This window comes from Camelus ferus, chromosome 15 (assembly GCF_009834535.1).
Source record: "Camelus ferus isolate YT-003-E chromosome 15, BCGSAC_Cfer_1.0, whole genome shotgun sequence".
Lineage (NCBI taxonomy): Eukaryota > Metazoa > Chordata > Mammalia > Artiodactyla > Camelidae > Camelus > Camelus ferus.
The window spans coordinates 14,788,182-14,910,077 of NC_045710.1; the positions used below are offsets into that span (position 1 = coordinate 14,788,182).

Consider the following 121,896-nt stretch of genomic DNA (forward strand, 5'->3'; position numbering starts at 1 on the left):
GTTGCCTGTTGTGTCACTCCTGACAATACACTGTACCCTTAAAGAAGGCAAACATATTTGTTTCTCTTAATTCAGTGTCATTCCAAAGCTTCCACAATAATACCTAAAATACAGTAGGCTCAATAAATATTTATTGAATTATGTGACTGAAGAAAATGACCAAAGCGTAAAAGAAGTAGGAGAGATGAATGATGAGATTTTAGGAGAGAGCCTTCCTTTCAAAGGCCTGCAGGTCAGGGAAGGTTTGCTGGTAAAACCGGACAGTAAATGGGCTGGTTTGCAAAGTGGCTTTCCCAAAAAAATGTCCATCAAAACATGGTGTCACCATCAAGGTGAGTGAGCAAGGGGTCGGTTCAGAGCTGGGTGGATGAATGGGGACAGAGGAAAGTTATTCTGTACCCTCAGTGACTGCAGCCTCTGCTCATCAGCTCAAGAGTAAGACATGAAATTCTTGTATTAGTGTCAGTCATAAACCTTAAGAAACTCTCCAAGATGCCAGGATAGTGGAAAGACCGGAAGGATGTGTAACCTTCTATTTTGCAGAGACAAGTGCTGCAGAACTCACCAGAATGAATAAGCTCAAGGTCAGCAGGCAGGTTACAAAGTCGTTGTTATTTTTGTTTATTTCTTTGTTTTCGAGAGAACTCAGCAGAGTAAGTGAAGCGGAACAAAAACATACTAATAGGTTGGCTGTAAATGATAAAAACTTACGTGTCCTTCCAGGGCCACCACAAATAGCACCTCCTTTCCTGATCATTTCACCATCTCTCTTTCTAAAGGCACATGTCACATCCTCTACATACCTTGTTTGGGGTACAGATGAATTTGCCGAAAGTTAATTAACTGAATACTCACTAAAAAGTGAATGATTTGTTTGAAGAATCAGTTTACTCGTTATAATCTGTAACATGTATGTATAACAGCTAACTGTTTTTTTTTTTTAACAAAGTGTCCTGCTTTTTGTGACCCAGTGCCTGGAACATACTTGACACCCAGTAAGTGCTCACTGGCTCAAATCTGAAGCCCAAATTTGTGCAGAAATATCCTCCATTATTGTCTCCTTTGAAAGTAATCTCCCTAAGGCAGAAGCCTGAACCGCAGCATCCCATAAGATGGTAACATACATTGCAAAGCACCAGGTGGTTGTGTTCGTTTTTGTTTCTGTTTCATTGTTCGTAGACAGTAGTTATGCATTAGCTGGTTTTATTTTTACACTAGAATTCTGTGCCCTTTGTGCACGATGTAGAAGTTAATTGGCAGCTAACTCACTCTGATGACAACTTTGGTGTGCTTGAGGGGCATATTTTCGTAAATTGCCACATTTTTGATAGATTTTACCAGGACTGGTTTACTTAGAGATTGTTATTACGCTCCAGCAGGACTCGCTGCCTCTGCTCCGTAAAGATGACGGGGTAGAAACTCATGCTCTCTTACTTCTTAGCAACAATGATAATAACAATGTAGATGCAGTGTGTGTTTTCACAGCATAGCAAAGAAAGAAGAAACCCAAGAGAGCCCACACAGCCATCGGAGCATTTACTGTGAAACTAGAACAAAGTACTATAATTTCAAAGATGCTGTTAAAGGCATCTTGCCTTACAGAGAGGCACTGAAGAACACATCCATTAGACATGAACTTCTGTTAGATCTACGAGCAGGCTTCTCTCTAACAGAGGTCAATAATGTTGTTTTCAGGCTGCTTTCTGCCTGAAAGCAGTTACAACAGCTTTGCTAAATCCCAAGGAACCGTATTCCCAGTGGTTCCGTGGAACCTGATTCTGAGAGCACTCGACTCGCTTTCATGTCCAAATCCAGTGCTGAATGGGGGCCTGCAGGAATCCCTAGGCTTCTCAGGGCCTCTGTTTTCTCATCTTTAAAAAAGAGAACTGTATGATCAGGTGACAGCTGCACTCCCAGTTAAATTCATTTAATTCCTCTCTGATGATTATGAGGTCCAGGCAGTGCGTGTGATGAGGAGGTGGGTGTTGGGAAAGGATGCTATCTCAAGGGGTTAATGGTAGAATGTGGAGCGATTTATTCTTTCTTGAAAATGCGTTAAGCACTGACTGTGCAGGAGAGGAGGTGATAGAACTCTCAAAACAGCTCCCTCCTTGCTCTGGGCTTCCCAAGTGCGGGAGGGAACCCCGGATGGGTGGGCTTTCCATGTACAGAAGCTCCTTATTCAACTCTCACTGCCAAGGGATGAACTATCATGATAAATACAAGCATTTTCATAGTAAAGAGTTATTTTGGTTGACAGTGCTAACTAAAAAAATGAATCATCCAACTACCTGCCTTCTTAAGAAAGGACGTGGTTTAATCTTTCTCACTAACTAATGAACGATCATTATTGTGAACGTTCACTGCTGTGGTGTGTGGCACTGTAGTTGGGTGACCAGTCAACTTGCCCCTGCATCAGGCATTCCTCTTCGGGGACCCATCAAAGCCGAGACCAAGGATGCCCCACCTCCGCTCTCCAGTTTGTTCACAAGTTCTAGTGCATATGTGCTTATATGTGTGTGCACCAGAAAGGATCCGTGTGTCCCTTAGACTTTTCAGGAAGTCCATATCCAAGTTAGGAAACACTGAACTATGTGAAGTGGCCCAAAGAGCGATGTTTATGTGACTGCAAGTGTGCTAAATCAATGCCATCACCTTCATCCGCTAGCGAGGTGCTACACACAGAATGCAGAGAAAATAGATTATGTTTTAAATACACATGGGCTTGGAACTACGCTAGTAGTTACCTTCCTTAGTGGCTTAAAGAAGTTGTCTGATAGACAGAGTAATTGAATTGCATGCTGGTTAACTGACTAGCAAAAAATCCACATAACTTCCCATGACCCCACTTCTTCTTTATAACCCCCTGAATCTCCCATGCTGCATATTTGCTGCCTTGGGTCTCCTTAGTCACCTTGAAGTTTGCCTTATTATCCATCATTTCCAGTAACCTAAACTGTGTATATACCTCCTTGGGCAGAGGCACAACGTATTATCTGGACCTGACATTTGAGGCTTCATTTTTTAAAAATTCAATTACATTGTAACTGGAAGGAATAACAGCAATTAGCAATGTAAAATGTAAAAGTAATTAATAACCATAAGCTCATGTCATACCTGTGAAAGGCCTGTCCCCACCCCGGCCACTCTCACCACCTGCCAGACCCTCAATCTGGTTACTATGTGCCTCTAAGTTCCAAAACTGCAAACACGGCACTTACTTACAGTATGATTTATTACACTGAACCCAAGCTCTGCTGAGCCCCTCTGGTTTATTATTAATAAGGTACCTGTGAGGTCACCATCAAATCTCAAGATAACAAGGTTCCAGAGTGTTAGCAATGGAAAAAAAAAAAAAAAAAAAACAAACCTTGGCTGATGGAGTAAAAGGAATTCTCTTCCAAAGTTGAGCCTAGTCCATTTGGCAAAATTAAACAAACAAACAAAAAAATGTACATTGACAGGTTTGTGTGTTGGTATCATGTTTTGCAATTTTCTGGAAAGCCAAATGAAAAATTATGTTGTCGTGCATGAAAACCCTTTAGATGATTAGCTACCTGTTTTCCAGTGGAATTTCAGAGTTCTTTCTCATTATTATGGGGAACAAATGTGGTTGCAAATTAATGGAATCTTTCTACCTGGTATTGGGAGGTACTGGGTAAGACTGGAGACTGGATATTTACCAGGAGGTAAGGGAGGACGCATGTAACTGGGAAGATGCCACTGACATCCATTTTTTGAACAAAGGATTAATCTTGGGAGGGGGCAGTTTAAGTGATGCCCCAGTAATGTAAGGCTGAATTTCGAGAAACACACCTAGCTGAAAATTATTCTGAATTTCTTACTTATTATGGCTCCAACATTGTGCTTTTAATAACAAAGGAAAATGTTTTATCCACAGGTATTTTGTCCATAAGCTTATAGTCCATCTGGAAAAAAAAAATCAAACACATGGAATATTTAGAGAACAGTTAATCGCTGGACTGCATCTCATGTTAAGTATCTTAGGAGGGCAGGTGTGCTCACAGGGCTGGATTTCTGGAGAAGATGAGGACTGAACTCCACCTGGAGATTAAGCATTAGGGGAGAAGGGAGGCAAGTGGTCCAGTCCAGTGGGCAAAGAACAGGAAGAACCATAAGGAAATTGAGGAGAGGGAGGAGAGGGAACTGTGAAAGCAAAATGCCACTGATTCAAAGGACACATTTCTGAGTTATTTGAAGTCATCAACTATGATTAATATATGTGTCTGTGACCACCTGCTCAACGACTGTTACAAAGAGATATTTGATGAATGGACACATGGAAGAATTAAAGATTGAATGAAAAAAGAGCTAGACTGTTTTATCTTGATTTGTCTACCACCTCACCCTTCCCTTAGCTGTCCTTTGCTTCATGAGTAAGACTTCAGGATCTGTGATATGATATCAAAAATCATGACCCAGAGTCTAGGAGATCTGACATAAAATTCTAGTTCTTCTCATTAGCAGATGGATGACCTTGGGTAATTCATTTTAACACCCAAACCTCATTTTTTTTCTCATCTATAAAATAGAGAGACTACTATTCATCTTACTGTTTGATTGTGAAGCCTGAATGAAAATTAATTGGTAAGGCACTTACTCTAGTGCTTGAGAAATTATAATTTGATTTTAAACTTAGACATACTAGAAAAGACAATTCTGCTAGGAAAGTATGTCTATCCACAAGGGAGTTCTATTAATGAATGCAAATTATTTTAATTACATAGATCCTTGTTTATGGAGATAATTGATACTGGAGTCCGGTGGTCCTCAGGGATACGCAGAAAGAGAGAGCCTGAATTCTCTCTAAGCTCCCGGGACACCAGTGCTTGAGTTAGGTTTTTGTCATCATGTTTAAACACACAGAGCAAAGGGGAGCCCTGTCTAAGCACCCTTTCTCACGTATTCTGCCTTTTTCCTGCGCTTCTTTTTAGCAAACCTGGAATGCAGTGCTGTTTTCCGGAATTGTTGGCTTTGTCACTGGAAATGATAAGCTATTTGAGTCACAGTCAGACATCTACTTGCATTAGGGGAGAAGGGCTTTGCCGAAAAGTTCGAAATGCATCACTTGATGGAAACGAGCAGTGGTCTAGACACTGGTGAGCAAGTTGGCTGTGAGAGTTTCTGAAGAGTATTACTTTATGCTGGAGTTAATTGTGCACAAGTTCCCATCCTTCCCTGGCTTCTAAACTCCTGAAGGTAGGATCCTATTTCTTATTTATATTAGTGACATTATGTCACTGAAATACTGGCTTGTGGAAAACAGGCACACTCTTCCTCTCTCCCTCCCGTCCTGTCTTCCTGCCTTCCCACCTTCCTGCCTTCCTCTTTCAATACTTACTGAGTCATACTCTCTCACATCACTCTTTGGTTTGTTGAAATGTTTGGATTTTTCTGCCCTTCTGGATGAAAAGAACGGGGAATTCCGGGTCTGCACAGAAATTGGCTCCAGGATTATTTCTGGATACACATGCCATTATTCTGTGTTTAATGTTAGGGATTTGGGGCAGCTACAGGAATCCAGTTATAGAGTCTTGATGATTATATAAAAAAATCCTAGCTTTATGATGAGGAAGTTGGAGTAAAGAAGGGGATAAAAAACAGAGATATCCTTGAGATCATTATGCTGATTAACAAAGACCCTTGGTCAGGACAGAGGAGAACTGAAGAAGCAGCAGGTGAAGGAAAGAGCCTTCTGGGATGCTAAGAAACATGCCTCAGCCCCCTCATGACCATTATCCTCTCTCTCAAAATATACAGACCAGTCCTAGGACAGAGTTTCTTGGGAACTGTGTCAGTCAAGACTCACAAGAAACAGAACCAATAGGAGAGAAACAGAGAGATGACAGATGAAGGTAGGTAGACCGATAGATAGATAGATGATGGGTAATATTTATTAGATGGAATTAGCTCACATGACTTAGGGAGGTTGACAAGTTCCAAGAACTGCAGTAACAGAGAACTAGGAAGAGCCAACGTTTCAGTTTGAGTCCAAGAACTCACGTCCCGATTCGAGGCAGTGGTCAGGGAGTTTCGTCTTCCTGGTGGGAGGTCGGCCTTTCTGTTCTCTTCAAGGCTTCAACTGACTAGATGAGGCCCACCCACATTCAGGAGGGCAATCTGCTTCACCTAGTCTACAGATTCCAGCATCAATCTCACCTAGAAACTTTCTCACTGACAGACCCAGAGTGATGTGTAACCTCATGTCTGGGCTCCCTGTGGCCCAGCCAGGTTGAGACACAAGAAATGAACCCTGGCAGGTACAAACAGGTGTGGACGTTAGACCATCGGCAGTGGGTGACATAAATGCTCCAACAGAGGGGGAGGAAGAAATTCTACTCCTTCAGGGCCTGTTTTGTGCCAACACCTCCAGAGATATTTGCCTTAGTTCACCAGGCATTCTCAGAAAGAAGCACAGTGAAGAATTGCTATTTGGGAAATATGTCTTCCCTACAATCCGCCTTTATTTCCAATTTCCTGCACATCAGCCTCGATATGGTGCTTTTGCCAAACACTCAATTTTCTCATCTTGTGTCTTATTAATCTTTTGCTGACCACTTAGTGCCTATTGTGAGCCGCGGGTGGAAATGATAAAACCTGCCTCAGCAGTGGCTCATTAAATCCCAGAGAGAAATGTCCAGAAAATGCTATTTTAATGTTTAGTTTGGGGGTTGTCATCTATCAGGGTCCGTGTATTATCTCTGCCGAAAGGTTTTCTTCTTCCGCTGTGTAGACCTGGCTCATGTTGGAGCCGGGGGATGATGAAAGAAGGCTGTGAATCTATGTCTCAGCATATTGTTATCATCCTGATATCCTTGCCAAAATGCTTTCATTCACTATTAGCAAAATAAGAGACGAAAAAATAGCTTTCTGAAGCCACTCAAATCTTTCCCAGTGACAGAAACACAGGAGGCTAACACAGATGGTAGGAAGACAAAATGTGGTTGAACAAGCTAGAGATTTGGTCCTCATGTTGCTGCATAATTGATTTGACTGATTTTTGAATTTGCCAAATTAACCATGTGAGCGTTACAGATACTGCATTCTTCCAGCGTGAAGTCCTTTCTCTTTAAAATGTGTGTGTGCGTTTTTAAATGTGCTCCTTTGCCTCATCTATCGCTGGACCTTGTTCAACGCTGCGATGTGATGGTAAGACAGCCCAGTTGTGGGCCCTTCTACAGATCCCCAGCAGAAGTGGGAAACCAAAGGCACATGCCAGGAATGGGTGGGGAGTTCCCCTGTGTAAGGGCTCTTATACCAACTTAGCTTAAGGAAATGAAACAGAGTTTCAGTATTTTGAAACCTAGATTGACAAATGGATGTGAAAACAAAACAAAACCCTTTGAGGTAGCATAGAATCTGGGGGGATCTTAGAGAGCAGTTTCTCAAAATCAAAGATGATTGCGTTGTTCTGCAAAACCTTGGCTGCACAATGAACTGTGCTGAGGTCTGCAGAACATACCTACAAAGATGAAAAGACTGGAGACACAGAGGTATGAAAACTCTGCTCGGGCAGGATGAAAGAGAGAAGACAAAATGATTTTAACTACCCCTACCCAGCCCTAGCTCCTTTGTTAAAATCCATTTAGGTATTTGTTTATTTTTTTTTTTATTGTGTATTTCCATACTGCTCACTCCCATCCCACTCTCCCCAGCGAAAGCCCCACAAGTTCAGGAACGCTGTCTCTCTTACTCAGATTTGTATTTTCAGAATCTAGAACAGTACACGGAGTGAAGTACATTTCCAGGAATCACATTTGGATTCATTGACCAAAAATATACAAAAACTGAGAATTATTCATTAGCACTTGAAATCAGGGAAAAGCAAAGTGCAGGCAGGTTCATCCTGAGAAAGAAAAGGGTCAATTGGTTGAAGAGTTCCCACAGTAAAGAAGGACTGTCCAGAGGGGTAAATGAATAGGGTCACTTCGTGTTAGCCCATCTGTACCCTCAGGCTGCAGGTAGCAAGGCTAGAAGTCAAGATCTAACTGTGACACAGTGACTGGGAAATGTTTAGATGGTAACTTATGGAATTAATCAGATGCTTCTAAATGTGGCAGCAGGTGATGGTCCTCACACGCAGGTAACTTTTAACATTCACGGCGTGTGAATTGAAGAGTGATGGATTTCTATGGTGGTATCCCAGAAGTACAGGAGTAAAAGAAAAAAATGAAAAAAAAAGTCTCTTCAACTGAGGCAAACAGCTCACTGCTTCCTTCCTGCATACGGCTGGAGTACTAATCTAGCAAAGCAACCCAACCCTGGGGCTGCTGGGCTTAATTTTAGGATATGGGCTCAAATAATACGAACTAAGATGAGTAAAATGCAGATGAGAAATTGAAGCTCTGGAAGGGAACATGAGTGAGTGAGGGGGAAAAACTCCTAGAGCAAGTAGGGGGATGTGGGGTCATGGGTAAAGGTGGATACGATTTTCTCATAAAGAAACAGGGACATCTTGCCTCTGACTCTGAGAACAGGAGGTAAAGATAGTTATAAATAAACAACAGTTTTTATCTTGGAGAGGGGAAGTATTTCGAGAAAATATTCATGGCTTCTCCAATATCCTCCAAGAACTAAGAGGCAAATCTGTCTGCTGAGAATGAACAGATTTAGGAGACTATCTAAGTTTTAAAATAGTAATTGAGAAGAATCAGAACAATCCGGCCTAGGAAGAAAACCCCCAATGGTTGCTGAGTGATGCTGAGATTCTTAGAATATTCAGCGGATGTGGATTTACTGCATCACCCACAGGCATGATGATGCTGTTGTCTTCAACATTCCCTGGTTACCCAGGTGTGCAGGTGGAGAGTACAGATCATGGCATCCACCCAGCCCCAGTCTGCTGGGAGAGATGGGGCAGGTGACAAGGGACTGACAGGTCTGGGGAGAGAGGAGTTCAGATGCATCACCTCATTCAGTTGCTGGCACAACTGGCACCCCTAGCCCCCCGCCCATGTCACCCCACATCTGTCATAAGGAGTGCAGAATCATCCCTCCATTCTTCAGCCACCTCTCCAACAGCAGAAGACAATCCAAGCCATTTTCAATGGACGCCGTGTGACATGTACCTTCATGATATGGTCCCAACCTAGCGCCTCAACCTTATACCATTAAAGCCTCTTTGTGAAGCCTGTCTCGTGTTTTGTGGATTCTTTTCCGAACAGGGACCAATGTCTGCCTTATTCATTAGAATATAGTGACTTCCACACGTACCTGCTAGAATGTTTCAATTCTCTGCGGATTTGCACAATCTGTTCCTTCTTCTTAAAACCCCTTTCCCCCCACCTGGGGATTCGTACTCAGTGTTCCAAAGAGTCATCATCCATCACTCTGCCTGTCAGGCTCTCACTTCATCATTTCAGTAAGTTGTGATGTGTGCAAAGTGGAACACTCTTTTCTTTACACAAATTTCATAACTTGTCCATATTTCTAAACTTACTTTATTGTAATTATGCATTTAAGTCATGTTTCTCCTACTAGCTTGTGATCACATTAATAAAAATGACTTCCTGCACTCTTTCTTTCTTTCTTTTTTTTTTTTTTAATCCTCAGGACCTAAATATTCTGTGAAGCCCAGGAGTTCTTCAGTAAATATGCACTGGTCTGAAGCCATGGTGGCTGTAGAGGTAGGTATCAAACTATACCTTTTCCTAAATGTATATCACTTTAATAAAAACATTCAAAGTATAATGTGAGGCTGAGAGTGAAGTGGGCAAAAATAGATATAACACACAGGAAAGGTTAATGTGTCTGATGTAAAAAAAGCTCCGACTAACTCATTCAAAAAAGACAGATAACTCAGGAGAAAAATGGGCAAAGAATGATAACAAGAAACTCATAGAAGGCATACAGATGGCTAATAAACACGTTTAAAAAAGATTTTTGTCTCATTATTGATCTGGAAGGTGCACATTGGAACAACAACTAGCTACCATTTTTCATCTCACAGATTAGCAAACGGTAAGAAGATGGAGAACACCATAACGGCAGCCTTTGCTGAGTATGGACTCTGTGATGACACTCCTCTGCATGCTTTATTCATTTGTTCCTATAATCATCCTTTAACCTCCGGGCTCATTTTTAATCTCTATTTTACAGAAGATATTAGTACTTTTCACACATAGTATATGGTAAAGTTAGGCTTTAAATCAGGCAGTCTGACCCCAAACCCCATTAATTTAACTACTGTTTCCTGTTGCTTCTCCACTGGAATTCCGCGTGTTAGTGATGAACACCTCTCCTCCTCTCTGTTCTCTGACTGATTTACAAACTGCACACAAGAGTAGGGTAGGGATTTTTAAAAATTATACATTAGTTCTATTATGGTGGCTTTTAAAATTGCTACTTTAATACTTTTCCCTGGTAGGGAACTGAGCACAAATATCCTAAAACTAACTTAAAGACAGTTCCCCATCGTCCTTTTCTTAAAAATGGAAATTAATTACATATTATAATATATGCTTTCTATTATAAATATATATTTAAATAAATACAGAACTATAAATATTATATCATGATATATATTATTTTTGACATATATGTATTTAACAGCCTTTAAAATTAAGGTGTAAAAATGTTGATTTGATATATTTGTATATTATAATATGATTGCCATCGTAGTGATAGTTAGCATTGAATTCATTTAATTGTACAACTGAGGTAGAACAAATATGGGGCTTAAGTTTAAAGAACGGAGTATTTATTTAGTCATAAATCCTGAGAGGGCAGGAATGCTATAACTAAACAAGTGGTGCGAAATAGAGTAGAGATATTAATTTCTTTATCTTTTGTAACTTAAAGTCAATGAGTAACAGGCCACTAAGAGAACAGGAAGCATAGAAATTTAAAAATCACACATATTTATTCCTAAATAGGTATTACTTTTCAAAAAATCCAACTGTTAACTATATATAAAGTTATAGTTACCTTTAGGAAACCACTAGACGAAAATGTACAAACCTTCAAAATGATAAGAACTTATACATAAAACATAGCAAAGAAAGTCATGGTATAGAGAAGGATTAAAAAGGCACAGAAAAATATCATGAAAAATCTAAAAATCAAACCTGTCATTATGTACGCATGTGTAGATTGGCTAAAACCACCAATTTAAAGAAACAGTATCAGTTGGACCACAAATCAAAACCTCATGTACTCTATACAAGAGACACACTTAAAACAAATCACTCAGAGAGCTTATCAAAGTTTTAAATTATAGTGAGTTGGTAAAATGTCCTTCAAACCATAGATAATGATGTGATTTAAAGAAGTCCAAATTAATCCTAAGAAGCTGTCTCTTGCTTCTGAACCACATTGAGAACTTAACTCAAGAATACAAATGAAGCAGAATACAGTGGCTATGTTGGTAAAATTATACTGGGGACATGTTTTAGACTTAAAGCTCATCCTTTAATCCCTTAATTGAATTGATTTACTCAAGGAGAACATGTGTAGGAGCCCTGGCCCTGACAACCTGTCACAGGAGTTAGAAAGGGAAAGTATGTGTTACTGCAGGTCAAGCATACGAGGGAGGGAGTGAGAAAGTGGATAAAGTGAGAGAAAGACACAGAGGGAAAATTCATGCATGTGCTTGAGATGGAGTACTGAGGATACTAGCTCCCTTAGGAAAGGGACCCCTGGAGTCTTTTAAACAAGTTTGTGAGTGAATGATATGCTGACTCATAGAGAGGGAACTCTGGAAAGGGACCATATTTGGGGAGAAAGATTTTTGGGAGAAAGACCATAATTCTGGTTTATACATAGTAACTTTAAGATGACCATAGTGAATTTAAGATGACTTTAAGATGACTTTTATCAAGTAGACTATTGAATGTGAAAGTCTGGAACTAAAAGTAGAGCTTCTGGTTTCTCTCTTTCCTCTTTCTCCTGGTGGGATTTTTGTTACTCACTTATTATGCATAATAATTAAAATGTCATTTCTCCCAATGTCATGTCTTCGTATTGTCCTGCTGAAATGGCATCAGTGTTGAACACCAGTTGTTTTTACCGTGGTCTTCCCTTTCGTGATTTTGGCTAGATTTTTATGGTGTTTCTTATTTTTATTTTTGCTTTGCTTTGTTTCTTTTTGAAATTTCTTTTCCTAGATTCTCTCACTGGTAGAATTATTCCTTAAGTTTACCCCTGTTTGAGAATGTCTTCTTCTAACATTTGGACATGAAAGATAACTTAGGTTGTTGTGATAGCTGGTCATGTACCAGTTCCTGCTGACTTTGTAGCCCTAAGACCTTTTGTAAAGATTCAACATGGCTGTTGAGAATTAGAAAGCGAGTTCGATTCTTGCTTTTCATTTTGAGAGTTGCTGTTTCTGCTTAGATGACTGAAAATGTCTTTCTCCACTCATGAAGTTCATTAATCTAATGAGAGTATGTCTGTGACGATAGCTGCTATGTATGAATTCTTCCACAAAAGACACATCCTATATTTGTTAAAATCAAGTGCAGCTGCGCTTATCAGCAAACCCCCACATAACAGTGAGTTCACAAGATAATAGTCTATTTTCCTCTCACATTCAAGAAATCTGAAGGAAGTGACTGTGTCAATATTCCAGGCATCACAAGGAGAATTGTTGAGAAATGAGTGAACTGTGTTCCTTTGATAATACTTCTTAAAATTTGTACATACTTTTCTTGCTTATATCCTCTTGGCCAAGACTTAGTTACATGATCACAAAAGAGTGGCAAAAGCAGTCAGGAAATGCTGCTTTTATTCCAAGCAACCTTCTCCCAATTCCTCTCTTTGCTTTGATCTGGTTTATTTGAATTGTCTTTGATTCTTTCCCAGCTCACGTGAGGAGGAGGCAGTGTCCTCACGGTCTTTTCTGTACCCTGAGAACACAGATGGATTTGGGGGAAAGGGGACGGCAGAGAGAACACAGCTAGGGAGATGTATAACCTATCTGGGAAGCTGTGGACTCTGCAATCTCGTCTGAGATCATTTAACCTGCTTGAGCATTGATCCTATTCCCGCTGAGTAATACCCTTGGGTCTCAGTCCAAAGAAGGCCCTTTGTTTCCATCAGAGGGAGCCAGTCATGCTATCCATCATTCCTTTCACTCACTGGTAACACTCTGACAGTCATTGCCACCCTGCCACTAAGAAGTCAGAAAAGGCGAGAATTGGGGAGAAGACCCATTTTTAATAATTCAGTCTAAAAACTAGGGAACTTCCCCCAGGCTCTCAGGAAATGTACAGAACTTCCATGAAAAAAAAAATGAGCAAATATGCTGAGGTCCATGAAAAAGACTTGAATACAATAAAGATACAACGCTAACTGAAATGGTAAGAATTGATACTATAAAATTTGTAAAAAGAAAAAAAAAATCTTGAAGCATTCATTTACAGATATAATGCAAACCAATTTTATCTTGACATGATTTCCTTAAGAAATGAAAGCAGAAATCAAATTATATGAATGATTTATATGGGAGAATACATGTCTAAGCATTGCAAATAAGTTTTTATTTTAAGTAAAGAATGATGAGAATAGATTTTCTCTACCAGAGAGTAAAATATATTTTAAAGCTGTATGATGTAAGGCCAAGAGAAAGCAGATGTATTGGTCCCATATGTTGGAAAATTCAAAGGAAAGAATATCTGTAAAATCATAATGTATGATCAATTAAGTCTTTCAAATCCAAGAAAAAGCACATTTTTAAAAAGTCTAAACATTTGGGGAAAAAAAGAACTAAAAAAGATCCCTAGGCCACATCTGACACAACAAAAGGTAAAATGAATTAAATTTTGAATCTTAGAAAATGTGATCAAATAGTAAAAAATATTTTATTGAATATTCACTAGTGAAAAATACGATTGTATATACTTCCAAAACAACACCAATAAAAGTAAAACTGAGGAGATCTAAGATTTGTGAATTGTATTAATTTCAATATCCTGGTCATGAGCGTAAACTATAGTTTTGCAAAATGTTACCTCTGGGGGAAGCTGGGAAAAACGCACAAAGGATCTCTCTGCATTGTATTTTACACCTGAATGTGAATCTACAATTATCTCAATAAAAATTCCAAATAAAGGCCTATGAAGCCTGAAACAGACCCTACAAACAGGCAGTCACACAGACAAAGAGAAGACAAAACTGAGAGGTGGAGGGAGGCACCAGCATAGCAGCTACTCTGGGGACTGGGGAGAAGTGATGTGTGACAAGCAGAGGCTGAGCAAGTGACATGAGAGGAAACCTTCTGGGGTGATGGAAATTTCCACTGTCTTGATCTAGGTTGTGACTGCATGGTGTAAACAAATGCAAAAAATCATTGCATTGCATTGCATTAGACATTTAAGAGTAGGGCATTTTACTATTTATATACCTCAGTAAAGTGAAAAAAGAAAAAAAAAAGAATCTTAGAACCAAGTGAATGTGATGTTCCTTCCCTTATAACCTATAACAGAAGAAGGAGGAAGGACCACCATCCTATCCTGCTCCATGGAGTGCGGCTGACTTGGGCTGTGCCTTGGTTTGTTTTAAATGTTATTATTCTGTCTTTCCTTATGACTTATTAGCATCTCCTCTCTGATGGCTTCTGTTCACCTAAAAGGAAACTTACCCAACATTTCTGGGGGCGAGCACAGTGCACCAGCTTGATCTTTTACCGTGACGCTGATGTATGCTCAACTGGAAAATCAGCCCCATCTCAACTGCTTGTCTTAACAGATCAGTGTGAATGTAAATGAAGGAAATGAGCTAATAGAGATTTATATTTTTACCAAGGGGAAAAACGTGCTAAATAAACTGAATCCAGTGTCCTACTTAACTGATCTCAGATGCTGCGCCTGGGTTTACAGAGACAAAGCCCAGCTCTCTGTCTGAGTAGGACTTAAACACAAGCCTTCTCACTGCCTCATCTCTGTTTTTCATCCCAAACAGATTTGTGGGCTTGGAATGTTTTCCTCACCCCACTCAGATATTTAACGTTTTTCAGGGCTCAGCCTCCAATACTGGCCCTTTGTCCACAAATACTCCTGCAGGCAGATGACCATTCTGCACTCGTCGGCCTGGCTTCCCCAGCCTTACAGATTTGATGATCTTTAGTTGTAGTTTCCTATTTCCAGCTCAGTGCAGAGCAGAACACACCTGTAAGTCTTTGCTACGGAACGAAAGAGGTCACCACCTTGGTCCGCTCAGGGATTCGGCTGCATTGCCAGTCTCCTAGAAGCCCACTGAGTATATCTGTGTCATCGGAATCATTCTATGTGCCACAGAGGAACAGGGAAAAAAAATGTTGATGTCGCCACTTAGAAGTCACAGTCAAATTTAGGAGCCCTGCAATTGCAGCATCTATGGGTAATGCAAAGATTAGCAATCCGATGGTTAACTGGAATCTAATGTGATAAACGCTCCCTGGCAATAAGTTTGGGACCAATTAGAAATACTGAAGAATTAAAATAAGTCAAGTCCATTGAATTTACTTCAGATCATATGGCTGGCAGCTAAGTGCCTTGTGATAGATTTCTTTTCCCCCGTTAATATAATTAGTGTATCAGTTTCCACTAATCTCAGTGCCTGGCACAGAGGGGAACAGGTCCTATGGGTGTGAACACCAGGAAATATATTTCAGGTAAAATGAATGGAAGAAAGTTATAACTGTACTCAGTGGAAAAGACAGTCGATTCAATCCATTCTTCAATTAATAATTCAATATAATTCACAGAGACACTTTCCCCATCTAACTCCACCATGGAATAGTTATTTAGACAATGAGGCACAATGAGGTACAAGATTTTTTTAAGTCCAAAATTCTGTGATACTGGTATTCACATTCATAAATAGCATTGCTATTTTGGGGGAAGAATAGAATCTCATCCAGTAATAGCTCTTGTCTCTAGAATAAAATGTTTTTAGCTACTCTCTTTGGGCCCCTTAAATCTTCAGAACCATAATTTTATGATACTTTTGTCACTGGTGACATTAAGGGCAGAATCACTTCTGAGATTCATCCACGACTCAGTGACCCTTCTGACTGATATCACATATGCAATTAGAGTTTATGGAAATGTCGTATCATTACGAAGATAGCAAAAAAGAATGCAGCTGCTTTTTATGGAGTATTTACTCTATGCTGATTATTTTATTTTAAATATAATCATCAAGTTAGGAAAAGAAAGGGACCCTGGAGATCTAAGACATACACTCAGATATGGGCTTCAGTAATTGCCCCTAAAATAAACTGTGCTTTAAAGCTTATAGTCATAGTAGTATCTGCAGTTGTGAGTGTGGGCTTCAGAGACAGAACTGAGTTGAAGTCTAGATCCATTATTACTTTTCAGCTTTTCACTCTTTCCTACATTTCAGTTTCCTTATCTGCAAAAGAAGGATGGCAATGATGTGTGCCTCACAGAATTGTCACGTAGATGGCGTAAGCCCTGTGACTCTCACAGAACCTGATTCAAGCAAATGTTAGTTGATCTAGTTAATGGTATTACTTGTTATCATTACTATGTACTCACTCATGTATTCATTCTTTAAATATCTTACTGTTTCCTGTGATTTAATACTCCTGTGCTGGACACTAGAAGCGGTCAGTGCTACCTTCTTGGGTGGCAACAGTACCATTTTAGTAACGCCAGGATGATTAAGCCCTCCTCAGAATTACCTACTTCACTTGAAAAAGTTGAGCTTTAAAACTCATCATTAACAGTCTATTTCTGCACTTCCAATTGGGTAGGCACTAGCCACATGTGGCTATTTAAAATGAAGACAATGAAATAAAAATAGGGTGTGGAGAAAAGGGAACCCTCCTACACTGTTGATTCCCACAGTGTAGTTTGGTGCAGCCATTATGGAAAACAGTATGGAGATTCCTTAAAAAACTAAACAGACATAACATATGATCCAGCAATCCCACTCCTGGATATGTACTCAGAGGGAATTCTAATTTGAAAAGACACACACCCCCCAATGTTTATAGCAGCACTGTTTACATTAGCCAAGACACGGAAACAACCTAAATGTCCATATAGAAGATGTGGCGTGCACACACACACACACACTGGAATACTACTCAGCCATAAAAAAGAATAAAATAGTGCCATTTGCAGCAACATGGATGGACATGGAGATTCTCATACTAACTGAAGTAAGCCATAAAGAGAAAGAAAAACATCATACCATAAAATATCACTTATATGTGGAATCTGAAAAAAATGACATGAATGAACTTATTTACAAAAAATAAACAGACTCACAGACATAAAAAACAAATTTATGGTTACCCAGGGGAGTAGGGGAGGTTGAGGGGATAAATTGGGAGTTTGGAATTTGCAGATATAATATATATAAAAAAGATAAACAAGTTTATGCTGTATAGAACAGGGAACTATATTCAATATCTTGTAGTAACCTATAATGAAAAAGAATATGAAAAGTAATATATGTAGGTATATGCATGACTGAAACATTATGCTGTGCACCGGAAATTGATGCCACATTGTAAACTGACTATACTTCAATAAAAAGAAATTAAAAAGAAAAAAAGAACAAAAGAAAAAAAATGAAATAAAAATAAAAGTTAAGTCCCTTGGTCATACCAGCCACATTTCATATAGAACATCTGCATCCTCACAGAAAGTTGCAATGGACAGCAATAGATATGTTCAATTGTTTCCTATTACAGTTTAGGTGACAAAGCAACCATTCATTATTTACACCTTTGAGTCAAAGTATGTTTAGATCCTTTTCTAAGACCATGTTTGGATCTGGAGACTAGGGAAAGGGGACATGAAGGCACTGGGGAAAATCTTCAGGACTTTCCCACTTTAAACATATTCAATTTCTGTGCTACGTGCACACTTGCAGCTTATAAAATTGTCTGTAGATTTGACACCTCTGAAGGAAGACCCTCTGTGTTTCCAGATCCTACCATTTTAATTAGCACTCTACCATTTGGCAGAACCCAAGGATATTGGTGTGAGCTAACCTCCCTCATGAGGAAACAGTATCAGCCCGAGAACAAATGCTCTTGAGTCAAGATGTGAAATCAATCTCAGCGAGCGTGGTAAGAGTGAGATTGTCTTCAATGCTCCCCGCCCTTGTGTTGCTCTTTCCCTCCCCTATCGCAGCCCAGACCTTGGGAGACTCCAGATAGTAAAGTTTCGGGAGGTTTAGAACCTGCTGTCACAAATGGACCCAAGTACCACTACTTGCACACACACACAGCGCTACAAAAACAAACACAAAAATCAAATAAACACTAACACCCAAAGAAGCCAGCGACTCTATGTGAACAGATCTTACTTTCCAAACGAAAGCAAAACTCATCAATTCCCAGGTTAGAACAGCTGAGACCCATCAACCGCGGAAAACAATTTGTTCGGAGGAGAAGCTGTCAGCCCTACTACCACGTGGAACGTGAGGGAGCCTGGCGCACTCGGCTCCCTGATCCGGGCAGGCCCGCTCGCACTTCACTTGACAGCTGTGGACACTGGAATAATACAAAACAGAGCCTAATCAACAGACTGTGAAAAACCTGAAAGCTAAAGACAGATGTTCAACTGCCATCACCACCTTTCATATTTAATTTTATTTACGTGGGGGAAAACGAGTGGTAAGTCCACTCCTTTAAGGAGGCCTACTTGACTATTAACTTAATGACGGGGTGGGTAAGGAGCCGAGTTCTCCGTCAGACAGTGGTCCTCAGCTGGCCTCCATCTAGGCCCCGCTGGCAGGTGCGCCTCTGTTGAACCAGCCTGTGCTTCATACAACAACCTGCATCCTTCCCCTGAGCCTCAGTCGGCTACCTCATTCCAGTTCACTGTTCTTTATGGGCCAGCCTGCCAATGTCAAATCCATATGCAGAAGTGATGGAACCCAGTTATCAAACACCAATCACTGCCAGACAGAATGAATCTAAGTACATTGTCTTTTCCATCTACCTTGAAAACAACCAAACGGATTTTCCTTTTGCTGTTCTGAATCTACAAAGATCTCAAAGAAATCTCAGAAAGAAAAAGAGAAGAAGAAGGTGATGTATCACCGTCTGGTAAGTATCAGGAATTGACTTTTTAAGTAAGTTAACAGGGAGGGAGTCACACCCTTACCTGCCTATAGACAGAAGGCACACACACCAACTGAGAGACGGGGCAAATCTTTGCTTTTTGTTAAGGACCCCACAGGGAGTCAAGAGGATTAAGGAAAACTGAAGAATTCCTGCCTGGTCTTCAGTCCGTTCAGGAATGAGGTCCCGGTAGAAATGGATAGAAGATTATTTAGTTATTTATTGTTTGTTTATTTATTTACAAGGAAAGCTGAAAACGTAGGGTTTTATTCAATATCTAATGTTTAAACATTGGGAATTATTTGTATTTTACCATCGTCGCATGGACCCAGGGTGTGGGGGGCCAAACGACACCTGTACATTATGGACCTCTGATTTTGCCAGCTTTGATTTAAAAGATTTCTGAATCACTCAATTTTACAAAACACCGTTCTCTTGAGAGGTAAAGATGAAAAAGCCTGTTTCTGGGCAGCAACAGTGATCGCTGGGCTCAATTTGGGAAGGCTAGTGTTCTGCCCCGGCTCTATTTTTTATAAGATGAGTGACTTTGGGCCAATCACATGAATAGAGGCTCAGTTTCCTCCTATTTGCACTGGGGTCTCACCTGCCTCGTCTACTTTCTGCTTTTTGAATATCAAATACAAACATATTTTTAAACTGCAAAGGGTCCTATGACAAGAGAATATTATCTGTGGTTAACTTTTCAACAACTAGTCAACAAATATCACCATTGCTTATTATTTATTCTTCTCCTTTTACCTTTCTGGAGGAAGGGGTAGCTCTTGCGTACTGATACATGACACTCAAGTCATATTGCAAGATTTGAAGTAAAAATAGATGTTCTGACATGAACTTAAGCCATTCTCTTCAGCTCTATGGAGATCATTTTTCTTGTTTGTAAAATATGATAATGATACTTTCCATCCTTATTTAGAGTAAATTATAAAGCTAAAATGGGTTAAAAAGATACTAAGAATTGAACACAGTGGAAGTATGAGGTAGGAATTTCAACTTTGGTAATTATTGCTACTCTTTTTCTTCCAAAGGTGATTTTCGTCTATGAAAAAGGAAAACAATGCTATCATCATATTATCAATGATTAATACGAAAATATTACACATAATGCAATGTGTTACATATCTATTTTATTACACAAAATTTGTACTGAATAAAATACCTCTAAAGGCCACGTGAGACAGACAGGCTTGGCTGGCCTTGCTAAAATCTACTGGCTGCCCCTACTTTTTTTTTTTTTTTTTTAACCAAGAATGACCCAATTTTACTTGGGTAGCAACATTACCAGCCCCAGGCTCAATATTCTCTTTCCCATAGTCCCTGGTAGCATGTGGCCACGTGACAGCTCACACTGTGACAGAACAGCAAAGTCCATGGGTGGTTATAGGAAGTGAAGGCTTTGCTTTGTCTATGAAAAGGAAACAGAGGGACTGAAACTTTCATCCTTCTTATTTCTACCCCAGATACAGGCATCAGGCATGAAGCTCCCGAAGAGGTGACAAGGACAGGGAAGAGCCAAGGGAGCCCCAAACTGGTTATCAGTGACAGTGTCCAAAAAGGAAACGAATGCTGGCAGTTGACAAAGTCTGTATTTGTATTGTGTGTGTGTGTGTGTGTGTGTGTGTGTGTGAGATCTATAACCCCCAACTTGGTTATATATCTGTAAATTGGCTTTCTGGTCGCTGCAGCTGAACACATTTACAATTTATGAAAGAGGAATTAGTATTTTTATTTTTGCTACTCCGCAAACTCAGATGAAAACCAGTCCTTCTGATTCCAAACTTGATAGTGTTAAGCCTTATGCTACAAGGCACGAGAGCCCTTGGTTTGAAGATGAAGTGAGAAGCCATTAATCTTTCTGGAAACCAATTCTCCCATCTATAAAATAGGGATTAGAACAAATACGTCATTCATTTCTCTAAGGGCCAACAGAAAACATCCTTTAAAAGTGGTCTATAAAAACTTAAAAAAAGTAATAGAAATTAGGTCTATACTATTATTAATGCAGACTTAAAACTTCACAGCTTCTGAGGATCATAAAATATGATTTTAGAACATTAAGTGGCACATTTCATAAGTGTCCCACCTAAGAAAAATTACTAATGGCTGAATATCTTTCATGGGTCTCTCAAAGAAGCCAGAGATAACCCAGCATCTCTCTATTCTGTCTGGTTCTCCTTAGAAGTTTTTCCAATGGAAGATGGGTTTTTTTTTTTTCACAAATCCAAGGACTGATTAAAATATTACAGTATTGCCTCTTTAGACTTCCTATGCAGAGAATTTATGAGCTCTTGAGTTTTACGCACTTATTACAGAAGCTACAATTTGGCAGCAGAAGATAAACAGGTGTTGGGCTGCACCCCATGGGCCTGTAAGCCCTGTACTTGCCCGGCCTCAAGATCGAAGGAAGAGCCCAGAGTCAGTGTCAGAGACAGTGACGGTTTAATGGATTAGGGGGGATTTTAAATGTCTGAAGCAAGGTCCTGGAGCGACACCCCACCGTGTGCAGCAGATGGCAGGCAGGACTTGACAGCAGTCTTCATTACCAGGGGTGTGGGGAGGTTACCAGATATAGGGGGAACTGATATCAGGTTGGCTCACCAGTTACCAGGGAAACCAGCAGAGGGTCACGCCCCGCCCCCAACGGCCCCTTTGATGAGCCCTTTTGGTGGAGATGTTCTGATCTAAAGATTAGAACAGTCACTAGCTGGGGCCAGGGTCAAGTATGTAGGAAGGTCAGTCATGTGCGTAGGGTGTAGGTGGAGCAGGCACTGGTCCAGCAGAGGGTGGACAGAGAGCAAGAGAACAGCCATCGTGAGCGGCCTGACCACAGAACAGGACAGCAGACTGAATGGCCACGTAGTTAAAGTAAAAGTTCTAAGATGGATTCTGATGCTAAAATGTGCGAGGGCCAGTGAGGACAATGGTGTTACATCCCAGGCAGGCGGAGCAAAGGGACAGAAGGGAGGCCTTAGACACCGAGCTCTGGGCACGCTCTAATGTTAGCAGCCAAATGAACCAACTGTGTATCCCGCCTCACTTAATCCTCACGAAAATGGAGAGGTAGGCATCACCCTCTGGGTTTTACAGATGATGTTCAGAGTGGATTGGTTCTTTGCCCAGAGTTACACAACATTTAAGATAAGTACTCAGAATTCCAATCTTGGTGGCCTGAGTTCAGCCCACGTCTCAGCCACTAAGGTCCACTCCTTCCAGCTCTCATGGCTCCGCTGAGATGCGCCAGCGTCGGCCAGGTGCCCGTCAGGTTGAGGAGATTCTCAGAAAGTACTTCTCCTAAGAGCTCGCAGACGCAGACATATGTGGGGGAACTTGCTCTAGAAACCACTTGAAGGCTGAGATTGCTGTAGTGTTTTTAGATGAAGACACCCCACAAATCCGGGCTGAAACGAGTCAAAACAAGCTCACGTGCGAAGGTAATGTAACTATTTAAAGTTCAGAGTCTACTTTCATAACTGGGTTTGGTTCCAGATCCTGTCGCTTTCTAACAGCGTGACCAGGAGCATTCGTTTAGATCTTTTTCGCTTCAGTTTCTTCACTGTTAAAGAGAGGATGGTATCGATTCTGCCTCAGAGATTTGTCATGAGGGTTACATAAGATAATTAATTTTAGCTATTATCTTTAAGGGAAACTTCAGAGAGCGAGATCTTCATTGTGTTTATTTGGTGTCTAAATGAACTCTAATCCGGAGGGCAATGGGCGCCAAAAAGACAGAAATAAAATAAACTCTAGAAAGCATACATATCTCACCATTGATTTGTCTTTGAGAAATTGTTTTTGAGGAAATATAAATTAAATTGATTTAAAATTAATGATTGAAGATCTATGGAGAAGTACAGGAGATCATGTGAACTGAGCTCCCCAGGTGCACATATTTGTATTACAAGTTATAAATTATAATAGACGGTTCTCGTGAGTGACTGCTCCAGCCACATCCCCTCTATGAGAACTGTCGCTGTCCCCTTGTAGTGGAAACAAGGCAGTGAGGTCAGAACCCTATGACCCCGTCTCCCTCACCACGGCCAGTTGAACTATTCACCCAGATTGACCAAACAGATTGTGTCTCCCAGGAATCTGGAATTAAAACCCAGAGAACCTAATCAATCTCTATCAGACACTTGAACTAGGAAAATGTGCAATATTGGGGGCTGGGACAGGCTGGTACAGGCTGAAGCAGAAAAACAGAAGAAAGGTCAGTAGAGAGGGAAGAAAGAGAGATGGCACTCATGTCTGATGCTGGGTAGCTGGGATCAAATCAGGACTCTGTTTTGTATTACTGAACAGTTACGTGACCTTACGTTGACTTCTCCCTACTGTTTCCCTTTTCATAGGGTCATTGTGATGATTCAATGAGTCAATATATCTAAGGCCTTTGGAAGGGGTTCTGAGACAGGGCCCTCACTCTATAGTGTTACATTTCATTAGAAAATCCTCTTCATCCACTATCATGTGTCCGTATCCATCTGTGAGGGTGATCCATTATCGCGTGTCTTCAAGGGACAGGGACAGACAGGAGGACACCTTGTTCCCTGATGACATTCTAGTTCCGTGATCTGGTCCCGCACAAGAGGACTTTGTGCTATTGGATTCCCTGAAACATCCCTGTATCCTTCTCATAAATGATCTCTTTCTTCCCCCATTAATGATAGTTTAATGTTTTAGCCCTTGTAAACACACAATCTCTGAGGAAGAAACGTCAATTTTCACAGCCCTTTGAGAGAGTTTGTACAAACTGTTCTTGACAATTTGATGAATGGTGCAGTATCGTGCACACCCTCGTTCCCTTGCACCTTCCCCTGCTGTAGAGATTGCTACTGGATACGTACGGAAGTTTTGCAGTGCGCTATTAGAACAGTAATAATCAAAGGGAGTGCGAGGCGTGAGAGTGATATGAAACTCACAGATCATAAAGATGCCTCCAAATTATTATTATAATCTACATCTAAAATCATTTCTGTTTCATGGTTCCCTCTGGTGAAAAAATAAAACTCATAATTCAGTTAGGTAGTTTCTGGATGTGGTTGCTATTGAAAGAATCTCAAAACGTATTCCCTAAGACCCTCTTATGGGGAAGACTGACATAACCATAAAAAATAAAAATGCTATTAAATAGACTATAAATTTCAAAATGACACAGGAAGGCAATAACCAACCAGAGGGTTGAAGGAAATAATAAAAGCAAACAAAGCCTAAACAGAGCCCTGGCCCCCTTTCCTCAATAGAGATAATGCCAAAGACAAAAGATACTGATCACCCCGGCTTCTGTAGGAAGGTTTTGCTCAGTTAGAGACTTGGGGTTTTCAAAAGGGCTCAATAAAAGGCTACACGGGCAGCCAAACTGCAGTGCCCATAAATCATTAAAATTTAAATAAAAGCATTCCAAAATAGATATATTATTTGTTTGTACACACAATAAATCTACTTTGTTAGAACCAGAAGAAAATCCATGTTTGTGAAATATGCAAACTCTTCCCATAAATCTAAATCAGAGATGATTTCTGGCTCTGAAGCAATGCAGTAATGTGCAAAGCATTGCAAAATGAGATTTTGGTGAAACAAGTAATAAAATCAATTAAGAAAGTTCTGTCTTCACTGTAAAACCTAACTAAGCAAATCAAAAACAAAGTTCTTTGTAAAATCCTCAGTGATGAGCTGATCATTGCATTTGCGGCATTATTGCTAAAAGTATTTATTTCACTGGGGGGACTTCTCCACACCACTTAGAAGTAAATCTTGGCCAGAATTTATGGCCAGTTACACAAACTGAGCTATAATGTAAAGAATGACACTTGCAATATCTTTTCTGAAAAGGCAGGGCAAAATATGCCACAGTGTTAATATGTGACAGTCACCAGCCATGCCCACCATTGAACATTAAGCTCCCAGGGTCAGGGGTACCCAAAATGCCAGCCACGGTGGCATTCCATGTTCAATTAAGACAGACACTATATACTTAAGGTTCCAAACCTATCCTCTTCTGCCCACGCTTAAGGCACCTTTACTTTGTTCCGACAACAATATGCCCAAGTCCAGAGGAACAATCATGCAATCAAGTTTTCTTTTACCAAACTTTTGCTTTCTGGATTCTCCCACAGGTATAGGTGGCTGCATATTCCATTTCTGGGCAACAAGACATGAAGTAAAATCTATGGTGAGGGATGGGGTCTGTTTCCTAGGAAAATTTTTCCTAGCAGATAATTTTTCTAACACCATCTGGTTTTAGCTTACAGCTGCAAAACAGAAGATTCCTGGGACAAAAATGGTATTTGAAGATAACTGAGCAAAAAGGTGGGAAGCCCCTGAGTCCTCTGTGTCATTACTGAGCGTCTGAACCAACATTGGAAATGCTACCCCTGGACCACTTAATAAATGAGATGTTAAATGTTGGCCTTGCTTATGTTGTTATTCCTTTATTTATCATTTAGTTAATCTTTTAAATTATCCATGCAACATCTTTTTCTGTCCTCCTTACAACTGTCATCGTCCTGGGCTCACAGTCAAGTCATGAGACCTGCAGCTTGGTAAGGAACTTGAACATTTACTGATGCTCACTCTGCATTATCTCATGGATGCTTCACCAAACCCTAGGAGGTAGGTACCGCAATTCTGTAATTCAAAGCACAGAAACGTTGAAAAACTTGCCTTAAGTCACAAAACTAGGAAGCAGGGAGGCTGAGTGTTGAATCTGAGGCAGTCCTTCCTCCTTTCCTTCCTAAGTTCCATCCATACTTCCATTATTCAAGATCAGGTCTCAGTAAACTTTTGCAAAGGAAAAGGAAATCTGCATAGAAGAATACCTAGAACAGGGCTTCTAATGGTCAGTGAAGCACAGGATGCTTTTCTTCTGGTGTAATTCTGCACGCCATTGAGGTCGTTGGGACCATAGCCCTAAGGGCATATCACTAACTCTACATTATCACCGCATAAATGAAATAATCAGACAAAGGCAGTCTTCTGTTTGGGCTGGTGAAATACATGAGATTAAAAAATATTTCAATGAATGAATCAAGAAAATATGTTATTCAGCCATGAAAAAGGACAGTGTCATTTGCGACCACCTAGATGAAAGTACAGGACACTGTGCTAAATGAAATAACCCACATAGGAGAAGACAAATACTGCATGCATCACTTACATGTGAAGTCTTAAAAATAAAGTTGAACTCATAGAGTAGAAAAGCAGTTGCCAGGGACTGCAGGCGGGCGGGGGTGGGGGTTGAAATAGAGAGAGGTTGGTAAAAGCGTGCAAACTTTCAGTTGTAAGATGAATGAGGCTGGAGGATCTAACGTATAATACGGTGACTATGGCTGATAACACTGTAGAGTATAATTGAAACTTGCTAAAAGAGGAGGGTAAATGTTCTCACACACACACACAAAAAGATAAATGTGTGAGAGAAACAAAAACCCATCATCCTACCACTTCAGGAACACTGCTATTAAATGCCTGTGCTGTTTTCACAATGTATATGTGTATCAAATCACCACGATGTACACTTTAAATATCTTTCAACTTTACTGGCAATTAAACTTCCATAAAGCTGAAGAAAAATGTTCATGCTGCTATTTCAGGCTTTGTTCTATTGTTAAACATTACATATAAGTAAATATATGTATTTTAGAAACAGAATTATATTCTGTTTCATAATCTCTTTCCCTAAAAATATATAATGAATATCATTCTATCATTCTATGTTTGAAAAAAATAAAATTAGTATATTGTTCCAAAAGTACAAAAAATGCTTCAGTGTTTAAGTCTCATAAATTCAAATTGATCCTGAGTGTTTCTAGTACTGGCTTATTTCAGGTTTTGCATATTCAGATTCTGATAACTACAGTTACATTTATTCATTTCAAGGGAACAAAAATGTCCTTTTCCTCTTCTTCCACTGACTTGCTTTACCCTCGTTTATTTTTCCAGGTTGAATTTAACATAGACCCGTCTAAGAAGACAAACACCCTCTGCACTCTGTTGACCATTTTCTTCAGAGCCCTAATGGCCACAGAGAGGAACTTGTTAATTTATGGTATGACCTTGGACCCTAGAACTGTTTCTTTCTCCATAACTTGGGATAAAAAAATACCCTCCCTGCTTTCTTTTCACAAATAATTTAAGATTCAGTCTATTATTGGTCATAGAAATAGCTTTAAAATACGCAGAGTGTTAAAAAATGTAAGGTGGCATTATCCATTGTCAATGCTTTTTTAAATGCCTTTCATGAGTTCAGGAGTTCTACTCAATGTTATCATTCATATTTTCTCATTTTTTTTTTAGTAAAAAACGACCAATACCAAATGTTCACTGTATTAATTAGAACAAATCTGACTATATTATGTTACTACCCAGGATGGTGCTTCCAGCCGAGTTTAACTGTATGGTTAAGTGGCCCTCGCACGGTTCACGTGGGATATTGTTACTCTGTTTTGGTGACTGAAAGTTTACAACTCAAGACTCCAGACTAAGGTAATCATGGAAGCATTCAGGAATGGGTCCAAAAGGCTGGGTGAGCTTCTGTGACTTCTCAGAAGGCACATGCAGGGTGGGAGCCCAAGCTGGAGGCTCCCTGAGGGCACAGGAAGCAGGAAGCAGGAGAACAGGTGACAAGGCATTGATGACAAGGGACAAAGCCAAAGCCAACCTGTTCCCTCATTCAGACACACCAAGGGGACCTAGTGGGTAAGAACAGTGCCCCAGACCATTGAGTCTTGGCTTTTACAAGAATTTGTTAAACAGGAGATCTGATAAATGTCTGCTGCCTGAAGCCTAGCTGAGAGTTTGTGCATTTACTTTTCCTCCTCCTCCACACTGGTTTCCACTGACCAGTAGCACCTCCAATGGGAGAGCAGGAGTAGTGCAAGATGGTTCAATCATGGTCTCCTTCTCTGACACCAGAAATTCTACCACCAAAGCTTCTTTCATCCATGGATCCATTTTTGACCTTTTTTGGTGGAATACTGACTGTGCCTGACTCACTAAAAGATGGGTCTCGTTTCCATTCTCATTTTATGGATGGAAAAACTGAGGACGGGAAAGCTGTAGTAACTCCCAGTGACTACTCCACTAACGCGTGATGCAGGTGGGATCCACGTTTCCTCCAGTCATTCGGGGTCTTTTTTAGTTCACTCCCACAAATGCTTATTATATGTGTTTCTTCTATACCAAATTTAGTTTTAGTTTTCAGTTTTCTTGCTTGATCCCAAGTCCATCTGCCCACTTCTGGCCAGTAATAAACTCCTGTATCTGAGATGGGAACACTGGGAAGGGAGCCGGTGGGAATGGAAACCACCCAGCTCCCTGCCACCCCTTCCCCTGCCCTTAATTACTCCATGGCAGGGACTTCCGGGGGAGAAATTAGCCACCCAAACCCATTCTGCTTCTGCAGCTGGGAAATTACCTGAGGGAAAAGGCACTTCTAGAATCTAGTACTTTGTGGCATTAGATCATTCTCTTCCTGAGATAAAGGGAAACTGTTGGTGTGCCAAACCACTACTGCAGCAAGAACTACGCTAGATCCTAAAGTCACACACGTTTTAAAACATGCCAGAAATATATTGCAGGGCTGCAGCAGGAACGATACTTCCACCTGACTTTCTAAAACACATAATAACATTTGTAGGGAAAGAGGGGAAAAACACCTTAATTTCTGGGAGGCTGTAACTGTCACAGTGGCGTGGCAGTGAAAAATGACCTGTTCTTACTTCTCCTGTTAAGATAAGGATGCATTAAATATTTCTATTCCACTCTCCACCAATAAGTGGGTAGAGGGAGGTGTGTGTCTTAAGTAACACCCCTTCACACATCCCCTCAGATCTGCACACAGCTTTAGACGTTCTTGCTGCCCAGGTCTGCACTCCTACCCAGGATAAATCACTGCAAAGCACCATGGCCCCAATAGGGGGCTGTTAATTAGTTGTAAAGACTCCTGCAGTTTCTCTAGTGCTTCAAGGAAGTACACAAACCCAGTATTATACAAAAAAAAAAAAAAAAAAAAACCTTTTTTTATGGTCAGCACAGACTGAGGTTTTATGAGCTTCCCATGGTTGTATGAAAGTTACGCGGTATGCAAATGCACAAAGAGAAGGCTGTTAAAATTGACTGGGATAAATGCTTTGTTTATCCTACAGCTGGAATGCAGCAGAACTCCACTTAAGTAGACGGGAAAGGAGTCAGAGCACATTGTGCATGAGGCTTGAGGGCTGGGGTAAGGTCGCACAGTTTTGCCTCTCCAGACTCACCCCGTTCTGCACCCAGCCTAGCTTTGGCGCTGCCCTTTGTGCTCCCAGAGAGGGAAATTTTGTCACAATTGACTAAGGACAGAAAGCCTGAGATTTTTAGCATCCTAGGACTGGTATGGCGCTTAGAGAAAAGATACCTTCTCCTTCCCTACCATATTGCACATAAAGAAAGTGAGATCACAAGAGTCAGCCTCAAGAACAGTCACGACTGCCCCCCTTGCTGCATAATCGAGCCAGTAGAGATCCTGGAAATGATGACTTACTGAATATATATTAGATCTGATTCCCAGTTTTACAAATGTTTGTTTATCGTCTGCTAGGGACGAGGGGCTGTGTTGTGAACCCTGGAAGCTCTGAATAATCTCACCTCTCGAAGGACTCATACATCAGCTTTTTGTTGTGCTGGAATAAAATGCTGTCCCTGTGAGGTTAGAGACTCTCTCTTTTCTTGCACATCTCAAGAAGACAACGCCCAAAAGTCCCCAGAGGGTGGGTCATTCCTAATATGACAGCCGATGTACAGTGAGTGCATCTCCATGCCACGCACTGGAATCCAAACTGTACAAGGGATATCATTGAAACCTCCCCTACTTGCCCCTCCAAAACACTTGAAATAGGTGTGATGATTACTCTCCCTTTTTACAGAGTGACCCCGAGGCATGGAGAGTTTGTCTTGTCAAGTAGGAGCCAGAAGACTGTACTGAACCTTATTTTCTGAGCTCAGCATCCACACAGTAACACCTCCCATAATAAGTGACACACTTGTGTATCCACGGAAGATGTTCCTTTAGCTGAGTCACTAAATCTGTAGCAGTGGCCATGACTTGATTAGGTAAAATAGTTCTCATACTTGAAAGATAGTAGAATCCCAGACTCTTTAGATTAAAAAAGAAAAATAAAAAGAGATAACATGAGTAAATATATAGACTTAGAACAGCTAAAACGTATATAGCTAAAAGCCAAAACCCCAGCCAAGATTCACTTTTGAGCCAACAGCTGAAATAAAACAGAATATTTGATCCAGACTCACATCTGCTCACCTGATTTACAACCACGCATCCAGCCTTCTTTCTCTTTGGTCAGTTCCCCTAAAGACTCCTATTTCCTTTATGCTCATCAGACCTCCACAAAGCCTCAAAACCTTCCCCTTTTTTTCATATTTATGGTTATGGAATTGACCTCCTCAGGGAATACCAGACAACTTAGAGAACTCAGTGCTTTCAGGTACATAAAAACCATGTCCCCACATTTCTCCAATTACCTCACAGTCTTCCCTGTGTATCTCCTTCCAGTAGAGACGTGGAGAGACATTTCCCCCTCGTATTTTCCTAATCTGCCTGGATGTCACTACCGATTTTTCAGTCTTACCTGACAGTTTTGTATTGCTCTTTTAAGACAATCGAACCAAGATGTTCAGAACAGCCAAAGGAAATTCTAAAGAATTAAACAAGAGGGCTTTCATATTTTTATTTAGGTACACAGTGTATTTAAAACCTCTTTTTAAAAGAAAATGTTGATGATTACTAGGATGGTTAAGTCGAATCAAAGGGCAGGAAGGTGGGGCCGCATAGGGTCTGAGCTGGGGTGGTGGTGAGCAGCCAGCAGACGGGCATCTGGTGAGCTGGTTCCCCAGAACTGAGGAACAGCCACGGGTGAATAGAAAAAAGTTGGATATTTAGTAAAAGTGGTTGGCAAAACTGGAAAAATCAAGTAATACCATGTGACATAGATGCACATCACATAGACACAAAAATTCCAGATAATTTAAGGTGTTACTTTAAACAATAAAAAATAAAATTCTCAAATTACACCTAAACATTTCACTGACCACTGTGGTTACCTGAGGGTGGTGGACTCTTTAAGCTAAAAACAAAAAGAATTGAAATCTCAACTCAGGAATATATTTTAAATATAGGATAAACAAAGAAATAATGGCATTAATAAGTAATGTGCCCCTGAAAGTAAAGAATGTACTAACCCAATAATAGATAAATGGACTATGAACATGAACAAGTGTTTTTAAAAGAGGAAATATAAACATAAGACAGCTATTAAACATGTGAAAAATGTTTAACTTCCCTAGAAAATAAGAAAGAAATGCATATTAAAACGACTGGGGACTCTATTTACCATCAAATTGTTTCAAGGTTGGTGATGGTGCAGTGAGGCAGCCTTTTCCAAACGCTTCCATTAGGAGAATAAAATAACCCAGTGTTCCTTGTAAATCAATTTGGTTCTGTGTTTCAAGATTGTTAAACATTTTCTGCTGTTTTACCAAATGATTCTATTTCTCAGAATTTCTCTGAAAGGAAAAAACTTCAAACGTACGAAAAGATGCTCACAATATCTATAACAACACAAAAGAAAATGGAAACACTCCACATGTGCAATTTAAGAGGTGTGGTCACTCTAGTTTGGAATGTTCGTTCATATAAAGGAAGGTAGCAGCCCAGCCCACAGAATGACATACAGATGAGAAATAAAATAGACATTTAGATAGTCAATTATCAAAAAAAAAAAAAAAAAAAGCAGGAAAAAGATTAAAAATATACTATCAGTGATTTGTGGTCAAGGAATGAAAACCAATTTTTTTAAAGGAGGTAATACAAATACTTGGAAGATTTTAGTTATCATCTACAAACTTTTTAATGCAAAAGAAATAGAGCAAATTTACAAACTTGACAAACGTAAAGCAATCTGTTCTGCTGAGAACAAGCTGCTTGTTTCGACTTGAATCTAGTTCTCTGTGGACAGTAATATATACCTATAAGCTGTAATAATTAGATTGTGAATTTCTGTCTGGGACAAAGACTAGGCGCCATTCAGGTAATTTGGAAAAAGAACTTGGAGATGAGGTCAGATGAATTGTGGCCCCTGCCGGAGACTGCGCGGCCAAACCAGGGTCACCACCAGCCTCACGGCTCACATGGAGGAGGAGGATTTGTATGAAGAAGAAAAGCCGCTTATTCCTCCAGGCTCTTTCCTGTTATCTGCCAGAAAGCACCCTCTGGCTACACCTGCAAAAGTCAATGGCGCCCCCTGGAGTTTCAGGGCACAACCAGCGAAACCTTACAGCACAGCCTTGGGTCTGGTTACAGGAGGACAGTGACTGACGACTGTCCAAGATGATCAGAGGGCACTTAGAGGCTGGATCTAGGAGAGACCAGTGGGGACAGGCAGTGAGGAATGAGAAGAGGAAGCTGCACCTCCCACCCGCCGGCCCCCACCTCCCTGCTCCTCTTAATGATGTTGGGAAATCCGTGCCTAAAAGAGCAGGACTATGATCATGTCTGACCATCCCGTGGAGTGAGCTGTGGAGTGAGCTGTGCTGAGAGGGGCGTGACGGAGTGTGAGGGAACCAGGAGGACTCAGTGCATGGCTCAGAAATGTGCAGTTAGAAGAAAACACCACTTCAGTCTATAAAATTAGGAAGAAAAGTCCTCTTTTGTGGGCTTTTGTTAGGATCAAATGTCCATGAACTTACCCATATGACTGGGCACGTGATAAATGCTTAAAAGTGCTAACAATTACATAAAAATTGGTTTCACCCCACTAACATTTTTGCAAATTCCAGAGAAACTCTAACTGGCCCTTTCAAGTGTTCCTCATGCTGTGTTAGGAGGAGCCAGGCAGCCAGGACTCCCTCAGCATTGGTAACAGGCCCAATTCCACCAGCAGGAGATCTCACAAACTCTCTGGATCTCTGTTTCCTCATGAGTGAAGTAGGGATAAGACTAACACCGTCGCTCCCCAGGGAGATCCCATCTATAGTGACTCCGCACATTGAAAAGACCTACATAAATGGGAAGGATAGTGTGTGTGTGTGTGTGTTTGCTTGCACACTTGTGTTTTATGTTCCCTCTTAATCCCTCTGTTTATTTGTTTTTTAATAGCAGTAAACACCCAGAAAAACGTAAAAGGAGCTCTCATGCTTTGTTTTCAAACAGAAAGGGTACCTGAAAACTATTCGGCTCTGTTCCTCTTTTGGGAGGAAGAGGAGCCCTGGCAGGAGAGCAGAAGGCAGCGGCTAAGTCTTTGAGTTCTTGGGGGTTGGAGAAAAGAAGGAGAAAGAGGATTCAAAAAACACGGTCCATGGTTCATAATCTGGAGACCCCATTCCTTTGACAGCATCCACCTGCCCCATAAGAGCCGTTTCCTGGTGACTCCTCGGAAGCTCTCCTTGAACTTGGTAAACACAGCCTCGGAGCTAATTGAGGACATTTCCTACCTAAGTATTTCAGCTTCAACCAAGAGAGAGCGGAGAATCCACTTTGGAGCACGTGGTTGTGAATGATTTCCTCATGAACCCACGAGTTCCTGCCTGTTAATTAAGATGGTAGGTTTCCTGCCATCTTGTCATATCTAACACCAAGTGAATGTGAGAATTCATCACTCATCTGCCTCTTGCTTTAATAAAAATGCCAGGGTTTTAAAATTAGAGTGAAAGCATGCACAGGTGCTAGTTTGGTAAATAAAAAGTTAGAAGTAAGTCACTCACTGTTAACAACTTATTTTCTGGGGGAGCTTCGGGGTGTTTGTACTTCCCTCCTGTACTCTATTTCATAGATTCAGAAATCAAAAGGTACCAGATGAAAACGTTTCTTTGGTCTGGATAGTCACCTGTTAGCACAGATCTCATCTAAAAGAAGTATTTGTGTGGATTCTTTCTCTTCTGCCTATGCTTATTTTTGATGTAAATGACTTGCTAACATTGAACTTCATTAACTCTAAAATATGTGAGACTTGTCTTTTTTTCTTCTGTTTTTAACGTTCAAAAAAGCGTTTTATGAAAAATTATTTCTAGTAAGACTAAAGTCACAGCATGCAGGTGACTTGGGGCACAGGCAACCACATTCCATCATTCCATAACTAAAAATAAACTTTAAGGCGAATGTTACTTATTGCACATTTTCCATATACATGAAGGAAGCATCTTCCAGTTCCAAAGTTTAGTATAATGATATCATTCAGGCATGACTTTTCACATTTCTTTCCTTGTCAAAGTTCTCTTAACTCTGCTTTTCCTAGACAGCCCCCCCAAAAAACTTACAGGAACACCTATCCCTTAATGATAGTCACAGGTAGCATCTCTCAGTGATAGTCACAGACAGCATTGCTTTTCTGTCGCATGGAGGGAAGACCGCGTCAGCTTGGGCTTTGGGTACCCCACAGGAGTTAGATGGTAGAGACGTCAGGAAAATTGGGGGAGGCAGTGACTATAGAATCTGGAAGATGCTGACTGCTCTACCTTCCAAACTGGGTCAACACATGGTCTTCTCCTCTAATTTAGCTCCCATCTCCCACTACCCACTTCCCACACACATACTGATCCAGAAGACTTCCTAAAATCAAGCTCTGATGATGTAGCATTTTCTCTACACTGTTAGGGACCAGCTCTGGTTCCCCATGTCTGCTCATCAAGCCTGCATTCTTTGAACTAATGTTCAGTGCCCTTCATGACTTTCTCTCTTCCAACCTACATCATTTCCAATTACTCTTCAACATGAACCTTCACTATGACCTAAATAGAGTTCCCACTGATTTCAAATGAGAGACAGTCCCTTACTTTAGGTTCCAGAAAGCCATGTACAGAACAGCAGTTCACAAGAGGAGAAGGATGCCAAGTTCCAGGCAGTGAATTGGATTACACATGATCTCAAGAGAGCCTTTACATTTCAGAGGCTTTAACACTAACCTACAATATAATTTCATCCTTGATACTCTACCGTTGCGAATGCCACGGTATAAACCTGCGCATGTTTCAAGTCCATTTGAGGAGCACTGCCACCTTCTGCTTTCAACTGTTGAATGGTTGAAACGATGACTACTGAGTACCTGCAATGTCTCAGACTTTCAGCTAAATATCTGTTTGTGTATTTAATACTCAAAGTGAGTCAGTGAGACAAGGCAATAGTTATTCTCACTTTACAGATAAGAAATCTGAGTACCAATGAGGCTAAGTGACCTACCCAAGGACAGACAGCCAGTAAGTGAATAAGGATTCAAACTTAGATTTGTTTGACTTCTTGGTCAAGTTGACCTTCCTGGAAGAGGTGGTTTGATTTGCAGTTTGAATGAAGATCTATTGATCATTCAGACGTCTAAACATTTGGTTAATTTACTAGTATGCTGCCCTTGTCATCTACAAATTGTATTACAACTTAGTTAATTTCAATACTCCAGCACAAATTCACCCGAACTCACCTTACTGCACTGGTAAATTTCATGAAGTCGGGGAGTAAAACTATGCTGCTAAACTATCTTATCTCCAATGTCTAGAACCGTGTCTGTCACATGGATGGTGATCAGCACCTCTTAAATGAATAAATGAAAAGCAGGTCCTAGGCTCAGGTTTGTACCAATGTTTCTAGGGGTCCTAGAGAAGTAGACAAGCCAGCACATCCAGGAACACTAAACAAGTGATCACTCAAGCAAGACTTTTCTGGATACCTATGCATCCAAACTAGAACCACATGCTAAATGTGGATTAAGATACATCTAGAGGAGGCAGATTTAGGTCTCTGTCCTCCAAAAGCTCAAAATTTGATCTGACTCCATCTTCCAATGCACTTCTTATGGGCCCTACCAAGCCACCGATGATGTAAATAAAACATTCAGGTTTCTTGCAGAAACGTTACTCCACTATCCTCCATGCAATAATGCAGCACTTTGTAACAAGCTTTATAATGAGGCTATGAATTAAAATGATGCATGGCTTTTCTGAGGTACAGTATGCATCGCAACAGCCTGTATTAACAATTTAAAACCATATAATGTGCTTTATAAGCTAATAAAGTAGCTGCCTCTAAATGATTTATCAAATATGAATAATGTATCCAGAAATAACTTACAGGAACAGGGCCAGCCTCCTCCCCTTCTTTGCTAGCTGGCTTTCTCCACAGATGACTGAGGACACATGGGAGCTGAGTTACTGAGTCCTAGCCGTCAGTCTCCTGCTCTGCCAGGAAGCCTGCCTGAGCCTCCCCAGAGGCTCCCTGCCTATCCTCCTACTCCTGGTGTCCCAGCCACCCTTGCTGCCTCTCCCCACTTCTGCCTCTCTCTCCACCCCTTTAAATTCCCCTCTGGGCTCCCCTCATCTTTCCTGCTTCTTTCAAGAGAGGTGAGGGGTTATCCTAAACAGTTTCCATACAGGAGATTAAGAAGTCAGTAGATTAAATAGTCAGAAGGGAGAACTCTAAGGGCTCATAGCCCAGAGAGAGAACAGTTACACATGGTTTCTAGGCTTCTAAGAGAGATATTCACATACGAGTTTAAACTGCCCAAACCCCTAAATACTAATTAGATTTCATGCTCAGTACTCTGTCTTCTGAATACTGCATTTGTGAACTCTTAACAGTGAGTATCTGAAGACTCAAAGCATGTTGGACCTCTGTCTGGAATTCTGGGGGAAAGAATTGATTTCAGAAAGAAATATACATGTATATAAAACCAAAAGCACGTAGGAAACATTTCAAGAGACTGTTGCTCTTATCTGACAATGAGAATCCACTACCTCTTTAGAAACCCAACAGACAGCCTAAATAAATTAAATAAACTTAATTTCAAATAGCTGGGAGGAAAAAAAAAAAAAAGGCTCATGACTGCTACAATCCTTAACAGAGAAGCACAAGGTGAATAAACTCAACACAGGTTGGGATATTGAAGAAAAGGTAGACTTTCTACAAATGCATGAAGTGTACATGGAGGCTGGCAAAATGCATTAGGATTCTAGAGAGTCTCAGCCACAGACTGTGCCCAAACCACCACAAAAACTCATTCCCATAACAAATGCAAAGGAGTGATGTGCGGAAGCCATACGCAGTGTAGAAAACGAGGAAAAACCTCTTTTTCCCAGGTACACTGCAGCTTTCCCCTGAAAGTCAGAATGAATCAGCCAAGGAGAAAGAGAACGCTAGAGGCACAGAAAGCAGAGGGTGATGGGAAGGACAACAAAGAGAATTCCCAGCACCCCAAAAGCTGAACACTGGTCTCTAAATTGAAGAAAGATCTCTTCACATTCTGGAAAGCTGCAAGTTTGTCTGTAAAACATAACGAGATCTCTGGACTCTCTCAAGTGTTCTTAATCCAAGCTCTTCTAAAGGAAAAATTCTGATACAGTCCTCAACATTTTGAAATTAGAAGTAAATTAAATTAATTGAACCTGCAATCATGCCCAGACCCAGGTCATCAAATCATTAAACTCAGCCAGTCCCCTTCTCCCATTAGTATCTTAACAGGAGAAGTGACATGCCCTTTTTTAGAATTGGACATTGTTTACCTCAGTGTCTACTGTTTTTGTTTCTTATGCAAAATGGCTGGAATTTAATCAAAAATTTCAAGACATAGGATGAAGCAAGGAAATGCACCTTGTGGTCAAGAGAGCAAACACTGGAGATGACCTAGATGGAATTAACAGGCGGAGATATTAAAATAATTCTGATGGAGCTTCCACTTCTAGCCATGAGGAAGTGACTTTTACCTCACTAGCTTTCCCATCCTAACAATAGTAAAACTGGATAAAATACAGTAGACAGCTGGTCTTCGGTCAATAGAAAACAGGTCACACGATACTTTGAACCTAAAAGAAGGGGAACTCCTGAGCAAAGCTCCTTGATGACAAGCTTGGGGAAAGTTTCCCTATTTGGGCAAAAAATTGATGCAGCTCTAGTTCAGAAGGGCTTCCTATTGAAATTAAGAAGACACTGGAATTGAAGCTGCTGAAATGGGTCCAATCTATGGCATGGAATATTGGGGAAGAGGAAGCTATGTAGAGAAGGGGCCCAGAATTCACTATGGGTGTCCTTTATGATTCTGTGGTTGAGAGATGGGCTATATGTGTTCATGAAGAGACCAACCAAGACTTACTGGAGACCAGCTGCTATGAGGTTGAGAGTAAAACAGAGATACTGGAGGTTGAACACTACTGGCGGAAAGGTAATCCTGGGAGGTTCTGAAGTACTGACTGTGCCAGAGTAGAGACCTCATTAATCATTTCTTAACAGCCCTAACTGCCAGCTAAAATAATAGAAAGGCCACTCCTTATGAGTAAAGATCACACTTTAACATAAGACCTGCACTTAAAGAAGACTAAAATCAAGCCTTAACAGGAACCCCAGGGGAGAGAGAATTTGAAGGTTGTGTCTCATCAGATTTGAGGGACTTGGGGAACACTATGAGCATGTCACAGATCTGCATCAGAAAATCAAAAACAAGCCCACATATTTAAGGTAATCAACCTTTCAAGGCACTGCCTGCTGAAACAAAAATACATACTTTGCAGTCATGTTTCTATATGCCGACAATAAACATTCCAAAAAGGAAATGAAGAAATTAAATTAATGTATCATAACATCCTGAAGAATAAAATATCTAGGAATAAACTTAACCAAGTAGGCGAAATACTTGCATGCTGAAAATTATAAAACATTGAAGAAAGAAATTAAGATATAAAAAACTGAAAGACATCCCATTTTCATAAATTGGATAACTGAATCTGGTTAAAATTTCAATACTTCCCATGGTGATCAGCAGATTCAATCCAAACAACATCAAAATCCCAATGATCTTTTCTTTTCTTCTTCTTCTTTTTTTTTGCAGAAATGGCAAAGCTAAGCCTCAAATTCATATGGAATCAAAAAGAGGCTTGAATAGCCAGGTCAATATTGAAAAATAACAAAACTGGCTAGCTCATACTTTCTGATTTTAAAACTCACTAGAAAGCTGCATTAATAATAATAATAATAATAAAAAACAGTTTGGTTTTGGCATAAGGATGAAAATGGAGACCAAAGGAATAGAATTGACAGCTCATAAGTATGCCTATATATCTATTACCAATTGATTTTTCAACAAGAGTGACAAGACAATCCAATCAGGAAGAAATGTTCTCTTCAACAGATGGTCCTGGGACAATTGAATATCCATATATGAAAGAATGAAGTTGGATCTCAATCTCAAAAGAAATATACAAATACTTCTAAATGGATCATTCCCACAATAGAACAACTAAAATCATGAAATCAATAGAAGATAACATAGAGGTAAATTTTCATGACTTTAGATTTCATTTTTCACATATGACACAAAAACATGTATAAGAGAAAAAAATACAAAGACTATCAAAATTTAAAAATTTGTGCTTTAAAGGGCATTATCAAAAGACAAAAAGGCAATCTACAGAGTGAAGAACCAACAGAACCCACAAAAAATATTTGATATCACTTATTTGATAAGGGTGGATTATCAAGAATATATAAAGAAATCTTACAAGTCAATAACAGAAAGACAAACAACCTAATTAAAAATCAGCAGAAAACTTTCATTGATATTTCTCCAAAGAAGATATTCGAAAGCCCAGGAAAGAAAAGATGCTCAACATCATTAGTTATCAGGAAAATGCAAATCAAAACCACAATGAGGTACCGACTTCATACCCACAAGGATGGCTATAATATAAGAAAAAATGGAAAATAACAAGTGTTGACAAGAATGTAGCAAAATTGGGAACCTTGCATTTTGCTGGAGGGAATTCAAAGAAGCTCAGCTGCTGTGGAAAAAGAGTTCAAAGGTTCCTCAAAAAGTTAAATATAGAATTACCATATAATCGCACAGTTCTACTCCTAGGTACTTAAAGAAAAGAATTAAAAACAGATCCTTAAACAAATTCGTGCGTGTAGCAGCACTATTCACAACAGTCGAAAGGCGGAAATGGTCCAAAGGTCGATCAATGGATCATTGCATAAATAAATGGTGTTATATGCATACAGTGGAATATTCTTCAACCATAAAAGGAATGAAGTATCAATACACGCTACAGCATGGAGGTGGCCCTAAATCATTACGCCAGCTGAAATAAGCCAAATGATAAAGGACAAATAGTGTATGATTTCATTTGTATGAACTATTCAGAACAGATAAAGTCATAGAGACAGAGCACAGATTGCTGGGAGAGGGAAGGATGGAGAGAAACTGCTTAATGAGTGAGAGCCTTTACTTTGGAGTGATGGAGACATGTTGGAACCAGACAGAAGTAGAACACCACTGTGAATATACTAAATGCCTCTGGATCGCTCACTTTAAAGGGTCAATTTTATGTTATGTGAATTTCACCTCAATATTTAGTAAGCTAAATAAAGCAAAAGTGAATAGAACTAAATGGAAATATAAAGAAATTCTATATTGGGAATATAAATAAATGCACAATTTCTACTTCATAGAACACTTAGATAAATAATCATTAAGGACAGAGAATGTGGACTAAATAACAACAACAAATCATTATCAATCAACTTGACTGAACTGCCATTTAGAGAACACTGCACTCCCATACTGAAGAATACACATTAATTTCAAAGGAAAATGCCATGTTAATTAAGATAAACCATACGCCAAGCCATGGAACAAGTTCAATGAATATTATATAATTGAAATAAGCAGAACATGTTTTCTGACCCTTTGTGCTGAATACAATAGTATTCGATTAAAAATCAGTAACAATAAGATCATGAAGAAAATCTCCAAATCTTGGAAAATTAAATGATATGATTTCAAATAATTTATGGGTGAAACATACATCACAAGAGAAATTAGAGACTATTTCAAACTAAATGATAATGAAAACAAACGATTAAAATGTATGAAATACAGGTAAGCATTCATTGTAATGACTTTTATAGCTTTAAATGCCAATATTAGAAAAGGAAGAAAAGTGTAAAATTAGTCATCTAATATTCCAGTGTGTAAAGGTAACAAAAAGAAAAATAGAGTATGCCCAAAATGAGAAGAAAAATGAATAAAAATAAAAGCAAAAGTGAATTGAGTAGAAAATGGATAAGCAATATGGGAATCAGCAAATTTGAAGTAGTTTCTCTGAAAAAATTAATAATATTGATCAAAACCCAAGAAAAATAATCAAAAAACACAAGACAAAATTTAAATTATCAATATTAGAAATGCACAAAGGAAACATGACTACAGATCCTACAAACACTAACATGACAATAAGAAGATATTATAAACAACTTTATGGCAATAATTTTGAGATTAATGATATTAATGAATTTCTTCAAAACAAGTGATACAGGGAGAAATTAAAAACCTGAAAAGCCCTATAGCTATTAAAGTAATTAAATCATAATCAGAAGCATTTCCATATAGAAATCTCCAGGCCTAGATGATTTCACTATGAATTTTATTAAACATTTAAAGAATAATATCAATTCTGCACAAGTTCTTTCAGGACATAGATAAAGAAGGAACAATTCCCAATTAGTCTTCTGGGCAAGCATAATTCTAATACTGAAAATAAATTCTAAAAAATAATTACTGCTCAATATTTCATATAATAGAGATGCAACATTTCTTAACTAAATATTAGCTGACTAAATCTTGGAGTATTTAGTGAGGATGATATGTTACAGCCAAACAGGGATTATGTCAAGAGAGCAAAGATGATTTAACATAAACAATTAAGCAATGAGATTCATTATACTTACAGAATAAAGGTAAAAAATCATGGAAAGAAAGCATTTGACAAAATCTAATACCCATTCATAATTAAAAAAAAAACTCAGCAAACTAGGAATCTAGAGAGAAATGGAAAATTTCCTCAATATTGATATAGTGCATGTATGAAAAATAGACATAAACATCACATTTAATTGCACCAAATTATTGGACACTTTTAAGCTGAAAAATGAGGGAAATTATTCATTATCATAACTTCTATTAAAGGTGGTAGTTTAATTTCTATGCATTAAAGCAACAGAAGGAAATGAAAGGTAAAAATATGATAAAATTAAAACTATAATTTTCAATGATGACATTATTTTATATGTAGAAAACATGAAATCCACAGAAAATATACTAGGATATGAATAAGCAAATTTACCAATGTTATAGAATTCAAGGTTATGGTATCACAAAAAGGTATTTAGTTTTTGCCCCTGGTTCTTGACACAAAGCTCATACAACTTTTGGAGTTTCCTGGGTGATAGAAGTGTCTTCTATTTTGAATATGATTACTCTTGACAGGCCCCTAGATAGTTTCAGGATGGGGCTGGTCACCAGAGAAAGCAAGCCTTGAATAAAAGCCTGGACTTTCAGTTCCACTCCTCCAACCTTCAGAAAGGAGAGAGGAGCTGGGGATTGAGTCAATAATCAAGCATGCCTCCATGATGAAACCTCCATGAAAAAACTCTAAATGGCTGAGTTTGGAGAGCTTGAGTTGGTGAAGATGTCCACATGCTGGGACGGTGGCAGAGCCTACCTAACTCAGTGCGGACAGAAGTTCTTATGCCTGGAATACTTTTGGACTTCATTCTATGCACCTCTTCATCTGGCTGCTCATTAGTATCCTTTAAAATAAACTGGTAATAATAAAGTACTTTCCGGAAATTTGTGAGCTGTTCTAGCAAATTATTAAATCTGAAAAAAAGGAGAAAGTTTTGGGGAATTCCGTGACATTGTACCTTGACAAAGTTGAACAGAAGAGTGGGTAACTTAGGGACCCAATACCTGTGACTGGTGTCTGAAGTGAGGGCTTTCTTGTTGGACTAAGCCTTAAACACATGGAGTCTGATGCTAACTCTGGGTACTTAATGTCAGAATTGAATTGGATTGGAGGACAACCAGTTGCTGTCCAGAGAGTTGGAGAATTGGTTGGTATGAGAAAAAAAAAAACAACCTACATATTTGGTGTCAAAAGTTTTATGCGTAAGAACAGCTTAAAGGTCATTGCACAGAAAAATTAGTTATATTTCAATTTATCATCAACAAACAATGTAAAACATTATATTTAGGCTACTATTTACAAAATTATAAAAAAAAATCAAAACTCTACAGAAAATACTAATGAAAGATGTGCAAGATCTCTAAATTGAAAACTACCAAACACTGGTGAGGGAAATTAAAGATTTAAATAAATAGGGGGATATGTCATGTTTATGGACTGGAAGACAATATTCTTAAGATGTCAATTCTCATTAAATTTCTGTAGATATAACCCAATTGCAATGAAAGCCCCACAAGGCTTTTGTTGTTGTTGAAGATATTGACAAACTGATTATAAAATTTACATGAAAATATTATCTAAATAGGCAAAAATATCTTGGGAAAAAATGGAAGTATTTATACCATCTGATTTTAAGATTAATGTAAGTTCCTGGTAATACAGTGTGGCATTGGTCTAAGATCACGAAACAGAGTTTATAATTATTCATAAATAGTCAGTCAATTGACTTTCGACCAACACCAAGTCAGTTAAAAAGGAAAAGAAAAACTTAACAAAAAAACGAGTGTTGAAACAACTTGAATTTCATTTGTGAAGAATAAAATGTGGTTCCTACTTCACTCTAAACACAAAAGTGTATTCAAAATGAATCATAGATTGAAACATGTTAAACATTAATGCTAAAACAATAGAGTATAAAAGAAAAATCCCAAATGGATGCCATCATGGCATTGGAATAAGAAAGATTTCTTAAACAGAAAATAAGCCTCAAAAGAACAAAGCACAAAAGAAAAAAAGATAAGTAGAATTTTATTGAAATTAAAATATCTTCTCATCAAAACATTAAAAATATGAACCTTGTATACAGAATATATAAAGAACTCCTACAAATCAACAACAAAAAAGACAACCCAATGTAAACAAAAAAGCACAAGAGATTTGAATAGTTACTCCACAAATGAAGACATACAAATGGCCAACAAACACATGGATAGGAAATTCATCATCAGGGAATGAAATTACAACCACAATAAGATACCTTTTCATACCCAGTAGGATGGATAAAATAAAAAAAGATGGGCAATACCAAATGGTGACAAACACATGGAGCAGCTGGACCTCTAGAACCTTGTTGCTAGGAATATAAAATGCTTCAACCATTTGGAGAACTATTTAGCAGTTTTTTTTTTTTTTTAAGTTAAACATACTACGTAACTCTGTGTCCTAGTTTGAATTTCCTCCCAATATACTAAAGCATACGCACACATTCCCCAACATATTTCTACTAAAGAATCTTCCTTAGCGGCCTTATTCATAATGGCCCCAAACTGGACAAAACCCAATGCTTATCAACGGTATCAATAGTATATAAACCAGTTGTGATACGTTCATTCCATAGACTACTGGTCAGTGATGAGAAGGAACAGAGCAACAACATGACATGATTACAACAACATGAGTAAATAAGAAACCATTGTGTGGAGCCAAGGAATCCAAACACGGCAGAGCACAGACAACAGCACCCGATGTATATAAAGCCCTGAAACAGGCAGAACTGCTATGTGGTGATCAAAATAAAAATTCTCTCAAGGGTGTGGCTGTGAAGATGGTTGACCAGAGGGCAACATAAACTATCTGATTTGATGAAAATATTTGAAATGCTTTGAGTGGTAGTTGCATGCATGTGTAAAATTTAAAAAAAACAAAAAGGAAATGAACACTTAAGTTCTGTGCATTTGATCGTATATAAATCAGACCTCATTACAATATTACTTTATCAAAAAAGGTAAAGAAAGTCACAATCACAATGAAAATGGTCATCTGTCATCTCTTACCTTACTTTGATTCTTCTGGCAAAATGTTCCCTTAAGGTGGGGAGGCAGAGGGTGAATACAGGGCTTTTTTTAAACAAAAATCCTATCAGTTAATGTTTCAAATGATTGTTGTGGGCCCGTACAATAGTGATAGTAAACGGATGACTATGTTGAACATTCACTAAGACTATGACCACTTTATACAGAAGAGGTAGAAACGTAAACAACTTGGTAACATCATGTATCTCGTAAACCATGAGTCCAGGAATTGAACCTTGGTCTGACTCCAGGGTCTCTGCCTTTAACCACTGCTCTGGTCTGCCTTCCCTACACTCCTTGCTGGGAAAATCGGCTTGAAATCCAACAGAAAAAATGGACAAATGCAAACCACAGGGATATAAGATAAAATACCTAAACATTTCCTCTAATGAATCATTCAAACTAAGTTGAAATGAGAAAAATGCAAATTCAGGAATAATGAGATCCGAGGCAACACTCACACAAATGGCGGTGATTGGAAAGGTGCAGGATGCCAGCTGTTGGTGAAGATGTGGTGAGTCAAGAACTCTGGATCATTGATCATGTCAGTGTCCTCAGCCATTCTGGAAACTGTTCAGCAGGTACTTCACGTAAGTAACTAGGCATTTGGCTTATGATTAATCATGCCCATTCTTGAGTGCATAGCTCAGGGAAGTTCTGTAAGGGGGTTTGTACATGGTAGTTGATTGCCATGGGGTGTTTGTAAGTGTGTGTTCCTGTAAGCAGAAAGCTGAGGGATGCTCAGTAGGAGGATAGATTAGTAATACATTATGGATCCAATGAAATTTATTATAGAAGCAATGGACTAAGTATAATATACTACAATATAAATACATTCTAAAATACACTTTAAAAAATAAAGTAAGAAAATGAGATTAAAGTACAACAACATGAATGAAAAGTCAAAGTTATACATGGCAAACAACACTATCCTGTATATATATTTATGAACATATTCATGTATTTTTAGAGTGGAAATCTATTGATGTGGAAGAGGAATACAAATAGTGATTAAGAACAGAAGAAAAACATTTAAAATTGTAATCAGAGCCTTTTTAAAATCAATGATAAATGTTAGGTAACAAAAACAGGATAAACTAAGTTCAAGCTCCAGAAATTTAAAAAAAAATCACTTTGAGGTTTAAGAAAAGTTATTTATCCCACTCCAACGAAAAATTTTTGGATCCAGTTCTGAACAATTACATGTAGGACAGCTCCAGAGAGTGAATCACATACCTCAAAATAGTGAGTTCCAAAGTGTGTGTTTGTGTGTGAGTGTGTGTATGAGTGTGTGTGTGAGTGCGCTCACACGTGTGTGTGCTACAGACATGCATTTCTAGAGGAAGTCATCCTATGAGGCAAAGTGGAGAGGAACCTGGATATCTTTGTTGTCCAATCAGAACCGCAGTCCCATCCAATCCCTGGGTGCCATTAGTATCAGGGTATCCACATCTCCATAGAGACAAAGATTTGATTTAGATCACCCTTTGCTGTAGGACATCCAGTGTTGTTCTTTGGAAACACCTACGTAGAAAAGGGGGTTAAGTGGGGGCCATACACGCCTCCTTACTGAAACTGTTGACGTGTAAAGCTCAGTCTGCAAGCAACAGTGTTCTCACTGACCTAGGACAGACGATGCTAGGAGAAGGAGCTCTTTCTGCCCTCTGGCCCTCTTCCCTTGCTGGCTTCCCAGGCAGATGACTTAACTGCAAAGAGCATTGCCTCAGCTTTCTGTGACAAAGTAAGCAAAACCGTCTCATGCTGAGCGCCCAGCATAACTTCCCTCAGGTGAGACATCACACCTCTCTCCGAGCACTGACTGGCCTCAGAGTTGGTTTTATTTCAGATTCCTAGTATGATTTGTGCTTTCTAATTGGTGACAGCTCACATATGAGACCACTATCAATTTAAGGACAAACAACAGTCTGTCAAATCAATGAAGGAAGGAAGGAACAAACAGAAGAATGGACGAATGAAAGAACACAATCCTTCATGCCTGATTTCATCATGCACATCAGACACAATAGATCGTCTCCACTTACAGGACGTCTAAAAACGGCAGAGGCCAGAAAGCACAGGACAAAAGCAGCATCGGCAGGTGCGGGCCATCTACAGCACGGGGTGGCTGAGAACACAGTCCCTTAGTCAAGTCTTGAAAGAGGAAAGTACTAAACCACTGCCTAAAAACTGCAAATGGAGGCAATAATAGCTTCTCATCAAGAGAGGCACTAAATGGTTTGAAGTGGCAGTAGAGAGATCGTCTCTCATATGTTATCACGGGAGTTCATATTGATTCATTCTCTGTAGTTGAATTATCTTTGAAAAATTTATGGTGCATTTTTATGGCAATAGCCAATCATGCATATCATTAGTGTGCATAGCAAGGAGTTTAAGACAAGAGGAGACTGATGGCTTTTCAATTATTGATGTAAATAAATTGCCAAGTGTAGCTAGTTTAAGAAATGCAATAAAGAGCAAAAGTCAAATCTCTGGCTCTGTGCACACACACACACACAACCACACTAAACAAACTCATATTTCATCTTAGCAGTAAGAGAAGAAGGCAACTAACTTACTTAAAATTTCAGACACCCCTGGAAATTTACATCATGAAGTGAAATTTTCAAAAAAACCATTTTCATTGGTATTTAAAGGAGGGCTACTCAGAATTTCAAATTTACAGGGTGTTTCAGAGATTATCACATCCAACTCTGCCCTGCCAGTGCTTCAAGGTGAGTGTCACTGTCTCTGATCAGGTACTGACTCTAACTATAGATTGGTGGTGTGTACTGCCCACAGAAGGAAAGTCACTTTATGTGGCAAGCAAGCTTACCAATTTCAGAAACTGATTATTTGTCCACATATAATGTGGTTTCACCATTGATTTTTCTGGGTTTCCCTGAGCACGTTATTCTCTCTGAACATAATACTTTTCATCTCTAAAATGGAAATAATAGGAATATTAGTTTATGAGATTGTGTTAGAAACTTAAATGATAGCACATACTGCAAAGTTATCAGCAAACTGTTTCGGTTTATGTTATAGTTGTGCTTATGCTAGTAAAATCCATCTCTACTTCAGGGCCATGGGCACAACCTGGGCCCAACATTATCTATCACCCTAAAGCACCACAATGAATTACTACTTTCCACACTCAGTATAGTCCTCTGTACTACTTAGCAACTCTCTAACTTTCTTTTAATCAATTTTGTTTTCCATTGTCTCAGTACAATTCCAAAATTTAAGTCTTCAAGCTGCTATCCCATCCCATCCATTTTACATCCAGTAGGCATTGTAAGTTCCTAAAGAAATTTATGGGAGCAGATATTACCTATACCAATTTCTTGTGTACCCATTAACAACAAATATATTTATAGCCTTTACATCTTTGCCCTTTTCCTTCCAGTCTCAGAGGGCACCTATTCAGGATCAACCAATAATCTTATGTATGCTCTTTATGCCGCTCTTCCCTAGATCCAAAACCATCTTGAACTGATATATTTATTCTGAGTTCTGTGCTTTCCTATCACACTCAATGAGTAAATATCATTTGGGAATCTCCACTTGGATGATGCATTGAAAACCCTTATTTAGCATATTTCTCATGGAATACTAACTTCCATCTCCAGCCTCTGTTCACACTGGTGAACCGACTTGGTCACTCAAGGCATATACCTTTATGTCATCCCTGAGATCTCCTTTTCCATATAACTGGCATCCAATTGCAAAGTTACATTAGTTTTACTTTTTAAATGACTTCTCGAATCCATTTACTTATCTCCAACCTAATAGGTAACTATTCTAATTCAATCCTAATCCATCATGAGAATGACTGCAATAAACTCATGGCTGGTCTTCTTGACTCTTGTCTCACTAATGCAAAATCTAATCTCCATGTCACCCTAAGAGTCATATTTCTAAAGCACTTATCCAACAGCATTCCAAGGGTAAGCCTTTTATGATCTGACCCTACTTACCTCTTAAGCTACATTTCTCTGCATTATCCTCTCACACACTCTGCTGCTGTCAGACTAAGCTTCACTCAGGTGCACTCTGCTGCCTTTAGTGGTTTTGCACCATTTGTCTTCCTTTCTCTTCGGCTGGCTCCTATTACTCGTCCTCAATACATCAGCCTCCTGGACTCTGTCTAACATTCCAGACTGTGTTGTGTCCCCCTCTTCTGTGCTTTCCTATCACCCTCAACTACAGTTTTTTCTTTCTTGGTTTCTTTCCCATGGAAGTGTGAGTTTTCCAAGGGTAGGAGTAACTGAAGATGAAATTACACATTTTTTTTTTTTTTTTTTTAGAAAGGGTGAGTCTAAACATCTATCATTATAAACTATAGGTATATTTATATGTGTTGGACCATCAGTCTGGATATAATCACCTAGCACATCATAGAATGGAAAGATAGCTCTGGAGAGGACACTGAAGAACATTACCAAGGTCACTTTATATTTCACCAAGGCCATGGAAATGCAGGAAGAAGCAATTTTCAGGTGTACATGAGATTTCAGGGCAACAAGAAAACCAGAGAGAAAAATGGCAGAGGGATCTTAATGTGCTGAAGTGAGCTTTCATTTGTAGAGCAACAGCTAATCCATAAAGAGAATTATCTGCCTGCAGTTGGTAAGGATGACAAAATATGAAAAGCCAAATCAAGGACATTGAAGTTTAGTGTGGTATTTAAACTGTGCAAATACAGAAGCATCTTATTAGGATGAATTTGTCAGGGGAAGGAAGTGAACGTAAGAAACAAGACAAAACAAAATTGCCTATCAAGACAAAGAAAGTAACATGCAATTAATAAGACTCACAAAACATACAAAGGATGAATTTGGCCCTTTAACAAATTCTTTATAGCAGATCAAATTGGACTGAGAAAATCACAGTGTATAAAGCATGACTGTTAACGGACCCTTTGTTCTGAGCTCCACCTCCCACCCAAGCCATGAGATTCCTTGATTCATTAATACCAATGGGTTTATTTTTATACAGGTTAAATCACCTGTTGTTAGAATGTGGTTCTGGGTCATTACACAGTGAATTTTAATAAATTAAACCTTCTGTCCTTTTCAAAAACAACACATGGGTCAACAACTATGATTAAGTTGTCTATATTAATAAGTGGTTATTTCTAGGATAATTACAGTTTCTTCTAAGTGATTTGTATAAACAGGAAATGCCTTTAAATAGTTTCAAGTTATTTATATCCTCACCTTTGATATGTCCTGTGTGATCAAATATCTGTGTATGGATGCCCAGGGGTTCTAAGTTTAATATTTAACTAAATAAATATTTTTATTTATTCCAATAAGGGAGTCACTTTTTTCCAATAAGGGAGAAGTACAGTATAGTGGTGAGAAGCATAAGGGAACAGATTGCCTGGGTTGGAATCCTAGCTCTGGATCTAGGTCTTTGACCTTGAGCATATTGTTACCCTTTCTGTGACTCAGTTGCTCATTTGTAACCTGGAAATAATAATAGTACTTACCCATTAGAGTTATTCTAAATATGAAATAAGTTTATATATATACACACACATACACATACATATATAAAGTGCTACACAGGAAAAAATATTATGTAAGCTCTTAGAACTGAGTCTGGTATAGGATAGGCACTTAATAATGTAACTATTATAATTTCAATCATTCTACTTCCCATTTTACACTGAGCAGCATTGCTTGCTTGTTGACTTGTCATGGTTATTTCCTCAATAATAAGAAGGTGATTAGGTAATAAGGGGGAAGGTAAAACAGAAAATACGAAACTAAAAGAACAAAGGAAGAAACTACAACATAATATATAATATACTCCGTATAACACCTTACTATATAATACTAGCACTTAATGTCATTTTCTTCAAACTCGGGTAAAACATAGCCTTTGACCTTGGGTATTTCTATTTCAAATTCCGAACTGCTGAAAGAGACGATCTTTTTACCTGACAGCTTGGCAGGCATGCAAAAAATTTTTTTAAACACTGAGGAAAATAGGGAAAGCCCATTTCCAAGCTCCGAGAAAAGTGTCCACTTGCAATGAGGCAGGAAGATCTTGACTGAAGCCTGAGTCATATCCTTTGGGCCGCTGTGAAATAGCACGTTTTCTACAATTCCACTGTCTCGACGCTAATGATAAGGCTGGGCGTGATTCGCCTCGTCTCCTTGGCGGAGTTGCTACGTTGATGCGTGCCCACTTGTTTTCAGATGTATTTGAGTGCCTGTAAGTTACCAGAAAGCTGCTAGATGCTGGGAATACAAAGATGAACAACATGTGAGTGCCTTTGACCTCAATTTTTTTTCCCAATTACTAGGGGAAAGGTCACAGAGCTAGTTACAGAGCTAGGATGTGTGAAAATATAATTCCAACAGCAGTACCATGGGAGAGGATTGCTGGGGGAAAATGGCTTGTACAAAATGCTTTTAAAGCACATGAAGTGAATGATGAAATTAATTGTGGGAGGGAGAACACTCAGAGCAGAGGAGCATGTTTGTACAAGACTTCACCAATTGAATGATATTTTAAAGTGGTCTTTGAAATAAGAGTCATTTTCCCAGACTGGGGAGAATGATTAAAATACATCACTCAGCAGCTTCAAAAACCATTAGGCCATCTGTGGACATTCAGAGAGTGAGGTCTGCAGTCCAGTGAAGTCCAGACTAAAGGGATCCATGGGTCTGGCTATAAATGTTAGGTGTTCATGAGACAGAGAGTGTACTTTGCCCTGTAATCGCCCAGGAGGTAAATATGATTAAGAATCAGAATCATATGCTATATTTTCATTTTAGAAAAACTGCCTGAGAGGAAGTGAGGAGATCAATGGGCAAACTCTAAGAGAAGAGAACTTAAATCAGAGTGGAGTCAGCAGGAACGGGAAAAAGGAGAATGGATTGGAGAGATCCATACGTTGTAAAAATTAAGAGGACTTGGTGGCCAATGAGACGGGAAGATGTCATATAAGGAAGGGACGAGGATGATTCCATGATTTCCAGAGGAATGTTGGAATTACATCTTCAGGTATCAAAACAGCAGGTTGGTAAGAAAAGATGGTGATGCTGGTTTTGACTGCAGTGCATGTGATGGGTCTACAGGACATCTGAGAGCAGATGTTCATGGGCTGTGGAAATAAGACTCTGAAACACAGGGAGGATTTTGGCTTCATGATAGAGATTCAGAACATAGGTGTTTAAGTGTAGCATGCATTAAGCCAGATGAAAATAGAAAAGGAAGGGAAAAGAATGAGAGTTTATGAAAGGTCAAATTGAAGGTGAAGAATGAGCTCCAAACAGAAAATGATTGAAATGTTGTGGCCGGAGAGAGGGGAGAGACTGGTGACTCATAAGCTAAGAGAGGCATTTTAAGATGGACAGGGCCTTGTTGGGGCTCTCACACTTTCTGGAGAAGTCAGGCTAGAAAGTTTGAAAAGAAGCTAACAGACATTTCCAATATCCGTTTCACTGGATGAATGGGTGGTGAGGTTGAGGTATAAATTGGAGCTTAAAAAATATATTCATGACTGGGACATTATGCTGTACACCAGAAGTTGACACATTGTAACTGACTATACTTCAATTAAAAAAAAATAGATGAGGGGTTTAAATTCAAGATCTGGGTAATGCAAAGAAAAAGAGGGTTATTTCATTGAGAACAAAAAGATAGACTCAAATATGGGGAAGTGTGCTATAAATGATAAACATATTACAAAAATACAATGGGCTGTGAAATAGAGCATTCATAAGACGAAGGCAGCCTTACTGATGTGGACTCACTCTCTGCTGATAGGAACTGGCAAAAGATTCCAAAAGACCATGTCTTCTGTTTAACTTCATGTGTGTCTTTTACGGCCATGAACAAGGTATGGAAAAATAAATATGGCTCCAATTTTCCATGTTTACCTCCATTTCTAACCCCTCTGTAAAGGCTTCTTGAAGGATACACGCTTCTCAAGAGCCGGATCGTCCCATCCCGGGGTTTATTACCCCAGCATTGTTCTCCACTGGTTACATTTGAGATTTGCAAATATTAACCTCTCTATATAAAAACAGATAAAAAGCAAATTTCTTCTGTATAGCACAGGGAACTATATTCAATATCTTGTAATACCCTTTAATAAAAAAGAATATGAAAATGAATATATGTATGTATGTGTATGACTGGGACATTGTGCTGTACTTCAGAAATTGACACATTGTAACTGACTGTACTTCAATTAAAAAAAAAAGAAATACAACAAAAAAAAAGTTAGGAAATATCAGAGGCACATGATAAAAAGGGGTGAATAATTTAAATCAGAAAAGGATTTGGAGAAGAGATATTTGAGTTGGGTCATGAAAAATGGTCAGTTCCTCACTCAGCAAAATTCTCATTGAATACATAATTGAATAATCAAGACTTGAAAACTTTCTAATATGCGTCTGTTGTTACTAATATCAAACACAAATAAATTGTTTCAGAGATTGGGAAAAAAAAAAACACCCCGCATGGAAGTCTCTATAGCTTCTTTTGTTTCCCTCACAGGCTCATACTTAATGAGGACTGCGTTTCTTGTTTAAATTTTCTTGTTTAAATTCTAAAGTTTGTTTCTTATTGAAAACAAAGGGAACAGAAAACAAGCAGTACTAAGTGCTGACAAGTCCCTAGAGGCATGTGGTTCTCTTGTTCTTTAAAAGCTCTCTGTAGCCTTTGTGGAATTACCAAGGTTCGTTCCAGAGACAAATAAAAAAAAGAAACCACACTTCCGTAGTGACAATTCTATTCACCTTTAAAGAGAAGGAAAAAAAAAAAATCAAGAAAACAAGAATAACTTAAAAGTCTAAATGCTTGGTTTCAGGCTATATTTTACTTTTTGTCTCCCTCCAATCAATCTTGAAAACCTATTTTAACTTTTAAAATATAAGCCTAGACAACATCAAAGGAAGAAACTCTAACCTAAAAACAAAACAGAGCCTAACCATTGAAAAACAGGCCTTAGAAAGATGGGATGGCTGTGCCTGTGGTTTATACTAAGGAAAAAAAAATCAATTTTATTGAAATTACCTGTTTATATTATTTATATAACCTCGTTTGGATCCTATCTGATTTCTTATAAAATGATATTGTTTTCATATGAAGAAAGTACGGGAACCGATTTTATGCAATTTAGAAACAAACATATATTCCTAACTTAAGCTTACGCAGGGATTCTGTCTCTAAACTGACCAGTGCTTTGTCAATAACTCCCTGGGGTTTCCAGAGACTATTTTCACTTCTCAGCCTCGTCCCTTTCAGACAAACTGAGCACCAGTTATGTGGAGTATGTATAAAACTCTCCTCAGCATCAAGTCTGCACGTGGCTCCAGAATTTTGTGAACATCTTGTTATGTCGTCCCTTTCGCTCTCCGGCTCTATGGCCCTTTTGGCTGACACACTGAAAATGTATGTAAAATATATCATGTTGACCCAGAATTCCTCAAGTGCTCATTCTCCCAGAGGAACTTCAGAATTTAACTGTCAAGAAGCAGCAACAACAAAACCAGGGAAAAAAACAAACAAACAAACAAACAACAAACACGTTTATAATGTTCGTTGTTCTTGTTCAAAAAAAAGTGAGATACTCACCTGTTTAGTCATCACCCCCTTTCCTGTTTTTTTTCATACTTTTCTTCCTTTAGGACCCAAACCTTTCAAGGTATGCTTATTTCTAATTCTTATAATGTTTTATCCATGCTTGACAAATGACATGTCACCTTCTACTTGACTACTGGAGTTATGCAGAAAGCTGCTGATTTTTTGCAAGGGAAATTTTTATTTTGAACACTTTCAGATTTACAGAAAAATTGTGAAAATAGTAGAGTTTCCGTATATCCTGAATCATTTCCCCTGTTGTAACATCTTAAATTCATGTAGTACATTTGTTACCAAAAAATAATGAATATTGACGTTATTATTACCTAAAGTTCATAATTTATTCCTCAGCTTTTACCCAATGTCCTTTTTGATTCCCAGAATCTTATCTAGATGCCATATTGCGTTTAATTATCATCTCCTTAAGCTCCTCTTGACTATGACTAGTTCTCAAACTCTCCTTGTTCTGGTGACCCTGACAGTTTAGAGGCATACAGATCAGTAGAGTGCCCTTCCACTGGGAATTCTGTGATGTTTCACTCATGATTAGACTTGGTTTATACAACCTGAGGAGAAAGATCACAGAGGTCAAGTGCCATTCTCTTCCCATTACATCAGGAGCACGTGCTGTCAGTATCTCTTACCAAAGTTCAGTGACGCTAACTTGGCCACCAGGCTGAGATAGTGTTTCTCCAGCTGTTAAGTTACTCTTTGTCCCTCCCTTCCATACTGTACTCTTTGGAAGGAAGTCACTATGCTGAGCCCACCCTTGGAGAGTAGGAGGGTATAGTCTATCTCCTTAAGGGTAGGCTAGCAACATAAATAATTTGGAATTGTTTGGTGTAAGTGATTTGTCTCATCTCCCTATTTCTTTATTAACTCAATTACTTATTTATATCAGAATGGACATGAGGACATTTATTTTATACTTTGGATTATCAACCAATACTATTCTATTTAGGTACTCAAAATTTTGCAGGTTTGGCCATGAGAGCTCTTTGTGTTGGCTTCTATGTTCCTTTAATATACTTCTATTATTGTGTTGTTTTCTGGCACTAGAAGATGGTAGGGATGTAGGTAGCTAGCTGGCCATCTAGCTAGCTAGCTGGGTAGATACAGAAATACAGATCTATATAGAGAGGCATATAGCTAGAATTATCTGTCTATACCTAGCTGTCTGTTATTTTAAGGGTTCTTTGTGTAGTCTGGACACAACGCCTTTATCAGGTATGTGTTGTGGAAATACTTTCTTCCAGTTCATGGTTTGCCTTTCACTCTCTAACCAATTTTGCAAAACATAAGTTTATTTTTTTATTTAAATGAAGTCAAACTTATCAATTTTTAAAATAAATTATGCTTTTGATGTTATCTAAAATCACTGTTTAATCCAAATTTACGTACCTTTCTCCTTTTTTTTTTTTTTTTACAAATTTTATCGTTCTGCACTTTACATTAGATCTATGATCCATTTTAAGTTAATTTTTGAAAAGGTATGAAGTCTGAAAGAAGGTGTTTTTTTTTTGTTTTGTTTTGTTTTTATATGGACATCTAATCATTCCAGCACCATTTGTTGAAAAGACTATCCTTTCTTCATGGAATTTCTTTAGATCCTATTTCAAAGATCAGTCACTATATTTGTTTAGACTTTCTATACTATTCTGTTGATATATGTATTTTTTCCCCAATATCACACTCTCTTGATTATTAATTATTTCTTTAGAGTAAGTCTTGAAATCCTGTAGTGTGAGTCCTGCAACATTACTGTCCCTTTTTAGTGCTGTATTGGCTATTCTGGGTCTTTTACCTTTCCATATTCACTTTAAGTTCAGTTAATTGGTACTTATGAATTAGCTTGATGGAATTTTGATTGTGATTGCATTAAATCTATAGATAAGGTTGGGAAGAACTGACTTCTAACAATATGCAGTCTTCAAATCCATGAACATGGAATATCTCTCCTTTATTGAAACCATGTTTAATGTCTTTCATCAGAGCATTGCAGCATATAATTCTGTATATATTTTGTTAGATTTATACCTAAACATTTCTCTTTTTTTTAACTAGTTGTCAGTTTTTATCATGAATGGATGTTAGAGGATGTTAGATTTTGCCATCTAACCCCCTCACATCTATTGATATGATCATGCGAGTTTTTTTCTTTAGCCTGTTGATCTTGTAGATTACATTGACTTTCAACAAAATCAAAAGTTGTCTTTTTTTAAAATAATATAATGATAAAACTCTAGCCAGGCTAAATAAGAAAAAAAGAAAGAAGACATAAATTACCAATATCAGAAATAAAAGAGGGGACATCAGTACTCATACCATGGACTTTAAAATGATTAGAAAGGATTACTTTGAATAAGTCTATGTCTACAAATTCAATAACCTAGATGAAATAAGCCATTTCTTTGAAAGATGTCAAGTATCAAAACTAAGCAAATATAGATAATCCGAATAAGCATATGCCTATTAAATAAATTGAATCAAATATAAATAACCATCTTCTCCATTATAGCACCAGGCTCAGATAGTTTCACTGGTGAATTCTATAAGCATTTAAAGAAGAAATGATATCAATTGTCCACAGTCTTTTCAAGAATATAGTCACAGAGAGAACATTAAAATTTATCCTATGGGCCAGCAATACTCTAATAGTAAAAGTAGATAAAACACACTACAAGAAAGGAAAACTATAGACCAATATCTCTCATGAACATACAAGCAAATACTCTCAACAAAATATTAACAAGTCATATTAAAAATGTATAGAGAGAACTACACACCATGAGCATGTGGAATTTATTCTAGGTATTCAGGACTGGTTCAACATTTGAAAAGAGTGTGCCATCTAATTTTTTTTTAAATTATATAATCTATGTCACTCTTTTGCTTTGAGGCACTAAAGACTTTTCCTTTATCATTGAAGGCTATTAATTTTACAAGGATATATAGCATAGCCAAAATAGAGCCCTATTTTCAAGACACGTATAGTAAGGACAAACCTTGGCAGTTAGATGTAGGGATAGATCATTAATGGGAAATGGGTCCTTAATGTGCCGTGTTGTTAAGTAAATACGCCCAGAGTAACACCTCACTATTCATTCACTTACAAAAAATAAGGTTTATAATCATAGACAGTCAATACAGGTGGATGTTGAAGACGTATTTTGGGATCAGTGGTGGTCTTTTAAGTTTCTGGGTTGCATTGGATTGATTCTCAGATGCTTATTTAGTTAAAAAAAAAAGATGCCTTTCCTGGTTTAGACATGTTTGGTTCTCACTTTTACAGTACATGGTTGGCTCATCTTGAGTAATTTTGAATAATATGGGATATATCTTTAGATAATATCCTCCATTCAATGATAGGTAAAGACTGAGATGATAAACTGTTGTTTGAAGACATTGGAGGGTTTTATATTTTTAACTTTCTGAGAAGCTCTATGCTCATTATCAGTCAGTAGATGGACAGAGTTAGTACTAAATTGTCCAGATCAATGGACTGTAAGAAGTGGTCATCGGTATTTTGGAGAAGAGCATTTAAGTGTTTGGTATGAGATTTGGAAGAAAACAGGATAGAACGTTATAAATCATTGAAGCATTGTTTCTATGCAAACTGATTTTCTCCAAGTGAAAACAAGTAAGTTGTTTGGATATGCTTAGTCATAGGGGTCTTAAAGAAAGCTGAGCATAAATCTACTAGATATTAGTTACTAGAGTGAAGAATTTGGCTACAGATTGATCCAAAGTATATTGTTTAGTTTAGGCATTATTGAGAAGCAAGGTATAACTATTTATTCATTGCTTTGCATATCTATGACAAATCTATAGGCTTGAAAATTGGGTTTTTTTTTTATTAGCTTAGCGTATTACAAGTAACTGGTACAAAATTACATAGGTATTTTTTTCTAGCATCTTTCTCAGCTTTTTTTCTGGTTACTACTACCTGGAGACTTTCCTTGGCTTTACTTTTAAGATATTGGGCAAGTTTAGATAACAATTTACAAGTATTAAATTGGACTCTTATGGGCTCTGCTCCAATTATTCTGCCTAAGCCTTGGAATTTTTTGCTTGTGGGGATTCTGAGACCATAGATAATTCTTCAGTTATTTTTTGAATTATACAGACTGTAAGTCTACTGACTTCCAGATCAGCTATAATTTGATTGTATGCCGGAGAATTTTCTGGGACTTCTAAAAATAGTTCTTCTGCAGTACATTTTGTCTGGTAGTTCCATTTGCAAAAACTTCTCTACCTATTAAATTTGCAGGTTTTTTATAAAAAAAAAAAAAGAGGAACTGTACTTCTGTAATAGTCCTAAAGTGTAAGTTTCATGTTAAGACATGAAGTGCTTCGGACAGTTAGAATTCTCCCTACTTGAGTGGATTTAGTAATCAAAGGGATATGATCTTCTATCTTAGTAGGGTTAATGGTAGAGTTAATGGTAGTGACAGCCATGTAAAATAAGAAAGCTATATAGCTTAAACTTAATCAAAACTATCTATACAAATTTTCTTTACAAAACACTCTCATAATTTTGAATAGACACAAGAAGGAAAAACATTCAGGGTCCAAACAAATTTACATGAAAGTAAAGAAAGCAGAATAAATACATTCATTTTCAGGGTATTGATTTGTAGTGCACCCCCAAATCAATAGGTCTAATTCTATTTGATGAAGACCTATGTGCATATAGGCCTCAGAATAGCAAAATAAATTCATAAAATAAAAATTAATTATATATTTATCTTTGAACAATTATACTAGGAATCTTAGTTTTACTTATGTTTCAAAATAATTGCTACACTAGTTACAATCTGAAAACTAAACCAAGAAAATAATTCCATTAACAATGTCATAAAAATAAAGTATTTAGAAGTAAATTTAATAAAGGAAGTACAAGCTTTGTATACTAAAAACTAAAAATAGTTACTGAGAGAAATTATCAAAAATCTAAATAAATGGAGAGACTTCTCATATTCATGAATTGTAGAATTTAATATTAAATAGCTATTTTGTCCAAATTGATGTAGAGATTTTATGAAGTCCTTATATATATCTTAGTAAGATTCTGTGGTAATTGAAAAGCTGATCTTAAAAATTATATAAAAATATAAAAGACCCAGAGTAGCCAAAAAATTCTTTAAAAAGAAGAAAATTGTTGAAAGACATTTTACTTGTAATGTAAAGCCACGGTAATTAAGTAGTGTGGTACTGGCAAAGGATAGACATACAGGTTAACGGAGCCAAACTAATAGTCTACAAATAAACTCTTAAATTTGTGGTTAATCAATTTTTAGCAAGAGGCCAAGACAATTCAATAAGAAAGAATAATCTTTTCAATGAACAGTGCTGAGACAATCGGCTATCATACAAAAACAAACATAACAAACATACAAACAAACAAAAACTTAAACCCCTTACCTCACACCATACACAACTATTCACTCATATTAGTAAATGTAAGAACTAAAACAATAAAGTTTTAAAAAGAAAACATAAGAGATCATTTTCTTGATCATGAGTTAGGCAAAGAGATTTTAGATACCAAAAGCATGAGTCATAAAATAAAAATGACAAATTGAACTGCATTAAAAGATAAACAAAATTGTGCTTAAAATTAGGCCATTGAAAAATATTACACTGGGAGAAAATAGTTACACATCTTCTATCTGATAAAACACTGGTATCCAGAATACATAAAGAATACTTATAACTCAATAATAAGAAGACAGAACATCCAATTAAAATTGGATAAAACATTTGAATAGGTATTCACAAAATAAGACATGTAAATAGCTAATAATTGTGGGAAAGGACATTTACAAGCATTAGTCATTATGAAAATGTAATTTAAAATCACAATGAAGTCCACCCACTGGCTATAATAAAAAGATATATAATACTAAGAGTTGGTGAGAATGTAGAGAAACTACAACCACTACTGTGTTCAACAGTTTTTCAGTGTCCTACAGAGTTACACATAGGTACTCATAAAACCAAGCAATTTCACTCCTAAGAATCTAACATCGAAATGAAAATGTATATCTACATAAAAACTTGGAAGACTCATAGCTGCCTTATTATTGTAGCCAAAATTTAAAACAATCCAAATATCCATCAACTGGAAAGTAGATAAGGAAAATGTGGCACATCCAATACCATGGCATAATATTCATCAATAAAAAGGAATGTCTGAAATACTGATATTCCAGTATGAGTGTACCTCAAAAACATTATGCTAAGTAAAATAGATGTCTTCTCTTTCTCTGTTACTTACAGACACACACACACACACACACACACACACACACACACACACTATATAATGGGTTATTCCATTTATATGAAATATCCAGGAAAGGTGCATTAACATACGCATAAGGCAGATCACTGGTATCCTGGGACTGAGGAGGGGAGTGTGGTTTTTCTGAGAAAGGATTCATAGGGATTTGAGGTAGTGATGGAAATTTTCTAAAACTGGATTGTGTTGATATTGTTAAAACTATAAATTTCATAAAAATCATTGAATTATACTGTTCAAGTGAGTGGGTCAATTTTATGCTGTAAAATTACAGTTCAGTAAAGCCTTAAAATAACATCCTGGTTATATTTTTTCTCTCTTTTTAAATATAAACTATTTGTAAACAGGTTACTTTTATGATACTTAAGAAAGGAGAATTTATTACTTCTGTATGCTAGAAGTCTTGCCAGAAATGCATCATTTAATTAATCTTTTCAAATAATGAATTTGGTTTTCTAAATTAACCCTATTGTATTTGCTCACATATTATTTCATTAACTTAAAAACTTCCTTATTGAGAAATTAATATATAAAATTCACCCTGTTGTGGCCTACAATTCAGTGGTTTTTGATATTTTGACAGAGTTGTGCAACCATCACCATGATCTAAATTTAGAATATTTTCTTCATCTCAAAAAAACCCATATCCACCATTAGACATTTGCCATCCTTTCCCTCTCCCTCCTAAACCTAAGCAACCACTAATCTATTTTAGGTCTTTATAAATTGGTCTATTCTGGATATTTGTATAAATAAAATCATACAATATGTGGTCTTTAGTGACTTGCTTCTTTCATTTAGAGTATTTCAAGGCTCATCCAAGTCTTAGTGTGTATCAGTGCTTTTTATGGGAGGCAACATTCCATTGTATGGTATGTCACATCTTATCTTTCTATCATCAGTGGATATATATTTGCACTGTTTCCACACTTTGGCTATAATGCTACCATGAATATTCATGTACAAGTTTTTGTGTGGACTTAATGTTTTCTCTTGGCTACACTCTTAAGAATGAATTTGTTGGGTCATATGGCAACTCTATATTTAACATTTTGAGGAGTTGCCCAACCATTTACCAAAGGGAATACACCATTTTACATTCCCATTAGCAATGTTTAAAGAATCTAGTTTCTCAATATCTTTGCCAACACTTGTTATTGGCCTGTGTCTTTGATTGTAATCATCCTTCTGAGTGTGAAATGTTATTTTATTGTGGTTTTGATTTGCATTTCCCTATTGACTAATAATGTTGAGAATCTTTTCATGTGCTTATTAACCATTTGTATATGTTATCTGGAGAAATATCTACTCAAATTCTTTGTTTATTTTTTAATTGAGACATTTTTAAAAAATTGTTGAGCTGAAAGAAGTTTTGTATATTCTAGTTATAATCTCTTAACAGATATATAGTTTATAAATAAACTTTTCACATTTTGTTGGTTGTCTTTTTCTTGATTGTGTCCTTTAAAGGACAAAATTTTAAATTTTTGATACAGTTAAATTTATCTATTTTTAAAATTATACTTGTGATTTTAGTGTTATATCTAAAGAAACTGCCTACTCAAGATTACAAAAATTGTACCTGTTTTCTTCTAACTGTTATATTGTTTTATATTTACCTGTAGATTCTCGATTCTTTTTGTCATTCCATTTGTATCTTTTATTTTGGGGGGAGATAATTATTTTTATTTGTTTAGTTATTTTTGATGGAGGTAGTAGGGATTGAACCCAGGACCTCATGCATGCCAAGCATGTGCTCTACTACTGAAGCTATACCCTCCCTGCTTTGACTCTTTCCAAGTTAATCTTTGTATATGGTATAGAATAGGAGTTCAAACCCAGTTTCTTGCATATGGATATCCTGTTGTCTTAGCACTGTTTGTTGGAAAGTTCTTTCCCCCATTTAATAATCATGACACCCTTGTTAAAAAACCCATTGATGATATGTGTATGGATTTATTTCTGGACGCCTTCAATTCTATCTAATTGATCTATACATCTATTCCTCACTGTTTCAGTATTTCTTAACTTGTTTCATTTCCTTTCTTAAAATTTACTGTATTGAATTCTTCTAGTTTTTTAAGTATAATTAGCTAATTCATTGTCAAATATTCACACCATACACAAAATGCATTTAAGGCTATGAGTTTGCTTCTAATTCCCACTCTATTAAATCTAAATAAGTTAAACATTGTTTAAAAAACAATACAAACATCTTACAATTTTTACTTCGGTCTTTGTTTTAACCCGTGGATTACTTAGAATCCTGCTTTGTTGTAGTCATACATACTTTATGTTATTTGATTGATTGGTTATTTTGCTTTCACTTTGTTGTTCATGATTGCCTTTTTTTTTTTTTTTCCATTCTGGTCACAGATATATTCTTCATAATCTTAATTCATTGGAATTTGTTGTAAATATCTCTTACTTATAAAAGACTACCCTATGAGTAGTTTTGCTGATTGTTGCTATGAAAGGTTTCTGAGGAACATTTACCCTGAAACAGATTGTAACAGAGGTTCTGTGGTGTCTTGTTAAAATCATTCACAGTTCCAGCACCAAGGAATGTTTTCCTGGGCGTGTAACTGGTATTCCCTATGGCTCGGGGCCCTGAGGCTCACTGGCAGCTTCATTACAAGAAGTAAACCTGGATCCAGAGTTCAGGCTTCCTACTGTACATGGGTCTGAGGTGGATTTTCCTTTGGCATTTAATCTCCAGCCCCTAATGGTGACATCAGAACCCCTAGGGGAATGAAAGCCTCATCGCCCCACTCACCAGTAAGTGCTTACTTTCCATTTTCTTTCTTTTATTAAATGCAGATGCTCATTGTAAAGTATATTGTATGTTCCTACATTTTATATAGCATTACTATGAATTTAAAACAAGAAGTTGAGATTTAGGCTTATGCCCAAATTGCCCTCTTAACTCAGAAGCTTAGTGGATTGTTTTTAAAGTGCATTATGCAGATTGATTTACTAGGATTTTATACTTTTTACATGAAAATCGGTCTATAGTTTTATCTTCATCACAAAGTTTAACAAATTTATCTTTTTTTCCCCTTTAGAGAAAGAATATAATCTGAAATCTGCTTTATAAATCTCCAGTGTGATAATTAGAGTTGATATAAATATTCACTGTAGAATGTAGACTGAACATGCACAGAGGTGCTTGAGGTATTTCCCCAATCGCAGCCCAATTTTATCTACCATCACATTAAATAATTATTTCTAATTATTTAATTTATGACATTATTTCCTTTCTCTTATCACTGCAACCATACACTTCACTACATCTACTGGGATTAAGAAAAATTCTCTTTGAAATCTAATCCTCTTTAATACTAAAAGAAAGAGAAAACAAATGCAGGTGTGGTTTGTGCTGAAAGTTGGAATCAGAGGAATATAATATTTAAATAATGATTACAAATGTAGTGTTCTCGCCATAGCTAGATAGATAGATTCTGTATGTGTGTGTGTGTGTGTGTGTGTATAAACTAGATAGTGATTATTCTTTTTAACTGAACAGGAACTAGGTACAAATTGGTTCATAACTAGTTCCTAAGGTCACATAGTCTATTTGATCCAAATTTGGTATTACTCCATTCACTCCATTCTACCTACTGCACTGCCAATACGAATGACTAATTCCTGAACTTCATAGTGCAATTAATCTCTGTCACTTACTGTGACATCACTGAATGTGGGATCTGTTCACCCTTTAATTCAATGAATCTCTCTAGTGACTAGATATCTGCTCTTCCTTTCAGCCCTGGACCTCTTACCTTCCTGACCACTCTTACGGTATGTGTGGTATATTAAATTATTGTTCAGCAAATATTGTCTACCTTCCTTTGATTGATGTGGAAAGAATATATTTATATTCTCCTCTGATATTGTGCATAGACATGTAACTGGCTATGATGTCAATGTACATAACGTAAACAGAGGCTTGAAATGGTCTTGTACAAATGTGAATCTTTACTTCGCCTTTTACAATCACCAAGATAAGAATATGGCATATGTAGTCTATTAAACAAACTCAAATAAGCTACAATTAAATATAAAAAAATCAAATCTCAAAGAGAACTGTAGGTGCAGCTTCAGCACATGATTATTATCAATTCATAGAAAAACAAACTTTTTGAGAAAGCTGTATTTGCAAATGCAGCATAAACCTGATCTAAAAGGTCCTAGACCATTCATGCCATGAAAATATCTCACGACATGAGATCCCTCAGTCATAAATAGGGGAATATTCTCTGTGGACTCTCCATGAGTGGCCCAGTAAGATGATCGCAAAGGAAGAATGTTCCAGAACAAAGCATCAGAGTCAGGAGGTATAGAAAAAAATAAAACCGGAAAATCCTTTTCAAGAAGCAGAACGGGGACCTAATCAAAGAAACTTTCCTACCCTCAACATAACGGTAGCTGGCAAATATGCCCACCGGGATTTTGGAGTTTCTAAGGACTAGTGATGGCTATAAGCCTCCCATGACTCCCCTTTATAATAGGAGTGTTTACTGAGGTTATATTCTCCATTCCACCATTGTATGATATATATATATATATAGCAAAAGTATACTATATATAGAGAGTAAAAGTTTACTTGTCCTTACAGTTAATAGGTCTCTAGTCTTTTTTTTTTTTTTCAAATGAGATAAAGGAATAGTCAAAGGTTCCATGACTTTTGTGAATAAATCTGCACAGCTTCTCTGTCTCTGGGAGCTCTTGCGGTATTGAGTGCATCCAAGCCTTTACAAACTAAGTTATCCTCTGTGGCAAAGCAGGAAGAATCTCAAAGGTTTTAGTCTTGTCACTACTTTCCACCGCTATCTTCTTACAGTTCATTTTGGGTTGTTTTTTTCACTGTCTGTAGTTAAATATCTTGGAGAGATTATCCTCCTCAGCATCCCTCACCTCTACCAACGCGACAACACTAGGATCCATCCAGGTGTAAAAATTTTTAAAAATGCCTCCAGACATTGCCAAAGATCTCCTTGGGGGGGAGAATCACTGTCTGTTGAAAACCAGTGATCTAGATGCTTTGTTAAAAAGCAAATAGAATAACCCTTCCTCCTTAATTTACCAATAATTTCTCAACAAACTTAAAATAAAATTCAGTGTGATTATCATGTCCAACTTGGATCCACAATTCAACTCCAGCTCCCAGGTGTCCTTCTAACCTCACCGTCGATGACTGTGATCCATTCTCATGGCCCTTCAGTCATCCAAGCCCTTGCTTTTCCTAGGAAAGGCTAGCCCACTCCCACTTCAAATTCTTACACACAATGTTTCCTCTCTCTGGAATGGCATTTCCCAAGAAATTCACATGCCTGTACCTTCAGTTTGAGTTTCACCTCTTCATCCTGTTATTTTTCTCTCTGCTAAAATATGAGCTCTGTGAGGACAGGAGTTTCATCTTGCTTGCTGCTATAACCTTATAATCTAAAACAGTGCCTTGCACATAGAAGGCACTCAATGCGTTTCTTGAATAAACTTTTTAAAGAATAGATACATTCAGACAAATCAATAATAAAATACATAAATTTTTAAAGGAGGTAATTAATACATAATGTATACATACAATAAGTATGAAGAGGTGTTCCTATTTTCATTAAAATTATCATAGAAATAAAATTTTAAAGAAATACATTCCATAGCAAATCTGTAAGTTTGGCAAAAGATTCAAAAATAAATATATAGGCAATGATGATGGTGAAGAAGAAGTGTTACACACAGGTGCTGGTGATGTTTCACGTATAAAACATTTTTAAAAATAGAAAGGAAAAGTAAAATCAAATATACCCAGCATGCCTATCTATGGAGCACTCTAAGAAAATGCCAGAACTAACAAATTGACTAACAAAAGGCAAGAACATTCAGAGCATAAGCATTTAAAAATGTTTTTGAATGTAGTACATGGGATAATTGATTTATTAAGTTTTATGGAGAATAAATTTCTCCAAACTGTTATCTAGATCCATTAGAAAAATCATCCCCTCTTTGAGATACTAACTAGAGAAAGATAATGTATCCTTCAAAATATTTTAATTGTAGTATAATTTCAGAATCTATCACAGAAAGCATAACAAATTAATATTTATTCTGAATTTTGCTGACAGTAAGAACCAGTTGTTTTTTCCTTGCCTGTGGCTTCCTGGCTCTGACTTCCAAGCTTTACAGCAAAATACTTATCGTTTCTCCAGACTTGATGTGCGAACTAAGGCAAATAACTATAACTCTAGCCTCTAAAACAAATATTATGACACTGCAACCATTGGGTTATTATTTGGATCTCTTAGAATATAAATCTGAGGGCTCATTTTACTTATTATCTCTCATTAGGGCTGGTAGATTGTCATAGCATATTACTTGAGTAAATAAATGAATCTCTTGAAGTCCAACTAGTGTAACAGAAAGTACATTGTTTTTAGCACATGTAGTGTATGCACTTAAATACATAAAGAATGCAGTCTGTAGAAATTGGTTAAAGGCTATAATACTGATGTCTACTACTCGACTGGCCAGAATGTTGACTGCTGAGTGATCAAAAGTTGGCCGTCTTGGGAAAGCACTGCTGCCTGGAAAGTGTGAGGTGACTTGGAAAGAGAAGACACCATTTAGAGTCAAGGGTTAAAAGAAAAAAAAAGAAAGGATGTGGTGGAAATTTAAGGAAAAAATACAGAAACATCAGAAGGCACATCAACATCTCCCATCCCAATCAAAGGTGCTCTCGCATGAAGAAAGCCCGTTCCACTTTGCTAGCAGACAAGGATACTCAGTGTAAGGGACACGGTAACACAACCAAGTCCCTCACCCCAGTTGCCATAGAGACACTTTCTGTTGATAGTTTCAGAAATATAAAACATTTTAAAATGAACAAAAATGGAAAGTAACATCCTTACAAAGCTATTATAAGAAGAAAATAGAAAATGAGAGTTAAAACGTTTCAGCTAAAGAAAATATCCTTCCAAACAACAACAAAGCAGAACAAAACGAAATAAAACAGCAAAAACTTGTAGCAATGCCCAAGAAGAATTAAGAAACTTAAAATACTCACTTGTAGATTTAAAAGAGTCCTCTGAATCAGATGTTTTAAAATTAATTCATTAATGTGAGGAGAAATGGAAAAAAAAAAAAAAAACCCAGGAAGATGTGAAATGAAAATTCTGCCCACTCAGGAAAAAAGAGGGAAAATCAACTCAGTAATAAAGCATAAATTAAAAGGTGGCTAATGGAAAGTAGATTTGATGGGAAATATACAAAGGGGCATTGAAAAGTACCATGAAATGAGTTATGAAAATGCAAATAAAATCATAAAACAAGTAAAATATATCAGATAAAAATGACAGGCATATGCATGCAACTGGATTTCTTGTAGAAGAAAAACAAAACAATGAAACATTATTTAAAATTATAATCTAAGAAAACTCTGAAAAAGGAACTGACTCTAGACAGTAAAAGGGCCCACTATTGAAAAAAAAAAAATGACATTCAACCCCAAGATATAACCTAGTAAAAATTTTGGACTCTAAAGATAGGAGAAAAAAACAGTTATTTGAGCCTCCAGGCAAAAGACCAAGTAACTTATAAAGAAAAGAAAATCAAGTTGACATCAAATTTCTAGAGAGCAGCATACAGAGTAAGAAGAGAATGAAGCAACATCAAAAACAATTTAAAAACAAACAAAACTTTAAGAACATAAAGTGCTAACGTAGGATTTTCAAACCAGCTGAGCTATCAACAAAATATCAAAGCAATAGAAATGCAAGAACTGAGATATGTCTGAACTCACAAGCCTTTCCCAGGAATCTATTAGATGATGAACCTTATTCAATCAAGAGCTGACTCTGAGCCACTAGCTAAAGCCCTGACAGTAAGCAAAGAAATAGGTTTAATTGCAGATGTAAGATTAAAATAAAAAATGGGAAGAAGAATGGTTGAAAAGTAAAGAAAGTTATACATTCTCACACAGTAGAAGAAATAAGCTGATTTTTTTCAGTGGGAGGAGAATTGAACAAGAAAGGAGAAAACAGAATAAGCTCACTGATTACTGCTTAGGTAAGAGATGGAAACCAAATGATAAAAATTGAAGCTGACAAATCAAATCGGAAAAGCATAAATAAGGAAAAAGATCATTTTAACAAGATTATTTAAATAAAAGTAACCAGTATATAGACACACAAAATGTCGTACATATGCAGTTTGTTTTTTTGTTTTTCTTTTTAAGAGAGAGAAATCAAGACAATGATGAGCATGCAAGACTGAGACCGAGAACAAGAGAGAAAGTGAGAACAAGGCAGAAAGACAGAGACAGAGACAGGAAGACTCCCCAGTAAATAAAATGAACACAGGAAAGTAGCATAGAAGAAAATGATGTGATTGAAACAAAATGCATCAGATATATCAATGCACGTGAACATGCTTTATTTCGCTCCTAAAAGAAATTTTCAGATTGACTCATATAAAAAAACCAACTCTAAGCAGTATGCAAGATCTATAAAACAGTGTGATTCAGAAATGCTAAAAACAAAAAGAGAAGCAAAGGTCAGGCAAACATAAAAAAAGAAAAGGAAAGAAAAAAGAATCAGGGTGGAAGTATTAAATTAGACCAAAGGAAACACCTTGGAATGCTAAAAGCCTACATTTGCAATGCAGTTATCACTGTGAGGAGTAAGTCAACACCAAAGAACGTACAGTGGAAATTACGATTGTGCAAGGCACAACAGAGATCAAAGCAGAAGGAAATTTTAACATATACTCTCAACCCAAGTCAACTTTATTGAATGATAAATAAAAAAATGAAACCTACAATTGTAATCAATATGGTATGCTCTTACATATTAAAATACAGTATTAATAATATGCCAGTCAGAGAGAATAAAAATTGACCATATATTGTGCCACTAAGAAAGCATCAATAAGTTACATGAAGTACGATGAATATAACCAACATTTCTAGTCTCACTGCAATAGAATGAAAAATCAATAACAAAATAATTAAACCTCTCTACTACCTAGGTATGTTAAAAATAGCAACTATCTCATTGGTGAAAGTGGAAATAGAAACAATATATGGAATTTTAAAAATGATAATGATGTTGAAACCAGTACACATAGGATACGCATGTATTACATATAGGACAAAATCAAAACACTGATTTAAATCAACATGATAAAGTAACAAAAACAAAAAAATCAAAATTAAAAAGTACAAGTATAGAAAAAGCACGTTAGACAAGAAGGAAGAGAACACCTAAAATTTATGAGGTAGTAAATAAACATTAAAAAAAACAGTAAAGTTAATGAATGATCAAAATACCACTTAACATAATAGATAAAACATGCATTTAGAGTAGTGTGCAGTAGGTGTGTCTGCTCATTGCTGTCACTATAACAAAGACACTTCAATTTTTAAAAAAAAGATATATTTTAAATATGCACAGTCTAGGAGAGCAATGGGAAACGATAAACTAAATTTTAGAGAGGAAGAAATTTAGCATTGTGAGCTGGTAGACACAAGGATCCTTTTTCTCCCTCTCTCCAGCCCTTGCCCAGGGTATATGCGGACACAAACAGAAAAATTATATCATCCTCAATAGATGCAGAAAAAGCATTTGGCAATAATTCTTATTAAACGAGGCATAAAAGGGAACTTAAAAAAATTTGTTGAAGAATATGTAAAAAATCCTAAGGCAAACATCACATGTAACGTTAAAATATGGAAAAAATTATTTCTGAGATTGGGGATAATGCAAGAAATTCTATTTTCATTGCTTGTATCCAGCATTGAATTGGATACTCTAACTGGTGGGATAAAGAAACAAAAATAAACAAAATTAATAATGATTAAAGAAATATAACTAACATTATGTATCTGAAAGTACAAAAGAGTCTGCAATCAAAATTAAATATTAAATTGAGAAAGATTACTGTATCAATATAAAAAAATCAATCACCTTTCCATATTTCAACCAAAAGCAAGTAGAAAATAAAATTAATGAAGAACACAAGGCATCAAAATCATGACAATTCTTCCAATAGCACAAAAGCAGATCCAGATAAATGGAAGATGTGCAGAGTTCATGGGGATTTAACACTTTAAGTATGTCAGTTCTGATTTTCATCTATAGATGTAATCCAATTCCAGTAACAATTACAGAGCTTTATTTTATTGAAAATTACTAAACTTCTTGGGAAAAAAAATATGGCTAAGAACAGCCAAAGTATACTAAACAGATAAGAACAAATCTAGAGGTCTTAAACCACTAGACATCAACAAGAATTATAAAGCTATGGTAACCAAGGAATTTTGATATTGGCACAAGTATAAACAAACTACACAAATCAACAGGAAGGAGTCCTGGTAAGTATCCACATACATAAAGGCTGGTGATTTACAAGAAAATCAGCGCAGCAATGAGTAGGGAAATGGTGGTCTTTTGAATATACGATCCTAGTTCAAATGTATATCCGTACGGGAAAACATAACATTTCTATTTGTTTTATTTTGCCACCTTAAACATACCAAAAATAAATTATATATAGTTGTAAAGCTAAAAGAAGCAAGCTTCTAGAAGAATACCGAAAAGGCTACCTTATAAACATGAAGTAGGTAAACATTTCTTAAACAGGGCATAAAAGGCACTGAATATTAAATAAAAAGCTAATTAATTATACTCCATTAAAAGTAAGAGCTTCCGTTTATCAAAAGTAGCACTAAAAGAGTGGAAGGGCAAGCCTCAGATCAGGAGAACATTTGTAATACATGAATCATTCATACCTAGAACACTTTCAAACATTTTCATAAATCAAGAAGGAAAATAAAACAGATTAAAAGTGGAGATAAGACTCAAATATATACTTCATCAAAGATAAGATTCAAACAGTATAAAGTAATCAACACTACTAATCAGGGAAACAGAGATGAAGCCCACAGTGAGGCACCCCTATCAGAGCAGTTAAAATGAAAACTGCAGACACTGCCAAACGTTGGTGAGAACTGTGGAGCAACTGGAATTTTAATACATTACTACTGGGTGTGTAAATTTTTTCAACTATTTTGGAAAACTTGTCCTATCTAAGCTAAATAGAACCTAATTGATGACTCAGCTGTACTCCTCCCAGGTATTGGCTAAATGTGTGTATGCCCACCAAGGCACAAACACAACAATGTCCCCGGCAGCTACTCAGAACAGCCCAAATCCAAAAACAAATGTTGGACAAATAAATTGTTGCATAACTCTGCTGTAGAAGACATTACAATAATTTGAAGAGATAACAAGGATAAACTAAAGATACACACGCAAACTTCCAATTTCATATGTAATGCAGTAATAGGCAATAGATTTCGTCTCTTATCTTAATCAACCAGGAAAGTAGGAAAGAAAAAAAAAAAAAAAAAAAGGCCCTAGAAAACAAGACTGTGTTTCCTCGGAGAAGGGAAACAAAAAAGACAACATTCTTTGACTGCCTGAGCTTAGTGCCGGGAAAAGGCTGTCAGGCCACAGTGTAATTGGCGAAAACTCAAAAGAATCTAGAAGTCTTGTTGACTTAAGAATACAGAAATAAGACTCAGCCAAGTTGATTAGGCTGCAGTGTAAAATCCTGGAGAGGCAGGAGCTAAAAAGAAAGAGAGATTGGGTGAGCTGCAGAGGTATTCCCTTGAGTCTTTGACCGAATACCAATCTGTGGGTTATTAAGAGAAAACTGCATGAGAAGGGAAAGAACCACTAGAAAGCAGTCAACTGCACAATTTCTAGAGGTCATACAGGCCTAGGAATAGTTTTCAAACCAGTTGAAATGGAAAGCCAATGTAAGACACACAGCTTAGGGTTCTTAAAAGGTCATTGCCTCATTAGTGAGAGTAAATTGTCCCTAAGCTAAAAGCATCTCTGGATTTGCCATAACCAAGCCTAAAGAAAAGCTTCAAAAGGAGCAATATTATTCCAGGTAGTCTAGCTACATGTCAGAGTCAAGTTCATCACTAAAGAAATATTTAAAAAGCCACTGCCAGCAATGGAAAATGAATGATGTCTGGCATGCAATGGAAAATTACCAAGCATGTAATGCAGGAAAATATGAACTATAACACGGAAAAATCAATCATTAGAAGTGGGGAAAGAGAGGCTAGATAATTTGGAATTAAAGATAACAATGTTTAAAAATTGGCTATTGTAAAATCCCCCATATATTCAGTAAGTTAGAGGAAAATGCAAGTATGATGAGGAAAGAAATTTAAGATAAATTTAAAAAAGGACAAAATACAAGTTCTAGAAATAAAAGTAGCATATCTGAAATACAAAATAATTGGAAATATTTAATAGAAGATTAAGGCACTGCAGAAAAAAAGGATAAGTATATTTGATGACATAGAACTAAATGTTCCAAAATGAAGCAGAGAGAGAAAAAAGACTGAATTGAAAAAAGCAGAGTAATGACTTATGGGACAGTATCAGTGTAGCATACATGTCATTGGATTGCAGAAAAAGAGAAGGGAAAAAAATATATGTGAAGGGAAAAAAAATATGTGAAGAAATAGTGGCTGGCATTTTTCATAATTGTATGTAAACTAAACCTATAGATCCAAGAATCTCAGTGAACACCAAGCAGAATAATTGCAACAACAAAAGCAAACAAACAAAAACACTACACCAAGACACACCATAATCAAATTTACAAATGCTAGTAGTAAAGAGAAAATTAAAAGAACTGCCAGAGATAGATATATTATTTACAGAAGAAGAAACATACAAATGAAACCTGACTGCTTGCCATAACCCTTGAAAACCATGAGGTAATGGAGAACAACTCCAAAGGATCGAGCAACAACACTAAAGACAAACTAAATAATAATAATAGTAACAAACTGTCAACAATTATTGAAAGGGTCTAGAACCAGAATACACAAAGAACTCTCACATTTCACCAATAAAAAGACAGACAACCCAATTTGTAAATGTCCAAAGGATTGTAATAAACATTTCTTCAAAGAAGATATGAATATTCCCTTGTCACAAAGGTGGAGTGTGGTTCCCACCAGTAAGTGTAGGCTACTCCTAGTGACTTGAGAAATGGTATACAATATACAGGAACTATTTGTACTACTTTTGCAACTTTTCTGTAAATATAATCCTACTGAAAAGTTTAGTTAATTTTAAAAAATATAATAGAATTATAAATAATTTTCTAATAAAAGTATCAATTAGTTGAAATGGACTAATTCCTTGGAATGGACAAACTACAAAAGCTCACTCAAGAAGAACCAAACTAAATAGAGGAATATCTGATAAATAAACTACATTTATAGTTTAAAACTTTCAACCAAAACAAAATTTTAGGTTCAGCTGGCTTCACTGGTGTACTCTACCAAATATTCAAGGAAAACATAATGTATTCTACAAAAAAAATCCAAAAAATAGAACAGGAGAAAATACTTCTCAACTAACTTTATGAGGTCAGCATTACTTTGATATCAAAATTAGAAAATGGCATTAAAAGATGAGAAAACTGCAGACCAATATCTATTATGAACATAGATGCAGGCATTCTTAACAAAATTTTAGCAAACAATGCAGCAAAATAAATATAAAGATCAAAACCAAGATGGATTCATATCATGCATGCAAGGTTGGTTTAAAAAATCAGTATGTATAATCCACAATATTAAGAGAAATAAAAATATCATATAATAATATTAATACATACAGAAAAAGTGTGTGTAGATCTCAACACCCATTCAATATAAAACCTCTCAGTAACCAGGAGTAGAAGAAAACTTCCTCAACCTAATACAGAACCTACCTGTGGATATTTATGGATAAAAAGTTACATTTGTCCTTTTACGATTAGGAGGAAGGCAAAGATGCCCTTCCCATCACCTGCTGTGCAGTATTGACTAGGGTCCTAAACACCTAGAGCAAGGCAAGAAGAAGAGTAACTGCTCTAATACTTTCTCTCTTATTTTCCCCTTCTCTTTCATCTCCAGAGAAGAAATAAGGAGAAAAGGTAGAGAGAGAGAAAGGGAGAGAGAGTGGGGGAGGAGGACGGAGGGAGGGAGGTTGGTTTTATCTATTCTCTGAAGCTTCAATACCAGCTACCAACCCCCAGGCCTCAAAATAGCACGTTTCAAGGTATTTTTTCAAATAAAGACATTTCCCTTTACTTGATTAATTACAACGCCAGTTAGAACAATACTTTTATGTTTCCCAGAGAATGGAAATATCTCTAGGAATCTAGGTTAATCTCTCCACAAGGCTGTGTAGACACAGGAGCAGCCCAGTTGATCATTATGAAGTTTGAGTTAACTATCATTTAGCATTATGACGGGGAAAAAACACACAAAGCTGCCTGTTAAATACACCCCCTGTTGACCTTCATGCATACATTCTTCTCGGAAATTCACTTTTTCAGTGTTTTCTAACTGCTAATCATGACCCATTAATGGCTCGAGTCTGTGACATCATTTTTTAAAATGAAGCAGAAAGGAATATATTAGAAATGATCATTTCAGTGTGAGTACCTCACATATAGAAATAGTACTGTTTTCTGAAAACTTTGGCTTGGTCATATATATGAGTATATGTATATTTACATATAGGAATTTTGTATTACAACACTTATTTTTATTCCAATTGGTAATAGAAATGTTCAAACTAAACTACACTAGGTGTTTGCTAATTATTTGAAAAGAATGTAAGATTTTCTTCTGTCAATAGGTAGCAAATGTGTGCTTTTATAAACAAACTGAGAATTTATATAATTGTTTTGATTTCCATTGTGAAAATATTTTGCCGTGGACCTCATATTTTAATAGCGGAAGGTTTTCTTAAATGTGTAGTTGTTTTTGTCTCCCAAACTGGAAAGCATGTGTATTGTGGATGCATATTATGTAATAAATACTGTAACACAACTGCAATGCAACTTCATTTATTCTGAATAGACTAAACAAAGAATTGAATATGTTCTAAGAGCAGCCAGTTGTCACAAACACATGCACTAAAATCTATGTGCGTTATTTTTTGAAGAGCTTTAGGTTCAAATATATAAAGAAATGTGGCTGTTCCTATTATATAAACATGAATTTGGCTAAAGAGATTCCAAATATTTATTAGAATTTTTTTCAACTATTAAATGTTTATGGGAGGGGGTTGAAATGGGACAGAAGTTTTCAACACTTTGTATTATTTTAACTATAAAAGCCAATAAACAGCCGCCCATTTTTGAAAACAGAGAACTAAATATGTGTATTTCACTCGGACCTTGTGTCATTTCGGTGGAAATGCTAAGGATAGGTTTGTGGGTGTCTGTGGGGTAGAATATGTATAACATAAAATTTCCCATTTGAACCATTTAAATGCAAATGCCACTTAAATGGCATTAATTACATTCACAATTTTGTGCAGCCATATTATTCCCAAAACCGCTCAAAATGGACACTCTAAACATTAATCAATAACTCCCCATTCTTCCCTCTTCTCGGCCCTTTATTACCTGCAATCTACTTTCTGTCTCTGTAAATTTGCTCATTTTAGATAGTATTTTCTATAAGTGGAAGAATAAAATATTTGTCCTTTTATGTCTGGTTCATTTCACCTAGCATAGTGTTTTCAAGGCTCATTCATGTTGCAGCCCGTATCAGAACTTCATTTTTATGGCTGAATAATATTTTATTCTATTATATACTATATTTGTTAGTCCATTTATCTATAGATGGACACCTGGATTGTTTCCATTTTTTGGCTATTATGAATAATGTTTCTACAATCATTGGCATAAAAGTGTTTGTGTCCTTGTAGTCAAACATTTGGGGGAAATCCCTAGATTTCCTGGGTTATATGTTAATTCTATGTTTATCTTTTAGAGGAACTTTGTTTTTCCACAGTGGATATACCAGTTTACTTTCCTACCAATAATGTATGAGAATTCCAATTTCTCCACATCCTCTTCAACATTTATTCATTATTTTTATTATTATTATTATTATTATTATTATTATTATTATTATTATTATTATTATTTAGTGGATGTAAAGTGGTACCTCACTGCGGTTCTGATTTGCATTTCCCTAATGCTAATGACATTGAATATCTTTTTTTTAAATGTGTTTATTGGCCATTTCTTTTTGGCCACCTTCTTTAGAGAAGTATCTATTCAAATACTCAAGTCCTTTGCCCATTTGTTAATTTTTTTTTTTTTTTTTTTTTTGCCATTTTGCTTTTCAGTTTTAGGACTTCATCTTATCTGGATATTAAACCCTCATCAAATAAATGATTTGTTTTGTTTTCTCCCATTTTTTAATTTTGTTGTCATCATTGTATCCACTGTCTTTACATTTTATTGATAATGTTCTCTGATGCACAAACATTTAAAAATTTTTTGAAGATCTTGTTTCTTTTATTGCCTATGCTTTAGATGTCATGTTTAAGACTGAGACCATTGTCAAATCTAAGATCGTGAAGATTTATCCCTCTATGTCTTCTTCTATAAGTTTTATCATGAAACTCTTAAAATTAGGTCTCTGATCCATTTTGAGTTACCTTTTCTATATGTTATAAGGTAAGGATCCAACCTGATTCTTTTGCATGTGAATATCCAGTTTTTCCAGCATTGTTTGTTGAAGAGACTATTCTTGTCCCGCTGAATGGTCTCCGCATCCTTATTGAAAATTAGGTGACCAATATGGGAGGGCTAGTATTTATATTGAAAAAGAATAACCCAATCAGTTATGACATCTATTATATCACATCTGAAAATCTGAGTGCAAAGCTGGAGGGGGAAATGCTAACCTAAGTATTCATATTGATAAAAGTCTAGGAGTAGAGAGCATTTAGAAGAAGGACAATCAATTGCATAATAATTCAGTAAACCCACAAAATGAACGCCGGCAAGCCCTCCACCCTTTCCCTAAAATGTAAAGAACGCATTTTAAACAACCATCTGAAAGGAAACCAAGCCTACGTTATAAATGTGGCTATGAGTGGTAGAGACTGAAAAAGCATAATCAGACAGGCAGTGACAATGTCTTTAATAAGTGAAAAAAAAAAAACTTTCACAGAGAAAGTAAGTTTTATTTCCATCTCTTTGTAAAACTTTCTCTTAGAAAACTTAGGGAAATGTCATTGCATAAAATATTGGTTTGACAAATACAGTAGAATATGGGTCAGGCTGATAAATTATACTGGAAATGGCATAACTACAAAATATTATGTCTTATATAGCTACATCAAATGACTATTGGTCGAAAATTAAGCCCCATGCACTTAAAACTAGATTCATTTCTTTCTGGTTTTATTGAAAGGATTTACCATTAAAGTGGACACTGAGAGACCTTGATTTTTTTTACATATCCTGCCACAATTTTCTTTGACACCTTGGAAAGTAATTTAAACTCAATAAAATGAAGATAATTGCACTTACCTCACAGAGATGTAGAGAGCGTTAATGAGATCATGTCTACAAAGTGATTCAAAGTCTTTAGTTGGTAATATAAATAGCAAGCATAACTATATTTTTCCAGATGTCTAATAATGATAACTATAAATATGATGAACTGAAAAGTTAAAAGGCTGCCAGTAAAAGTAAAATGTTTTCATTTTAATTGCTAGTCATTTAAATGTTCCCTCTTGCATGTTTGGATTATAGGAAATGCACAGAAATGTTAATTATGAGTTCCATTTTAATAAGGACATGTCCCCCAAGTTTAGATTCAAGAGTACTTAACTTCTAACCAAATAGGGAAAAAAAACTGAACTACTCCTTCTTTGCAATTATGTCTAATAAATCACTGTAGATAAAATAAATCACAGCATAAATTTTAATGAAACTTATACATTATGTCTTCAAAATGTTTCTTAATATGAAATAGAGGATCATGACTTTAGTTCCAAATCCCATTACTCAATTGTCATACCTTTCGTGTGTCTTTATTCCTGAGCTGATAAGGCCCAATACTAATATCCTCCATTCAGTTCCTATCCTGTTAAATATTCCTCAGTGCAGAAACATTTAGACTCAGACCCCAAACTATTTTTAAGTTCAGAGCCTACACTATAATCCTACTGCTGTCAACCGTTTGTGAATTAAAGTACTTATCTCTAAAACTGAATTGCATTTTACATTAAATGAGCCAGAAAAAAAGCAATGTTGATTCTAACGGGAACAGGCATGATAATCTCCTGGCAAAGATGCTTTTCAAAGTACTGATTCTTGGCAGCTATGGTGGTTCACTGTCTACTGTACTTGGCCGTGGGATAGGCATTGCAGACAGGGACTTTGAAATGAGACCAGACATTAGGTCTGGATTCAGTAAATACCAGAGTAAAAGAGGTCACTCTGTACAGCAAGCAGCGGGGTAATTGCATCCTAAAGGACAGCAGGATTTCTTGTCAAGTCCCACGAGGGCAGTTTGGGTTGCACTGATCTGACTGGTTGTTGTTAGATTTCATCCAACAGGTTGTCAGGATTCAATAGTCCGTCACACTCCACACACGCAAATAAGAAATGCAAGCTGAGGGAGGAAAATTCCAGTAGCTTTTTGGGATAGGAAAACAAGCTATATTTTGTTTTTAACCTCCTCCTGTAATCCATCAAAGTTAATAAGTTAATTGCTGTATAGTGAAGTTAAAACGAATGCATTCTTCCTTTATCCACCTTGACACTGCTTAAGTAAACTTTCTCAATACAACTGATACAGGAAATGTCTCTTTTCTCAAAGTCAGCCATACCCGTAGTAGCTACAGGGTAAATTCTGTTAAGATTTCAGATTGACAGCTATTACTGATACTCAAATAGAAAATCATCAATGGCTCACATACACATGCGCGCACGCACACACACCATTCCAAACCACCACCATCTCCCATTTCCATCACCATCAGTATTACCAGCAGCTGTAGGCACTACGGTTTGGATCTGTCTCAAGATGAGATAAACAGACCAGGAGAACATGGGGAATTCTCATTTGAAATGGAAGGTTTCTTCCATAACACAGGATTAATCTTGCCAGAATTCAGGAGGCAGTGGTTAAAAATTCTTTAAAGTGAGGAAATGAGCCAGGTATCCTATTTTTTTTTAAACCCAAGTATAGTCGATTTACAATGTTGTGTTAATTTCTGGTGTATATCAGAGTGACTATTTTATACATACATATATTCCTTTTCATATTCTTTTTATTTATAGGCCATTACAAGGTATTGAATATAGTTCCCAGTGCTATAGAGTAGAACCCTGTTTATCTATTTTGTATGTAGTAGATAGTACCTTAAAATCCCAAACTCCCAATTTATCCCTCTATACCCGCCTTTCCCCTCTGGTAACCATAAGTTCGTTTTCTGTGTCCGTGATTCTGCCTCTGTTTTGTAAATAAGTAAATTTGTGTCTTTTCTTTTTTTAGATTTCACATATAACTGATACCTGTGGTATTTTTCTTTCTCTTTCTGGCTTACTTGATTTAGTATCACGATCTCCAGGTCCATCCATGTTGCTGCAAATGGCATTATTTTATTATTTTTTATAAGCCAGGTATTCTATAATATTCAGGAAGAATATCTCTTTCATATCAGAAGGAAGTTAAACAAAGAGAACTATCTTTAATTAAATGCAACTCTTATTTAAAGATTAAGGGGTAAGGGGAATTTTTGCTTAGTTTCTGGTAATTAATCATTGATGTAAAAGACACTCAAGTAAAAGCCAGTTGTATTTCTATACAGTAGCAATAAGCAACTCAAGGTAAAACTAAGAAAACAAATCCATTTATAATAACATGTCAAAACCTAGCATACCTACAAATAAATTTAACAAAAGAAGTATAAGACTGATACACTGAAATCTATAAAATATGTTGAAAGAAATACAAAACCTAAGTAAATGCAAAGACATCTTACGTTCATGGATTAGAAGACAAGATTGTTTGGATGGCAATACTCCCTGGCTTGATCGCAGATCCAGGGCAATTCTTATCAAAATTCTAGGTGGACTTTATTTTTCTAGAAGCTGACAAGCTAACCCTAAAAATTATATGGAAATTCAAAGGATCTAGAATAGTTAATATTGAAAACTTCCTGATTCTAAAACTTACTACAAATTTACAGTAATCAAGACAGTGTGGTACTGGCTTAAGGACAGACATATAGATCAAATAACAAATAGACAGACATATAGATCAGTTTTTTGTATTTTAAAGGATACTATCAAGAAAATAGAAGATCAAGCCACAGAATGAGATAAGGTATTTGCATATCATGTATCTGACAAAGTCTAGCACACATAGAAATATAAGTATGTACATGTGTAGTATACATACATATATCTATATACACATTTGTATACATGTGTACATAGATACATACTCATTATTCAACAATGAAAAGACAAATAATTTGTTTAAGGCAAAGATTTTGAAATAACATTTTGCCAAAGAAGAAGGCCAATTAGCATGAGAAAAACTGTTGAACACCATTAGTCGTTAAGAAAATGCAAATCAAAACCACTTCACACTATTAGTATGGCTAGAATAAAAAACACAGACAGTAACAAGTGTTAGTGGTATAGAGAGATAGGAATCTTCATACAAGGCTGGTAGAAATGTAAAATGATGCAGCCACTTTGGAAACAGTTCAGTGCTTTCTCTAGAATTTAAATAGAGTCCCATATCATCCAGCATTTCTAAATTATACATCCAAGATGAATAAAAATATATGTTCACACAAAAATTACACATATACTTATTACAATATTCATAATAGCAAAAAAGTAGAAAGAACTCAAAAGTGCATCCAGTGATCAACGGAGAAACAAAATGGAATACTATTTAGCCATTAAAATGGAATTATGTACTGATACATACTACAACATGGGTAAACCTTGAAAACATTACACTGTTAACACAGCTAGAGGTAAAAGGCCACATACTGCATAATTCCATTTATATGAATTATAATAGGCAAATTCATAGAGATGGAAAAGAAATCAATGGTTCCCAGGCGCTGGTGGGGCTGAGAGTGGGAAAAGGAAATAAAGGTTGAGAGTAATTGCTAATGGGTTCAGCCATTCTCTGGAGGGTTTCTTTGGGGGGGTGATAAAAATGTTTTGGGATCTGTTACAATGATTACATAACCTTTTGAATACACTAAAATCTCTAGAGTTTGCTTTTAAAATGATGAATTTTATGATATTTGAATTATATTTCAATTTAAAAAAAATCACTGGAGAAATGATATTAACTTCCATTTCAATGAAGGAATGATGTACAATGGCACATATATATCATGCCATTCAAACAGAAGTGCAAATAAATTTCAATTCTGTTCTTCTGTTTTTCCCCTGTACCTAAAACAAAAATTCTGCAAGATAGATGTTCTAGGAATTACAAGCCTTTGATATGAAAAGTAGACAATAGGCATATTTTCTGATATTAGAAACATATTTCTTTGTTTTATGGTGATTATGAAATTTTTTCATAGGTCTGTCTGTGCCCTTTCCTCCTACAAATATCAGGAAGACATTGTTGTGATTTGTGCTCACAGTTAAGACCAGTTCTTCTAATTACAAGACAAGCAATGTCATCATTTCACTTGATCTGTCAGCTGTATTTGCACTATTAATTACTTCCTTCTACTTGATATGCCTTCTTTAATTGGCTTTGAGGAATCATGCTCTTATTTTCTCTCTTCTATCCCAGGCCATTCCTTCTCAGTATCTTATGCTGGTTCCTCCTCCTCTCCATGACTTTCTTACACACCAGTGCTTCAGGGCTCAGTCCTTTTTCTACTCATTAGCTCTATCCATTTACTCTTATCAGTGATCCCATATATTCTCATGGTTCTAAATATTATCTATGTACCAATGTCCTGCAAATATACACTCCTGCCTAGATCTTGCTTCTGAACTCCAAGCTCATTTATACAACTGCATATCAACAATATATCACGCTTAGTAGAAAACTCAGGCTTAACATATTCAAAACTAAACACCTGACTCCTCTTCTCTCAGCCCCATACTCCCTGCAAACCCTCCTCCCTACCAAAAATAATCCTCTGGGTCAACCATAGTTTTTTCCAAGTCAGTTTATGGCTACCTCATCATTCAATTTCTCAGGACAAAACACTTAGAGTCATATTGGATGCTTTATTTCTCTTATATCCCATATCCAATCTGTTAGGAAGTGATGTTGGTTCTATCTTAAAATATACCTAGAATTTCCCTACTTCTTGTCACATTAATTGCTCCCTCTCTGGTCCAAGCCACCATCAACCCACCTCTAGCTTACCGTAAGTACTACCTAAAATCTGTATCTGCTTCTACTTATGTCCTGTATCATAATCTATTTTCATCCTAGAAGCCAAGGTGTTACATTAAAATACATATATTAGAGTTAACCATTGGACAACAAGGGGATTAAGGGTGCCAATCTTCTGCACAGTCCAAAATCCACGTATAAGTTATAGTGTATCCACAGTTTCTCTGGATCTGCAATTCTGCACCTGCAGATTCAACCAATGTGAATCATACAGAGCTGTAATATTTACTACTGAAAAGAAAAATCTAGAGGAGCAGCCAAGATAGCAAAGTAGAAAGAACCTGAACTCATCTCTTCCCAAGGGCATGTCAGAGTTACGACTATTTATAGAGAAACTATCAGTGATAATGAACTGAAGACTAGCATAAAAGATTTTCCACAACTAGAGATATAAAGAAGGAATGGCAAGATGGGGAGGAGGGGCAGAGGTGCTGTATAGTCAAGACCCACCCTTCCAGGTAGGTGACCCACAAACAGAAGGATAATTACAATTGCAGACATTCTTCCCAAGATGCTAGAGGTCCTAGGTTCCCAAGCCCATGGCTCTTACACCAGTAAGATGAGCACCCAAAACATCTAGCTTTGAAGGCCAGCAGGACTTGAATGTGAGAAAGCCTGAGGGTCATAGGAAACAGAGACTCTATTTTTAAAGGGCACTTGAAAAATCTCATACACTCTGAGACCCAATGCCAAGGAAGTAGTCTGAGAGAAGCCTGGGTCAGACTCACTTACTGACGTTAGAGAAGCCCCCCCCCCAAGAGGATTCTATTTTACAGAGGGACAGATTAGCAAACTGGAAAACAGAGTAGTGGAAACCACCCAAGATGAACAGAAAAAAAAAATTTTTAAATAGGACAGTTTAAGAGACTTCAGAGACAACATCAAGCATACTAACATTTGCACCCAAAAAAGAGACAGGAATTTAAACGTAGCACTAAAGATAATCATCAAATCACAAAGAAAGAGATCAAAAGAAGAAACAAACAAACAAACAATCTTAAAAAAAAAAAGAAGAACAGCTGGAGTTGTCACACTACCTGATTTCAGTCTGTACTACAAAGCGACAGTAATCAAAACACTATGGTACTGGCACAAAAACAGACACATCGATCAACAGAACAGAACAGAGAGACTGGAAATGAACCCACACTTACATGGTCAATTGATCTACAACAAAGGAGGCAGGAATTTACAATGGGAAATAAATAAATGGTGTTGGAAAAACTGGACAGCTACATGCAAAATAATCAACCTGGACTTCTTTCTCACACCATATAGAAAAATAAACTCAAAATGGATTACAGATTTAGACGGAAGACTTGAAACAATTAAATTCCTTAAAGAAAACATAGGCAGTACTCTCTTTGACATTGGTCTTCAAAATATTTTTTTTTGGATATGTCTCCTCAGACAAACAAAAGTATAAATAAACAAATGGGACTACATCAAACTAAAAAGCTTTTGCATAATGAAGGAAACTAGCAATGAAAGGAAAAGGCCTCCTATTGAATGGGAGAAGATATCTACAAACAATGTATCTGATAAGGGGTCAATATCCAAAACATACAAAGCACTCATACAACTCAACTTAGAAAAATAATAATCTAATTAAAAATGGACACAGGACCTGAATAGATATTTTTCCAAAGACATTTAGATGCTCAATAGACACATGAAAAGATGCTCAACATCACTAATCATCAGGGACACGAAAATCAGATCCACAGTGAGTTGTCACATCACATCTGTCAGAATGGCTATTATCCAAAAGACAACAAACAAAACATATTGGTGAGAATGTGGAGAAAAGGGATAGCTTGTGCCCTTTTTGTGGGCATGTAAATTGGTGCAGTCACTAAGGATTCCTCAAAAAAATAAAAATAAAACTACCGTACAATCCAGCATTTCCATTTCTGAATATTGTTTCCAAAGAAAACAAAAACACTAATTCAAAAAGACAGATGTGCCCTTTTGTTCATTGCAGCATTATTCACAGTGAAAGCAACTGAGGTTTCCATCAATAGATAGATGGATTAAGATGTGGTGTGTGTATGTGTATATATATATGTTCATATACATAAATACATACAAACAAACAAAAGCATATCACTCAGCCACAAAAAAAAGAAATCTTACCATTTTTGACAACAGACCTAGGAGGTATTGTGCTCAGTGAAATAAGTCAGACAGAGAAAGAAAAAATACCACATGATTTCACTTATATGAGGAATCTGAAAATAAAACCAATGAACAAACACAAGAAACAGAAACCGAGTCATAGATACAGAAAACAAACAGGTGATTGCTTAGAGAGGAGAGGGGTGGGTGGATGAATGAAATAGGCAGGGGAAATTAAGAGGTACAAACTCCCAGTTACAAAATAAATGAACTAGAATATAGGAGTATAGTTAATAATAATGTCATATATTTGAATGTAGGCTAATGGTAACTAGACTGATTATGGTGTTCATTTTGTAAAGTACAGAAATATCAAGTCTATGTTGTGTATTAGGTACTAACATAGGGTTGTAGGTCAATTATACTACAAAAAACTCAACCGAACAAACAAACAGACTCAGAAAAATAGATCAGATTTGTGGTTAAGAAAGGCAGGGGGTGGGAGTCGTGGAAATTGAATGAAGATGGTCAAAAGTTATGAGATTCCAGTTATAACCTAAATAAGTACCATGGATATAATGTATAATATGATTAATATAAATAACAGTGCTATGTGTTATACATAAAGGCTTAAGAGAATAAACCCTAAGAGGTCTCATCACAAGGAAAAATAATTTTCTATTTTTCTTTTATTCTTTTATTTTGTATTTATATAAGATAATGGATGCTAATAAACTTATTGTCATCGTTTTATGATGTATATAAGTCAAATAATTATGTTGTACATCTTCAACTTATATATTGCTGTATGTCAATTATAGCTCTGTCAACTATAAATCTGGAAGGAAAAAAATCCACGTATTAATGGGACCATGCATTTCAAACACTGGTTGTTCAAGGTTCAACTGTAGTTTCTATCATTTCTTTGCTCAAACCTTCTAATGACCTCTCATCACACTCAAGAAACTTATATTGGTATCAATTCTATTCTTTTTTTCTTCCAGTTTTAATTTTTTCTGATAAGAAATATGTCTTATTTCTCGGGTTACCTTTAGAAGTATTTCCTCATCATTGGTTTTCAACAATTTGATTTGGAGGTGTTTCGGCATGTGTGTTTTGTTTTGTTTATTCTACTTATTCTTCTTGGAGTTCTTTGAGTTACTTAGGTCTTTGTGTTTATCCCTCATCTAATTTGGAAGATGTTCAACTATTACTTTATCAAATATGTTTTCTGTCCAATTTTTTTCCATTTATTGTTTTACTGTTTTGCATGTATGTTAAACCTCTTTGTAATGTCCTGTAGGTCACTGAGGGACTATTTATTTTCACTAGTTTTTTGGTCTTTGTGATAGCTTTTATTCCTTTCTTTAAATAAACTGAGTTTTTCCCTAGTGTCCAATCTGCTGTTAAATCTAACCAATCTTTTTTTTTTTTTTACTGAAGTGTTTGCATTTTTCAGTTGTAAAATTTTAATTTAATTCTATTGTGTAGCTTCCATTTCTTTATTGAGATGCCATATTTGTTACCTCATTATGTCAAAGAATATTCCAAAATATAGAGTGATCAACAATAGTAATTTAGAAAATATATTAGAAAAATATACTGAATTCACACTGGCAAATATTAAATGAACCATAAAATTGCTATAACAAAGTATTTTTGATTTAACCTTACTCATTAAAAAGACAGTTTATTGATTTGAACATGATTGTGTGATTCTTTTCATCTTTAATCAAATTATTATCAGTGGGTCTGATGTAGAAAAGACCACCAGGAAATGACCACTGGGGTGACTCCTGACACTGTAAATGGAAGTGCATGGCCAGAGATTATGTCAAATTGTCAATGTGATCTGTGGTTTCTGGACCTAGAAACATCAGGGTAATGAAGAAAAAATAATATCGAAATCAAATAGTGCCAGAAACTATTCTGTTTAAAGTCTTCAAATCATTCGACATGTGAAATAATTAAAAACAGAACATAGTTCTCAGTGATTCCCGGCCAAAAGCAACTTTCTATACTTAAAAATATATTATATACATATATAAAATATATTTTTTCCTTTCTTAAAATTTTACTAAACAAATAAAACTAATAATGTGTCATTATTTTGTTTTATTTGTTTATTTTTAAGTGTTTATTATTTATATATATTCAATAATATTCTGAATCTTACAGAATAGCTATAAAGAAAATTTAGTTTTCCCAAATTTGTCTCAAAAATGTAAATAACATATCCAGTAACACATTATGAAACAAAAATAATTTTTCCTAAACTATCAATTATTAAAGGAAACTAATTTATATCATTAGAGGAAAGATTGAATTGACTTTGTGCTCTCATATCAGAAGTTATAATTACAAAATCATTTTCAAGTAAAGGAACAATTAAAGAAAATGCAGCCAAAACAAAAAAGTAGGAAAAATAAAGAATTATGTTATAAATTTTATAAATAAAACATTATACTGTTTTCCTGGATTTTTTTTTTAACGGTTATGGTACTTATTGCAATTTCTTTTCTCATTATGAATAAATATTGACTAATTTTATATTATTTTCCCTAAACAGTGTTTGTCAAAATTGTATATGCTTCAGGCCACAACAGAACAGAGTGAGAGAGAACTCATAAAATTATGCACATACTAATGTGGAAATGAAAATAAAAATGTAATCCATAATCCAAAACTATAAGAATATTTAACAAACGTCGATTTTTTTTCCTTTCTTTTACCTTTATCCGTCTTTCTCCTTTCGCACCATTATCTTTCCGTTGTCCAGTGTCCTTCAAATTTTCTATAGTCAGATATCACTATATTAATGATTTTGGTTGTAGAATTTTTAAACCTCAGCTCTACTTTTAATGAAGGTGAAGACACCAATCACAGAGGACCTAGCAGTACTCTTGATACATGAGAAATCATGGCCAGCTAGAGCTCTCAACCCACCTCCACCTCCAATTAGTTACTTCAGACAGGTTACTCGTGGATCTCACTTTCCTGCTTTGTAAAATGGAGCTGAAAAGACGTGTGTGTGTGTTAATTTCAAATAAAGTAATGCACAAGAAGGCATGGGGAAAAAAAATAAAATTCCCACATTTTGATTGCTTACTCTGTGTCTCAGTAAAAGCTTTCTACAAAAAAAAAAACCCTACATATATATATATAAAACTAGAAGACGCTGAAAAAAACTAGAAGACACAGATACAAAGAGAACATTTTTAAGTCATATATTGAAAAAAAGAGGATATCTCCCCAGTAAAAGTTGTCACATAAGAAGGGAAACTTTCATAAAGTCAAGTAAATTAAATAGACACGTTGTTTTTCGTGATTCTGGAGAGCACCCTATGAAGGAGACAGGGAGGAAGCTCAGTCCTTTGGTGTCCCGGTTAGCACATGGTTGAGTCTCCCCCGGCCAGGGCTGCTGCTAACACTGAGGTCTGTGGTGCATGACCAAACACCAGGGCACGGGGAACATGAAATTCAGTGAGGAGGGTACGAGTTTCCTGTCATCTTGGCATCCATTTCCCAGTCACTTGACACTGCTCCCCAAAGACGTCAGCAGAGCATCTGCTCTGTTGACAGCATGAGCGGCTTGACATTTCTTCTGAGGAATGAACGATTAGGGTTCTTGGAAGGCTTGATTGAGCCAGCAGGAAGCCCCACAGCTTCGGGCCACCTCCACAAATTGCCTCCCAAACGTCATGGATGTGATTACATTTATATTTTTCTCTCATAAGTAAGTGAAGGACTACACCACAGCCTGCTTCTGATACCAGATCTGCTCTGGGCACAGTTCCTAGGATCGCACACTGACGGCAGGCAAAGATGAATGAAAAGCTTTCTTTACAAAGCATGTGCGTCTGGTGCAGCCCTTAGGGTGGACCACACATAGTTGATCGCCTGTTTTTATGACGTTTTCTCACTACTAAGACAGGTTTTGAATTACCATGCTGCTTATTTCTTGTAAAAAAAATATAATAGTATCAAATGCTTATGGTAAAAACTTTAAAACATGCAAGATTTAGTGTAATGACAAATAAATCGGCCTTCGACTCCAGATTTCCAGGGTATCCCACAGTGTTAGCCACTGTCACCAAGTCCTTACGTATCCTTTAGTCAGTACCCATAGATTTACAAGATTTACATCATTTTTTTCTTAATGACTGCTTTATATTCCAATGCATGAAGTTATCTTTTTAATTCCTATATTGTGTGATATTAATGTTATACCAGTACTGTTGTAATAAAGCCACTGCAATGAACAACCTTGCACATTCATGGAAAGGCAATAAAATTTGGTTAAGAGCCAGACTATTTAGGATCAAATGTGAGCTCTTTCTTTTTTTTTCTTCACTAGCTTTGATTTTGGAACTCACTTTACCCTTATTTGCTTTAGTTTCCTCATAAGTAAAACGGGATAATAATAATGCTGGCTTCATAGAGCTTTGTGAGGATGCAATTTGTTGCTGAGTACATGCAGGGATGGAATACCTAGGCCAGTACAGACGTGCCTTTTAAAAGGCATCACATACTTCTAGCCCCACCAAAAGAATAAGGAGGAGCCAGTGTTCAGTCACCCTCAGTAACGGAATATTCTAACGTACAAATGAACTTTGCAACTGATAGGATGAGAATTGCATTTCATTGTTGTTTTAAATTTTATTTTTAATTATGAGAAAAATAAAGGTATTTATATGTTCATGCACAATTTTCATTGATTTTTTGGTGAACCCTCAATCCCTATTTTCCTCTCCCTCTTTTGTCAATTTTTGGTTCATCATTTTTATTTTGACTCATGGAGGTGCTCTATGTCTTAAATATGGCAAATGTATTTTTCACAGCTTGCTTTTTATCTGTTGAATTCATTTTAATATTTATATTAGGCCATGACTTTAAAAATATCTACTTTAATAATAGCAAGTAAATTCATCTATATTTTTATTTACAACTTCATTTTTTTAAAAATCTGCTTTAGAAGATCTTTCATTCTTCTTTAATAGGATGGAAGAGAGAGAACCCAAGGGGAACATCACCCTACTTTGTTTATTAATTTGTTTTACAGGTGATTCTGCAGATCAATGGGGGAAAAACCATTTTTCAAAGGGAGACTGGATATCCATATAAAAAAAAAGTTGTTTGGCCCCTTTGTCTCAATACACACGAAGTCAGATTCTGGGAGATTGTATAGCTATATGTGAAAGTCACAGTTTTCAGATCATAGAGGAGAGTATCTTCATGACCTTGGGTTAGGGAAATAAAACAAAAGAAACTGAATGCCATGAACCTTAAAGGAAAGATTGATAAAATTCAACTACCAATAGTAAAAAGGTACCCCTATTCAAAGCTATAATCCAAAGGAAAACCCACTGAGTAGAAGATATTTGCAACTCACTCATGTCATCGACAAAGGATTTATATCCAGGAGATATAAAAAATGTTTTCAAATCAATAAGAAACAGTACACTCTTAAAATGTAGGTAAGCATTTTAAGCAGGAAATCCACAAAAGAAGATAGCCAAATGGTTAATATGGCAACCTGTGATGACTCATTAGTAATTAGGCAACTGCTAGTTCAATAAAAATAAAATGTCACTGCATGTCTACCACAAAAGACTGACAATCCCACACATGGTGAGAACATAGAACACTGTGCAAGTGGAAATGTACCATGTCAGCAAACAATCTGGCATCATCAAGTGAAAGATGACAGTAGCTTGCACAGGGTGTGCAGTCAAGGTGGTGAAAGTAGTAAATTATAGATATATTTTGAGGAGAGATAATAGATTTGCTGTTGGAGTGTATCTGCTCAGGAAGAAAAGGATGGAGTGAAGAATAATTTCAAGGTGTGGTCTGAACAAATGGGTGAATGAGGTTGTCATCTATCAGTGTAGGAAAGACTGTAGAACAGCCTTTATTTTTCATGGTGGAGGGGATGGTTCAATAACTTGGTTTCTTGCCAGGTTAATCAGAAATGCCAGTTATGAATCCAAGGGCAATGTCAAGTAGGTGTTGCATATACAAATCTGGATTTGGGGGATAAGGGAGAGGCTAGGAAACTATACGTGGGAGTCATCGGTGAAGAGAAAGTATTATAATTACTTAACTGAAAGTGATTACCAAGGCAGTGAATACAGAGTAAGAGGAAAGCCAGGAAGAGAACCATTGAAGTTTAAATGTTTGTGGAGGTGAGGAAGAACCAGCCAAGGAGATGGAGGATTGGTAGTGAGATGGAAGCATCAGCACGAGATAGTGGTAGCCTGGAAATCAATCAGAGAAACAATAGTTTTAGGAGGAGACAGCAATCAACTGTTAAATTCTTGATAGGCAAGGCAAGAAAGGACTATTAATTGATTGATTTAGAAATGTAGAGACCATCGCTGACCTTGAAAAGACAATTTTCAGAAGCCTGGTGGAAGTGAAGTCTCAACTGAAGTGGGTTCAAATAGAGAGGGGGAGAAACCCGTGGTAGAATATAGGGAACATTCTTGAAGAGTTTTGCTCTAAGGGAAAGGACAGAAAAGGAAGTATCAAGAGAGGGAAGTAGAGGAGAGAGGATAGGATGTGTGTATGCTGATGAGAGAGTGACAGGAGAGAGAGAAGCATTAATAGCATGAAAGAGAGCAGATATGGAAGCAATATCCTGGAATGGGCAAAAGTCATGAGGTCTCTTGTGCAAGTTGACTAACTTCTATTAGGAGCACAATTAATTCATTTATTACAACACCAGAGAAGATGGATCATTGGAACACTGCTATAGATAGGTAGTCAGATATATTAATACATGCTCCTGAAGTGTCTTTTCTAATCACTTTTATTGTCTCAGTAAAATAGGAAAGACAGACATTAGCTCTACATGGAGAAAAGGAAGATATATAAGTTTTTATTTTTTTTAGGAGAGAGAAAATGACATGCTATTATCCCCCAGAAAAGTAGGAGAGTGCATGGGCAAGGGAATTGTAATAAGAATGCCAGGGAGCATTATGCACAGGTTCTTATGTAAATATGAAACAATATGTCTTTTAAAATCACAAAACTGTGTTTTTTTTCTTTTATATACTAAAATCATTGGTTGTGTTCTGAGAATACTTGATGGACCAGATGTTTGTGGTCATTGTCTTTAGGAAGCTTAACAAGATTATCACTCCTTTGAGGTCCTCTTGGGAAGCTAAAAAATTATTTCCATTACTTTGCTACTGAGAAAAACAGATTTTGATTCATTCTTTAGATATGCATTCAGAACATACAGACACAAAAACTATACAAAGAAAGCTAATTTCTGATATATTTCAGTTTTAAAAGAACATTATTTTCATGTTATTTCAAACTCAATTATCTATCTATTGCTTATTTGTTATCTTCTGGATTTTAAGGACAAAGAGGGCAAAAGCAATGTTTTCCACTCTACTCAATCTTCAGGTGCTGGAACGGTCCCTGGCAGATGCTAAGAACTCAATAAATATTTGTTGAACATATAAATCAGTGGAAGGAACATAGAATATCAGGATTTGCTACTTGAAGAAATACCTAAGGAGAAAAAAGAATCACACTTATTTTTCATTTCTATATTCTACACTATTTTGTTGAAGGGGAGACTTAATAAATATTGGATAAATTTGATTAACCTATTCAAAATACATTGACTATAAGACATAAGTAGCTCTAGAATATCATAAGAATACAATATAATGGAACTCACAGAGAATTCTGCTAGTTATTGTTTAAAAAGATTAAGAAAGGTTCTCAGCTGACTGAATTTTAGTCTTCGGCAAATAAAGAAAATGTCATTAATTATTAATAAAAGCCTTTTCACTTATTAATCTGTGAACTGTATGTGTAGAGATGAATTGGGTGTTAATAACAAAATGCGAATTTGAAAGATAACACACCCAGCCATCAAGTTTGCTGAACAAAGTAAAGTTCTTACCTCTCCTGGGAATGAATTTCGTTAGGGAAAATGAATAATATTAAGAATGAGAATAATCGGACATGGATGGGGAAGTTATGACATTGATACATATTCCTCTATAAATACTGAGATTTATTCTGTGCATCATTCAATGCATATTTGTTAAAAATTGAGTTAAAGGATCTCATATCAGTGATCTAGAAATATAATGTGAGAAGCATGATAAATGAAATGATTGATTGTTCATGTTTTAATGCTTCACACGTTTACTGACACAGAAAAACAACTGTTCATTTCGTTAAGCTCATTAATTATAAACTTAGGATCGTTTAGGGATTGGAAAAAAAAAACAACTTCTAAGTTAATCTTTTGTTGTCAATTTCTGAATAAGTTATTTAAGAAAACTGGTGAACTGGTTAGCTATGGAATCCATCATTTCAAGTTTCTCATCTTGACTTCAATGTGAAAGTTTAGTTACTTATTTACTAAAAACAAGCTGTTGTGGTAATTTATTTATCTATTAAATACAAGCTGGTGTATTATGTTTTAATTATGAAAACATCTGTAAAATATGTATTTTTTAATTGAATTAAACAATTAAGAGATTTTGTACTATCAAAAGACAAATTTCAATCTAACTACATTGGGTTGTTTAATGGCTTTTTAAGTTTTGACTGATGCGGCTTCATTGATTATGTAATAACTTAAAATCATGCAAATATAATTTGCTCTGTCTTGGCACTAATCCAGACAACACTTCAAAACTTAGAATAAGCCCACTGTTCTCTGTAAATTGTATTGCTCCTCAATATGGTGAAAAGATAACTGGTAAGTTTATTAAAATCATTTCCTTCTGAAAACAGTGCTGGTTTTAAGAAGTTATTCCTAGTCATTACCTGTGGCCAAAGTCTCATAAGTTTCAGGAATGAAACTTCTGGTAAGTTTCAGGAATGAAATTTCAGTCTCACATTGCCCAACTCTCAAAGAGTAGGTAAGTTGGGGACCCTGGTCTTCTCTCTTGGTCCGTTTTGTATAAGTGGGACTGCTTAAGGAGGGACTATATCTCTAAGATCTCTTTTTTCTGTTTAGATAGAATGCTTGCCATTATTAGCTATACATTTATTGTGGCCACCCCTACACCCAGAACTCCTAAATAGATGATCCCTCGGTCATCATTTAATGAATCATTTGAATGATTTTGAATGCCTAACCTGGCTTTGGGACGTCACTTGGGTTCATTTGAATAATTTCCTGACTTTCATCTTGCCTTTAAGGCCACGGAGTTATTAGCACAGTGCTGCACCCGTATCACGCATGCCCACTGCCTTCCCACTACATCATCACTTTGTTGATTTGGCAGAGTTTATGCTGCTGCTCCAACGTGGGCAGAGATTCTTTTCAAGGAGAACTTGAGCTTTCTGTAACTTCTTGCTATTGACAATTCCCTGAATTGAACTTATTTCTAAGGACTGCATTACCACTTCCCCATTCATGAAAAAGAGCCAGCTTTCTCTTTGTTCTACACACAGCCAAAAGGTATGAAATACATGTGCCTTCTCTGGTCAGCACGTAACTCAGTAAGGTGGCTGGCCACCTGGATCCCGTTCCTCTTTCAAACTCGCCAATATGATAACTCACTGAACTTTATAAGGGGGTAGTGAAGAGGAGGGGCAAGAATTTTTACAATAATGGGGTCTTTAATATCACATAAAAAATAGCAGTTTGGGAGGAAGTATGTTCCCCAAATATTCTATGTCTTTCCATCTCCTAACTCACTGGCTTTAGCCACTAAGCTTATGGTCAACCAAGAGTGTGATTATTCTTCCACCGTGAAGGAGACCAACATTACTGCCTTACTCTCACAAGGCCACTGCCCCAATAATAACAACTGCTCTTCTTGATTACCTTCTTGGGAATACTACTAGGTAACATAGACTTGGCTACCCAAAAGTCTAAGAAAAACTACAGCAGTGCATTTATCAAGCCCATTCTAGATCCATACTGTATTTAAGGCTAGACTCTTCCAATGTTCCATCCGAAAATATTTCAGGCCACTTTGTCCAGAACAGTCTTTCAGAGACTCTGAATGGAGTCAAATGACAGAATCAAGACAGATGTAAATTCCAATAAATACATGGCCCAAGTCGAAAACAAATCATTTGCCTTAAGTCGACTTTATTTTTCAGAATAAGATTATATATAAAACCAAAGAAAATAAATTAAAATATGCAATGTTCTAGTCAGTCTAAAGAAGAAAATAATAAAATAAGTCAAAACCCCCTGTTAGCCTATCTTACAGTATTATATTTATTCCTGAAAATGGGAAGTTACACATTCCTATGTTCCTTAAAAAAAAGAAGACAAAAGATGGAGGAGGAAAAGGGAGAAGAGGAAGAGGAGAAGAAAAAGAGGGAAGAGAAAGGGAGAAAAGAATGTCCCATGTCCCAGTCTTCCAGAAGGGTAGAGGCAATCACACCAATTGAGAATAAGCACCACAAGTTAATTTCTAAGGGCTTTTTTAGCTGCCCATCTCTGGCATGAACAAAGTATCAGAATGTGGGGTAACGGACCTCCTTCTCATTGGCCCTGCTACGTTTCAGAGCATCTCAGTGCCTCCTGTTCTATAACCAAGTTTCCTTTAACTTCTGAGTCTGAAACATTTCTACCGATGCTGCTTTCTCTGGACAGTACGGTGTTTATACAGATGACAGGCAATCCTACTGACAAAACACACTGATTTATCATTCAAACAACTCCAGTTATTTGCTCTCCAAATAGTGCTTGACCTCGTTCAGTCATATTTGTGCGTCTTCGATTTCCTGATATCCCTAAACATATATCAACCTGATTCTGTCTGTTCTTCCAACTTGGGTGTTGCCCCTGTGATGGTCCTTGGCATTCCTCTCAATATATAAATGTGTCCATTGTTTAGATTGTTGGGAAAACAGCTGTGCTTAACTTTCTCTGCTGAATGGTCTTTTACATTTTTCTTTATAATATACGTCTCAGACCCTACTGGGATCCTCTGTTGTAAGAAATGTGCTGCCTTTCATTTCTGGTTCTGTCAAAACATTTCTGTTTTTATTCTCCTGAGTAAGAAAATCGTATCTTAGAGTTAGTCTTCTGTGAACCCCAAATCTAGCCCAGATCTGGATTCTGCCTTTTGAGATCTGCCTGTTTCCCTCCTCATTAATATCATCCATCCTTTATCTTGGTTTCTATTTCTTATTTTATAAAATTTTTACAACATATTCCTTGAGAGAAGTGTTGTGACTCAGGGCAGGCAGGCCACCCAAAAATATGCCTTAAATGGCATATTTATTTTTTTGAATTAAAGTTACTTAAGAAATGGCTGATGGAAGAGGAATACTTTGACCCTCCTCTCTGTCATCCTAAAAGCGGGAAATAAATCTTCCATGTGAAAGATGTCTTCCTACTTTAGGGTCCAGGATATATACACCTTATTACTTACTTACTTACTACCCAAACTGCAATTTCCTTAAGTCCCTTATTAATTAAGTACACAAACCTATTTCTTTGCCCTATCAACTCCTCAAAAATTTGTTTCTTTGTGTAAAAAGTTACAAAATCTGCCTGCTTTATTCACTCTGTGAGCATTATCTTATGATCTGTGCCTGTGAAATTAAATTGGTTCTTTTCCTGTTGATCTGCTTTGTGTCGTTTTTACTGTTAGTCCAGCCACAAGATCTCAAGAGGGATAGAGGAAGGAAATATTCTCCTCCTCAAAAGAATAGTTAATACCTGTGCCTCTGCTTATAATAACTTCCCTTGAAACTCCTTCAACAATAATTTGAGCATTTTGCAAACATAATACACCTAGTCTTCCCCATTACACCTGTTCAAATAGTATATAAGCTGTTATAATTATCACAGTCTTAGATAAAGAAGTGTTGTATATTTTTATAATGGAATACTACTCTGCCATAAAAAGAATAAAATAATGCCGTTTGCAGCAACATGGATGGATCTAGAAATCATCATTCTAAGTGAAACCAGAAAGAGAAAGAAAAATACCATATGATATCACTCATATGTGGAATCTAAAAAAAAAAAAAAAAAAAAGGATACCATGAACTCATCTATAAAACAGAAAAAAGACCCACAGATTTAGTAAACAATCTTATGGTTACTGGAGAAAGGAAGTGGGAAGGGGAAAATTTGGGAGTTTGAGATTTACAAATGTTAGCCACTACATATAAAACTAGACTTAAAACGTTTATTTTGTATAGCACAGTGAACTATGTTCAATATTTTGTAATAACTTTTAATGCAAAAAACAATGAAAATGAATATATTTATGTATATGCATGACTGGGACATTGTGCTGTACACCAGAGATCAACACATTGTAATTGACTGTACTTCAATTAAAAAAAAATTATCCCAGTCTTCAAGGACATAGTTTTCTATTAGTCCTAGTATGGACTCTATCTATAGCTTTAAGATGGCATTTCTCAATTGTTCCCTGAGTCCTAGCTCCATACAAAGAAATTATTTCATTCTGGTCTCTGTGATCTTGCCTGTATTCTTCCATTAGGTTTCTCAAGCTCTGATCATTTTTTTTTTGGTTTGCTTATCAATAAAACATTTACCCCTTGTCCAGCCAAAACCTTAAAAGTAGTTAAACCTTGGTATGTTATTTCCTAAGTACATTTTTTTTTACCCTTTCATTTGAATCACAGTCTCTCAAACCTTGAATTTCTTTGAAGAATATGCCTTTTCTCTTTTTGCTTGGTTCTCCTAGATCATCCTCAGTCATTTTCAAAGACTTTTCTTCAAGTACCATCTCCTATTCATCTAAAGTACCATTTGCCTATGTCCAGACACTGTTTTCATACCAGGCTAATTCTCAAGATTAAGCCACCTCAGGTATAAGCTTTTGGGGAATAATAATAATTGAAGAGGTGGCTCAAGTATTTGTGATCAACTCTCCTCTAAATCTGTCCGTGTGAGGGTTATATATTCAAAACTGGCAGGAGCCTTCATTTCTGTCTGTTCATTTACACAATATATCCTATTTCAGTACACAGGGCTCCTATTTGGATTTCCAGTATTCACAAGCATAATAATCTACTTACTGATGAGTATAATTTTTAAGAGTATGCTAATAATAATTTAAAATGGCATATAATTTTCTAATTAGGCCTTGCTTTCGCCCTGCTGAAAGTTGGTGGTGACAATCTCAAAGCTTTTCAAAAACAAAAAACTCTTAGTAACCTACAGACCTGGCTGAGAAAACAAAACACAGGCTACTAGGTGCACAGAAGTTACTCTAAACTGGGTATTAACAACCCCCAAAGAACACCTTGAAGATAAGATACTACGTGTCCTGGCTTCCTCAAAGTTTCTCCATATGTAACTTTGGACTGATAATTCTGAGGTTTCACTGCTGATGGATGAGGTGGAGGGCTATGAGGCTACCACACTACTAAACCCGCAGCTCTCACCACTGAAGGGAGCAGGGTCCACGACTGCAAACCTTACGATGGAATAGGGGGACTGCCAACAGGAGAAAGAGAGGGTGGACCGCACATGCTCCCTCTCCTATCCCGATCTCACTACCAAGGTAAGCTCTCCTTCCTCTAATGGGGGATGGGTTATGGAAGGGCCAGAGATCTGCGTGGAGTACAAAGCTAGGGGGCATTCTGCTATTCAGATGAACGTTTCAGGATGGGGGTGGGTCACGGGGGAACCGATCCATTTTTAAAACTTGCAAGCACACGTATATATATTTTTCAAGGAAAGGCTTTTGATGGATGGAAAATATTTTCACGGGAAGCTTCATTGTGTCCTCAACTCTCTATAGCAAAGAGAACTCATTTGAACCTTCGCTCATAGAAATACAAGACAAGAAAATCCAAATGTAACAGGAGGATCTGCGGTCTTCTAATCCTGGTGTCCTGTTAGCTTAGCCAGGTCTTGCCTGTGCGAATTATCCTTCATCCTTTAAGGGAGAAAATCATGCTTTTTTACTTGCTGGAGCCAACTGAGATCTCTGCTGTTCCTGAAGTTGCCTGTGGCGTGAATGGAGACAAAAGCAGCTTTAATCTGCTTTATGCTGCCCATGGTTGGTAACATCTCTATCTGTAAGCAAGAGAGCAACTATATGGAGCATATGACATTTTTTTCATAGATAAAGGTATGGTATGGGATTTATATAAACTGAATTTAGTAGCAACTTAATTTTGTTATGTAATTTCTGAGCTCCCAGCAGCTTTTACTGAGTTTCTGGAAATAAAAGGTAGAGACTGAACGAAACATCGTAGAGAGGTGTATTTCTAATGGTGAAGACGCAGTATAATAGCTTATCACACTGAAAGAACAAATGTAGTGTTAATTGTTAACATGTATAAGAATTGGGTTGATATTGCATAATATTGCTAATAATATTATGTTATTAAAAAAAAAAACCAGAGTAGTTGTTATCATCTAAGAAATCATTAAGGGTATCAGTACATTCACATGGTTTGTGTGGTGGTCTTTGTTGGGTGTATGGCTTAGTTTCAGTTCCTCTGGGAGTCACTTCTCGTTGGATTTGGTTTCCGGGGTTTCTAGAATGTGTGCCTTAACATAGCACCAGACGTGGGGCTTGCCATTTCAGCAGCCACACCCGGGAACTGATTCTGTACCACTTTTAGGAAGGTAACATGTATGCTCTCCGAGGTCATCTTGTGCTGTTGAGTCATCTTCCTAGATAAATCAGTACACATCATATGCGTATTTTTGGAGCTGGACTAAACTGGAAGGTATGGTAGAATCTTCCCTAATTATTTCTGACCTAAAATGATAATAACGATGATGGTAGTGTAAGTCTATCACTTTCTTTATTACCATAGACACAGTGAGAATTCATCAGTGATCAGTTCAGATTAAACTAGTTTATGGTCTATATTTAAAAGCAATTAATATACACTTTGATTTTTCCTCCTAAAAACCTGAGAATTGGATGTATCAGTTTAAGACATAAGAAATCTGTCCTACAGAGAAATAAGCAACAAGTCCATGAACACTCCGCAAATAAGTGGCTAAAATAGAAACTTGAAGCCAGGTATATATCTTTCCTAAACCTGCATATTGAACCATTTCATGAAACTTTTTCTGTAGAGTAGAATTCTCTAGCATGCAAGCGGATAAAATTGCCTCTTACTAGGACCCAGGTAGCCTAGTTCATACCGCCCTTAATCAGGAACGTTAGTAGTGCTGAGCAGAAAAATAAGTCTGAGCCGAGGAACCTGCGAGATGCCCACCTGAGCCTGCCTGATGATAACAAGTGTGTCCCCACAGGTCTGAAGCCTCAGCACACATGGGCTCAAGACCACCTCTGTCCTGTGCAACACTCCTTTCTGTCTTTCTACACCCTGTAGCTACATCACAGTATGTCCTGAAGCCTTGATAAATCAGTATAGTCCTGGTGGTAAGGGGGGAAAAAATCTTACAAGCTGCTAGAGACCTAAAGAGCATCCACTAGAGGTCTGTACCCAAAGCAAAACCTGGATAAAGATTTGAGGAAAATAGTGAGGAGGAAGGATTAATGCACAGGGAGTGCAAACCCCACTACAAACATAGAAGCATAACTTCCAGAAGTTTCATCCTTAGGACATCCCACAGCCACCCTGGAAACAGCCTTTGACTCTCAGGGTGATCAGTCAGCGGTGTGTCATTTCCCAGAACAGACTTAAGTCTGTGAGATGAGGAGACAGAGAAGGGTGGCCACCCAGGAGAGACTCTTCTTTGGACAGAGCGGCAGGGTCAGGAGCAATGAAAGTCCTGAATGTCCTCTGAACATTATTTGACAACAGTGCAGTTCTTTCATGGGACTGACGTCCAGTCAGTTATGAGAAAAACCCTTTGAACTTTTAGTTTTGGAAAATAGACTTTATATAAAACAACAGATAATAGGGTAATAGTGTAATTTTTTTTTCTAGTCCAGTCAAATGCTTGGCATCAAGCAGTGAGGGGGAAAAGTCGGGGAAAAAAAAAAAAAAAACTCCTAAGCTTAAGCTTTTTCTGTAATTATCTAAAATTATCTAGATTAAACTTGAATATATCTACTGTACCTCATTAAGCACCCTGTTCCACTGCCTGCCCTTTCTATCTGAAAATGTTCTCTCATTTTCAAATTGAATTTCTCCCCCATTAACTTACTGCTTAGGTATATTTTAATGGCTTTCCTTTCAACACGAGCCCACTTGTTTTGGCCGTGAAATTATCTCATTTTGTTGTATAAAGCCCAGCTTCATTTCTAATTTTCAGTAATTGTGTCCATTTCTAGGTGAAAAACGTAAGCCCAAACAAAAGCCCTCTTAAAACCGGCCTGTCATTTTCAATTCTTTCTTTTCCAGACGATGGTTGTTCATTTTCCTTACAATAGTGCATGTCTGCTCCCCGTCTCCAGTGTACTGTTAGAACTAACATAGAGAAGCATCTGCACCTGGCTGTGTGAGGTCGTCCAATGGGAAGCTGACAGCCGCACACAGCAACAGACCCTACAGGTGAAGTGGCCTCCAGGCAACCCATCACCCGTTTGCCTTCTGCGTAAAAGCTTAAGGAGAACGCAATCCTATCCTTAACTTTTCCATTAACTAGAAATTCACTGGCTTGAAGCTTTGTCATATAGAAACTCTGGGGAGAAAAAAGCACATTTTATTTCAGTCCTTACACACTCACACAAAAACACACACATGTGATATACATTTGCATGCGTGCACACTCACACATACACTCTAAAAATTACATATACTATACGATCTAAGACACAGAATGTCTTTTGAAAGTTGTTTCAAAATGATGCACCAATCACCTTTTCATCTTTGGTTTGTGTCAATTTGTCCGTAGGGGAGGATGGATGGAAGATGACACTCCAAGTAGAGGAATGAGCTTGTAGCAAGGCACCATGGGTTGAAAGGACCTTGAAATTTTGCAAAACATGGGGAAGTAAGTACATCTGGCAGAGAAAAAATAACACATGCGCAATGAGTTTGCAGCTGAAACTTGGAGTAAAGCTGAGAAGAGCCTTATGTGCCAAGCCTCAGACCCTGGACATGATCCAAACACACGGTGTATGAATCAAGTATCTGAACTTAATCCAAGTGATCTGAAGGGCACGCAAATCATTTCAAACAAAATAAGACTTATCAACTGCTTTTATACACACACACACACACCTACACACATACATAAAAACAAACATTATTTGTTAAAATGCACTTACATCTTACATTTCTTCCCTTAGTAATGGTCTGTAAAACACAGAGGCAAAAAAAAAAAACAAAAACAAAAACCAAAAAACACCTCTGCAGAAGTAGGACAAATAGTAGGATGATTATCATTGTAAGAATGAGGAATCTCAGACTCAGGGCAGCTAAATGAATTTTCAAGTTCACATAATTCCACCGCATTGATGTTTTCTAACTCAATAGCTCGATGCTACTACACCAAGCTGGAGAAAGTTGCTAAGAATTGGTAAAGAGGAGGACTGGGTTATAAAAATGGGTCTCAGTGTAGGTGCACCAAAGGATTACTGAGTTCCCATAGGAAGACCAGGCACCAGAGCACAGAAGCATAGAAGTGTGAAAGATTAATATTATATCCAGATTCAGGAAAAGATTTTGACAGAAATGTTTGCTAGGGGATTATTTATAATGAGAAAAAATGGAAATAATGTATGTGTTAGTGAATGTGAAGGCTAAATAAATAATGTGCATTACATATTTCAGTATCATGTAGGCATCAGGAAAAATTTTTAATTAAATGGAAAAAGATTCTCTGGGTAGTGTTTAGAAAAACAGAACACACACACACAAACTTCCAAAAAACAACAATCAGACAAAAACTATACACACAGCCCCACTCAATACACTTTCACATATGACTGTCATTTATCCATTCATCTAGCTCTATGCCATGCCTTGATCTCTCCAACTAACTGTGCTTTCAATCTGCCTATCTACCAGGCATGTATAGGAGACTGGAAGGAAACACATTAATTAGATATTAGGGTTTTTTTTCCTTTTTAAATTATTTTTCTCCATATGCTTCCCAGTGTGGTAGAGAAATCTGGTGAGGGAACTCACACATCACTAGTCTCTTAGGTGGATAATTTTGCCTTCTCCATAAAATATACACAATCACTTATTGGCTTGTATTCAAATGGCAAGTGAGGAATTGGGGCACAAGAAACTAACACACAACAACAAGTCAGTGAGCATTTGCCACAAGTCCTTCTATATATTGGGCAAGGGAAATCCCCTGTCTTCATGGAGTCACGTGATCTAAAGGTAATTTTTTTAAATGCAGTACCAACACAAATGTGATTTATGTGAGAAACAGGGAAATGAGAGGTATTTGGAAACGACATATTCAGAACGTAGAGTCTAGTTTAGGAAAATGTCAAAAGACTTACAGAGGAAGAGCCATTGAGACTAAGATCCTAAAGGGATGTTGGCAATATTTGTCCAGAAGGAAAGATCTGGACACGTGAAGTCCCGGAAATGAGAGACCCCTGCCACGCTGGAGAAACTGAACGGTATTCAGATTGATTGGGACATACGCAGAGTGTATGTTTGAGGGGGAAAGAATTGAAAGATGAGGCTTTAGAAGTAGGCAGTGGCAAGTAGTAAGTGTTTCTAAAAGTCTGTAAAGAAACTTGGGATCTATCCAGAGAACAGCAAAATTTTAATGGATCTAGTTGAGGAGTAGAGGTGGTCAGGTCAACATTTTAGTGGGTTTATTCTGACTGCATTGTACAGTGGTGATTGATTGTAAATAAGAGTGGATGGAGGGCTGTCTGTTAGGAAGCTGTTTCAATACTCCCAGAAAGTGATGAGGAAGAGGGGCCTGAATACTGTAGTAAAAACATAAATGGAGGAAAAATTACAATCTACAGACTTTAGATGCAATGATATGAATAGGATGATGAGGGCTCAATTATAACTGGATGGTTTTCTTGAGAGAGTTTGGATGAGATATAAGTGGCAGAAGGTGTAAAAAAGTCAGATTTTTCATACAAAAAACTTAAATTATCATTTAAAAGTATTATGTCATGTATATTAGAGCTTACCTGAAGACATTTATATAAGCATTAGCCTTGAGACTCTCTGAAGAGCTTCCGTTTGCATGTGCCTGTATGTGTGTGTTGTGGGGGTGTCACTTGAGAATTCGAGGACAAAATAAGAGAGAATGAAGAATGTCAGAAATCTTTGGAGAGATGTGGGAAGCACATGTTTGGGTGTTCCCAGAGATAATGGGTACTGGGTGTACTGGGTGGGGGGCTACTTGGAGGTCTGTGTTTCTGTCTGCACTGGGGAGAAGAATGTTGTAGAAAATGAACTCGGAAGTGCACAGAAAAAAAAAAGTAATTGTGGCATAGATGCAATTCCTACCCACTTCTCAATGACATTTGGGTACAACTGTATTTTTCAAGTTTTATACAATAAGCAGGTATCATAAGACCCTTGACATTTACAAGGGATAAATCCCAAGATCTTTGCAAATTTCTAGCTCTGCAAATACAGAGAAGTTTGTATAGTCTCTTGACTTTCTCAAAAATTATATGTTCTTCAGGAGAAATAAGTTTCTAGGGCATTTCCTTACATGATCACCAAGCCTTATTGCTTCTCACTGCAACATATATATGGATTCTAGCCTCACCTTTTAAATGTCACCATGAGCACTTTAGTTTAAGCTGCATCTTCTTCTTGAAAACCACAATAGCCACTATATCTGTTATCCATGTTTCCATTTTTGAACTGCACATAGCTCAGAATATTAATAAAGTGTGTATCGTATGTCATTCCTTTGCTTAAAATCTTTCCATTGTTTTTAGAAACTAAAACCTGCACTCACATTGCCATGACTTAAAAAGTCCTTTATAATCTAAAATTTTTAAATGTAGAACTTCTCTTGCACTGCCCTTCTCCGTGTTTAACATGCTGCAGCCACTCTGACCTCTGGGAGCACAAACTGACAATAACCAGCATATGGCCTTACTGTGGAAAAGATTAAAATTCATCCTTAGAGATACTGAAAACAATGTCAAGTCACAGATACTCAGCAGTGCTCCCTGTTTCAGTCAGCATGGGCTAAGTTATGCTGCTTTAACAGGCTACCACAAATCTTTTGGGATTCACACAAAATGATAATTTTTTTATTTATAAAAAATCCACCCTAGGTCTAGGAAACTCTCCGTGGCAGCTCTCCTCCACCCAGCCTGCTGCACTCTTGGGACTTGGCTAACCCAGGATGAGGATGTCTTCATAACAGCTGCAGCAGTAGAATAATAAAATTGAAAACTTCTCAGGGTATTTTCATTGTCTTAGCTTGAAAGTGATGTATTTTACTGGCCAGAACCTGTCACGTTGGCTCATCTCACTGTAAGGAGGTTGGGAAGTGCAGCTCCTGTAAGGTGAGGCAGGAGAAGAGAGCTAGATACTGGTGATCATTGGTAAGTCCTGCTATAGTTTGTGCTCCCAGTTCTAATATATGAAGTTTAATTTTTATGCAAAATACACACTCCCTTGCCAAGGAAGACCACCCAAGTCTTATCCAACAACAGCTCTAACGTTTACGTGTTGTGTAATAATGGTCTCTCCGTCAGATGTGAACATGGCTTGTCTTGGATGGGAAACCTATGAACTCAAACGACAACCATCTGCTCCTCCCCATACACACTTAGTAGACAATGGTACAATAAGGCTTGGATAATTGCAGTAAACATTCTCATTCTGAAAAAAGAATGATGAGAATCATATGCAGTCGTTGGTCCTTAGAAATTCTGAAACCCCACTAGCAGACATAGTGTAAATGCCCTATCTTGAAGGCAGAGAATATTCCTTGATGAAGCCCTTATCCTGCTCTTCCAGGAGAAATTCTCTTCTCCATTTTTTTCAGAGACCTCCTGGCTCCATTTTCTGAAAGCTTTTTCCCCTCCTCTGTCTCTCATTATCTTCCACATCCGTATCTGAAGTGGACTTTGGGGGATAGGCCCTTCATGGGGACTATAACAGGTTCTCAATCCACTACCTGCCTATGCAAGCATGGGGGCTCAAGGATCATTTTGACAATGAATGTTAACATTTATTGGATGCTTTCAATGTGATCAAAATTATACTGAGCAATTGCATGCATTTAATCCTCACAATAGCTTTTTGAAATGGTATTTTAATGATTCCTGTTTCAATTGCCCAGGGTTCCATGGCTAGTCCATAATGGGACTTGGATTCAGACTCTGTTCTGCTCTGATACCAATTTGTAATGTTTCCTTTACTTCTATTGTCTTTATACTTCTGAGTTAAAGGAATTGTTTCAAGAATTGTTAGAGGTAATTCCTGGAGTAGCTGGACATAATTAATATTTTTGACAAATGCAAAAGTCATTTTTAAGCCTCAAGGAATCACAGGCTTTTTTTTCAGTCTAAGCTCCAAGTTCCTTTAGCAACGTGACACTACACACACACACACACACACACACACACGTGCATGCACACACATACACATGCATGGTAGGGTTCTTACATATTTGAATCCATTAGATCCATGTACCAGGAAACATACATTTTTTTTACAGGTTCCTAGGTCCAGTAATTTCTCTGATTTTATTTACTTTTTTTTTGTCCTCTTAATTTTTTCTATCAACCTACTGAGTCTATTTTGCCTAGTAGATGAAAAGGCTACATCATAAATAAATGTGATCTTTACCTCAACATATTTTAAATATTGATATTAATTTATTTGGCATTGACCTTTAATCTAATCTTTGTTTCAAGGCACTTAAGTCTTTTGAGAAATTTTAATTAAAGGCAGGAAGGCCTTTAATTTATTCATTGTTAGATGGCTAAATTTTTACAGATTTTTCACTTTCAAAGTTTTTATTATATTCATCACTTATCGTTTGGGATCAAAAGCAATCAACTTCCCCAATATTGCAAAACCTGGAATGTTTGTGATTCCATTATTCCTTTCCATAGCCAGTTATTTTCTGAGTTCATCACTTTCTTGAAACATAATATAAAATCTGGCCTATTTTATTCAAAATACACTAATAAAATTCAATTTTCCAATCATTTCCTCTAGACTCTCAGTTCAAGAGGGAAAGTTCATCACTTACATGATCTAATGCTTAAATTACCCCAGGCAAGAGTTTTATCACTGTATCATATATGACAAATGTTCTGCCACTTTTAAATATAAATCATCATATTTTCAGGCACCTATAACAGCAGTGTCACATATATTAGGTTTTTGCTATGACAGGACCCCACTTCCAGTACCAATTTTCTGTATCAGTGAGAGGAGTGTCTTGGTGGTTCATAAGATCATCCCTAGGCTTAGTGATTCACTAAAAGGACTGAGAACTCAGAAGTCATCATACTCATGGCTGTGGTTTATCACCATAGTGAAAAGATACAAAGCAAAATCAGGAAATGGTGCATCAGGCAAAGTCTGAAGGAAACCAGGAACAAGCTTCCAAGGGTTTTCTCCCACTGGAATCACCCAAGACACACTTAATTCTTCCTGCTGTAAACTGTAGCAAACTATGTGAAGTGTTGTCTACTAGGAAGTTTTCTTGAGCCCAAGAGCCTTACATTTTTATTGGGGGTTGATCACGTAAGCACACACTGCCTTCATGACTGACTGCAATTAACAGAACAAGAGACTGTCGAGAAGAAGGCAGGTGTCTACCACAAATCACATTGCTCCCACAAGCTGGACAAACTGGTAGAGTTTCCTTCAAAGCTCCAAACATGCAAAACACATTTATCAGAACATTTCAAACATACCATTTCCAGTAACCCACCAAGGACCAGTCAAGAAAATCAGTTTGTCTGGGAATGCACAAGTTTTTAGCAACTCAGACCTGATGAATTGACTCTTTCCTGCGCACGCATGTTAGAATACACTATGATGACCGAAACAACCCTCTAATTTCATTGACTTAAGACAACAAAAGCATTTCACCACCACCACCCACCCCACTGATGTAAAATGTATTGAAAATCTGCAGGACTCTCCAAGGCACCTGACTGCCACTCAGTAGCTCAGTAACCCATGCTGCTTCCGTTCTTTGGTTCTGCCTTGGGAGCACAAGGCTTTGCCTGCCACAGGAGGGGCAGAGGAACACGATACTGGAGAATCTTCCTGGGCTCTTCATTGCATCAGCCACTAACAGATGTTACTTTTGTTCTCATTTCATTGGTTCTCACAGGGCCCTACCTAACTGCAAGGCTGAGGGACTTCAGACTCACATGTGCACAAAATGGAACAGAGATCCAGTTATCAGTGAGAACTAGTGGTGTCCATCATATTTGCAAATTATCAATATTGTGGATGTTAAATCCATGAATGAAAGAGAGCTCATACATATAATCAGGAAAATCATTTTTAAAATTACTGAGAAGTTAAAAAGCCACAGAAGGGAACAAGTGGTAACAAAAATCTTTCTTTGTAATGAGGACGTTTGTCCTTTTGTTTACTCAGAGGTCAGTATCAAATCTTTTGAAAAGGAATAATATACTTTCCCCCCAGATGGGTACCATCTCTTAAAAAAAACAAGTGAACCTTTTATTAACTTTGAGAGCCTTTGGAGAAATCTGAGAAAATCTTCTAAGACAAAAGGGAATCTCCCCAAAGCATAAACCCTACCTCCAGAGGGGTAGAGGTGGGACTTGTATAAATTTTGAACACTGTAGCTATCGAATGCTTTCTATGGCCCCACCCTTTTGGTGGAATATTTACATATATTAGATTAATTGTTCCTCACAAGAATCTTTTGAAATAGGTGTTTTAATAGCTCAGTTTTAGAGATAAAGAGTCTAGGATTAGACAGGTAAATTAAACAGATAAATTAGGTCTGAAACACCTGCTTATAAACTACTACATAAGTTTTTGTTTGAAGGAAGATGAGTTCAGAGACTTGAGTGAGGCTCTGGTCACCAGGCATGAACAAATGAAGCAGTTGAGACTATTACTCACTCTAAATAATTTTGCTGTCCTGTTCATTCTTCCCTTTATGCCCCAAACGATGAACAAGTATCTAGAAGTAAGAAAGTTTCCTCTGATTTCTCTTACTTTTATGCTAACTTATTATCTTGATGTGTAGACAATTGTGCTGCAAGTTAGGGCAGAACACATCAGGATGCAGAAGACATAGGCGGGTGGGGGATACAAGGGAGAAGGAGGTACAGGAGGTAACGGGCTTGTGGGGGGTGTAGTGGGGCCAGGGGCAAAACGGGGCAGGCAAAGAAGAAATAGACAAGATCACTGCCCTGAAAGACTTTATTGCTCAGTCAGAGAACTAGAGTAAATACATAAACCATAGCTAGCATCTCCAGTCTATGTATTTCTCCTAAAAGTCCAATTGATGATCAGAACAAGATATCACACAAGGAAAAAGGTTATTATAAATAGTCTGCTTCACAGAAGATGTTGCAAAATGAGCTAATTAGAGAAGGAAATGACTAGAATAATGAAGGGTCAGTGTGGTAAAGTGGGTAGAACATGAAATTCAGAATCAGATTTGAAACCAACTATTTCCTCTTAAGAATTACATGACTTAGGTTAAGTTCTTTCATTGTTTTTAGCCTCCACTGTTATCTGTAAAGTGAGGATAATAATACCTATGTCTTAGGTTTGGTGGAGGATTAAATGATATAATGTATATAACATACCTAGCTCCTTTCCTGAAACGATGTATCTGTTTTTCCTCATCCTTGCTTCAAGGCTAGGATGATCACTGTTTCTCTGCCAATCAACTCCTTAATTAAAGAAACACTTATTGAATTTCTATTATACAGTATTTGCTTTTCCAGTTGTTTAGGATTGCATGGTGAAAAACTAGGTTTCTGCTTTCTTAGAGTTTATATTTTTTAGGAATCATAAAAAAAAGTAATCAAATAATTATACATGCTCATTTCAAATGTTTATACATTTTACGAGGTAATTAACAGTGTGATTTAACTGTGAAGGGGAGGATGGTATAGTCAGGGACAACCTCTCAGATCAGGTGGTATCCGAAGCAGGGGAAATGGAGATAACTTTTTCCAGTTGGAATAACATGTGTAAAGACACAAATTTGATGGTGGAGCTTCAAGTCTTCGTGGAAGGAAAGAGTGGCTGATGTTTAGCAAACACCAGGGAGAATGATGGGAGAGAGGCTGGCATGAAGGCATGGTCCAGAAAACCTAGGTTCTTTCAAACCTCAGTAAAGTATCTGGGTTTATTCTCAGGGGCAGCTGTGACAAAGACAGCCCATTCCTGGGAGGAAGTCCAGTGAGAGGGATCCTCTGGGCAGACAGATGGTGAGGATTCTTGGTGCCATGATCAGGAATTTAAACAATCTAATTATGTCACTTCAGAACTAGACCCAGCTCTTCCCAAGCAGCCCAGGACATTTTTCTTGCTTGACTAAACGTGATCATTAGATAATTCACATTTTTCTCAACCCATTTTTTTTTTCCAGGCCATTGAAATATGTAACCTAGTCCAGCCATGCTGAATTTTCATTCCAATGAATAAACTCTCTTTTACTGCCTCTCTGACTGTCCCCTGTGCAATTTCCTGGGTGTTTCTCCTGTTTGGTTCCTGGTCATGCCTCTGTTACTGTTTTCATTATTTTAAAAATGGAGAGGATGTGTTTCTGCTGAAGTTGCCCAATCTTGTTTTCACTCCATCGGACTCCAAAGTGTGCTGTCTGGGTGCTGGCAGATGGATGAGGCAGAAAAGCCACCGATTTGATTTTCCCTTTCAATTTTCAGATCTTTCACTGCTTCCCTGGTTTTGTTTTCTCTTCTAACAGTGCATCTAAATATGCGCCTTTCCTTCCTCTCGAGGTAATCTTTTTTATTGCTTCTACCTGTAACATTTGCCTTTGATGGTTTCTGGATACGTGTTTAGGATCAAAGACGTTCTGTTCTAGGCTTAGTTATCATGCCTGTGCTTTAAACTTAGTTATCCTTTTGTACGATGATTTTTCTTTTGGCTTATTTTTCAGCTTTCTCTTCTTAGAGATTCCTTCACTTAGGGTGTCACAATAGTGTATTTTAAATAAGCTTTTTGGCCTCCAGAACTTTTAATGTGTCAGATGGTATCTTACTGTTGGTATTTTGAAAGAAAAATATTACCTTGGAGAAGCTCAATATTCCTGCACAAGTTCTTTTTACTTCTGTTTTAACACCCAACAATCAATTGGTATACATTCCCTAAATCGGGTCTCCACTCAAGCCAAAAAAAAAAAAAAACCAGCTACTCAACCATTGTGCAGTAAATCTAACAAGGCTGCTCAAATAAGTGTCTTTAGGTTATTTAAAATAATTTCCTGTGATTGCTCTCTTACTTAACCAGAAATCACAACAACCACAGGACTTCAAAAGACTGTTATATATTCATGGTGGAGGCAGAATGCACACAAATTGTATGATTATAAAAGGACATATTCATAGCTAAATATTTGGAATATCTCTATATATTTTATAATGCCATCTATTATTTCCTCCTTTTGTTTTAATTTTTTAGGACCTCTAGTTTTCCTTATTAGCTAAGAGAGTTTACCCTTAGCTATATACACTGTGCTTTAGGACAATACTTGATAGTTTAGGTTTGACTAAAAAATTTGCAATTTTCATGTTTTAATATACTTTTCAATGACACATAATGTTGACGTCTATGGACATGCACCATTCCTTTTTTATGTGCATTTTCTTCAATTCTGATCCCAGATTTCAAGTAAAGATTTAAAGGTTTTCATAAAATATATCATAATTATTCCTTTAGGTATTTCTAAAACTTGCTGGTTGAAGTGTAGTACTGATAAAATTATAGATAGACATTAGCATGTATTGGCATCATATTTTATTCTGTTTGAATGTGTATATTTTCATCATTATGAAAACAATATAACCACAGTATAAAATTATGAGAAACTGAAAAAAGGGAAACTTATTATCTTGATGTAATCATACTATCTTAATATAAACTGCTTACATTTCAGATCACAAAGGCTTAGTTCTTGAGATGCTTATAATGCTCCTACACACCCAGAACTTTCTAGATCCCGAGAATATAAAGAAGAAATGGAACAGTTTCTGAACCCCCAAGGGGTCCCAGTGGAGATGGAAGTCTCCTACAAAGCCAGCAAGACCATCTTAGAATACTGTGTCAGACGCTAAGACAGAACTATTCGGAGGAGCCTTAGGTGTACACCGGAAGGAAGTAAACAGTCTCAGGAAAGATAATTCCTGGGTGTTATATCTTTTTTTTTCCCCAGTCATGCATATACACACATATATTCATTTTCATATTCTTTTTCATTAAAGGTTATTACAAGCTATTGAATATAGCTCCCTGTGCTATACAGAAGGAATTTGTTTTTTTAATCTACTTTTATATATAGTGGCTAACATTTGCAAATCTCAAACTCCCAAATTTATCCTTTCCCATCCCCTTTCCCCTAGTAACAATAAGATTGTTTACTATGTCTACGAATCTGTTTCTGTTTTGTAGATGAATTCATTAGTATCCTCTTTTTTCTTTTTTTAGATTCCACATATGAGTGATATCATATGTATTTTTTCTTTCTCTTTCTGCCTTACTTCACTTAGAATGATGATCTCTAGGTCCATCTATGTTGCTGCAAATGGTATTAGTTTATTCTTTTTTATGGCTGAGTAATATTCCATTGTATAAACATACCAGAACTTCCTTAATCAGGCATCTGTTGATAGACATTTAGGCTGCTTCCATGTCTTGGCTATTGTATATAGTGCTGCTATGAACATTGGGGTGCATGTGTCTTTTCCAATTAGAGTTCCCTCCAGATATATGCCAGGAGTGGGATTGCTGGATCAGATGGTAAATCTATTTTTAGTTTTTTGAGAAATATCCATAGTACTTTCCATAATGGCTGCACCAAACTACATTCCCACCAGCTGTGTAGGAGGGTTCCCTTTTCTCCACACCCTCTCCAGCATTTTTTGTTCTTGGACTTGTGAATGATGGCCATTCTGACTGGTATGAGGTGCTACCTCATTGTAGTTTTGATTTTCATTTCTCTGGTAATTAGCAATATTGAGCATTTTTTCATGTGCCTATTGGCCATTTATATGTCTTCACTGGAGAATTGCTTGTTTAGGTCTTCTGCCCATTTTCAGATTGGGTTTTTTTTTTTTATTATTAAATTGTATGAGTTATATATATATGTTCCTGGGGGTTATATCTTAAAGAATAAGTTGGGCTAACTCAAAACAGGAAGGAAGGAGGATCATTGCAGGAAAAAGAAATACATGAATCAAAGCTCACACCACAGCTTTATCTGGAGTACTATAAGCAATTCACTATTGCAGGAATATAACTAAGTGGTAAGAAATATTAGACATTGTATTTTTTTGCCAACTTCAATCTAGTCTGTGCATCACACTTTTGAAAATAGTTTTAATCAAAGGAAATGTAAATACAGAGTTGTGTTTATTTTTATGCACATGTATATGGGTACATATATCTGTATATATTTATGCATATGCATGCATAGATACATATGGATGGGTGTGTAGCATATTGTATTTAATATAAAGTCATATGGCTACACTGTATTTTATTTAACAATTATTGTTGCATATTGTTAAGTATTACACATTTAAAAATAAATATTGTTCAACATTAAATATTATTAAATATTGTTAAATAAATAAAATAATATTATGGCTACTGCTCACATTAATATCATTAATCTCAGGTTTTTCTTTTCCATAGCCTGGATTATGCCTTTAGAGTACGTTTCTAGGGTTGCTCTAACAAAACACAAAACAACTTCATGCCTCTTGCTATATACTAGAAATTACTTAATTAAATGGTTTTTACAGAATTTAACCTTCAATCTACAATGCAAGCTTGAATTCATACATTTCCCAACAGCCACTGCTAACACTGGTGGTTTTTGCCTTTTAAGTTTTGCTAATTCATTTGGTGGGCTATTTCTTAGTCTTTAATATCAGTTCTTGTGGTACAATAAGAATTATTCTCATGTCTCAGTGATGTTATGAGGATTAATTTAAGTAATAAATGAAAACTGCTTAACACACTGGCACATATAAGTGTTTGAAAAGTTATGGCTCTCATGTTATTATTATCTCTCTGACTAATAATACCTTTGTCTACTTTTTCTCTTCCTGGGTCTATTGGAGAATTAATAACTTCATGAATACTTAATGCTCACGTTAGAAAGTACTTTTATTTTATACTGGTGACTGACTACCAGCAGACAAAGCTCACAACTATGATGAGGTGCAAAAAGCAATGTGATGACTTCATGTCTCCCCCAAAATACCCATCTAGATAGACTCTTTAGCTTCAATACAATTTCATCAGAAACTTCAGGTTCAAATTAAGGAAAAATTAAAAAGGTAGCTGAATGGACTTGCCATATTCCAGGCAGGGGAACTGACACTTAGCTTATAGCTTATGTTGAAAAGCTTCACTTATACTGGAAAACATCCCAAAGTGGAAGTGAATTAAGTGACTTAAATACATGATCTATTTAAGAGAAATAAAGGAAAAGGAAGGAAAAACTGGGAAAATAAATGTGTACTTTGTAGATATTAAGAGACTATGCTTTAAGCACCTCTGAATAATCTTCAAGTTGCCCCAAAATATTAGGCTAAGCTATAAAAACAAACAAATAAAAACAACTTTATAAAAAAGACTGTATCAGTGTTAGTTACAGCAGCAGTACATTTTGTTTCTTTTCCTTTAAACCAGTCTCTCCCTTTTTGTTAGTCAGGTTTATTGAAGTATAATTTATATATAACAAAATTCACCCTTTTTTAGATGTTTATCTTAAAGCATTTGTCCATTTTAGGGAAACTACGTTATCAAATTTATAGTCATAATGTTGGTCATAATATTCCTTTATATTTTTAATGTCTTTGGGATCTGAGGTGATGTTCCCTCTTTTATTCTTGATATTGGTAATTTGTGTCTTCGCTCATTTTTCCTTAATTAGTCTGACCAGAGTTTTATCAATTTTATTATTGAACTTTTCTAAGGATTAATTTTGGTTTTATCGATTATCTGAATTTCTTTTATATTTTGAATTTCACTGATGTTTTGCTCTTTTACTACTTTCTTTGAACTTTATTTGCTCTTCCTTTTCTACTTTCTTAAGCTGAATCTCCAAAGATTGATTTGAAATATTTCTTTTTTTCCCCTAATGTTATCAATTTTTCTAAGCACCGCTTAAACTGACCACATAAATATTGACATTTTCACTTTCATTTAATTCAAAATACCTCCTAACTTCCTTTTTGCTTTCTCCTTTGATGCAGGATTTATTCAGAAGTATGTTTTAAAATTTCCAGATATTTGACCATTTTTGAATTATTATCTATTGATTCCTAGTTTCATTCCATTGCGGTTTGAGGATTTATGTTGTACAGTTTCATTCTAGAATCTTTGTGTCACAGAATATGGCCTATGTTGGTGAATAGTGTTTGTGCATTTGAAAAAAAAAAAAAAGTGTATTCTGCTGTTGTCAGGTTTCTGCCCTCTGTCCTATAAAGGTTAATTAGGTCCAGTTAGTTGACAGTGTTGATCTTACTGACTTTACTTGTTCTATCAATTACTGAGACGTTTCCAACTATAACTGTAGATTTTAGACTAGACTTTTTTTTTTAATGTCATGTGTAGCAATTCTTAATGTCTAATAAATTAGCAAACTTAAAAAAATTATTTAAAGCCACATAATTAGCCAAAATGTGTCTGCTAATGCTTAAATTCAAAGTAATTTGGGCTTTAATCAAAATAAGAATCAGCAGATACTTTTCACTGAGCAGCACATAATAACTATTTATGTGTTCATGCATAATTTAATCAAAGATATATTTTGGTATTTGGGGTCTATCCCTATTTTTTTAAAAGTTCCTAAATACCACTAACTAAAAGTCAAGACACTAGAATTCGTCTGCCATTAGAATCCCAAGTTATGATTTTTAGAAAATACCCATTTTAAGGCTTGATTGCATCAGCTGTCAAAGAACGAAGGTCAGCTACACGAGACTTTAAGATTTGCTTTCCATGACATCAACCTCTTCATCGAAATCAGCGTACTTATTTTATTTACAATGAGTTTTATTTTTAGGGCTTACCACTTTTATTCTATGGGGTAAGTTACCAAAGTGAGCCTCATTATGTCAATTATAAAATAAGACCACAAGCTACACATACTACCTTTATACACGGTACCTATATACTAAGAAGTTGTAACACATGAGAAGGTGAATAGAAAATTTATTTGGCGCTAGTCCAGAATTGCATACAACCGAGCTGATGTTATTAGAATGATCATTATGTGGCAAAAACACTACCGTGACATGGTAGTGAAAGTTTCCCCTTTCTTCTGAAAAACACACAAAAACCATTTCTGTTCCAGAAACTTAATTCTACCTGTCCTATCATTTTGTAAAAGTCTTTGAATAATCTTATGTTGTTTCTAACTCAACATTTCATGATCTCTCCTTCCCTCGGCAGCTAATTAAATCAGTGACAGCACTCTTCAATTCTTACTACAGCAATTAGGAATTTCTACTTCTTCTCAACTTGTTCCCTCACATAATTGCAGTTTCTTTTTCTAGAGTCTCAAAGAAGCAAGATTGAATGAACTTAATGACTTACTTTCAGAGCCTCAAACAGGACTGACTTCTCAAGACTTTGGCCAATGAGTATCCATCTGAATGGAAGATGGTTTGATTGGTCAAAAATGAGCTACAGTGTCCTAATGTGGCATTCGATGAATCCATTCCCATGCTTCTGAATTTCTGCCATCTACTTTAAAAAGAAATTGAACCTATGAAGCATGATTTCTTACTTTTCATCCAGAGACGATTAGTGGAGAGAAAATTAAGTTCCCTCATCTAAATAAGTACCTCAGGGAACTAGTCACCTATCCATGTATAGAAGAGTTTCAGCCTGTAACTTACCCAATTTCATTAGCATTAATGGGAGTTTTGTATGAAATCCTGTGTGAATCATCGCTTTAAATCTGTAAAAGTTTGTTGATTACTTTTATTTCAGTAATGGCTCTGTTCTCCAGCTTCAAGTTTTCACTTGTTAGGCTGGCAATAGATGCTAAATTTTGGAAGGAATCAGACTTGGACTTTTGAAGGTAATTAAATCAGAGCAGCATCTCATAGAATCATTCACCACGGTGAGTGTGAGATGCTGTTACGTGTTAGGTCCCCAGGTGTTCTACTTGGCATGTTGTCTATAGTGTCTGAAGACTTAAATTTAAGTTTTTAGCTTTCACCTAATTATGCTTTATTACTATGCACTCATTTATGAGTATTCTTACTAAGCCCCTCTTTCTTCCCTTGTTGCCATGGATTCTACACCCACTTGGATGATCCGTCAAGCACTCTGCCTTCCCTCTTCCTCAGCTTCATAATTTTCAGTGACTTTTACGTAGCATGAAAAGAGAATTTGTGTGCAAACTTGGGCAGTTTTGAAAATGAAAGGGGTACTTGGTCGAGGATGGTGGCAGGGCACTGAGTGCACAAGTGCCAATGCCCAGCGAGGCGCTGGGGGACTTGAGTGAACTGGCATCTCTGAGGCCTGTGAGAGCTGAGTGCCTGGAAGGAAGATGGGCAGGGAAGCCCAGGGGAGGGCTATCCCTAACCGCTCTGTCCGGGCTCTACCCCCTTCACCTGGGAAGCCTTCTCCAGCCTTAGTGCGGTCAGCGCCCCAGGAGACTGGGATGTGAATGTTTTGGGAATTCAGAGGAAGAAGAGATGACTTTCGATGAGAAGAAAATTCAGATGAATTACCTGGTGAATGAGAAAGAAAGCACAGAAATCTGATAGCATTTCTCTTTCTTTGGTACAAGCCTTGCTTTATGTGTAATGAGGGACGTATGTTGTGAAACATTAGCGGTGACTCCACAGAGACACCATCAAATCCTAATCTTGATGCTGGCATGAGTGAACCTTCAGATGGTTGGATCAGGATTCAGTTTCAGATTAACTCTCTGCAGAATTTGGAGTTGAGTCTCGATTCAGAAGATTATATAGCCTTTTAGTGCAGAAGAATAACTCTCAGAGGAAGATGATGTGGTTTATAAAGTTACCATCCATCAGACAGGGGAGAGTGATATAGATTCACTTGAAGAAGATCCTGAAATTCCCTTAGTTGACTACTGGAAGTGTCCTTTATGAAATGAAATAAACCTCCCTCTTCTGTTGCCTTGCAACAGATGTTGGACCCTTTGTGAGAATTAGTTCCTGAAGATAAAGATAAAGGGAAAATGTCAGAGAAAGCCAATCTAGAAAATTCAATACAAGTAAAAGAGGGCTTTGATGTTCTTGATTGCAAAAACAAACAAACAAACAAAAAAACCAAAAAAAAACAAACCTGCAGTGAATGATTTCAGAGTTATACACTGAAGAAAATGATGATAAAGATCACCTGAGCCTCCCAGTCCCAAGAAGGTGAGCACTGTTCTCAGTCATCAACTCTAATAGCATCACTTACAGCAGCCAAGAGGATGCAGAAGAATTGGAGAGGGAAGAAACAGAAGACAGAGAGGAAAGGATGAAATCTAGTCTTCCTCTTCATGCCATTGATCCTTGTGTGATTTGCTGCAGCCCACCTCAAAATAGCTGCAACCTCCATGGCAACACAGGGCATCTTATGACGTGCTTCACATATGTAAAGAAGCTTGAAAAAGTATACAAGAGAGTAAGTGCTGGAAACCTGCTATGCAACATAGTATGTGTGGTTCAGAACACAGCATTGTGCACTTAAAATATGTTGAGGACAGATCTCCTGTTGAGCGTTCTTAACACACGTGCAAGAACGAAATTGATGAAGGTGATGGCTAAGTGTAGTACCTTGATTGTGGTGATAATATCATGGGTCTGTGTTTATGTCCAAACTCATCAAGATGTGTACATTAAATATATGCAATTTTTATGTATCAATTATACCTCAGAAAATCTCAAAAAGAGAGAGAAGTAAGCCCTGCCCACTATGAAGACAACTAATTCAAATGATTATGCCAACTTATTTCCCCTAGTTGATCTGTCCATAAAAGTAGAGCATACATTTCCAACAGTATAATCCTAAACATTCAGACAAACATAAAATGTATTTTTATTTTTTACATATATCAAAGCAAGAAAGTATCTCAGTCTATGTATATATTTTTTTCTCTTAATGGTATAATTTATCTACTTCAGAGTGATAGTGAATATTTATTTCCTTTTAGGAAAATGTAACTTCCGTTTATATTTTATATTTGTGTTTTAATACATTTGAACTGGATATACAATTCCTTCTTTACTCCTACTCCTTATATTTTAAATCTTATCCACTTATCCATATATGTATATATCATTTAAATGTAATTTATTAAGCACTTTTCATGTAAGGAGAAAAATTTTGTGTGAAATATTCCATATTAATATTTTAGATACCCTTTAATCTGGTGATTCTTAGGTTCTCTGCTCGTTCTCTCTTTCCTGATAAAAAATAAATTGGTAGTTGTATTTGGTGCCATGTAATTAAACTGTACTTCTTTTTCTCCAGCTACCTTGGTATATAAAGAATCAGGGGTAAAGATGTTGTCAAGTGAGAAGTGTTTGAGAATAACCATAATTTATCCACAAGACAAAAATTTTTAAGGCTCTGCAGTAGAATAGGGAGTTGTCGTGGGTCAGGGAGGGGGTTCAACTCTTTATATCAGGCCCTTTTCCACACTTGACTTCAGAATTTAGTAGAATCGATTGCTTCTCCTAAGTTAAAAACAAATCTAAGACATTTTGAAGTGTCTTCTTGTCTGGGTTCCATGGTTCCTGGTAAGTTCCCCAAGTTTCAGACATTTGCGTAAGGCTAGTTCTAGAAACCAGTGAATTCAGAAAATGAATTAAGAAAAGTGCTAACAGAAAAAAAGTGTTCATTTTAAAACTATCCAAAAAGGTCGTAACTTTTTTCTAAATTATCCAGAAATCATACATCAATTTTCCTCATGAAAGTTAGAGTCAGAACATAGGATTCTAAAATCTCTCTCAAACTGTCTCCTACGTTAACTTCTTGATTCGTATTTAAATGTAAATCATATTCGAAGCAAAGTAGTGTAAATTTCCATTTATATGTAGGGTCCCAGCATTTTTCTCCTGTGTATGACAGTGGCATATACTTGGGTGAAGGCCATAAACTCAACTGTAAATTTAGACTGGAACCGAAAGGTCATTTTGCACAGCAGTTTTGTATACTAGTCATTAACAGAATATTGTTATTACAAACTTTAAAAACAAAAATCGCACACCCACACGCATGACTTACCATGTGTGCATATGTAAGTAAGAAACAAATGGCTAAAGAAATCAGTCCTTGGCCAAAGAGAGACCCTCAAATACGGTAAAACTGTTAGTTTGGAACGTATAATACATCGAACGGAAGTAGAATTAATTCTTTCCAAGGAAAGTCGGTGGGAATAATGAGCTTATAAACAATGTATAACCAGGGTATATGTACGCAGTGGTTATGCTGTTGATAAAGCACTCACATCTATATGCAAATGGAGTCTCATTCCACATGCCCTCGGATTACGAATGTGGTCTCGATTGTTTACATTTTAGACTTAGTATTCATATATTATTTATTGATTTACAAATAAATACATGATGTATTAAGTCCCTGATTAAGAAAAAAAGACTGAAAGGGGAACCATTAATGATTCTGTAAGGACAACATGCATAAAATGAGTCCCATTACCTCTAACTCCAGTCTGGTGATAAACCCACTCACCCTGGCACACTCCTGGATCTTAAATTCTGGGAAAGTTTCACTTATAAAAGTATAAACACCCTAGTGTTTTAATACAACTTCCTACCCTCCAAGTTCTCCAGTTCGTTTCACTCCCAACCTGCCTTTCACCCAACCAAATTCTCCGTGCCTCTATCCTTCCTACTTTTTCATTTTTTATTTATATCATATTCTGCTCTGCCCCCATCCTTCTCAATTTTGAACGGAGTTCAAGTCGACCCACTCTCCAGTATCCTCCTTTCACCTGGTCTGTTGTCATTCTCTCCCATCCACCTTACAGAACACTAATTCTGGGCTACACCCGTTGTCATCCTTCCTTAATCAAGTGCCCGGCTAGGTACACTGTTCAGAGAAACATGAGAGCCTCACAAAGGGCTGTTTCTTGAAATATATTTTCACTGGCATGAAAATGGGCACCCAAGACCATCTGGGAACCTTGTTTTCTCACCATCACTGCACTGGTTATTTCAACACCATCTCCCTTGAGACTCCCACCCACCAACTCTGTAATCTGTGTGGAGCTAGACATTCTACCTCTTATTTCAGAGAAGATAAATGCCATTAAAATTGGAAATCTGTCAACACTACTCTCATAAAGGTAAATGAACCTGTACCCATATTTTTGTCTCCTACGTTCACCACAGTGTAAGAGAGAACTTCCCCCTTTGCAAGATCTGTACCCTTCTACTTTCCAAGACCTTGATTGTACCCTCTCTCTGCAGTGCCTTCAAAGAAAACAATTAGCTACCTTGGGGTGAGAGTATACTGACACACATTTACCGATGAAAAGACTGAGACCAGGACAAATGTCCAAAGTCATGCTGCTTGAAAATGGAAGGGCTAGACGGGAGATTGAAATGTGTGACACCTTCGATAGGGGAATTATTTGCTACCATACATTGATTGCATCCCATATCATTTAAACATCCTCAGCTCTTTCTCATCCTAA

General features: G+C 36.8%; 1 pseudogene; it reads left to right on the forward strand.

Moving 5' to 3' along the window:
* The first annotated feature begins 38,105 nt into the window (after positions 1 to 38,105).
* Positions 38,106 to 119,196, forward strand: LOC102518080 (annotated as a pseudogene).
* The last annotated feature ends 2,700 nt before the right edge of the window (positions 119,197 to 121,896 follow it).